We start from the raw sequence: 115,634 nt of genomic DNA on the forward strand, positions 1-115,634 counted from the left end.
ATGATAGTTTTAATTTGGAGAGAAAAAGAAATAAATATTATAAAAAGAAAAAAAAAACTAAATTATTTGGACGTTCACAAACTAAATGTGGTCTTATTCCTGTTTCCTGAAAATTCTCTGAAAGTAGATATATTCGATTATACACGCGAACTCCTCATTTGTGTTCTGTGCTCAAGAACATTCACCTGGAGCCAAAGCATTCAAAAAATTTCATATCCCAGAGATCTAATAACTTAAGGACAAAATAGAATTACAAAAGTGAACACCCCAGTGAGGAAACTTTTTCAAACTACTAAAGACTCCCTGGAAAACTTTTCCATCTCCTTCCTGTTGTAGCGTCGCGACGCCCCCCACCACCACATCCAGATAGTTTTCTCAATAGAATAGAAATTTTCTCGGCAGACGCCTCCTGCGAATCGCGACGCGCTCCACGATACTGTCGGTGCTGCCCCCACACGGCCGCAAACGGCTACAGAGTCCGTCCGTGACGACCTTGCAACGCCCTTGCGAACCCTCGTAACTCGCGGTTGTTTTACGTTATACGCGTTTGTTGGTGTAGTTGGTTTTTTTTGTTGTTGTTTTTCTTGGGATACCAAGCAGGATTCTTCTGTTATCATTTTTATCAGGTTGGTCTTATTGGTAAATACTGTTATTAAAGTGGTGGTATTTTTTTATTAATTGTTTTGGGATGCTTAGGCTTCTGTGGTATTATTGTTTTGTTTTGTTTTGCGGTAAAAGCCGGTAAATTTAAATATATGTTTATATTTGTTTATCTTTTTTTTTTTGGTAGGTGCAAACAGCCAGTTTGCTAAATGGCTTTTAACAAATGATTGTTTCATGGTAATGAAAAAAATATTTATTAGGGCAGGTCATCTATTACCTATTGCTTAATTAATTATTTACCAATTAAAATTATAGTCTAAGTAAAAACTCAATACTTTTATGAAATAAATGAGATTCTAGACTGTAATTTAATTATACAGGGTGGTCCAGTTTCGAAAGCGGAGACTTGAACGGCAGATAGGAAATAGTATCAGTTTGTAATTTAAACTATATTCGAAACATGCTTCGTTATAAATATACATAGTGTCAAGTTTTAATTAAAATTTGATTATATATTCAGAACTACTATCATTGATAGTTAAATGAAATTTGGCGCGTTTGGTTAGATAATAAAGATATACTTTACTTTTTACGCAAAAATTATTATTTTATCTCCAACAGTGGCGTGCGTATGAAAATATCATCGCACAGTTTTATTCAAAAAAAAAATGTACGTTACTGATTTTATTAAACGAAATTATTTCTGGAGTCCTCGCTTAGTCTACAACAATAATAAAAATTACATTCATTAAATTTGCAATTTGACCTACATTTTTTTTTCAAATTTTGAAGTAGGCTGTGAAACAAAAAAGGTTATTATTGTCAGTGTTTTTGAATTTTAATATGACAGTTTTCTGAATAGCAAAAGAATAGATTTATCGGGATATTCCATAAAACGGGAAGCAGAACAAGTAAGGATGGTAGGGGAGAGTGGTACACAATGACACAATTTTTAGTAAACCCACTCTAGTGTGCGATTTTAACGTTTCAAAAATTTGCATTTAAGATGTCGTTATGCGTATATACAGTACCGAGCAAAAGTAGAGAAACTTTTATTTTTTTATTTATTTTATTAAAGTTAACTAAATTTTTTTTATCCTATAATACTACACCAAACTAGATAATAAAAATAAAACATAAACAATATAATTCTTCTTATTATAAAGCCATATGTAAATTAATTAAAAAAAAAAACAGGGAGCAAAAATAGAGAAACACATATTTAAAGAAAATATATAATAACAAATTAATATTTAGTTGTATATCCCTTATTTTTAATAACTGCAAGGCATCTCCTTTTCATAGATCCAATCAGATTCCCTAAGGTCTCCTTGAGTACAGAATGCCATGCAGCTTCAACTGCCTCAAACAACTCGTCTCCATTTTAAAATTTTTCGGGATGTTCCTTACCAATTTTTTTGTCTACTAAATCCCATAGATTCTCTATGGGATTAAGATCAGGACTCTGAGCTGGCCACTTAACAACAGTTATTTTTTGTCCTCAAAATTTTTTTTTATAATTTTAGCTGTATGCTTCGGATCATTGTCGTGTTGAAACCTCCATTGCAATGGCATGTTTTCCTCTGCATATGGCAACATATTATCAGTTAATATTTCTAAATATTTAAACCGATCCATAATCCCATCAATTTTGACAGCGGGGCCCATTTCCATACCAGAGAAACAACCCCACACTTGTACATTTCCTTCTCCATGCTCTATAGTGCCCAAAGTATACTTTGGATCAACTCTTTTATTTTTAGGACGCCTGACCCATAAAATATCATCAGAAGAAAATAAATTAAACTTACTTTCATCCGAAAATAATACTGTATTCCATCTTGCTTCTGACCAGTATAAATGGTCATGTGCAAATTGAAGTCGGGCGGTTCGATTCTTCTTCGAAATGAAGGGTTTCTTGGATGGTTTTCTTGCCGGCAAGTCACTGTCCCTTAAACGTCTTCGAACTGTATGGACACTAATATTTACATCGTCTAGTTGAGATTTTATATCCGCTGCTGTGTTAAATGGATTTTTAAGAGCTAAGGATTTAATCTTCTCGTCAACTCTAGGCGTTTTAGGTGGACTTATTAATGAGTTCCTAATGCGGTGTAACTTTATGGTTTTGGAAACAACTGAGCGGTTTAATCCTAACTGCTTAGCAATGATTGCTTGCTTAACACCCGATTGATATTTTGATATTATCAACTGTTTTATACATAACGCCAAAGTAATACCTCGAGGCATATTTACAGCTTATTCTTTATTAATTAACAAAATATTATTGTGTATTGCTTTTAATAAGCAAACATAAACTAAGAACTTTAAAAATGTTTCTCTACTTTTGCTCCTCATAAAATTAAGATAAGCAAATAAGTTTTCTTCTCAAAAAAGGAAACGATATTTTTAAAAAACTTTTATGCAGATTGACAGCAAGTACTACCAACAAATGAGCTACATATAATTGGTTTCACCCATATTTATAAGATATTAATATACTGACTATGCAATTACAGGAATTAACAGTAAGCAATATTATACAAGGAATATACGTTATACAGGGTATATAACTCCTCCCATGCTAGACGAAAGCATATCTTAAAGGGTATGTTTTCGTAAAATAGGGTACAGTAAAAATACTTAAAGGTCTAAACATAAAACGTAAAATAAAACATTAATCTTAAAATCTAAAAATTGGGTAAAACAAACCAATATAAAAATATAAAAGGATATAAAATATAAACTAAGTATAACTAGACCATAACACTTTCAAAAATAGTGTCTTTTGGGGTACTAGTTTTCTCGATAGGTCTTAATTTACGCACTGAACGAAACTTTTTCACTGTTAGATATAAAATAACTAGTACAATGAGAATGTAAATGAAAATAGTCCATACACTAGTCCTAGTTAAGGAAATGGGTGACGTAATGTCTTCAAGGCTTCTAGCTTGGCTTCTTAGTTCTTGTTGGATTTCATCGGTGGCCTTAAGATTTACTAGTTTCAAATCAATAGAAGGTGGATTGAATACAGGCGGCTTCTCTTGTACATCTTTAGTCCAGTTGAAGGTAGGAAGACTAAGTTTCTCATAGACTAATTCTGTTGGCTCGTATGATTCAAAAACCATTGACTTTATTTGAACCATGCAGTTTTGCGAGATTTCCATCAAGTAGGAACCTTGGAGGAGTTGGCTTGACTCGGAGTTGCCACATTTGACTTGGGCGACTGTGCTCGTGACATAAGGTTCTAATGGCTTTGTACTCTTCAGAGTTACAATGGCTAAGCCTTAAGTTTTTTAAGTTTTGTTTTTGTAAATTATCCATATGCTCGGTTAATTCACAATCAGTTTCCATTTTTTCAATAAAATGAAAATCTGGTTCATCTAAGATTTCAACTTCTACGCGTTTTAACAATGTTAATTTAATGGCATTTTCAGAAGAATTTGTAACAGTAGTAAATGCATAAGAATCAGTTATGCTTCCTAAGGCTTGAGGCATTTCGGCCGGGCCAAAATTCTTGTAATTAATAATGCCTACTCCAGTAGTGTAATTCACTGGAATTTTTACACGTTGAGATGTTCTCGCGGGAATTATTAATTTGCACGGTAGACAGTCTGTTAACTCGAGTTCTGGTGAACTGGGTTTTGGGAAATATAAAGGTAAAGTTACATTCTGAGATTGTAATGTAGAGTCTTTTAAGTTTATGTTAGCTCTTATTTGTGTGAGAAAATCTATACCTAATAATCTGTCAAATCTCGAGGAAAAGTCAAAAAGATAAAATTTATGCTTTTCGTTTGAGTTAAATGAGGCGAATATAGGTATGTTTATGGTTTCATTATGGTTGGATGTTGCGTGGGCTGTTTTTACAGAAAATGGTTCATAAGCTATATAGTCTGGGTAAATTTTATAAGCTAATGCGAGGTTAATGAAGCTTTTACCGCTACCAGTATCTATAAGAAATTTTGCATTAATTTCCGGTAGATATATAATGGGTAAGTCGGTATTAGGGTGTGTATTTAGGGGAATTACGTCATGTCGTTAGGATTTTGAACCTCTTGAAAATTTCCGTCTGAGGGGAAATTATTTATGGGGTTGTAACTATCATCGTACAACAGAGATTCTTCGGGTCCGTTCAAAGATTGATCATAATAATAATTATCATAATTACTATTTCCTTGCGGGTAATAGTCCACTTCATCATAACCTTGATCGGGGTCGTAGTTATTAGATTGACTAGAACTTGAAGGGTAGTTGAACTGATTATTATTAGGATTTTCTAGCATAATTTGAGGTTGCTTAAATTGTGGTTCGTGTGATTGGTTACGAACATTGGGATGAACATCTTCAATTTGATATTCAGATTTCTGTTGGGTTTGAATAGGGTGAGCATGAATAACGGTGTTGCCGGACGATGTATCCATCGGCTCAACTCTTTGGGTGTAAGGCCTGACAACTGAGGATGTTGCAGGGCGTTTATTGTTTTGGTTAAAGTTATTATTATAACTGCGGTTAAAATTAGGATTATGATTTGTGTAGTATTGGGGTTGAGGCGGCCTTACTGGATAACCAGCATGAAATGGCTTGGGTTGTTGATTTCCAAAAACATTTTGGTTTTGTGTAAATCTATTATGTCTAAATGGGTTTGGTGTAGCAAAATAGCGATGATGGTTATTAAATTGGTGTTGTCTAAATGTGTTTTGATTGGTGTTGTGATGTTGTGGATTTTGTCGTTGTTGTGGAAATGTTTGATGTTGTTGAGAGGGTTTATACTCAGAATTTCTTTTTGAATAACTCATGAAGTTTTCTTCTTCTTGAGCTAAGCACATAGCTTCTTCGAGTGTTTTGGGGTCTTTTAGGCGTACTACTAGTTGCATATGGTAGTTAAGACCATTAATGAAAGTTTTTAAAACTAAGTTAGAATACTCTTTAATTTTAAGAACTTTAAGGTTGTTTTCGTCATTACTAACGTTAATTTTCGAGAATAGTAAGCTACGTATATCCTGGAGCCTTATACCAAACTGTTGGGGTGACTCTTCTTTTCGTGGTTTACAAGAAATAATATCTTGGACTATACAATCTATCGATCGTTGGTCTGCAAACGTATTAATTATGGATTGTTTAACATGTTCCCATGTAGTTAATTCTACTCGGGATGCTACCAAATCAGCAGCTCTACCAGTCAATTTTGTTAGAATGGTATCGAATAGGCAAGAATTATTAGTTGCATTAACATTTGTTGCGTCTTGATGGTTTTTAATAAAATTTTCACAGGCGGAAATAAAGCGGTTAATTTGCCTGGGGTTACCATCGAATGGGGGGATGTTATCGGCTTGGAACCTAATTAACGCATAATTTGGTTCTGGCATTTTGCTATTTTAATGGTAACACAAAAATAAAATAAGTAACGTAAAGACGTTCAAATACGACAAAGAAATAAAATTGAATTCTACTTGAATTCTACAAATAAATCAAATCAATAAATCGATCAAATAAAATAAATCAAGTAAATCTTTCAATACTATAAAATATCAAATCTTCCTTGTCAAAATAACAAATAAACAAAAATCAATGTACTTACGACAGCAATAGAATTATCTTCATTCCAATAGGACGAGCGATGCTTGTCTCTTCCCTGGAGGTTAGTTATGAGGGTCGGACGATGTCTGTTCTTCACCTCGCACCAATAGGACAGTTTCTTCCCTGATCGTGAGCCCTTTGCCAATGCACTACCGAATCTCGAATTTTGTTTTTGGGTATACACCATTAATCGTTGAAACGAAAGCGAATTGTAAATTTTCGCGATGAAACTTTTTAATCAACCCGCTTGGTGTATCCTACCGACTGCGCCAGTTTTCTTCTCAAAAAAGGAAACGATATTTTTAAAAAACTTTTATTCAGATTGACAGCAAGTACTACCAACAAATGAGCTACATATAATTGGTTTCACCCATATTTATAAGATATTAATATACTGACTATGCAATTACGGGAATTAACAGTAAGCAATATTATACAAGGAATATACGTTATACAGGGTATATAACTAATAGATTGTTTTTGTTGCAAGAATTTTTAAATACCAAATATGTTTTTGCATTCCTTTGAACCTAAAGAAATAATGTGAGTATTTGTTTATTGGTAATAGTCGATTACTCTGGCTTTATATTTATTAAATAACATGTTTCTCTACTTTTGCTCGGTACTGTATATTCCTATAAAATTTAACAGTTACTGAATAAAAAAACACAATTAATTACATAGAATAAGAAAAGAGAAATAAAAAAAATATTTATTTCTGCATTTGTATCAATGTGTACCGCTAGTGGTACCTACAGTTTGAAACAAAGCTAGTTTACAATGAAACACATTGGAATAAATATATTAATACAAAAAATCTTTATGTTTTTACGTTTATATCAGAGTACAATCATATTGTTAAACTCTAGTCCGAATTTATAATAAGAAGAAAGGCTTTTGTTCTTTGTATTTATAGGTTTCGGTAATAACATAACGAAATCCGATTTCAGTCCGGTATGAATATCAGGAACATCCGGAAAGTAAAATGAATGACACCTTAGCACTTCTTCTTAAATATGAAATTTTAAACTCATTAGAATTTATGACTTCCAAAATTTTAGCGACATAGTGGATGTTATTTTCAAATTTCACTAATACAAATGAGTCGTCTAAAATTGCAGTTGTTTCGGTAATTGCAGTAATCGTGTCATCTTTCTGTTCCTCCATCATATGATATTGGAGATCAGGTAAGGTTAATTCATCATTCGAAGAGTCCGCTAACTGTAACTCTGAACTTTCAGATTCCGTTTCTGATTCACTCTCACTTGTCTTTTTCTTTTTACTTTGTACGTCCTTTTTATACTCTTTCTTGTCTGAAACTTTCGATATATTTCGCTTTACTTTTGTCACTGTCTTAATATTTGGGATTTAATTTTTTTCTGTTTTGTAAGACAGCTCTTTAATTTCCGGCGTGCTGGTTAAAATAATACTTTTCTTCGATTTCCGTGTTCGATTTGAATTTTTCCTGGGCGCAGCCGTTGGGAATCCTCGAAACTCAAATGGCGTAGTAAAGGAACTCTCTGATGTCGACGCTATTTCAAACGTTGAGTTTTCATCATCTAGTCCACATTCTCTAATTTTTGTTGCACTAGATAAATCAGTGCTGGAGGTAGCTGCAATGCTTGTTGACGATATATCATTAATAATGGTAGCTTGTATTACCACCATTCCTTTTTGTGTATCGACGTTTTCTAAATCATCTTTTTGTCAGTCAGTAACGGAGGATTAAAGAAACTCAGCTTCCATAAAAATATTTTTGTTAAACGGGTAGATTCCTGTAGATTTGAAACCGTTTATAACAAAGTCATAGATTTTGAGTGAGCTATACCGACACATTCTGCAATTTGGTATAATGTCATAGGAACTCCAGGATGGTTAAGAAGCCACGAATCAATTGCACTCTTGTAGAAAATTTTGAAAGAAACAAAACAGACTTATCTAAAGGCTGCATCTTGTTGCTTGTGTGTGGGGGTAGGATTAAAATGATTATGCTATTCGATTTTGCTTTTTCTGCTATCTCCAAAGACATATGTGTTTCGTGATTGTCGTATATTAATAGACATGGATTTTCTTTCGTAATAGAAGTATACTTAATAAAATGATCTATTACTTGGGTGAAAAGGTCTGCGGTCATCCAGCCACTTGTATTGGTTAGTCCCAACGTTCCTGGCGGTGCTCCATTTAAAATGAGGTTATTAAATTTTTTACGTGGGAAAATAATTGCTGGCGGTAGAAATGTTTCATCTGCTCGAATTATTGCACAAGTAGTAGCTAGTAATCCTCTTTCGGCACTTGTGCACTGGTTTAACTGCTTAACCCAAAATTCTGTTTCATCTAAATTATATATTCGGATATCTTGAACAACTGATGGGTGTTTTTTATATATTTGCTCTAAATGTGAAAAAGATCGTTCAACATTAGGTTTCGTAAAAGAAGTAAGCCTCGATAGAGAGCAAGCTTCGGGCCTTCTAATGCTTAAGGATAGATTTCTCCTTATAAAAGCCCGTAACCAATCTTTGCTTGCGCACTTATTAGTTTTCCAAGATTCTGGCATAGTAATATTGTTTTTAGCAGCCATTTCGTGCAGCAATTGTCTAACTTTTAGGGTATTTAATGCGTATGCCATTTTGCTGTAGGTCTTAATGTAATCACACATAATCTTTTCCTGCTGTGAGGTAAATACTAATCGAACAGCATAATTTGGCTGCATCTTGGCTTTAGGGTCATTTTTCTCTTTCATCACATATCGCCTTAATGTGCTAAAGTTTATGTCAAACATCTCTGCAGCAACGCGAAGTGAAGTTCCATTTCTTTTCACCTCTTGGACGGCTGCCGTCATTTGTTCGCTTGTAAATTTGGCTTTTGTTCGTTCTTTCTTTCTTACCATGGTATACCTGCAATAAAAAAAACGACAGTATAGAATGATCATAATGGTACACAATGAAACACGTATCATTGTGTACTACCTGCATGTGTTTCAATGTGTACTACCGCATGCTTTTAATTTCAATTCAATGTAAATGCGAAGTCTGAAAAATTTTGGCCCCAATATTTATAGGTTAAAACTTATACATCACAAGTAAAATGACATATTAATAAAAACTAAATCTATTTATTTGAAGGTAACATACCTTTCTATGTTCGATCCTCTTTTCAATATTTATCCACAAGAAAACAGAAGACGCTCCGTAAAATCTTTGTTGGGCGGCATACGAAAACTAACTAATGCCACTAATGGTGGCTGACGCAATAGTCAATACTGTATGGGTCGTTCGCGACAGCGCTAGTGAAATTGTGGCGGCAAATTTAAACAAGTTAATAGCAGTGTTTCATTGTGTACTATGTGTCAATGTGTACCACTCTCCCCTACCTGCCGACACGTGTTTCTATCTTTTGGCTTCTTTAGGGCAGGGTAACCAGAAAACCAAAGGAAAAACTAAAGAAACAAAAAACATAAGGGATCACAAACAGGAACAAACAACCAATTTGTGTAATCAGCTATATTATTTCCGGTTTTGGGGTGAAAATATAGTATCCACACTAAGGAAGCGTAGCTACCTGTGTGATATAACCTTAGCCCGAGTCAATATACCTATTTTCTTGAATATTGATTCTATTGAAAGTTTTTTGAATGTTAATTAAAGAATTGTCGGTATTGCACGCGGAAAATATTTTGCCAGTGGCTTTTAAGTTCAATGGAGGAAAATCCAAACTAAAGAAGAAATAAATTTCTTTAGACCGATGAGTCCTTTTTTATGAGATGTGGGGTAACAAATTGCTATAATATCCATATTTGGGCATATCAAAATAACAGAGAAATTTGGACAAGATCGTGTAGCTGGGCGTTATTAAGGGTAATGTTTATGATCCGTCATTTTTTGCCTCCAAGATTTAACTCGGAACTCTTTGTGAAGTATCTTAATAATGATCTGCAGGATTAGGTACCTAGACGATTTTCCCATTAATTTATGGCATGAGAGTTCGGTTCAATTGAATAGAGCTCTTTCGCATTTTTGATTAGGTTTGAGAGAATGGCTAAATACAAATTATCCATGGATTGGCCAGCTGGCGAAAAAATTACTTGCATAATGAACTTGTTCATGGTATTGGATCAGTAGGGTGGCCACCCAGGTCTATTAACGATACTGAAGTGGGGTACTATTAAAGATAAAGTCTACGCGAATAATGTATTTACAAGGAAAGACTTCTAAGGATTCAGAAAGCCTGCAATGAGTATCATTTGTAATACAAGCAGTTCATTAGAAGATGTTAAAAATGTAGATATTGAAGTAGGTGTACTGTAATTTAAACAATTTTTGTAATTTTACGTTTAATTTTCTTTCATTTTATTATTGTTGTTGAAAGTCACCAGTTTTAATATTTTTTTTATTTCCGTTTTTGTTTATTTTTTTTTTAAAGTCAGTATGTATTTTATTTAACAAAAAAACTTAAAGACGATTTTTTTCTTGTAAATTTAATAGGGATTCTAGAAATAATTTTTTCCATTAAAATTGTGCGAAGATACTGGTTGAAGTAAATTATTAGTTTTTCTATAAAAAGGTATAACTTTGCTATATATCCAAACGTACCAAATTAAAATTAAATATGTAAAGTAGTTTTGAAAATGTAATAAAATTTAAAAATATTTTAATTTAAACTTTCGCGTCCCGTATTTTTGGAACGAAGCATTTTTTTAAATAGTTTACATTACAAAATGATAATATTTTGAGGTTTTTTATCTTCCATTTAAGTTTTTGCTTTCGAAACTGGACCACCCTGTATATTATATTTCTAACATTTTGTTTATAAATGAAAAACATCTTCAAATGTTGAAAATAACTGTTTAAATTTTGATGAACATTTACAGCTTAAACAACCATATAATATAGCGATGAACTTAGACTGAGTTTTAAAAAATTATGTCTGGAAAAATTAGTAAAATTTCTCCCCTCTCTTTAAGAATTTTTTAACAAAATTTTGAAAGAAATGTGACCAACATTGGCAACGTCGCAATCGAATTTTACGCATATTTTTTTATATTCCACTTGACTTCCGTCCTTCTCCTCTTATTTATTTCTACACAAATAAGTATTAGTCAATATTGCGGACTCTTGTGAAATTTTCCTTTTTGTGAAAAAAATTATTTACTTTGGAATTTCGACCAAGCAAACATTTTTCCATTTGTGATAGTAAATAAAAATATACCGGACACTATTTTTATTTAGTTGTATTCAAATGTTAGAAAAATCTGGCAGTGCTGCCAACTTGTGGAAAATTTCCTTTTTGTCTGAGAAATTTTGTAAAATTTAAAAAAATTAGAAAGTTCAAAATTCCAAGCAAATTTTTTTTAAATTTGAAAGCTAGAATTAGCATTACTGTGGAACCATGGGCAGTTTGCTTGCTTGCAACATCTCTGATGCAATGATGCCAAATGCTTAAGGAGAAATGGCAAAAAACAATACTACTCTTTCTCTGAAATATGAAGGATTTTTTAAAAGTAAAATATGATAAGATACTATATAAGAAGATACGCTATATTATTAGCGAATACCGGAGCACGTTTTGAGCACTTAATAGAATAGTTTATAAGTCTATAAACTTAAATTTTTTATACACCTTTGGGTGATAGATTGTATGCCCTTTAAAATAATGTATCACATTTAGGGTAGGCATTTGAAATACAAAAGTTTGATGTCGATACCATTTCCATTATTCCCAGAGATTTTTGGTCACTTTTCGCTGGTACGTTAACCATTTAATTTTTGCTGCTTACATTGAGGTCTCACACGATGGGGGGTTCTCATTTGACATATCAAAGTGAGGTTAGCTGGAGGTGAGGAGATTATTGACAGAACTTTGTCAAATATAAAATTAAGTGCCTCCCTGTATATCTAACTTGACGTGTTAATATTAAATATTTTATAATTATAGATTTCCTAATAATTAATATTTTAAAATATTTTTTTTTAGATTTTAATATGCAATTTTTCTTCCAAGACAACAAAAAAACCAACGACAAAACTCTATTTCTTTATTCTTTATAACCTATTAATTATGTATTTAAAAGAACATATTAGAATGTTAAAATATTAAAATTCGTGTATTTCATACACACTTCACATTTAAGTTTTTATTTAGGTTTATTTCTATGATCCCATATTCTACGTTTATGATCACAATTCTCCATTGATGTGATGTTATGACAGTATTTATTTGGAAATATTTTTTTTGGTGTTTTGTTGCAATAGTTGCAAAATTCGGTGCAACTATTTTAAGAGCGTACTGTTTGAGACAAAATAAGACTTTTCCTCCTTTAAAGATGTGTCCTAAAATGCCTCTCTTCAGAAGTATTTCCCGCGCAAATTGCTTGACGAAAATTTATTAACAATAATTTGAAACCACGACTTCGGTTATGCACAAAATCTGAAAATTTGCAAGTCTCAATTTTTTGGATGCTCTTGACATTTCCTGTCACAAAAATGATGTAAACTCATTTTAGAGAATGATTCTGGGGGACTTACCTTTTGTTTTTTCTAATTTGATAGTTTAATCTCTTTCATTTACCAGCGATTTTTGCGAAAACGATTTATTGAATCGAAAAAATGGAAGAGACAAAAGTTTTGGATTTTTTCATGTCCAAGTAGATGGTGTTGCTTGATTTTTAAATTTCATATCGCCATGAGAAGGGTAAGCCTTCCTGAATCCTCTTCTAAAATTAGACTTACACCATTTTTGGGACAGCAAATAAAAAGAGCACCTAAAAAACTGAGACTTGCAAATTTTCATGAAATTTGACGCATCACTGTAGTAATGGTTCCAAATAATCGAACAATCATCATTTTCTTTAAACAATTCGAGCGGGCTGTAGCTCTGAGAAGGAATATTTTACGACGTATGTTTATAGGAAAGAAAAATTTATTTTGACTCAAACACCCTATATAGCGGAGAATTTCCTCTTTTGATCGGTGAACGTTTTTGTAAACAAAACACTCTCTGGCCCCTGAGCACCTGTTAAAATCAAACAAAGTTGTTGTTTACTGATTCTAGTCTCTCAATGTTGTATATAAATATAATAAATCATGATTTTTAATTCCATATGTGAACACGAGTTAGCAATTCTTTAAGACGATTATTACTTCTATTTTGTCATAACCCACTTGACTTTCACCATTTCGCTGCCTTTTTGTGCAAAAAATTATCTACTTTTCGACTTCAATAAATTTTATAGTTTTCGGTATTATTTTCAGGCAAACAATTAATTTTTCTATTTGTATTATCTAAATCAAGATATACATAAGATTATTTTTATCTGGTTTACTTTGTTAGATTATCACAAAAATTGTCCATTTGCGGAAAATCTCTCTTTTTGTGGGAAATTTGATAAAAAATATGATAAAGTTTAAAATTCGAAACAATTTTTTTCTCATTTCCCACAAGTGGACATTAGTAGACAAGCTGCAGTACGATTTTTCACATATTTTGTTGCCATAGCCCACTTTATTTCATTGATTCCTAACGAAACGAGAAATTTGAGTTTTACTCAAAGTTGCCAACAGAAAAATTTCCTTCTACATGAAACTGGTCTACATTTCATTTTCGACCTCAATGCATTTTATAGTTTTCAATATTATTTTAATGAAAACAAATGATTTTTCTATAAAGTAAAAGTACCTGTTACAAGATTCTTTATATCTTGTTTGTTATAAAAGATACAATAACAAAAGATACGTCAAAATTAAAAGGTACAACAAAAGTTAAGGAAAGTATAATTAAAAGTTAAAATTATACATAAAATTTTTTTAAATTCTACCTTATCCTACATACATGTAGTGTAGGTTATTACCACTTTTTACAATTTATGCATAATTGTGACTTGTTGACGCACCTTCGTTAATTTTTGTTGTACCTTTTAATTTTGACTTAGCATTTGTAATGTATTGTAATGTATTTCTCTCAAGAAAAAATAAATTTTAGAGTCTGATGATGATGAGTGAACCCATCGAAATGCATTCCTTTTGACAAAAGATCGGCATTTTCATTTATGGAGAAAAGCTTTCCACCCTTTCTAACCCGCTATAAATAATTAAAATTACCAAAATTAAGATTTTATATTGGTAGGCTTTAATATTTCTCTTCAATTTCCCCCAAAGTAATGTTTACTGTCTGTTTTAATTACCCACCTAACTATCAAAGTAGAATTTATTATCACTGTCAAATGTGTGTGAATTAGAGAATAAATAACTTCTCAAATTATGACAAATGACAAAAATGACAAATTATGACAAAAAACGATATGTTGGAGAAATGTATTAAAATAAATATCCAAAAAGACTATAAGGTTCTGCTATGCTTTGGCACCTGCTACAGCACGGCTCCAGTACCAGGTGGTAGAGCAGTGCTTAGGCGTCTTAATGACTACCTTGTAGCTTACGGGAGTTTTTATAAGGTAAAGAAAAATAGAGAAAATTTGATAATACAAAACGTGGTTTAGATACCTCGTACGTCTTTACGTTAACTTGAAGCAGGTGTTCCACGGTCAACGGCGAACAGTATTTTAAAGCATCATAAATATCACCCAAATCATATCAAAACAAGGTTTATTATCATAATATTTAAAATATTTGGTGGCTTACTACTAGATAAAACATTCAGCACGTAAAGAGTGACCAATTAGTGAATAAAAAGTACCTAAATCTAAAAAATAATAATAACTATCAAATAGGAATAAAATATAAAATGGAGAAGATAAGCTAGCAAAAGGCAATGTTTTATTATTGTTAAATATATAACAAAATTATTATAGTAAATAATTGTTCTTACCAGTAATAAAATTATAAATTTATTAGAAAAAGAAAAGGAAACAAACCAAGATTCAAAGCTTGCACATATGGTGTATTCCCAGTCATGATCAAAATATTCAGTAAAACTATAAAAAGCTTCATTTTTAAGTAGTGATGCAACAGATCAAAGCTTGTGCAGCATATTAATTGGAAGATGAATCAAAACCTTAATACTTAAATAAATTAGAGAGGTCCTAGTCAGTTCACTCTTTGGATTGGGTATTGGAATATTGAGATTTTACGAAACGAAACAACTTTAAATCAATTCTTAGAACATTGAAAGGCTAGAATTAGCATTCCCGTGGAACTATGGGCAGTTTGTTTGCTTGCAACATCTCTGATGCAATGATGCCAAATGTTTATATAAAAATGGCAAAAAAACGCACTTTATATTATCATAAAAATTTGTCACTTATTTAGACATGAGCAAAATAATACTATTACTCTCTAATAAAATATGAAGTTTTTTTCAAGAAATATGAGAAGATACTCTATAAAGCAGTCAACATTCAGAGTTAAATGAATGTAGATAACGCATATTGGAGAAAAAGGCAACAACATCGCAACGCCGCTCGAGCGCATTGTTGATTCCACCGACACAAGTAATCATTACCAGTGACGTCCTCAAAAAATATTTACATGATAAATATTTATTATTAATAGATTGCGCTTTAAATTATAAAAAATAGTACTGTTTATGAACTCTTTATGCGCTTTTTAAAGTACTTCATTAGAGTAAAGGTACATATCTAATAAAAAGAATTTTTATGGAAATTAAATATTTTATATTTATTATAAATTTCTTAATAAATTTTTATTATTCTACATTTATGATGTGGGTTGTCTCTTGATATGATGTTATGATAGTATCCGTATTTACTTGTAAAAAAATCTGTTTAACTCGCCTTTTTCCCATGGTGCGGCACAAACGGCACAAATTTTTACTATCATGACAATTAACGAAAACACTGAAATGACTCAATTTTTTTCCTTTTTCAACTGAAGGATACCAAACCAAAAACTGAAGGAAAACACAGAACTTCACAAATGCCGAATATAAACACAAAGCCCTTTTGTCAAAATGGTATGTCACAAGATGACATCAGCGTTTGCCTCCGGTGTTGCCATTTCAAATTTTGTTAGAAGGAGGATTTAGGAATAAGAATGTTAATAATTTTTTTTGCTTTTCGTCAACAATCTATACATGGAGGAACCATGATCTTGGCTAGGCAAACAATTGAAACGATTTTTTGTAATATTGATAAGTATGATAATCTTCTGTTAGAGAATGTTTTTGAATTCTCTCTTTCTTTTTTTAAGCGTTTTAATTTATATATTCTTTGTGTTTATAGGCCACCTACAGGAGATATTGCTATGTTTCTTGACAAACTTGATTCTCTTTTATCCCAGTTGCCCCTACACTCTAAGGTTATATTGGCTGGTGACTTTAATATCAACTACACTGATAAAACCTTGCCACGTACTTCTCTTTTAAGTATTTTAAATTCTTACGACTTGAAAATGCACGGTCTTTCTCCCACACGAATAACTTCTTCATCTGCAACTACAATTGACTATTTCTGTACAAATTTCGATGACCTTTTATGCACAGTACTCCCATCTGGTATTTCCGACCATGAAGCTATTCTTGGTAAAATGCCATATAATACTGTATTATCTTCATCTCATTATATGAGAAGAATTTTCAGCACGAGAAATTTCAATGCTTTTTCTGCTGCTACAGCTTCGGTAAATTGGAATGCACTTGAAACGGCTTCTGACTCACTTACTTTATTTTTTCAAGTTCTGTGTGATAATCAATCAGTGCTTTCCTAAAATAAGGCTTAAAACTAAGAAACGAAAACCATGGGTTACAAGAGGCCTTAGAATTTCAGCTAAAAACCTCCGTTTTTTGACTAAATTGTGCAAATATACCACAAATGAAAATATCCTTGTATATTATTAGAAATACCGTAGTCTGTACAGAAGGACAATTAAAGCAGCAAAATCTAATTATTATAGGGATCGGTTAAATATGTCATCAAATAGGCAAAGAGAGTGTTGGTCGATTATTAACGATTTTAGACATTGCCATAGAAAAGTATCTGAACCGGAGTTAAGATCTGACATTTTAAACGACTATTATTGTGATATACCTAATATCTTGCTCAAGGGTATTCGTAGTATTAATACATTAATCCCTTACACTATCTTCAACAAGTGTCGGTTGAGCATTCATTTTTCTTTCATCCTGTCGATCTTACTGAAGTAAAAAATAAAATCAAATGCCTAAAAAACTATAAATCATCTGGAGCTGATGGGATATCTTCGAGGTTGTTACTCTTTTTGCCTGATTCAGCCTTAAATGCTTTAGTTTCTGCCATAAACAATCCTTTACATATTGGCATTTTTCCTTCATGTTTAAAAGAGGCAGAGGTTATCCCTCTTCATAAGGGTGGAGATTTGGATCAGCCTTGTAATTTCCGTCCCATTTCTATTTTGTCTACCCTCTCTAAGATAGTTGAAAAACTTGCAAAAAGCAGAATTTTGTCCTTTTTACATCATAATGGCATTTTTTCTGCAAATCAGTTTGGATTTCAAGCCGGTAAAGGGACTCATGATGCTGTTTTTAGCTTTTTGGAGAGCGTCTATGTGTCCTTGAATTTTGGAGAGTCATCGGCGGCAGTGTTTTGTAATCTATCCAAAGCATTTGACTGTGTGGATCATGGAATACTGTTATCTAAGCTCGATAAATATGGTTTTAGGGGCGTAGCGTTGCGATGGCTTGAGTCCTATCTATCAAATCGTACTCAGAAGGTTACAGTATCTGGGCGTTTGTCTGCTTCTAGATCCCTAAAATGCGGCGTTCCTCAGGGTTCAGTGTTGGGACCACTGTTATTTTTGCTGTATGTGGATGACTTGAAATCATGGAAACTGCAGGGCAAGGTGGTTCAGTTTGCTGATGATACCACCATACTATGGAGCCGTAAAAATTCTGATTATATTAAGACTTGTATCCTTGAAGTCCTTCAGATTTTATCAAGGTGGTGTGCTTCCAACAGGCTCGTGTTTAATGACGATAGAAAGACGTCTATTATGGGGTTTAAGTGCGATGTTCAGTGTCTGATGTTTGACGAAAATTCCCTCTTGCAGAATAAAGAGTGCTGCAAGTTCCTAGGAATTACCATTGATGGTCGCCTTCGATTTGAAGATTATATTTTACTGGGAAATTATCTTCTGGATGTTTTGCAGTAAGAATGGCAAAACAAGAGCTGGGAGGGGTGGTTGCACGTTCAGTGTACATTTCACTTTTTGAATCTCATATTCGGTATGGCTTGCCTTTTTGGGGTTTAACCAATAAGGGGCTACTTAACATTGTCTTTGTTATTCAAAAAAAAGCAGTTAGAGAAGACCTGTGTTCTGCTAAGTTAAGAGATTCTTGCAAACCCCTCTTCATTTCTGAAAAAATCCTACTAACTCTTTTTTCACTCTTTATCTTAGAAACAGTTGCTCTTATTCACAAAATACCCAAACTACCCTCTGACACTGGCCATTTGACTCGTCGTGTATATGATGTTCCCCTACCTATTCCTACGTCTTCCCTTACCAAAAATTCATTAATTTACACAAGTAAAAAAATTTACAATCATGTTCCTCTATGTGTTAGACATATATCGGATGTTAAGAAATTTAAAAGAGAATTAAAGACGCTTTTATTGGCTAAGGCATATTATAACCTAGATGACTTTTTTAATGATAGGTTTTAACCTTGGACATGTTGGAAATTTTTTTTTTTCCTTTTTTCTTCTCTAGTTTTGTCAACAAGTTTACCTTTATTTAGTAATTGATTGTTTTATTTAGTTATCTTTAATTCAAGTATGTTCAAAAAGTTTTGGTCTTCTTGTGTTTAATTTTGTTCATTGTTTTGTCAATTTTTGAAATTGTATTTTTGTTTTGTTTTTTTTAGCTTGTAGGATGCTTGTACACAAGATTATTCTTACGTAATATAGCACATTTTCTTTCTTTCTTTCTTTCTTTCTTTGAAGATGTTATTTTTGCGCTTAGAATATCATATAACTATGTCTACTTTCTGTTTTTAATTCAAAATCGAACTTCAATAAGTTAAATTAACATTATTATATCTGTTGATATATAGTTGAGAATTTTCTCTTTTGAAAATGCGTGTAAACTTGACAACAGAGAATCGATGAATATGTTTCTAAACAAAACACCCCCCTTGCCCCTATGCACATGTTGAACTCAAACAAAATTGTTGTTTACTAATTCTAACCTTTCAATGTTCAATTCAATTTATGGTCAATGTTTCTAGACTGATTTTTCCTGTGCTTAACTAATAACTAATTGATTTTTGATCTCTCTATCTTTAATTTTAAAATCCTTTTTTTCCTATGTAAAAAAAAATAAAAAATCACATTCAATTCACTTTTAGTTAACACTGAGATGGCTCATAAGCCGAAAGCGCTCGGCTAAGACATCAATCAACACTTTGCTCCGAATATATCTGGTTTGAATATTTCGTACGCACCTGCGAGTAACACAGTCACTTGCTTCTTTTATTGAGGATTCGTCTGGTATTACAGGGAATTAGATTTATCTCGGGTAAGGTGAAATTTGTATTTTTTATAAATTCAGCACGTTATTTGCAAAATAAGCAAACAGCACAACTTCAATACCTTTAAATACGTAAATAAAGGCCTACTGGTCTATCTAGGTAATTTACGGTAAATATATTTAATTGCTCTTTTTACTTGGTAAATTTAATTTGCTGAGTAAAAACACTCCACATCTATTATAAATTACTTTTTGCTGATTTTCGATTTTTTTAACAAATATATTATGTGAATGGGTAACCCCACTAGTGCGTCAATTAGTTGACATTGAGTCTTGGCGTTAACGCATAACTTATTACTGAAACAAAAATCGACGGGTCTGAACAATTATAGACGCATTTACATTAATTTGTTTTTTAGTTACAACAAAATGTAAATACGTTAATTATTCTCATAGTTTCTGTAATATTTTGTAGTTTAAGTTGGTTAATTAAGTTTAATTAGGTATCAATTTTAGTTTAGTATTTTCACCTAAAGAGTCTAGTTTTTAAGTAGCTCATATTGTTTGTCGGCCCCATTTGTGCCCCAATTAAGGTTATTTACCTTATATTATTGTACATGTCAAGTTGTAATTGTCTGTATTTTAAATTTTCTAGAATTCGTATACTTGCTTGCTTTGACCATCAGTATTCTCTTGAAATTATTAGTCTACCTCGGCAAGAATAATGTAGAAAACTCCAAACATTTCTAATATTTCTATTCTAAAAATTGTGCCATGGGTCTTTAAAAGGAACTGCGTTTCGTGACATTTAATTCAGTTTTACTGTTTAGTCAGTTTTTACCTTGGAACCAATTAAACGACAGTCAACGCGAGTCAGGTTAGAATTTTTCACGTTGTCAATAAAAGTGTGTGCCTGAATTTCTATTTTTATTAAAACTGCAAACTTATAAGGGATTTAGAAAAAAATAACGCGAATGCACCAAAAAACACATCTATCTATTCTTATTTGTAGGTGTTCCTCGCCTCAATGTTCTTACAGAGGTGATAAAAAACAAATCTTTGCACATGTATATTGAGATTTGAATCAAGGTTTAGAACTAAGATGTTCATTAAGAGCCATAAGCAAGTTCTTTTTTTTTCAAAAATTTGTTTCGTAATAAAAGTAACGTGCGATCGCATGCGATGAGACCACACTAAGATAATTATACAAAATAAAGATAAATAAATATACCTATAGAAATGCTAAAATTGCAAAATAAATTTGTTTTTGGTAAAATGTGTGTTTTTATATAAAATATTCTCTACATAATATTTAGTAACCAATATTTTAAAAATAAAAATAATAGTATATATGTAAAAATAGTTGCTGAAAAATTATATGCTTAGAATGCGTAATATATTATAGAATCACATCAATTTTAATTATATATTAGAGAAATATCATTCAGAAAATTACTGAATATTTACAGAAACTATATCAAATTAAGATATTTATTACATACAATTTTACAGAACCAATCACAGAAAAGCTTATATTATATATATGCCATAAAATAAATATACAGGGTGTTTCAGAACTATGGGATCAAACTTCTAGGGGTTGTTCAGTGCAATTGTAGAATCCATTTGAGTATAGGAACCCATGTCCGGAAATGTGTCACTACGCCACTACGGCCCTAAGACGCGTTTAAATTTAGAAAAAATATTAATTACCTAAAAAGGATCTGATTAATTTATTTTATCTTTTGTATATGATACCATTACAACAATTGTTCAAAATGTCTTCCTCCAACCTCAATACACCGATTTAAACGCCGCACATGATTTCGGCGGACTACACTAAAAATTTGATCCTCGTTTTGAATGATTTCAAATGATGCTGTTATTTGTCCAATTAAATCTAGCTCTGATTCTACTGGAGTTTCGTAGACTAAAGACTTTACATGCCCCACAAGAAAAAATCGAGCGAAAAGCAAAAAACTGCTCCACCTCTGGCAATCCAACGGTGCACAAACCGCTGAGCCAAATACTCGCGTACTTGTACAGCAAAGTGAGCCGGCGCTCCATCATGCTAAAACCACATTTGCTGTCTAACGTTTAGTGGAACATTTTCAAGGAGTTCTGGGAAAACTTCCTCCAAGAAACGCAGATAAATAGGTCCTGTTAACCGTTCCGGTAGAAGGTATGGCCCAATTAAATAATTATCAACAATGCCTGCCCATACGTTGACAGACTAACGATTCTGATGTTTTCTTGGAAAAATTGCATAAGGATTTTCTTCGTCCCAAACATGGCTATTCCTAATATCAAAAATACCGTCTCTTATGAAAGAGGCTTCATCGGTCCACAAAACATATCGTAAAAAATTTGGTTGTGCAATGATGTGATCCAGAAGCCATCGACAAAATTGAACTCTAGGATGATAATCGGCTGCAGTCATACCTTAAACTTTCTGGAAGTGGTAAGGATGGAGTTCTTGCTAGTGTAGTACTTGCCAGACAGAAGCGTTACTCGTATTCATATTCGTAGCGATGTCACGTGTGCTATTTGATGGTTCATCGGCAACTCGCTGAAGCATCTCTTTTTCAAATTCAACCGTTCTTACGGTTCGAGCAACACCAGTATCATGCATCTTGGTCTTAAACATGCCTATCTCAGCGAGCCGCCGATGAACCGCAATAAACTTTTTGTATCCAGGATGCTATCATTCGGGATAACGTTCATGATAGAACCGCGATGCTGCTCGTGCATTGTAGTTTGTTGCTCCATATGCCAAATGCATATCCGCCAATTCTTGATTGGTAAAGTTTTCCATTAGCAATAAATGTTTAAAAATTGTAAGCTATAAAATTTTTAAACATGACATTGAGAATTGACATTGACTAGCATTGATTTTAAACAATTGTTGTTATGGTATCATGTACAAAAGGTAAAAATAAATGCAGCAGATCCTATTTAGGTAATCCATGTTTTTTATAAATTTTAACGCGTCTTAGGGCCGTAGTGGCGTAGTGACGTATTTCCGGACATGGGTTCCTATACATAAATGGATTCTTCTGTTGCACTGAACAACCCCCAGAAGTTTGATGCCATAGTTCTGAAACACCCTGTAATTGTCAAAATAAATACGCAGTAATTTTATGGTATTTTACATTGGTTCCTTTATGGCCAACGTAAAGTAACTGAGATTTACTTATTTATTTTTTGTAGGGTATAGTGTGGTCATGAAATTTCAGCTTATCATCATTGAAAATTCCAAGAAATTTATTACAGTTATTTATTTCCAGTTCTTTATCCTGTATATTTACCTGATCAGCGCAAACAAGCTTTTTTATGTTTAGAGACCGGAAATTAGAATCACACCATTGCTTAGCCCTACTTTAAGCCTCTTGCTACAATTTCCGTTACTAACTCATGATCTATTTGTGGTGTAATCTGCATTTGTGGTGTGAAACGATCTCTTATATTATTATTATAGAGGAGGAATAAAATAAAGCCAAGCACTGAACCCTGGGAATTCTATGATCTATTGGGCTTACCGAACATAAGTCGTCGATTCACTTGACAATTTGCTTTCTGCCAGACAAGAATAAGTCGAACCATTTCCAACACCTCTGAATCCACGATAAAAGACTTATTGAGAAATACTCTGTGATTCACGCAACCAAATTTTTTGGAGAAAACTAGAAAGCTTGAATAAAGGTCTTCTAGAAAATTGCATCATTTGTGCTTAAACCCTCTCGAAAGCTAAACTAATGTTTGCTTAAAATGCTGTGCTTAATAAGGAAGCTCATCATTCTTTGCCTAATCAACTTTTCTATGATCTTAGATGGGCATGGTAAAAGTACATTTAAAGAACGGTTTTACAATAGATACTTTGAGATTATTCGGAAATGTATTTGGTTCAAAACAAACATTAATTGACTTTTTATCAAGTAATTGAATAAGCATGTACTCTTTATGTGCCTTTAAAGTATAGAACTATCTAAACTTATCCCTTGGTTCTCAAAAGACCTAAAGCAACTTTTCTGAGCAAAACAATTTAACGCACTGTCAGTTTAAGAAAGCCAAGTCTTATGAATGATATTTGGTATTTTGTAATTTTCGTTCAAGATGTAAGGAGGTTGCCAGTGAGTGTCGTCGAAACTATATTATCGGGTTGGATCATTGGTTAAATTCTGATCCTGCTCAGTTTTGGAAATTTGCTAATTTATCTAGATCTAATAACAACTCGCCAAATACCATGCATGTGGGCACCTCTACTGTCTCAGAGTGTAATGATGTTTCAAACCTCTTTGCTAAACTCTTTCTAACATGCTATAGCGACAGATCCCTCAATGCCAACATTGATCGCTCTCAAAATTTCCTAAGATATCTGATCTGAATTTAATCCAGTTATATTTAATATATTTAACCTTGCTGAAGTGCTTGAGGGCATCTTGTCTCTTCGAAACAAACTTAGTTATGGTCCAGATACTGTCAGTCCTTTCTTTTTAAAATCCTGTATGTACTCACTATGTAAGCCTCTCCACATACTGTTTAATAAATCCATCATGGAAAACAAGTTCTCCGAAATGTGGCTTTCCAGCTACATAGTCCGTACATTTAAGAGTGGGAATCGAAATAATATTGGAGAGTACCGACTAATAAGTGTTCTATCATCAAGTTCTAAACTTTTTGAGAAATTGTTAACACCATCCTTTGTTTGGCATTGTAAGGTAATTTTCGACACTAAACATCATGGATTTGTTCCTCAAAGATCAATGGTTAACAAGTAGATACTTTTATATCAACATTCTCAAATTGACTCAATTTATACAGACAACTCCAAGGCTTTTGATTCTGTTAACTATTCTATGTTACTGTCAAAACTCAGAGCATCAAGGTTTACTTGTTGGCTCGTCAAGTGGCTGGGTATTTATTTGGTTGGTAGAATGCAATGTGTTAAAATAAGAAAATTCAGCTCCGTCCGGTGTTCCTCAGGAATCCCATATTGGACCATACTTGCTTATTTTATATCTATCAGATCTTACAATTTAAACACTGTTGTAAAGCACTATTTTTTGTGCATGACTAGAAAGTTTATTTGAAAATTAAAAGTATCGAGGACTGTAACAAACTTCAGTCTGACGTTAATACTTTGGTTGCATGGTTTGTTCAAAATGAAATGTCTCTGAACACTAAGAAATGCCACTGCATAACATTTTTACTGCAGAAGTCGTCAATAATATCTAATGATTATATAGGCTCTACAGACCTTAACATGGTCAATATCATTGCAGACCTTCGGGTAGTTTTGGATGGCGTGCTTTCATTTCAATCCTACATACAACTATCTGTGTATTCAGTACGTATTCTTATTTATTTTCGTTTATATTTCCTTAGTAAAGTCATTGCTCAATTATGCATCTCTTGTGTGGTCTCCGTTTTACCAGGTGAAACAGGATTGAAACTATAAGAATAAGTTTCTGAGATATTGTAGGCTTAGGACTCATATTCCGCCACATTTGGGATATTAGATGTTTATGCTAGAAACCAGTATAAAGCCCTGAGTCTTGATATTATACATTTTGTATCGAATAATCATTATCAATAAATACACGTTGGGTTCGTTTCTATAAATAAGATTAAAAAAAAGGATAGATCATTATAACGAAAATAAGTCTTGGACTTGATAACTTGGAAATGAGTAAATCATGATCGATTACATCAAATGCTTTGGAGTAATCTAACGCAATTAGGACAATTATTAGTTTTTTTTATCTGAAGTTCTAGTAATTATATTATCAGTAATATTTAAAAGGGCACTTGTAGTGCACACTATGACCTTCCCTAAAACCAGGTTCTTGAGCAAACAAGATAGTTGATTCAGATAAATATTTGCTTAATTGTATGTAAACTACTCTTTCCAAAATTTTTGAAATTAAAGGTAAATACTCACAGGTCATTATGTTTATACTTGTAGGACTCAAATCCTAACTATCTGCTAGATGAAGTATTTTAGGAATAGCATACAGAACCGCCATGTAGTAACATGACTATATGCACGATGCACACGCGCATTTGACTTATATAAAGTCTATTAGGGGACAGTTAGGGCAAGACTATGGGGCAATTCTGAATTAGTGGTTGCTCTACTGTCGAGATCATTGAGACCTTCCAAAGGTTCATGCTAGTTTTATCAGCTTCCAAATTCTGAAGGTAAGCGGCTTGTTCCCTTCTTACTGAAGCATGGGCAAAATTGCGCGATCCCAATTTTTAGGATTCTTATTCTGCCTTTAAATTTAATGGCGCTTTGCCCCTTTCCTTTAAAAATAATTTTAGATTTTCCGTTAACAACGGTGTCAGCCTTTTTACTTACTCTAACTTCTCTAAATGGTACATGTATATTGTAAATAAAGTTATTACTTTCTTCCAGAAAAAAAAATTATTCCAAGAAATATGCAATAAGTCGGTTTGAAAGCCTCCTAAATCAAAATGAATAAAATTGCGAATTTTGATAATTTTTTACTTAGATTTTCTTACTTGAATACAGTGTTGCGTATTTCGACAAATCTCATTTGAATTTAAGAAAAATGATTTTTTTTATGGTAAACACAAGCACAAGAGGAAAGTCCTATGTCACTCTTGGAGTGGTGCTTGCGCGAAGATATTTGTGGGCATTTATCTTGAATCGCTGCAGGTTGTATGCGTCGGGAAATATGTGAGGTGGAAGCCCGTTCCACAAAGAAGATGTTCTCCAGATGAATGAGTCCCGATACAGCGACGTCCTTGGGGTAGGCAGGTGGACTCGATGTTGATGAGCCGCAACTGCTAGACGCGTTCTTCTTTTTGGAACAGCCCTGGGTGGAATCAGGCCTGCCAGCTCAGAGGAGCATTTACCGTGATAATAACGGTAGAATAAACAGAGATCAGCCACCTTTCTCCTGTGCTCCAGACTATCCAGACTCTTTGTCAGTTTTGGATTGTCGATAAGACGAATAGCTCTCTTCTATATAGAATCTAGCAGCTTTAAACTATGCTTGGGTACAGAGCTCCAGACATGCGAGCAATACTCGAGAGAAGGGCGTATTTGAGCCTTATAAAGAGTCAGCAGCTGTTCTGGTGTATACAGTTTTTTCGTTTTGAAAAACACGCCGAGTTTTTTGGAAGCTGCCCTGGCGATCTCGGCAACGTGGTCATGCCAGGACACACTGTTGGTGACTTCGACTCCTAGAAGATGTAAAGATGATTTCATTGGCAAAGTTTTCCCTGCCATAACCAGCTCCGGGCCACCAAGGTTAGTCTTCATTGTAAATACTGCAGCCTGCGTTTTTTTAGCGTTAAAATTGGCCAGATTGTTACCGCCCCACTCCAAGATTGCTCTAATATCGTTGTTGGTTGAAGCTACTTGTTGCTGCCTAAGATTCTGAGAACTTGCGGCTGTCGTTGGTTTGGCGAACTTAAATGTGAAAATAAGTGTGCTATCGTCCGCAAAGCTGTAGATTGGATTGACAGTGGTTCCTAGCAAATCGTTGATATATATCAAGAAAAGGGTGGGGGATAGAATGCATCCTTGAGGGACTCCAGCGTTAATACTAAATTTGTCGGAGAGGTGTCCGTCGATGGCTACTTGAATTGTTCGTTATTCAAGAAAACTTTTGATCCAATTCAATAATGAGTTTTGTATGCCGATTGAGGAGAGCTTGGTTAGTAGTCCCTCATGCCACACTCTGTCAAATGCCTTGGAAATGTCAAGAGCGACTGAGCGGGACTCGCCGTGCTTCTCCATGGCCTCCGTCCACAAGTGTGTGACGTAAGCCAGAAGATCGCCGGTGGATCTAAGCTTTCGGAAGCCGTATTGATGGTCGCTGATTAGTCCAGATGATTCCAGATATCTTAACAGTTGTTGGTTGACTGCTTTCTCCATAATCTTCAATATTACTGGAACTAGTGCAATCAGGCGGTAATTGGAGGGCATCGTCTTCTTACCATTTTTGGGTACAGCTTGCACTCGAGCAGTTTTCCAGCTTGTTGGAAATGAGCCCTGCTTATACGATGCCGTGAACAGTCTACATAAGGGAGGAGTCAATTCGTCTGAAAAACGTTTTAGTACTAGGGCTGGAATTCCATCGGGTCCAGAAGCTTTGTTGGTGTCTACGCTTTTAAGAATTTTATTTATAATTCGTTGGGGAAACGAAATTTCTCCCATCGATGAATTCACCCTTGGCAAATATGGCAGTGTTTTGCCTTGCGAGTGCAGAGTAGAATTGGACGCGAAGAGTTTACCCAGTAAGTTGGCTTTTTCCCTTGCTGTTACCGCGATAGAACCATCATCTGCTGTTAGGGGTGGCAAAGCCGACTTAGCAAATCCTTGACTAACGGCTTTCGATACCGACCAGAAAGATCTTGTTCCATTTGGGCAGTTTAGCAGTTTGTTTTTGATCCTGTTGTGCTACTCTCTTTGCATTCATCAATAATTCGCTTGCAGCTATTTCTGGAGGTTAAAAAGTTCATCTGATTTTCGGTGGAAGGATGTTGACGCCATTTGCGATGATATGCTACGTTTTTAGTGTTTACTGCCTTTTTGCAATTCAGGTTGAACCATTGCTTGTTGTTTGTTCCGCATTTAGTAGAAAAGGGGATATAAGCTTCCATTCCTGCCAAGATCGTCTCTGTAATTTGGTTTGTACATTCTGAGATGTTATTTGTTCTAAAGCAGACTTCTTTCCAAGGAAATGAGCGATAAAATTCCCGAAGATGGTTCCACTCTGTTGATTTATAGTGCCATACCTTCCGCGGCATCGGAGAATCCTGCGTTTTAACATCCAACTGGCAAGAGACTGTTATCAATTTGTAGTCCGATGTTCCTAGGGGGGCCTGTACTGATACAGTGTACGAGTCAGGGTCTGAAGCCAAGACCAGATCTAGGAGACTCACGAACTCGCCGTCTCGATCGGGGATTCTGGTAGGTTCCTCCACAAGCTGCGTAAGCCCGCATATGGTGGCAAATAGCTCAGCTTCTCGTCCTTCATCGTCGTTCTTGTTGCAGATGCGCAGCCAGTTGATATTGTGAACGTTAAAATCACCCATAACGATTATTTCTGCGCTTGGGTAGTCAATTTGCAGTTGGTTAATGCAATCAACCAGGTTCAAAAAGAGCCGCCTATATTGGGTGTCGCTTGGTGGTCGGTAGATACAGCAGATAAATTTCGTGGCACCACTGGCTATTATTTTGAACCACATGACGTCGAAGTCCGCAGGTTCAAGCGTTTCCTCCCGCTGCCAACTCAAATCGCTCTTGACAAATACTGCCAATCCAAAGTTTAGTCGAAATCGGATGTGTAGATCGTATCCAGGATAAATGAGGTGAACATTTGTTGTTGAAGGTTTCACCTTTGTTTCTGCCAATGCCAGAATGTGAGGCTTATTTTATTGCAGGTGTTGGTGTACTGCATTAATATTGGTGTTTAGGCCTCTGATGTTGCAGAAATTGCTTTTTAGGCTTTTAAATTCGCCTGATGGACCTCCCCGACCAGCCTCCGCCCGGATATCCGAATGGGAGGCGAGTTTACCCGGAAAGTTTTGGTCGTGAGGGCGCCATCCTGCATTTATTTTTATTCTCCATTTCCCCTTTGGAAACCACTTCACGCCGCCTAAGTCCTATGTGGTGGTATTGAACCGGGCGATGCAAGTTTACCACCAAAGAGGTTGCTCTTTAAGTCGCCTTTTACGACAGGCAGAGCATACCGAAGGGCTATTCTACCCCGGCCCTCCCTGGGTTAAAGGCATGATTTAGGCATGTTGCTGATGTATTTGTTACTCTGGTAGGATTATTAATAAGCTAGATATATATGCAATACGTTATAGAATGAATTTGGTATGAGCATGTAAATATAAGGGTCATACGTGATGATGATAAAAGATAATAATATAATCATCATAAAATTCTAAGATTTAAGAAATTCGCATATTCGGAGGATGATAAATAATTATAACGTTAAGACTATCAAGTTTTATTGAGGCTTTTGAAGGTAAACCTGAAGAAAATGTACTCAAAACTCATATCTGCGTTAATTTCCACATTACAAGAAACTGGGGACCTAAACTCCCACACCACCGCCAATCCTGTTATTCCTATCCTTTCTAAAAAGGAAATAGCGAGGCACTCGAAACATGGTACTCATTTGTCATAAGGTTTCTAAATTCAACAAAGCTAGATAAGACAGATCTTACATTTAAATTAGTATATTTAATAATGAAATTTAATCATTAAACTTTATTTTTAAATGTTAGAATTGCCATTTTCTATCCAGTAATAAAAAAAAATAAAACATACAACAACAAACAAAAGAATCCCAAATAGTCTGTACGATTTAATAATTAACTTTCGATTTAAGCTTTGCTATATCATTTTGATCTACAGTACAGTTTTTATTAGACGTCGTTCCTATAATCAGAAGATAATAATTTCCTCTATGTTCTGTCATTTTAAATCTTTCACAGGACATGTTTATTTGAAAACAATAGAAAAATGCTTATTTGTAGATTTCGAACAACATTATCTTCCTTACGCTCCTGTTCAATATAACTATAGGCACAACGTTTCTGACATTTAATAATATTCAAGTCATCAGTCATTTTAGACTTTTTCTATCCACCACAGATAAAGCCCTTTCCCAACACCAGCTTATGCAATATCGGCGTCATTTCAACTAGAATACAAGTCCCATGTGAAATATGTATTTATTTTAGTAATATACTTAATATTTGAAGATTCAACTTTTGTGCTGTTGTTGTTTGTTTATAATTTGCTCAGGAGCATCAATTTTCAGCCCAAATTTTTCTTGGATCAAGTATGGTTTATTAGTACTTAAGTTATTACGTAAGTAATATTAAATAAACGTTATAAATAAATAATAAATAGACTAGTAAATAACGTTATAAATAAACGAATATAGTAGGATAAAGGATAGTGGTTTAAGGAAAGTATAAGTATTGATGGAAACAACCAAGATTGCCAATTTGTGAGAAATTTACCGTTTTGTAAGAAATATATTTTTTTAGTATTAAATTTATAGTTTATAAAGCCATCATTAAAATAAAAGAAATCTTAGTTTGCCTATCAAAAAATCCAACTGGCGTGCTACACCTGTAAACGTAATAGATGTCACACTAATAAACCTCGTATCACATTAATTATACCTCATTAAAATTCAAATGCCTAACAAGGTCAAACCTGACCTGAGCCAACATCTGATTTAAATCTAGGTCAGAATTTTAACAGTTAAAAATGGGTATATTTTACAGTGCGACTGATAAGCAGATAAGCTCACTTCCATGTCAAACATGAAATCATCTATAAACCATTAAAAATAAGACCACAATAAATTATTTGTTTGATACCGAATGTCACCAAAAGGCAACATAATAATTTTGGAAGAATCGAAAATTGTTTTGTCTATATTTAAATTCCATTTTATTTTCGTGAGCCCGGCTATTTATAAACCTAAAAGCCCCATAATACGATGCGCAAATAATAAAATATCATCTGGTCGGAGCATGATCATGTTGTTATCTAAGGCAGACGTGCGTTCTTTAACGTGACTCTTGTTTGCTTATTCCAGGAGCAGAAGACTATAAATAAATTTGCTGACTTTTGTTATGATTAGATACAAGTATCATTAAAGGTACATCAAATAGAGAAACTATTATTACTGTTATGAAAATGTAAATACGCTAATTATTTTTCTAGTTTATGCACTCTTTTGCTTTTAGTTTTTTTTGAGTTCTACTTACGTTTAGCTTAATAATTTTCATCTAATGAGTCTTCTTTTTACTAGTTTGTCTTGTTGGAGAGCCCTATTTGGGCCCCAATTTAGGTTATTTTATTGTAAATCTTCGTAGTTTACATTTTCTAGATATCGTATAGATAGTGGTTTCTAGCAAATCGTTGATATATATCAAGAAAAGGGTGGGGGATAGAATGCATCCTTGAGGGACTCCAGCGTTAATGTTAAATTTGTCGGAGAGGTGTCCATCGTATGGCTTGGACAGTTACTCTTGAAATTATTAGCGTCCATGATGATATTCAAGGCAGGAGTCTTTTCCTGTGTCAATTGTTGTCAGAAGTAAAGGATATATAGAAGCTCTATTTAGTGGATGCCTTTTAAAAAGGAAACCATTCCAAGATAGAATCTGAGAAAATAATAGCTCGAATTAATAATCGGCTATTAAAGAAATTTGACAAGTAGAGAGTAGAACAAGAAGAACGACATTATAAATTATAAAAAGTAGCATGAGATCATGACCTAAAAAAAGAAAATAAGAAGCAAGATAGAAAACAAGAAAGTCTGATGAAGACCATGCAAGGAGATTTACTGAAATTCTGATCTTAAAAAGGAGCCAGAAAAACATGCTAAGAAACATAGACAAGAAGAAGAGAAACGAAATTGACAAGAACAACTAGATTCACAACTGCGAGCAGATCTTCAGGCGACGCAAAGAGAGTCCAAGCAAAGAGGTCCACTTTGAAGCAATAGGTGAAGAGAAATATTGCAAAATACCAGAACTAGAAATAAAAGAAAAGCGTTCGCCTATTCATTCCAATAACAAGGAAAATGCTATCAATCTTAGGCTATGGCTGAGATGATTAAGTATAAAAATACTAAGAATTATGTGATCTGAGAGTAAGCTTAATTTCGACGCATTGATGTGCGTACCTTAAAGATAAGATACGGTGAATCTCCTTATCCAACAAGGCTGAATTAAAATCTAAGAGACATCAATCAAAGTAAGGTCTCCAATAGTTTGAGCCCGCTGTGCTGCTCGATTAGTAAATATTGCTTACCCTTTCGTCCCAATGGAGTTTCGAGGATATATTTTTATAAATTGTTTTCTTGACAAGGTTCGAGGTCCAGATACTAATCACGCTCTAAGGATGACTCACTATAAAAGTATTTCGGAATCTTTGGCTTATGGAGTATGAGGCACCTTTTCAAGTAACTAGAAGGCAAACTGGATCGTGAAGACTGGCTGAACAAGTTTGAGTCATGTTTGGCCAGAAACCCTAAAAGACACTGTTGGAAACTGCTGAGTGCCACAAAACCCGACAAATAAGATTAAACAGCCTGCCACATGCTGGAGAGACCTTGGTAGTACTAGGCAAAATATGCAGCTGTGAAGGGTGTGAGATGGTGGTGAATACAGGTTCAAGTAGCTCACTGTATTTTTTCACTTGAATTTTACCACCTCCAAATTTATTCGTGAAGTCAGCGGATGGAAAAAGAATCCCGATCATCGGACTTAAGGAGCCAATAGTGATTTAAGTTTCATGTAGCTTAAGTCACCATTGGCCTAACAACATTTCAGCAACCAGTACTATTGGCAGAAATCATAGACAATGTTCTATTAAGATTAAATGAATGAACCTCCTATATAAACAAAACGGAAATACCAGAGTCGTTAATGAGACCTATATGCGTACCAGCTGCCCATTGCTTTACAGTTTAATATAGTTCAATTCCATGCCACCTTGGAGAATTCGTTCAGTAATTTGTGAAAAATTTGGACTAAGAAAAATATGTTTCTTCTGATCTGATTTCCATAGGGTATGGAATTTTTAAGTTTTCTTATTGCTCAAGTCCATTAAATATACTCAAACTGTTTTTTGAAAATTACTCTTGGTTCTTTGATTATATTTGAGTGGTTGTATTTTCTTTTCATCGAGACCCATGGTGTAAGACGGTATAACTTCTCTCTCCATGGCTTTGGCCCCGACAGAATTTGTTAACAAAGAAAATATTGTATTCCAGATCAAAAACAAAAAATAAAAAAAAATAGAAAAAGCAAAAGATCACAGGGAGAAATGTGAAGAAACAAAGACAAGGTGACCCAAGAGCCTTCTAAATAAAGAGTCTTACCAGGCATCATATTAACACTGAAAATAAAATTTTACTAGAAATATGCTTACAGGAAATATTAATAGCAGGAAAATTTTGACGGATCATGAAAGTTTAGTTTCAGTGCTAGAGTTAGAGTAAAATTCTTATATTTCCACTTCCTTCGTATAAGTTTTATATCCCTTAATTTACTTCAGCACGATGTAAATCTGATAATCTTTTTTTTGGATTAGTTCCCTAATGGATCCATCTTTTTACCTTACTGGAAATACTTGGTTACGTTTGGGATTTACGTTTTTATTCGGTTCTGCCTCCAGAGGTCTGACGTAAGATGCCTGATAATAGTCTAGAATCTATCTTATCTTGAGGAACTCTTTTCCAGTAATTTTCAAGCTATCTCAATGTTATATTTTTCTCCGTTCTTATTTTCTTTCTATAGAGTACAGGAGAGTGTAGATGTGAGACGCATCTTGTTTTTGAACTGCAACTTTTTCAAAATCACAATATTCTCCATATCTGAAAGCTTTAAACTGCAATTTAAATCAAATGGTATGGGTTAGTTCAATTTCTTTTTTTAGTAAAAATAATAAATTTCGCATCAAAAAAAGTGTGGTGAGTTGTTGTTCTTGAAAACAACTAAAATTCTCAAGATAATTATTTATGAAAAAGTGTTATTGCACTTATTTGCCCTACTCAAAGTCGCCAATAAAAAATGCTAATGTTTTAATATATTTAGATCAAATAGAAAAATGCTAGTTGACCGGAAACCAGCTTCTATATTCCTGGAAAAGGCACGCGTATCAAAATATGTTTCAGCGATAGATGATACGTAATATATTTCCAAATTTCGGCCAATATGTCAACTTTTCCATCCAAGCCTGGCATTCATTGTGAAGCATGAATTTAAATAAACTAAATACGTTTGCATCTAATGGTTGCATCCGATAAGAATAATAAAGGAAAGGAAATAATCGTTATCTCATGAGCATTTGTCATGTCTACTGCTTGGACACTGAGATGGGAAGTGTGGTTATCCAAAAGCAATAAAATTGGTAAATTTGCAGAATATGCTTTATGAAATGTGACATACATTTCAAGAATTCTATGGCAGACGTCCATCCACATTCATTGGTTCTACCAATCGCACCAGGTGCCACGTTTTCCGTAAACATTTTGTCATATTTTTCCATGGAAAAATATAAAATGGCGGAATCGATTGACCCGTGGTGATTTGGGCAAAAGCTTATGTCATATTGCTGTCTCTTTCGGCCGACGTCATCTGTCTGATCCGGCGTGATCCCTTTTCTGCTATCACTCTCATCGATTATGTGGGCACGGTTAGCTAGCACGGTATAGCTCGAATGTGTTTTGATCGAGTACTTAGTTTGGTAAATAAATCTTTCACATTTTCTTCAGAAAAAACCTTTGCTCGATTCTCATTGATCTGTTCCGGTAATAATACATGTAATAATTAATTTTGATGAGAAGGCTTAAACTCATAATAGGACATTATTCGAATGATACTATTCGATTAATGTCCTATGCCACAGGATAATTAACACTCGTTCTTGCCAATTCGTCGGATAAAATTGTCAATTCATTTCTGCTTGACGAAAAAAAAATGCCAATTTTTCATCGAAGGAACTTCGTTCGGAGGAAAATGACATCTTTTTTGACAGTATCAATTTATGTATATTGTATGTTTGTGCATTTTCTTAATAATAGGCACTATTGCAGTTATATCATTTATTGGCGTGTTTGATTTACTCACATACTTAGGACCTGGAATGATAAATACAAAATTACACACAGTTACATACCAAAGCTGTATGAAAACTTTATATAAATAGTGTCTCACGACTTCCCACTCTTACTATCTTACGAATTTCCAAATGACATATTTTCAAGATTGTGAAACACTCATAACAATATTAAACGTTCATGCAAAAAACGAAATATCTATTGAGCTTATACTATTATATAATTCATATAATAGATTTATTTGCTTGAGAAACTGATCGAAATGGGCCAAAAATTTTTCGAATAATTTCAAAACATGATCTCTGAGAAGACACTTGAAATAAGTACGTGTTCATTCAAGAAATGTTACTTAAGAACGATAGGGCTTTACAAAGAGACGGCAATAACAGGCGCAGTATTCATAATAAAATAAATTAGAGAAAAGGCTATAGAGTACAAAATACCAGCGTATGTAAATACAGCGTTAACCCAATAATTGAGGAGCAGAGTTGCAAAACGCAGTTTGTCTAAATTTTCACATTTTGAACTAAAGGTGGCGCTACATTATTTAACCGAATTTCTATAATTTCACATTACTTTGGACGTTCAAATCGAATTTTGTACCATTTAAAATATATTGTGAGAAACCTCTAGACATGCAAAATACATTTAGTCCATCACCTTTGGACAAACAAAAAGTATTTTGTCCACAAGACAAACAAATCGCGTTTGGTCCAGATGTAAACATGTTTGTTTCATAACCTAATTTCTGTCGGTGTAGTTTTAGTTTATGTACAAGTATTTTGTGTTTGTTTCATAACTTTTTCGTGAAGTTTAAATCACAATGGAGTCTGTAGATGGTGAGATCATTGTTGGTGATAGTGACCGGGGTAGCCGAAAGCGACAAATTGATTTAACAACTAGGGAAAGAAAAAAACAAGTGAGGTATGTATTTATTTTTTAATACTTATTTCTTTTTGTTACGACTTTATACTATTTTAAGGTATTCAAACCATGATCCCGATTTAGAGCAATTTGATATAGCTTGCAACCATAAACATAATTCAAATTTAAAATGTCAGCAAGTGAGTCGAGAAGATGTAATTAAACTTCGGGAAGTTTTTTATAGAAAATCCAATAAAACCGTTCAAGATGGAATTTTAGCCAGTTACATTACTTTAGATATACCTAAACGAAAAAGGTGCCGCAAGGCTGATGGAAAACCTCACTCTTTTGCAGTAAAATATTGCGTAAGTTAAACTAAAAGTGCTCAAATCCCCACGCTGTTATATACATTTATTTTTATTTTAAAAAAATATGAATTTGATTTTTTTTTACCTATTAAAATTAAATATTTTTTTAGTTTGAATGTTTCACCAAATTTTTTTTAGGTTTTCGTTAAGCAACAAAAATTGCAGGTTTATCAGAAGTTTATAATGGCTGTTTACAATGTTGGTCAGAGAAGGGGGAATACCATTTGCAGGAAAGTGCAAAGTAGGGAAACAGTTTTAACAAAAAAAAGGGGAGAGGATAGACGCACTTTTAAGTTTGTGGATAAACTGAATGCTGTAAGATCTTTTATTAGCCAGTTACAAGGAAAGGAAAGCCACTATGGAAGAAAAAAGTCTCGACGGATTTATGTATCATCAGAATACAACATTTCTATACTTTGGCAATTATATAACAAAAAAGCACCAAACAATCTGAAAGTAGTGTAGTGCATCACAATTTCATAAATTAATGAAAGTTGAAGATCATACCATACAAGTTCAGGTATTACCCAAGGTCCCTATTCAGGAGACATTTTACGCCCAACAGCTTCAATATACTTTTTTGCATTACCAAACTTAATTGTAAAGACCCAGTTTTCTATACATGGATGGAGCACCAAGCAGGTAGAGGGGCGACTGAGATATCTCCCGCGCTTATCGATTTTTTTTAAAAACTTACATTTCCAGATAATGCGACGAAAATCCGTTTTTTTGCAGAGGGGTGTAAAAAAAATAAAAATAAAAATAATCATGTTGTGCATGTTTTAATGTTTTGGCTTCAAACGTTTTCATGTGAGCAGATTAGGGACATAGAAATTATATTTCCAATTAGAGGTCACTCTTATCTCTCTTATCTCCCCGCCGATCGTATCTTTGGACGCATTGAAAAAAGCTTAAGGTCTCATAGTATTATAAAAACTCCAGATCAACATTGGGATATCTATACCAAAGTGGGTGTACAAAAACAGAACTGACTGGCATTTACTTGACATAAAAAAACTTTTGCTGCATCTGAAGAAAGTGACTGGCATTCATTCTTGTCGAAGACTTTTGTTAAAGAAAAAAAGTTCCACCCATAATATTTTGCTGAAACCTGAGTTACTACATCGCATTTCAGATGAGACAAAAAGTTTCAATCACTCCTAAAACCACGAGCAAGATTCAATCAAATAGAATTACAGGAACTAGGTTTGGAACTAGGTTGTTTTATTTTATGAATAAAAGGAAAAAAAGTAGATAGTTTAAAAAAATTATTGGCATCATTATCTGGAGAAAACTGGAATCAGGATCCAGAATTGGAATGGTTAGTTCCAATTTTAGAAGGCCAGTGTAAGGTTGAAACCAATGTTGAAGAAAGTGAGGACTGTGACTGTAACGATACGGAAGATGTTAATTTCATTTGAGTTTGTTAAAAAATAAAAATACTGCTTAAAGAAAATGGTTTTTAATTTTTTGGTGGTAATTTTACCCAAAAAGTTTTTTCAAATGACAATCAAAAGGAATTTTGTCCACTATAGACATGCAAATAGCATTTTGTCCATATGTTTTTCTAAAATAGCTAAGTTACTTTTGCTTCTTCTGCCATTCTAGTATTTACTTATCCTAAATTTTCCTAATTTTTTGGTAAAAGTCCTAACTCGGTAAGTAAGACCGATTCGTAGCATCAGTTTTTGATGTTTCCTGAAAATTTACAATTTTGGACAAACCGCATTTTGCAAGTCTGCTCCTCAATTGCGTTTGACAGGATTCGTTTGGGAGACATTCTACATATATTAATTGAAAACAAGTCAACGGCGAACATAACAAAGATTATATATAACCTAAATAACAATAAGGTAATAAGGCAGGGATCAATTTACTGAAAACATCTTAACACTGGGCAGGCACAGGCTGACAGTGTAAGTCTCTTTTTGTTTAATCTTCTCATGGATCTGGGAAACAAATTGGGCAAGAAGTGGTATGATGTTATGCCAATGATGCCGCAAGTATTGCCGAATTAGAATAGGACATACAGAGACAACTCTTCAAGTTCGTCCAAGTAAGCCACTAACTCATTATAAACATCTTTATCAACAAAACCAAATGTATGACAATCGCGAAAGATCCGCTCAGATGTAAGCCAGTGATGGAATTGAGATATCTGGGCATCGACATGCACCCATGACCTTATGAAGCAGATTAACGATCTGCGCCAAACGATGCAGATGCAGCTTAAGAATTAACAGATCGATAATGTTCAAGAGAAGAAGAAGATGTTATCATTACATAGAGAAAACATTAAAAGTACGAAAATTTTAACGGGTCATAAACGATTTTTTTCTTTAAAGCTAGTAGATTATCCATTGCTCGTCACCATTAATGAAGCACCACGTTCGATAGTGTTAATATCATTTTAAAAATAGCACAAATTTGCATTATTATTTCCTAAATATCTATTAATTACACATACGCCGAGAGACAACAGACAATTAATCACGTAACACCGAATCTAAAAATACACCCAGTAATTTTGTCACTGAAATTAATATTTATTTTTGCTACTATTTGAATTATTATTAGATATCTTAGCTGACCAGATTGTTTGCACCAAAACAACTATTTTTTAGCCTGCTTAACGTTTATCAAAATTTTCCGTTATAAGGTTAATTGCGATTGGCCCGATAACCATATAGACGTTTCAAAATATTTGTTTCCTTATTATCGTCCGATGAACTGTATGGTTGTCCTTGTTCGTGCCGTATAAATTATTATCGCACATGTTTCTAATATGTTTCACTTAAGTTAAATTAACTTGCAAATACGGTCAGCTGTTTTTTAATCCAAAGTTAATTGTTTGTGTTGCGTAATTGTTTTTTTCTTAATAATTCCTGCCAAGATTTCAGGCATCGCTGATGTCGACTTGGCAGTCAATATTTCCAAGTGTATATCGATATAGAATGAAGAATCTTGTTAAATATATCATTAGAGGAATCCTCAAGACTGAGCTTAGACCAAAAATAAGATGTCGTCCATCATAATGGTAGCAGTTCCTCTGTGGAAATATTAAAATGGATCCCAGAAGAAATAAAAGCAATAGACAGGAAAACAAGGAAGCACCTGACCATCCATGGCGTACTACACTTAAGATTCGATATAAACAGACTGTCTCAAGAAGAGATGAGATAACTCACTAATAAAGTCAAATAAGAATTCAGCTACGAGGTTGGACTACGAGGACTCGACGATAGAATTAAATATATATTATACTAGAATTAAAACAACATGAGAAATATTTCAGAATGATTTACAGGCGCAAATCCAGAAAACTACAGGAATAAGATCCAATCACCAAGTACATCAAGAAGTATAAATACAGCTATAACAAAAGATGTGAAAAAAATCAAAAGAGGGAAAAATGGAATGTGGCTGTGTTGGTCAAAAAGAAACTACGAATTAAATCAGATGTATTTAAACTAAAGTATTTATTATCAGCTTAGCAGTGCTAATCAGTGGTAATGTTCAGTTATGCACAGGAGATCCATATGGCGGGAAAATATTTTCAAAAATTAAAGTAACACGTAAAAATTTATTTAAAAACATTTAATACTACAAATAATACTCAAATTAATGCAAAAGGGCAAACATTATTAAAAAAGGAGACGCTAGTGCCTTTTCCATGTTTTTTGTTAATATTGTGTTAAAGGCTGAAAAACTTATCGTTAAAATACAGTGCATTTTTTTATCTCGGGTCATAGGGTTTTATGTGTAATATTTTCAACCCCTCATTTCACTTGTTGTGAAGTTTAAGTTAACAGACTTTAAAAAATCCCATTATTTTGCAAAAAAATTTGCGAGAAACCTATTTAAAATACGTTTTTCTGATGAAAAAGTTTGCTTTTTCTGCACCTCGTAACCTTCATTACCTTTACACTTCAAAGTAGGTAGACAAATATCTGACAGTGACACAAAATAATTTTTAAATTGCTCCATTGAAATTGTTCAAAAACTCTTTAAAATGTCGATTTACACTACGGAGGAACGTATTGAGATGGTTTCAAACTACATTAGAGGAATGTCGGCGCAAGAGAGTGATAGATAATTTGGCGTGTCTTATCCTAACCGTCCCGTCCCGTCTAGATCAACTATATGTACAACGGTTTCATGAAAAATGTATTACGATTGGATGCATCGCCAGTTCTCACTTAAAACGAAAAAGAACCGAAACTGTAGTAGACGAAGAATTTATAATGGAGGTATGCTTGGCCGTTGAAGAAAATCCAACAAATAGTCTTACTCAGTTTGCTGAAGTTACTGGAAAAAGTAGGAGTAGTTGCTATAAGGCAATCAGAAAAGAAAAATACAAATCTTTTAAAGTTAGAAATGTTCAAGAACTCTTGCCTAATGATTATTTTCTTAGAATGCAGTTTTGTGAACAGTGGATGGAACGAATTAACAAGGACCCTACAATTACAAACAAAATACTATTTTCAGACGAAAGTACTTTCTGTACAAATGGTACAGTCAACAAACAAAATACTCGAATATGGGCGCGAGAAAATCCTCACGTCATCCAGGAAACGCATACCCAAACAAGATAGAAACTTAGCGTGTGGGCAGGAATTCTTGGAGATCGAATAATTCGACGTTTTGATCCATCTAAATGGCCGGCGCGAAGCCTCGATCTTTCGCCTTTAGATAACTTTTATTGGGGCTATCTATCATTGAAAGTGTTTGATATTGTTAGAGGCAGACAAAAAACAATTTCGAAGAACTTCGTAATAGAATTATGGAGGCTTCGCGTACCATTACTCCCTGGCAGCTCCTAAATGTTAAAAGACATTTCTACAACTGTCTGGCCTTTTGTTTGGCTCAATTTGGAGGTCACTTTGAACAATTTATTTGAGGTTTTATTTGTTTATTGTTGATTTTTGAAAATATATTTTTGAGATTTTGAGGAAATTATTTTGTGTCACTGTCAGATATTTGTCTACCTGCTTTGAAGTGTAAAGGTCATGAAGATTACGAGGTGCAGAAAACGCAAACTTTTTCATCAGAAAAACGTATTTTAAATAGGTTTTTCGCAAATTTTTTTGCAAAATAATGAGATTTTTCAAAGTCTGTTAACTTAAACTTCACATATTCCAAGTTTCAATCCTATCGATTAAATAGAACAGGTTCTGACATGGGGTTAAAAATATTACACGTAAAAATCTATGACCCGAGATAAAAAAAATGCACTGTAGGTTAAAGTCATCCTACTCAGAAAAGACAAAAAAATCAAGCCTTCAATAAAAAGAAAAAAAAAACATTAACAGATGAAAAGGAAAGATAATGCATGAACAGATTCAGAAAAAAAAACTTTTAAAAACATAACAGATGCCTAGATGATGCTCAAATATGGAGAAGTGAACGTTAAGACGGATGCACTTTTCACTGCATGTCAAGAATACGCGACTACTACTGGATTAAGAATATATTATCAACACACTACCCACTAACCATTCTATTAAATGATATTCTTTTATATTCTCAAAATATTCCGAAGTTACTCACGGAAGGTACCACCTACTCGTTATCAAAAGAGCCATAACACTAAAGATCCTTCAAAATATCGGCCAATCATTTACCTATAGCTATGTTGTACAGACTAATTGCATCTTGTATTAAATAGCACATATATTACCATTACAACCGTAACATCATATGACTCGAAGTGGGAAGTACATAACGTGTTGTTGCGGATCGAAAGATCAGACTTTCCAGATTTCTCGCCTTCACAGTTGCCAAGTATAAATGGGATTCTCAACGTCTGCGGTATTTTGCAGAGATCTATATTAATGTTACTGCTACATTATATAGATCTCTGCAAAATACAACAGATATATGTTAATGTTATCATATATGAAGGCTACAATTACACAACTGTATACCCGCAATGCCTGGCCGGAAGCGCATCTAAGTCTTATCAAGGTCAGAGGTTCGAATGGTTTAATAAGATCTCCTCAGGAGTGTTACAGGGTTAATCGTTAAACTATCCTAAAAACTACTAAACTGTCCTCAACTTTTTTCCTTTTTGATATTCTGCTTAGTGTTTTAATGACCATGGTGCCAGAGAAGTTATTGTGGATGTTCTGTCTGCCTTCTATTATATAGCATGATCTGGATTTACTGAGTGACTCTGAGATAGAGATGCAGCAAAAACTTAATTTTTAGCATATCTTATATTTGTATGCTAAAAATAATTGCCGTAATGTTATTTATGTCATTATGTAAATCAAGTGTAACTATTAGTTAACAAAGTAAACTTTATTTAACTAAATCCTACTAAATATCTTAACATCCTTACCAGTCTGAGGGTTAAGATACATCGTCGAGATCCTTTTCGTTCTTAATGCAGGCTCTGGTCCAATAAACGGAGTAGGAGTTTCTCTTCATCCTCTTTCTTATTTTCTGGTATGGTAAACCATCTCAGTAGCCACACAATTTTACGTTGTTTCGGTTTCACAGCCTCTTTAGGTTTCAGTACGAGCATGAATGTAAGCCTCGGGTTCGCAAGTGCCTTCAGACTGCCTAGCTATCAGATATTATTGGGATATGCTTGTTATTCTGATCTTTCCTATTATTTTTTTTCGCACATTTTATTACAAAGATGTCTTTTTAAAAAACCAAAGCAAGATTCTCTAATGGATAAAATATCTCTTGTCACGCGCACTAGTCGATCTTAGAGTCATCTGTGTACAAAATCAAATCTCTGTAAATCATACGATCGCTGCCATTTCACCTTTCTCTGCTTGAATACACAACTTCAAAAACCAAATCAAACCTATATCTGGGAATCAAGTGAATCAAGTGAGCCCTTACTGGAATCAGTAAGGGCTCCATGAATTATGTGGCCCCTGTTTTACATAGACAAGCTAGTCTTTATAGTTTATCCAGCTTCTGTTTTGATGTAATTCATTCTATCTTTGGATAACACGCTAGAGTTGCAAAAGTAATAGTTCGTCGAACTGAACTGCACTTCTCGTCTAACTATCATAAGAGTGGTTTCAACTTTTTAGCAGAAACCCTTCTGGAGAAAGACTACTCTCAAAAGATCGGTTCTTTCAGTATGTCATAATTAAACAGCTGGATCATTAAATCTAGAAAGTCTTTCGATAGACATGTTTTATTGAACACCAGTATGTAAGCAATTGGTTCGTAGCTCTCAGACATTTGGGACGTAGACCTGCAGATTGCTACTTTTATATGTTTCATTTGGCTTTTGTCGATTAGGAGGGACTGTTAATTAAAAAACATTGCTCGACTTCGATGACATTATGTCTTGTTTCTGAGAACAAAGTGTTCTGTTACTGGCCTGAAGGGTGAATTACGTCTCCAAATCTTCTTGCCCTTACCCCCACAAATCAATTTGTCAAATTACCTTTATCATTGACTTCAGGCAGATTAAAAACCATCATTGATCTTTTCTGCCTTTTATTCATTTCATACAATACGGTTTGCAAAGAAGAAGAATTTTATGTTTTCGAAAATAACCATTTTTCTATATTAATCAATATTTCTCTACTGAAATATTATTTTTCACTGACTATTTATTGTTTTAATCCGCTAGAGATTAACACTATTTTAATGTGTGATAAAAGATAACATTGACATTGAACTTAAAACGTTCAAAAATCGTACGTATGTGTGGTAAATAACACTTAGTGATTTATGTGTCTGGCGGATTATGAACTTTGTAACGTGCCTTCTTACACCAATTCGGCTCTTTAATTGATCCGAATTGGATCGATTGATTATCGGACGTTTGTACCAACAGAAAACACGCATCAATAAATTGAGAATATTAGTGGTAATTTAACATAAATCTGGCGGTCTGTTCGGAAGTACGTGATAAGACTAATTCAATTAGCAATAAAATCTCGAGCTTCTGATGTGGTCTTAAATTGTTCGTCTATTTTTGTCGTCTGGTCATTCACATTTGGACTGAAAGGCATTTCTACCTACAGTGGCGGTCTAAAGACAGGTTTATGTACTACAAGATTGTGATTTAAATATCGATTGCGAAGACACAATTAGCGGCAATGTAACAGCATTAAAGTATAGGGGGTCAAAATAAAAAAGAAATATGCAAGAATTAAGGCAGCCTTTTAGATAATTTTTTCATTATTTCTGCTTATCTTTAATATTACAAGCATTTCAATATTTTCTTGTTAACGTAAATATGAAAAATTAAGGTGTATCGTTTGTTTCATTGGAAAAAAGTTGTTAAAATTAATTACATGTTTTAATTTTTTTTTAATTTTCAGAGTTAGGAAATTATTATTGCTATCAAATGTACCATTAGGCTAGTTAGACCATCAAATAAGATAATAAAAAGTCAAATTTACTGTTGGATTATTTGGAAAAGTAACTGAAAACGAGTATCATAATTTTTTTAAAAGATTGAAGTTTTAGGAAAATATTCAATTCAATATATTACATACAATAAATTATACAATAATATAATAATACAATAAATAAAATACCTTAAGCACCTGTGACTTAACACATGTGAGTGTACTACATTTATACTTAAGTTAAGATACAAGATTTAAATTTATAAATTTTTATTTAATGATATTCTTCCACTCTTTTATTAAAATGCTTTTTTATTTTTTATTGATTTAGTTTTATCTGGTAATAAATTATAATACTTTAGCCCCAAATATTCAATCAACTTCAAATTAATGTTACTGAATGACTTAAGATCTCACCTACCGTAAAACGGGGTTACTTTGCACCATTTTTTTTAGTTTTATTTTATTAGTTAGGATGTAACGTCGTATTTGTTACGTATATTGCATAATCAAGAGAACAACCTAGTTTTATTAGTGGTGCAAAGTATACCCCAAAAAAGTCATACTTTGCACCACTCAATATGCTTGCTGGTGCATAGAAAACCCTTATTATTTGAAATTTTGCACCAATTAAATGCGAAAAAATGTTCGTTTGGGCCAAGTTTTGTGAATTTAAACCTACCTACCTACATATTTATGAAACAAGCATAAAAGTAAAGAAAATTGCTACAATTTAAATGAACAAACTTTATTATAACATTATAATAGTAAAAATACAACGTTTGAAACTAATCCCACCACAATTTGTCGCATTCTGGGACAATGTACAATCCTCGTTTGGACATTTTCTTGGGAGGGCTAATGGCGCCAATTACGTTGTCCCACGAATACCATATTTGTTGATTGAATAGAAGTCCATATTTTGTAGGAGAATGTGTATATAAAGATTACAAATACGGGAAGTCTTTATCTCCAAGAAAAATGCATGTAGGTCACTTAGGTAAATGTATTATGCATTTCGGCTGTGTAAACAGCCATCATCAGATACTAAAATGAAATACAGGTAATTCAAGACAATTTTAAAAAAGAGCTTATTCGCTATAACAATATAGATTTAGAACTTACCAGAACATTACAAAAAACATATACGTTCACCAAATAAAACAAAAATTACCCGTTATCGGGAAAAAAACAACAATAAGTAAAAGAATTAAAATTAAAAACAGTACAATAAGGACATCTACGATTTAAAATATAAAATTTATACTTAGGACGATACAGATTTCTACATATTAAAAGAAGGTACTATAAGGAACTATTGTATATTAGCGTTGCATTAAAGAAAAGATTTTAAATTGTGACTAATACAAATGTTATAAGATGAAAGAGTTAAAAACAATAAAGGTAAAAGTAATTTTTTACGGCTAATTGAATCAAAAAAGCGTAAAATGTCAAACTTAGTTTGCTCATTAATGCATGTGCAGTCTGGGGAGTTTATGGCCCTATTTATTTCAAATGCTTCCAACAAGTCAGAATTATGCCCAGACTCTAATATGTGGTTCGCAAAAGGAGAATTGGTATTGTTAATAAAAGTATTTTTATTTCGCGTGATAAGTCTTAAATGTTCGTTGACTCTGACTTCAATTTTCCTTCCGCTTTGGCCGACATAACAGATATCACATAATGGGTGGGAACAAGTTAACTTGTAAACTCCAGATCGGTGTGTTATCGGTATTTTATCTTTAGTGTTTAAATGTATGTAGTATCTAAATGTTTTGCCAAGTTGTTTTTGCTTTTAAAACAAATATTAAGTTTAGTGACAAATTCATTGGACTTACAACACTGTTCGAAACTAGAAGAGACGTTGCCAAAGTAAGTAATAGATCGATAAGATCCGAGGGTGTTGGGTTTTTTGAAAAAATGTTTGTTGTATAGCTTCTTAATAATATTTATAGGATCAGTATGTCAACCGTTTTAATACCATATTTCGTCACGTCTTTCTGGCCATTTCCAAAACTTTATCGATCTGGCCATAGCATTGATCATCGCTCCATCGCTTTCTATTGCTGTTATCACTCCAGGATAAACATGATCTTCATAGGAAAATAAAACGTACTCACCAACAAGTTTTTTAACATCATCTAATCCAGAGTTTTTGACTTTTTCTACAATATTTGTTCCAAGAGAACCTGAGACGAATTTTTCATTAAATTCTTTTTCTTCTTCCATCTCATTTATTTCATCATCTGATGAATCCCTGCCTAGTGGAAAGTGGTCATCCAAAACAATGTCCTCCTCTGAATCATCTACGATTTCTGGTTCAACAGCTTGAAGAAGTGTGGATGTAGATGCTCCAGTTAGATCTGTTAAACTAATTTCAGAATGGGCAATACTGTATCCTGCTGAAACCGTTATTTTCTTCTTCCTACGTGGAAACTGTGTGGCTTCCTGTCTTTTATCTTCTAAATACTTAATGAAAGTGTTTTCGATATCCGACGAACTTGATTTATTTGTGTCGCTAGCAGTTGTCATATTGGATTGCTTAGTTGTGTTACATCGAAAGGGACGATACCGCATTTCCTAAATCCCGACTTTAATATCTCAGCGCTATTCTTTTGAATTTTTTCCATTAATGATCGTAAAAGCATTGCAAAATGCTGTTTCTCAAGTACATTTGATCTACTCCCTACATGAATTTCCTTATATTGAGATAAAATGTCTCTCCAGGCTCTTTTCATGGGGGCAAATAACGCGACATCTAGCGGTTGTGTAACGTGGGTGCTGTTCGGAGGCAAACATACAAAATCAATGTCGTGTCTTCGACATAAATCGAGGACTTCATCATTAATATGAGAAGACAAATTGTCTCCTAAAACGACCTTCTTTCCCTGAATTTTTTTAAGCCTGGGCAATAGGAGAGTGCTGAACCAATTTGCAAATGTCTGTGATTCGAACCAACCGGATGCAGTATTTGCATAACGCGTACCAGGGGGACCATTCTCAGTCCAGGTGTCCCACAAATGCTTGGATTTGTACACCACATAAGGAGGTAGAAGCTCACCAGCTGCATTTCCACAAATCATAAGAGAAATGCTACTCTTTGAGGAATTACAAATTCGTTCGGGATACTTAACACCGCGTTTAGTTAATATCTTTTTTTGACCGGGGTCATCGGATAAGTTTGCTACACCAGTTAATGTTGGTTTTAGATTTTCTATGTATTCAGTCATTTGGTTTGCATTGAGTGCTGCTCTACTTCTTTTTATGTTCGAGGCTATCCTTGCGGTAAGGTCCTTATGACGAGTTAAAAATGATTTGACCCAATCGATATAATAATAATACTCCAGGTTATTATCCCTAAAACGAGTTATTTTTTTTTCTTTGCGATTTAAATAGCTCTTGATTATTTGTCGCAATTCCATTCCAGTAACAGGAAAACCAGAATCACTAGAATGCCAACAGGCTATGAATGCATTGTACGAAACATCTTTCCTCTTCATAAGAGAATATTGATGGGTATCCAGGTTTTCTAGCGTGTGTTCCTTTTAATTTGTAAAAAATAGTTCTCCTTGAAATGTTAAAGGATTCAGCGGCAACTCTTGTGCTCATGCCATCTTGTATTGCTGACAACCATGCCTTCAAATCTCCTTCTGAGTAGTCTGCGAGATCCCAGTTTCCTTTTATAACGTCTGGGCATTTTCTGAAAACCATTTACCTATTTAACTTTTACTCTTGCGAATGAAAATAGTTTGGACGTGACAAGTAGGGGATACTTTGCACCACTTGAGCGGCACAACTACAAATCGCAATCTGTTATAGTATAAGCCTTTAAACGTGTACTTACCAATTTTTGTACTCTGGGACTTTCTGCACAGTATGATTTTGCAAAGCCAGAAAATCATAGAATTTCTAGGTTAATATTCGGACGGTTGCTGATAAACAACTGGCGATCAGGAGGATATTCGCGTGCGTGTTGGTGACGTATTGCGATGTTGCCTATGTGTTCTAGTGGTAGTAGAAATATCTGAACAAAATTATGAGGAGGATTACAGAAAATATAATTTTACATGTTCAGTGCAAAGTAACCCCGTTTTACGGTATGTTACAAATTGGGTATAAAATAGCAATTTAGGTACAAAAGAGCACACGTGTTGTATAGAAAAAGCATCTCTTTCATTTGAGCTACTAGGAATTTGTAAAATAATGAACTTTTCTCGAAGTACTAAGATTTGATCCTTCATTTAGTTACCTATATTAATATAGTAATTATTGCAGTAGTTAGCTATATTCTTTAATGATGCAAACTGCTCATCATTATTGTTGCTGATTTTAATTATTTGACTATGAATGAATTGAATGAATTGACGAAACAGTGGGCTGCCAAGGCAGTTGTGCGTATAGGTCTCCTGATGGACCCGTCATGCCCCACCGGGGGTTGACGCGGAAGAGCCCAACGGCCTTAGAGAAACCGATAAGGCTCTCTGGTCTGAAGGACTTAAAGTCGCTCGGTACACTGAATTTGTATTTGAACCTGGCGCGCGTGAGTGCTGGGCACTCCCCGACTACATGGTCAACGGTTTCATCCTGCTCACAGCACCATCGGCATTCCGGGTTGTCCGCAATACCGATAGTATGGAGATGGCTTCTTAAGTGCCAGTGACCGGTTAAAAGACCTGTCACTAGCTGAATTTCGCGTCTTTTTAGGCGTAGTAGATTTTTGGTGAGACTGGCAGAGGGCCCACCTATGTGCGCTTTGGCCTGTCTCATACCAGGGGACTCAGTCCATCTTCGGTCGGTCCACTTGTCCAGCAGACCCTTCATTGACGCGACCGCAACGCATTTGGCGATACCAACTATGGGTTCCGGCCCCATCGGCACACTCGCGGATCGCAGTCTGGCAAGAGAGTCCGCTTCCTCATTACCTGCGTGGCCTGCATGGCCAGGTATCCAGACGAGCTGGACCCTGCATCCAACCTGTACCAGTTTTTTCAGGACTTTTATGCACTTTAGTACAATCTTGGAGCTTACCTCATCTGTGTACCAGATGGTCCCCCTATTTAGCAATGCAGGTCTGTTGTAATGCTGCCACTCCTCTTTGCCTGCAATGTGCGTCACGAATCCCTCGAAGTCCACAGTCACTGGAGCCATGCAGTCACTGCCCATTGTTTGACTATCTTTTTATTAAATTACAATAATTAATTTTTTCTAATCAAGTTATTTTATATAGTTCTAATATTGTTTGTACTATACTTCTAGTTCTTCTATATTTGTCTTTGCTAGTTTTTTTTTCATTTTATATTTTATATATTTCTTATGACCATTATATTTGTTATACAATGCTATAAAATTTGTGCTTGCGTAGATCTTCATTTAAATATATTTTTCCTGTATCTCTAAGATTGCATTTATTTGGATTGCATCTCTCCTTTTTTTTCAAGATACTAACTTTTGCAGCATGATCTAAAAGCTTAACCACAATTGGCGCTTTATCCTGTTTTACTAGTCGAGAACTGTCTACTATCTATATTACTATATTATTGGATGGAATGTCAAGTTGCAGATTTAAATATTTTTTTTTATAATTTCGGATGTGATTGTCTCACTCTGTTTACCGACACTATTTATTGTTACGTTTCTTTGCCTTTTCATCTCGTTCCGTAGGTTCTATTTATTCTCTACTCATCTATGTTTTAGCCTATTGTTTTCTTTTTTTATGTATTTATATGCACTTAGATATATCATACTAAGTACAAACATCTTCGAATATAAACCTAAACCTAATTTAAACGAGTAAACGTAAAAAAAGTAACCAAATTTCTGGTGTCTTAACTAATAATATTAACAGGTAAGTTGGATAGAAATTCAGAGTTATTTGAAGGATTATTTACAGTTTTATATAAATAGACCAGGAAAGAAATCACCTTACGTGTCTCCAAGATATCAATATGGTATCTGCTGCTATAAAGAAAATATGAAAGTGAGATAATACTCAAAAAGACCTGTTTCTTTAAAACGTGCTTATTTTTTGTATTAAGTCTATATGATACATCTTTTATATAAGTATGTCATGAGTGTAGTAATTCCGTACGAAATATTACCCCCACATCTTTAATTTGTAATATACTATAATATACATCTATAATATACTATTTTGTATAACTTACCGGAGATTTCTGGTATAGGTAAGAATAAAACATTTGCTAATGTTAAAATCAGGCTCGTTATTGACAATATTTTTTATATCATTTAACTAAAATAAGGCAGTTCTCAGTGCTTTTTATTATTAAGTAAATTTTTAGGTATACAGCAAAAAGAGAGCTTTTTTTATTAGTTTTATTTATGTAGAGTAGAAACAAAATTGACCCTAAATTAGATTCAGACTTAGCTTTAAAGGAAAACTCTTAAAATTCCTCAAAATTATTATATGCTAACGATCCCAGAGTTGTTTCTAAACAATGAACTAAGTCAATATGCAGTCCATACTGTTTCCAGCCTTTCACACAATATTGTAAATGAAACCTTAGTTATTAATTATTGTTTTGCAATTCTTCTCTTAAATACCGGACATACTGTAGCGTTTTTCCACTCGTCAGGAATTCTATTGCTTTTTATAGACTTATATAAAAAAGATAATATAATGTATTTGATAAAATGTCTAAATTCTTAGCGAAACATTGTCTGGCCCCACGGCTTTTCCAACTTTTAGGTTTTTCAAGAATTTCTGCACATCTGTTAGGTCAATATTAGGCAGTGACACTCGGCTTCGAGAAACTAATATTGGATACTATTTTAGGATTATCATTCGAGTTTTTCGAATAGACATTTGCTAAATATTTTTCAAAAGCATAATAAATCTCTTCCTTACCCTTATATTTTAAAGCACTTATATCATCTGATTTATAATATGTTTCTTAGCTTATCTTTTAATTTTAGGTTATTTATAAATGAATCGATAAAATAAATAGGATATTTTTTTTAATGTTTTTTAGACTTAGGTATGTGTTTTTAAATTACACTTTTTTGTATCTGTATTTTGAAATAAGACAACCAAATTTCTTTAAAATTACGGTGTGATTTATTCCGGTTGTACTCTTAACACATACAGTAACCTAACCTATCTTCTTCCTCTCGCTTCGTCGCATCGTGCCTGTCCGTACGCATGCAAAAAACCCTGGCTTACGTAATTCGATGTTGCCACTGTGACATATTTTTATTGGTATTTAAACATTTAAACATGCCCCCCGCCTTGAAGCCACTAGGGGTTCAATAAAAAGAAGAAAGAAACATAAGAACACATACTCTAAAGCTATGACCTTCACACATTAGGTATAAACTTAAGACTAAACAACCCGAGAAACAACCTTTAATTAAATTTAAGGCCTAATTTTAACATCAAATCGAACATCACTGTCTTAGGAGTTAGGGATGTCCCTAGAGCATGGCTCCTCTAAAGCATCTATAGGTAGTACACAAATTTTAGTAAATGCTCTTTTAATCACTCCATGCTCAGTTTTTATGGTTGCCACTCTGGCCACTCCATCTTGACCAGGATGAACTTTCTCGATACGACCCATACACCACCGAAGAGGAGAAATGTTGTTTTCCTTAACAACTACCAAGATGCCTAGTTTCAGGCTTTGTTGACTGGTGTGCCACTTTTGCAGAACTTGCAGCTCGGAGACATATTCAACTGCCCAACGCGACCAGAAATGTTGTTGCATCTGTTGAATGAGTTGATACACGGAAAGTCTATTTTCGGGTATATGTCGCACATCTGGATCTGGTAAAGACATCATTGGTCGCCCAATCAAAAAATGTGAGGGAGTTAGAGCGGAATAGTCACTAGGGTCATTGGACATGGGTGTTAGGGGTCGGGAGTTTAAAATGGCTTCAATTTCACACAAAAGAGTAGAAAAATCTTCATATACTAAACACGCATTCGCCAGTACCCTCTTTAAATGAACCTTGCAGGATTTTACACCGGCCTCCCATAGCCCTCCGAAATGAGGTGAAAAGGCAGGTATGAAGGGCCACTCCACACCTTGATTGGCAATTAATTCACTAATATTATCACTGGACTCCTGAAGAAACTTACCAAGTGTCTCTAGTTCACTCTTAGCCCCAACAAAATTTGTACCATTATCTGAGAACCTCTTGTTGGGTTTACCACGCCGCGCCACAAATCGCCGAAATGTCGCTATAAAGGCTTCTTTAGTTAGTTCAGTTACTACTTCAAGGTGTATAGCTTTTGTAGTAAAACCGACAAAAACTGCGATATATCCCTTTATTTTAATACACCGCTTACCCCTTTTATTTTTAATAAGCACTGGACCCGCATAGTCTACTCCACATGAAGAAAAAGGAGGGGCAGGTATTACCCGATCAGCAGGTAACATTCCCATAATAACACTCTTATTTATTGGTTTAGCTGTGAAACACCTGACACATTCATACACTATCTTTCTAGCTAGAGTTCTGCCTCCTATAGGCCAGTACTTATCTCTCACCGAATATAATAGCAACTGGGGACCAGCATGATATAATCTAATGTGCTCATGCTTGAATAAAAGACCTGTAAGCTCATGTTTACTATCAAGCACAATTGGATGTTTTTTATCGAAATCAAAATTAGATTGTTCTAACCGCCCACCTACTCTAAGGAATCCTTTGTCATCTAGAAATAGATTTAACCTTTTAAGTTTGCTAGATTTACTCACACTTCTATTGTTGGATAAATCTATTATTTCTTCACTAAAACTTTTCTGTTGTGAGATTTTAACCAACATCAAAAGAGCTTCTTGAAGCTCAGACACAGACAAATAAGAACTACTCACATTAGAAGATTTTTCAGGTGACCCTTTCTTTTGACAATTTTTAATGAATCTCCAGCAATAGGCACACACACGCTGTAACTTAAACAAAGAGGAAAATCGGTTAAAAGGAAAGGGATTAACTTCCTCTATTTTAAAAGACATCACTTGTCGTTTAAGCTCAGGTACTACTTCTAGAGGGTTAAATTTGGATTTTGGCCAGTCATGATTAGTATAAGCAAGCCAATGGGGACCTCTCCACCATAACTCAAAACTACCAAGGTTTTGTGGGCTAATGCCTCGAGATAGTACATCTGCAGGATTATTCTGCGATGAAATGTGATTCCACTGATCAGGGGAACTCATTGACTGGATTTGACAAACCCTATTACCTACAAAGGTCTGCAAAAGATTTGGTGGGTTTTAATCCAGCTCAAACATACACTAGAGTCGGTCCATAGATAACACGCATCAAATTTTAAATTCATTGACGTTCTTACCTTATTTACTAAGTTAGCCAATAAATAGGCAGCACAAAGCTCTAATCTGGGTATTGTTATTACCTTTAAGGGTGACACCTTCGACTTTGAGCATAATAATCTTACTTGCATATCCCCACTCTTGCTCACACTACGTAAATATATACATGCTCCATAAGCTTCCAAGGAAGCGTCAGAAAACCCATGAATTTCGATGCTTACTGGATTATAACATAATACATGTCGAGGTATTTTCAAATCATTCAATTTTGGAAGTTGTTGCTTAAAATTACACCATCTAGTATTAAGATCTGAAGGAAGGGACTCATCCCATGACAGTTTTTTTAACCATAACCTCTGAAGGATCACCTTTGTTACAATAACACATGGAGCCACCAGCCACAAAGGGTCAAAAATTTGTGCTATGTCTGATAACACAGTTCTTTTTGTTATTCGATCCCTATCATTAGTATTAATACGAAACATCAAGTAATCCTCATCACACAACCAGTACAAACCCAAGGTCTTTGTTTTTTCTGATTCACCAAACACTAAAATAGAGGATAATGAGTATTTGTCGCTTAGATGATCTAACACTTCCTTGCTATTAGATGCCCATTTTTGTAACTCAAAACCTCCAGATCTTAACACCTCACTCACTTCATTACACAGGTTAATAGCTCCACCAGCAGACGCGGATCCGGATATCCAGTCATCCATATAGAAATCCTTGTCAATGACCTTGGATGCCTTTGGATATGTGTCACTCAACTCACTTGCCAACTGTTTTAAGCATCGGACTGCCAGGTATGGGGCAGAGGATATGCCATAAGTTACTGTTTGAAGTTTATACGTTAAAAGATCATGAGATGGATCTGACCTCCATACAATTCTCTGCAAGTCCAACTGACTAGGATGAATCAGTATCTGCCGATACATTTTAATAATGTCAGCACATATAACCACATTATGTTGTCTGAATCTTAAAATGATTTGAAATAACTCATCTTGCAGAGTAGGTCCCACTAACTGGATACTATTTAAAGACTCACCACCCTCAGAAACAGCAGACCCGTCAAACACTACTCTTAATTTAGTAGTTGGACTCTTATCACTGGTCACACAATGGTGTGGAAAATAAAAAGAAGCACTCTTATTTAACTCCTCTGGAGGGACTTCCACCATATGTCCTAGACGCTTGTACTCTTCCATGAATGCTATATATTTTTTACTTAATATTGGATTTTTTGCCAATTTATTTTCCAATGCAAAGAACCTCCTCACAGCCTGGTGTCTCGAATCACCTAAACATTCTGGTGAACCCTTTAGGAGAATATGGACTATGAAACGCCCAGACTCATTTCGACATGTTGTTTTAGAGAAAATACCCTCACACTGTTGCTCCTCACCTGACAACAATTTTTTCTCAACTTGCACCTCCTCTACCTCCCAGAACTTTTGCAACATGTCCTCAATACTAAACTTTCCTGAAAAATGACAACTGAAACTGGATGGTCGTAATACCTTGTTAAGATTTCCCTTGTTACACTCACCACCAATAATCCAGCCCAGCCTTGTTTTTTGTAGGACAGGCAAACCCTCACCCAGACTGATTTGACCTATACACAACAAATTCAAATAAACACTTCCACCAATAAGAATATCAATATCCCCTGAATGATTAAAACTTGGATCAGCTAAATTTATGTGGTTTGGAATAGGCCAATTCCCTGTACTAAAGGAATTTGATGGGTAATTGTCACTTAGAATAGGGATTACCAAACATGAAAGTTCAGTTTTATAATTGGTTTTAAGCCCTTCTAACTGGACCATACATCGATACTTTAATTGGGTTATCGTTTTTCCAACACCCGTTATAGTAGATGACAACTCTATTTTAGGTAAACCCAATCTATCACTACACTTCTGTGATATAAAATGGCTCTGGCTCCCACTATCCAAAAGTGCTCGACACACCTGGTAGCCACCATTTATGTCTTTCACCTGCACTAGAGCCGTTTGTAACAACACTTGCTCTTTGTCATAACACCGTTCACTAGACATATTTATTGTAGTATTCACTAAGGAATTTGCTACACCCTGAGACTCCTGAGTATTTTGTTCAGAATGAGGTTCAGCATTACTTTTTCGAACAAAGTGCAACAAAGTGTGATGTTTTAAATTGCATTTTTGACATCGAGATGACGTACAGTGAGTGTAAGCATGACCCATTTTAAGACAATTAAAACATAAATGTAATTGTTTTACTTTATCTACCCTCTCATTGGTAGATAATTTTAAAAAATGCCACATTTACCACATTTAGGTAAAACATGAGCACCGGCACACATAGAACACGAGTTACTAGAAAAAGGGACATTTTGGGCATTAAACACTCTTTTGTGATTGTAATTTTCTATCTACACTTACTTTCTCCACCTTATCTTTACACAACTCTAAATTCTCTAAGAAATCAGCCCTTGCTCTTAAAAAATCCATAAACTCTGGAAAAGTTGGCAATACATCACTAGTTTTGGCCTTTTTCTCTTCCCACTCTCGAAATGTTGTCTTATCTAGTTTCCCCCCCAAAATATAAATAAGAAGGGTATCCCAAAACTCACATGGTTGATTTAAACCCTTTAGACATGTAATATGTTTAGACACACTATCTACCATAGTTCTTAAATTACTAGAACTTTCATTTGTCAAACTAGGCAGCTTAAACAACTCTTTTACATGATTTTGAACTAAAATACACCGATTTTCGTACCGCTTGCACAAAGTTTCCCATGCTAGGGTGAAGTTATCTCCACAAAGGTCAATACTCCTAATTACCTGTGCAGCACCCCCCTCCAGAGATGCCCTCAGATAATGGAACTTTTAAATATATTTGAAATTCCACTGTTAGAATTAATTATTGAGTCAAACAAACCCCGAAACTCTAACCAATTTTTGTAGTCACCAGCAAATTTTTTTTTTTTTGAAAAACACTTCATATATTAAAGCAATTATCTGGTTACAAAATTGATTTTTTTTACATTTTTTTTTTCTTAATACATATTTATAATATTGCCTATTTCATAAACTTAATAAACACACAAGTCCAATATATGAATAAACTTCTAAGCAATGCTTATATTAGCATTGGTACCGAAGTTACATTTAAAAGAAATATGTTATTGTAACAATGTGGCCATAGAATTACATATTAGTAACTTTGTTAATAGTGTAAGGATTGCTTAACCATTCTAATAAATTTATAATAAGAAACTTCTTGTTTTATTTCATAAGACAGATCATTATAGGTTTGTGTCGCTGCGTTGATTGGGTTTCTAAGGGCAATGTTTGTTCTAGCACTACTTAGTCGAATATTGTTGTTTCTTAGATTATGTGCATGTATTTCACTAGAATAAACAATAGTGTAATTTGATTTTTGTAGCTTATTAATTATTTTAAATATTAATTTTGCTTGTTCTATTTTAAGTATGTGACTAATTGAGTGGATTTTCAATATTTCAAATATGTCCCCCGCATGCATAAAATAATCAAGATTAAATAAAATCTTCAGTACTTTACTCTGCAAAATTTCAACTCTTTGAAAATTGTACTTACAACAGGTTCCCCACACTGGAATTAGGTACCGCAAGTTTGAAAGAAAGTAAGCATTATATATTTTATATTTAGCTGCGTTACTTAAGAAGTGCTTACATTTATAAAATGCTCCTGTAAAGGGAATTATCTTACTTTTTAAGTAGTCAATATGAGCGTTCCAATTAAGATTCTCATCCAGTGTAAGTCCCAAATATTTTATATTATTTACATTTTCTAAAGTCTCACCATTTAGACATATTCTAACTTGATTTATTGTCTTATTTTTCTGTTTAAATAGGATATATTTGGTTTTGTCCAAATTTATTTTAAGATTATTTTGTAGTAACCATTGTGTTTCGTCATCACATGTTTGTAGTAATTATAATTATTAACTTTAATTTTCTCTTAATCAATACTTAGTGATACTTTAACTTTAATTTAATTCTTTACTTGTATTTAATATTTATGCATTCAAAAATACGCGTTTTGCTAATAACTTATTTAACTTTACATAATTTGCCTTACATCTTTTCCTTTTCCCACCTTTTGTATATTCCTGAACTATACACATCTTTCCTTATATTGAATACGAATGCGAAAAGAGTGGGAGAAAAGGAGAAGGTTATGCTAAGCTGTGAATTGAGTAGCAGCAATTCTGGCATTGACCGAAAACGGATTTGATCGATAAGTGTCGACACTGTTTTACGCGCGTATTTTTCGGTACGTGACCTACCACACCCATCCCCAAAATATCCAGGGTAAGTTACTTTATTTACTAAGTTACTTTCTATTTACGTTTACGAATCAGCAGGTGAGAGGTTTAGATTACCGGTTAAATTCGAATATTGAGTCAGTGAAACCTATGACTTAAGGGTTTTTACTTAATTCCCTCGGGATATACATATTTCGACGGAGTTGACCCATTTTATTGGTCCTTCAAGCCTGGATAGGTTTTTTTTTTTCTTACAGAATAAGACCGGGAATCTAACAGCCTTATCTGCTGATTTACTACATTTTTGAATGCATTTAACGACTCTTTTACTATTTCTATTTTTTTACATTAGCCTGAGCTTATATTTTGTGGGATAATTTAATTATTAATTATTTACTACGTTTATCTATAGACAAATATATACATACATTTACATACTCTACTACATTATTTAAAATATAATAATTGCAATGGTCTTTTAATCTTATTACTACTGGGTGCTATTACATATATATATATATATATATATATATATATATATATATATATATATATATATATATATATATATATATATATATATATATAATATATTTTTTTGTCGATACTTATTTTTACGTACTTATGTACCTGCATACTTTTACAATACTATTAAATTTATTATAATTTTCTTTAACAGATTTAAATACAAGCCAGATTCCAAGCACACTTGACCTTGGATTAATTTTTACGATTTGCAGCAAATTTGTGCGTTAAATTAAGCGGTATTTAGCCTGTTTACTTCAAATATTTTATCTTTTTATGAAATATCGAATACCACAAAAAAAAAGGTATTGGTCGCGTGTTTGAAATATACAGGGGACTCAAAGGATTCACGGAGAGGTTGCATAGTTAATATAGTTTTTATTTTCAAGTCTTTATTTATTTATTACTGTTTTCTTGGAATTTATTATGCCACCTAACGCCGATAAAGTTTTAAAAGCAAAAGCTTTGCGGCAAACGGCCATAAGTCAGCTTTCTTTAATTATAGAAGCTGCCCAAGCAGCAAAAAATGATGTGGCAGAGTTAAATTCCTTTAAAGTTAGATATAGATCTTTGCCCAAAATTAAAAAGGATTATGAAAAACACAACAATGCTCTTTTAGCCTTACATGCTTCTACTCCTGATCAATTATTACTCGAAGAAAAGGTTTCTCTTGATTTTATGAAAAGATGTCATGAAATAGACACCATTTTTTATGAACTGTTTGAATTGCCTTTGGAACAAAATGGTATTTTAGATACATCCCTTCATCCTATATTTACTGCGCACGATCACTACACTCATCATGATTACGATAATTTACCTAAATTGGCTATTCCTATGTTTGATGGCGACATTACTACTTTTCCTACTTTTCAACAAAGTTTCAATGTTATGGTTCACTCTAAAAAGCAATTAAGTAACATTTCCAAATTTAATTACCTGCTTGGCGCATTGAAGGGTCCTCCACGGGAGTTGATAGCAGATATTTTAATTACAAATGAAAATTATCCAATAGCCTATAATACTATTATCGAAAGATATAGTAATAGAAGATTACAAGCATTTACTCATTGGAAGTTAATCGAGGAATGTCCTCGAATGACATCTGATAACGCTGTGAGCTTAAGAATTATCTTAGACACTTTTGCTAAAAATCTTGCTGTTCTTAATAACTTAAAATTTGAAACAGGTCTTTGGGATTTTCCGATTACTTATTCTTTACTTTCCAAAATTCACCCTGCCACGCGCAAAGCATTTGAACAGCAACACGCATCAAATGATGTGCCCAAATACGATGCTGTACGATTGTTTTTACAAAAACAATGTGTTGCTCTTGAAACCATAGAACTGGAAATGTCTCAAAACTCAAAGCCCTCTACATCTAAGAAACATTTCTCATTTACTAATCCTCGTATTTTGCATAATTCGAATAATAGACACAAACATAACTCTATTTTATTTTCGAATAACCAAAAACCTAATTTACTAAATACTTGTTTCTTATGCAAGGGTTCCCACGTGGTGTACAGATGTCCCACATTTCTCTCAAAAACTGTAAAAGAACGTTTTGATATAGTAAAAGCACAAAAGGCTTGTACTAATTGCCTTGCTACTTTTCATACTGCTAGATCTTGTTCTTCACAAAAACGATGCCGTATATGTTCCCTTGAACATCATACTTTACTTTGTTTTAAAACATGTGAACCTACAAATACTTCTGGAAATCAAGTTCCTTTGGATAATCCTCAAACATCAGATAATTCATTAACACCTAGATCTACCACTGCTTGTATGTTACTTAATGATCATGAGGTTTTATTATCTACTGTATTAATTAAAATCAAGGATGTCTTTAATAATTGGCATACTTGTAGGGCTGTCCTTGACGGAGGTGCTCAATCAAGCTTCATTTCCAGAAATTATGCGAATAAATTACTTTTACCTACCTCTAACATTTCTATGTCTTTGCATGGACTCGATGGTATGTACTCAACTGCCAAAAAAGGTGTGAATTGCAGTGTCTCTTCACTTTACGATAATAATCAATCCTTTAATTTTGAAGCTATTATTATTGATAAAATTTGCAATGATATGCCGTCAATCTCATTTTCAAAAGAACATTTTACTATTCCATCGGAACTAAACTTAGCTGATCCATATTTCTTTAAAAAATCATCTATAGATCTTTTGCTTGGAAACGATATTTTCCCGTACATTTTGCAAGATGGAAAAATAGAAAATGGCCCTAATCAACCAGTCTTAATAAATACCTGCTTTGGTTGGACTGTAACTGGTAAAACATCTTATACATCTACTGATAAAATCGTTCGTACCTTTTGTACTACTATTTCAAATTTGGACACTATAAACAAAACCTTACAAAAATTTTGGCAGATTGAGGAAGTACCGGAAGTCAGTGTTAAATCAAAAGACGATGAATATTGTGAAAAATATTTTTTAAATACCACTTATCGAACATCTTCGGGTAGATACGTGGTCTCTTTACCGTTCAAAATTACTGCTCCAGATTTTGGAGATACATATACCGTTGCTCTCCGCAGATTTTTATCTTTAGAAAAAAGATTTGCTCAGAATCCTCAGTTTTTTATTTCTTATTCTACAATTGTACAGGATTACATAGATCATAATCACATGCAACTTGTACAAAAACCTTCTTTACTTAACATGCATAATTACTTTTATATCAGTCATCATGCTGTCTTTAAAAATGATTCAACTTCAACTCCAATACGCATTGTCTATGATGCAAGTAGTCACGCAAATCAAAAAATTTCATTAAATCAAGCACTACATACTGGTCCTAAGCTTCAGAGGGATCTTGTAAATATTTTATTAAATTTCAGATTACATAATTATGTTTTTACTTGCGACTTGAAACAAATGTTTAGAAATATTTTGATAACTCCTAAAGATCGTGATTTTCAAAGGGTACTATGGCGTTTTTCTCCCAATGACCCCATTTCCGATTACCAATTAAATACAGTTACATTTGGGGTTGTTTGTAGTCCATTTTTGGCTATTAGAACCTTAATAAAACTTGCTGATGATTACAATGATTTGCCGATAGCTTCAAATATTCTAAAAACGTCGACCTATGTTGACGACGTAACCGGGGGTTCAAACACACCCTACGAATTAATCTCTATAAAAAATCAACTTAACGATCTTTTACTTAGAGGAGGGTTTGAAGCCCGAAAATGGGCCAGCAATTGTCCCGATTTGTTAAAAGAATTACCTTTAAATCATGTGGCTCACGATATTTCTTTTGATAAAGATGACACAACTATTTTAAAAATTTTGGGTTTAAAGTGGGATCCTAGACAGGATTGCTTTTACTATACATTTTCAGTTGAAAATAACCACTGTACCAAAAGAATTTTATTAAGTACTTGCGCCAGAATATTCGATGTTTGCGGTTTTCTAACCCCTATTACAATCTTTATAAAGCTACTCATTAAATCTCTATGGTTGTCGGGTATAGACTGGGATGAAAAACCACCAGTAGAAATCACTAATAAATGGGAAAAATTTAAAGCAGATTTAACCCTTTTAAATACACTAAAAATTCCTCGTTTGATAAAAATAACAGAGTCAAATTCATATGAATTAATTGGCTTTTGTGATGCCTCAGAGAAGGCATACTGCGGGGTGGTTTACATACGAACTTTACACTCTGATAATATATATAGAACGTATTTAGTTTGTGGAAAGTCAAAGGTTAGCCCTTTAAAAACTCTAAGTCTAGCAAGATTAGAGCTTTTGGGTGCTGTATTGCTAAGCAAACTCATGCATTTTATTTTACATACTTATTCACACAAGTTACAATTTTCTAACACATTTGCTTTTACTGATAGTGCTGTTGTATTGCATTGGATAAAAGGTTCACCACACCAATGGCAAACTTTTGTAAGCAATAGAGTTTCATACGTTCAGGAAAAATTATCGCCCGAAGTTTGGCGCCATGTCCCATCAGAATTAAATCCAGCTGACTGCGGTAGCCGTGGTATGTTTCTGTCAGAGCTTGCTAATTTTTCATTGTGGTGGAATGGCCCTGATTTTTTATTTGATCATTGTAACACATGGAATTTTTCTAAAATAGTAATTCCCATAGATTTAAATTTAGAAAAAAGGAAAATTATACTTTCTTCTTTAGTACAAAAAAATGATGAACTTACCGATTTTGAGTATTTATTTGATAAGTTTAATTCCTTACATAAAATAAAACGAATTATTGCTTACTTTTTGCGTGGTGTCAAATTATTTCGTAATATTAGAAATAAATCTTGTCACCCTCAATTAAATCAATATTCTTGTTTCACTCTCAAGGAATTGAACAATGCTTTGTTGTTTCTTACAAAATATGTACAAAATAAATACTTTTTTTCTGAGATTGCGCTAATAAAAAATAAACAGCCTCTTCCAAAATATTTACAAAAATTAAAGCCCTTTCTTGATGAGCAGGGTCTTTTACGAGTAGGTGGCAGGTTATGTAATTCTTACTCACTATGTTATGATAGTAAATTTCCTTTACTACTGCCTTCAAATGCTAAATTAACACGTTTGTTGATTTTTGATCTACACATTACATATTTACATTGTGGTATACAAACCACCCAGCACTTTCTATTTCAACATTTTTGGATCATTTCTGCCAAGAAAATTATACGTGAAGTTATTCGAAAATGTCATACATGCTGGAAAATAAATCCAAAACCATATACACCCCCTATGGGAAATCTTCCAAGTTTTAGAATTTCAGAAATTCCTAAGGCTTTTACAAATACAGGCTTAGACTTATGTGGACCTTTTGATATTACTATGGGTCGGCTAAGGGGTGCTAAAATTTACAAAGCTTATGTATGTCTCTTCATCTGTACAAATACTAAATGTTTGCATCTGGAGTTATTATCGGATCTTACCTCAGAAGCCCTTTTGGCAGGTCTCCGTCGTTTTATTGCACGACGAGGAAAAGTCTTAAATTTGTATTCCGATTGCGGTACCAATTTTGTTGGTAGCGATAAATATCTGCGGCAAATATTTTCCAATTGTGCGAAAGCTGAAGCGATAGCGTGGCATTTCAACCCTCCAGCTGCTCCTCACATGGGCGGAATTTGGGAGGCAAATATTAAATCTGTAAAGTCGCATCTAATAAGAATTGTTGGTACTCAAAGATTAACGTACGAAGAATTTAACACTGTACTTGTACAAATAGAGGGAGTTCTTAATTCTAGACCACTTTGTCCAATAAGTTCTGATCCCTCTGACCTGGCAGTACTTACGCCTGGTCATTTTTTAACTATGCAACCTCTTAGTGCTTTACCTGACCCTGATTTTACGAATCATAATATAAATCGACTTTCACGCTGGCAACTCTTACAACGCATGCATCGCGATTTTTGGAATCGTTGGCACAGAGAATACCTGCACACTCTGCAACAAAGAGCCAAATGGTTAGATCCTATCGGCGAGGTTGAAATAGGCACCATGGTGGTGATAAAAAATGAGAATCTACATCCATTACAGTGGCTCCTAGGGCGGATCGTGGAGTTGTTACCTGGGCGCGATAATGTACCGCGGGTTGCTGTAGTGAAAACTACTAAGGGTAATTTTAAGAGACCATTGGTCAAATTGTGCCCTTTACCTTTACAATAATTTTTTTTTTTTGCTCGAATGAAAACCCAGTGTTTTCATGGGCGTGGGGATGTTTCGTCATCACATGTTTGTAGTAATTATAATTATTAACTTTAATTTTCTCTTAATCAATACTTAGTGATACTTTAACTTTAATTTAATTCTTTACTTGTATTTAATATTTATGCATTCAAAAATACGCGTTTTGCTAATAACTTATTTAACTTTACATAATTTGCCTTACATCTTTTCCTTTTCCCACCTTTTGTATATTCCTGAACTATACACATCTTTCCTTATATTGAATACGAATGCGAAAAGAGTGGGAGAAAAGGAGAAGGTTATGCTAAGCTGTGAATTGAGTAGCAGCAATTCTGGCATTGACCGAAAACGGATTTGATCGATAAGTGTCGACACTGTTTTACGCGCGTATTTTTCGGTACGTGACCTACCACACCCATCCCCAAAATATCCAGGGTAAGTTACTTTATTTACTAAGTTACTTTCTATTTACGTTTACGAATCAGCAGGTGAGAGGTTTAGATTACCGGTTAAATTCGAATATTGAGTCAGTGAAACCTATGACTTAAGGGTTTTTACTTAATTCCCTCGGGATATACATATTTCGACGGAGTTGACCCACATTGACTATATTTAGTTAGATCATCATTTACCCTATTAACCAATCTATCACAATCATTATCCGAATACAATAATACAGTATCGTCAGCAAATGTATAATATTGGGCGTCTAACCCTGCTACCCGTAAACTCAGAACATACAGTGAGTACAGTAATGGTCCCAACACTGACCCCTGAGGGACACCACAGTTAAATGTTAAGATATTACTTTCTTTATTATTTACATGTACATATGGTCTTCTATTAAGTAAGTATGACCCAATCAAGGACAGTGCAGATCCCCGAAAACCCATTTCTTCCAGCTTGTTTAATAATATGTCATGATTAACTACGTCAAATGCCTTTCTTAAATCGACAAAAACTGCTATGACAATTTTGCCTTGATCTAAATTAGCTGACACATAGTTAAGGAGATCTATAGTAGCACTTAAAGTGCTGCTGTTTTTAAGAAACCCATATTGGTATAAATCGTATGAGATATATTTTTCTATAAATGACATCATCCGCCTCTTAATCACTGTTTCGATAATTTTTGAAAAGACACTTGTTATAGATATAGGCCTGTAGTTATTTAATTGGGTTTTAGGACCAGATTTATGAATTGGACATACTTTAGATATTTTGAGGTCAGGAGGAAATTCGCCTATGCTGAATGCATTATTTATAAGTATGACTAGTATATTTAATATGTACTCTTTTATATTAGTTAGATCAAGTATTGTAATTTTATCATGGCCCGGAGCCGCATTTCGTTTTAGGCTTAATATTATGTTGCTTATTTCATTACTGTCTGTCGGCTCAAAAAATATGCTATTATCACATTTAATCTCCTTAAAATCTTGTTTTAATATATTTTTTGTATCAGTCCGCATGTCCTCGATTATGGTCGCACCTACCTCCGTAAAATATTTGTTCAAACTGTCTGCAATTTTTTTATCATCATTTTCTAATAGACCATTAATTTCGATTTGGTTTATATTGCTTTTAGTAGAATTATTATTTAAAAACAGATTTATTGTATCCCACTGTTTTCTTGTATTTTGTGCTGCTTGGGCCCATTTGTTTTTAAAGTACGCATTTTTTAATGCTTTTATTTTATTATTTAGTGAATTTTTTAACCTTGTAAAATTTAATTTGAAGTTATTATTTTCTGGAGCTTTTTTATATTTCTTATACGCCAATTCTTTTTCTTTAATTAAAATTAATAAGTCTAATGTTATCCAATCATTGTTTTGTCGACATTTAATTTTTTTATTAATTGTTGATTTTATTTTACAATTGCTAATTACGTTAATTAAATTTTGAAATGAATCTATATTTTCTTCTATTAGCTTATCTTGGAGTTTTTGTTTAAATTTTTGTATATTTAGTACGGGACGTTGAACAAATATTCCAGGCTTGAATTTCCTTATATTTGCGCTTATTTCTAAACAAATTTTTCTATGATCAGATAAAGAAGTATCTTCTACACTAATATCACATTCATTTTTTTTGTTAGTAGTACAAATCACATGATCTATTATTGTTCTACTTTGTGAGACTCGAGTGGCGCTGGCAGGACTAATCTCATTGACAAAACAAAAATTATTTAATGCAACCATATTTTTATAGTCTTTAGTAATTATAGAGTCTTGATCTAAAAGATTAATATTAAAGTCACCTAAAATAATATGATTAGACCTATATTTACTTATCACAGATTCCAGCTTATCTAGGAACTCATTTGGTGAATACCATGGAGGTCTATAGATTGCACTCAGTTTAAGTTTATCTAGTTCTATACACACCCAGTTATAGGGTTCTGTTTGATCACTGCAGTCTATTTTGTTAAAATGCACTGTATTCTTAATGTAAATGCTCGCGCCCCCGCCCCTAGAGTCCCTGCAGGAATGAACTGCCTGATATCCATCGATATTATAAAAATGTGTTTCATTTGGATATAACCATGTTTCTACAAGAACAATGATATCGCTTGATATGCTTTTTATGCTGGCTTGGAATTCATCAAACTTATTTCGGAGACTTTGGATATTATAATAAATTATGTTAAGTTTATTTTGAGGTATAATTAGTTTTTTAAGTCGTTGGAGTCCTGCAATAGTTCAACCTTAGTATTATCATCTTTACGCAGCATAATTTTCCCATCATTAATCCATAAGTACTTGTAGTTGTTTTCTTGTTTAAATCGTTTAGCACTTTTAAAAAGATCCAGATTAAATTTGGTCAAATCATGGTTTATGTAAATTGTTTCGCGTTTATCAGTATATCGTTCTAAATCATGTGTTGTTAATGTTTTTGTTTTCTTAGCTGTCATCCGCTTTTTTTATCTTCTCCTGTTCTAAAACTAACTCTTATTGGTGATGATTTGTTGTCTTTTGAAAAACCCAACCTATAAATTTTATTTATACTGTTGGGAACCTGTGGGACATTTAATGCAGATGCTAATTTGTCAACAATTTCCTCTAGCTTCTCATTTTTCTTATATGGTATTCCTTGAATGATAACATTATTATTTAACTCTTGCTGTTCTTTATTATTTAATTGTTTTTTGATACTTTGAATTTCCTCCTTAAGCTCATTATTTATTTTTATTTGCTTCTCATACTTTTGAAATAGCTTGTTATATTTTCCATCCATTTCGTTTAGTTTCGACATAATATCTGCAATCGTGTATTCATCTTTCTTATTATCCTGCTTTTTATCTTTACATTTTTCACATTTCCATCCAGAATTTACATTTTTTTCATAGCGCATATAGGTTGTTTTAGTCATATTAAGACATGTTCTGTGATACCAAATTTCACAGACATCGCATCAAAGGGCCTGTTCATTTTCTGCAACTTTTTTTTTACAAACGCCACAGTTCTCCGACATCACCTACGCGGTCTACAAATAACCTTTCCTATCAGGAATATTTTATTGTTCCGTCCGGCAACGTTGCGCCTCGAGAGCAATTATTTATAAACAATAGCCCACACAACTTCGAAATTATTACTAAAATTTGTAAGTTACCTTTATACACACGTTGTCTATAAACACTAAATCATCAATACACACAAGTTACACAATTTTCTAAGCCGTTTCCTCCGGATATTTCACAACTTTTTTGGAACTAAAGTAAACAGTACCTCACACCATGTTGCCAAAATTTTACTGATATATATATGAAACTCCAGACTCCAGTCCACCAATCCAGTAAAGCTAATTATCGCTTTTCAACACCAAATCAAAACAGGTAACAGGTACACTTTTTAGCGGCGGCTTTAGCTTTGCTGCGGCTTTGCTTTTATTACACACGCCATTGTTCTATGACTTGTCTGAACTCGAAAAAATAACACCGGCTTTTTACTCGAGATTTTACGGGTTTTCACTTTTTTACCAGCATAAATTATCACAAATCGACAGGCCACTTTATTCAATATTCGACACGAAGGACCATGTTTTTAAATTACACTTTTTTGTATCTCTATTTTGAAATAAAACAACCAAATTTCTTTAAAATTACGATGTGATTTATTTCGGTTGTACTCTCAACACATACAGAAACCTAACCTATCTTCTTCCTCTCGCTTCATCGCGTCGTGCCTGTCCGTACGCATGCAAAAAACCCTGGCTTACGTAATTCGATGTTGCCGCCGTGACATATTTTTATTGGTATTTAAACATTTAAACAGTATGTGCATTTCAAAAATATTAAGATTTTTTTATAGAATTTATTTACCGCTTCATTTATGTCAGGATATATCTGTCGAAATGTCCAATTAGTTCTACAAAAACGGTAGTAAATAGAAAAATTATCAACTTTTCGAAAGTTATAAAAAGAACTGTTGAAGTTAATATCTCTAATTCTGGTTTGATGCTGGTGTATAGAAATTTTGAGTGTGGGATGATGTTTGTTTTCTTGTACAAAATTAAAATCGTTTGAGTTATAGTTCAGTTCAGAGATCTATTAGAATCTTTGATGTGCCGCGAATAGTCCGTGTGCCGGTGTTGCTTGGATTGTCACATGACATGCATGTTTAAATCGAAAAATTTTATGTGAAAAGAGTCATAAAGTAATATTCTAAGCGATATTTAATCATTCCATTAAATAAATAAATGTTTTAAGCATTTTTTTTAGAATTTATACATTTGATTCGTAAAATTTGACTACATGCGGCCACGTACTATTTTGTTTGACCTCAGTCACAGCCACTCAAGCGTGAAAAGTTGCACAGGTTCGACCTTAAAATGTATTTGTATTTAAAACTTTATTTTTTGGGATTCTTGGGCTTAGTTTTATTAAGTTAGAAATTGAAGATAGTTGATAGCAAGATAATATTTAATTTAACTATAAGATTTAAGTACGTAAAACGAGTTTAACCAACAATTTTACTTTAATAAGTTTAGTTTTTAGCGCCATCAGTGGGTTGTTTCTTTTGATAAAAAGAACTTTTGAACTTTGTTTGGTAAAAAGTAATTATGTAGTCAGAAAAGTGGAAGTATATTTTTTAAAATAAACTTTTACATTCAAAATCATCTAGCTGTCTATATCTTAAGCGTGTAAAAGACACACGTTTTACTTCTAAAAATTGACATTTTCGAAAGAAAAATAAAAAATACTATAAAACATGGGGTTTTACATATATTTAAAATGATTTCATAGATAAACAATATAAAATGTTGCCATTTAAATATGTATATCATGCGACAATAAATACGACATAGGCGCACGGACTAGTTACTGCGGCATCTGCGACACATCAAAGATTCTAATAGATCTCTGAACTGGACTTTACATGTCAATTAGCTTTAGTAATTGTAATTAGTTGTTTTTTTATTGTTTTTTATTAATTTAACTGTTTGGCTTCAGAAAAGCTTAAGAAAGAAATAAATGGTTGGACAAAATTATCGCTTTGTTTAGTGTCATAATTCTTAAACGCGTTAGATTTAAATTATTATTAAAGGGATTCTGACTCCATACAGTTGAATAAATTTTAGTATGGCTGTAAAGCCCATATTAATGTGACATGTTATCCAAATAGATAAATAGATTTAAACGATGCAACATCCAATTTAATACATAAATATCTATAATATCTATATAATCAAAAAAAAATTTACAGATTGTACATCAAAATAATTTTTCACGGCTATTAGTACACTACTTCCCTGACTTCTGTACCCGTTGCGAACATTCTCAGATTTCTGTTGACGGCCGCGATGTAATAAATGGTTTCAAATGACGTTAATAGACCAAATATTGGAATCCAATATTGCACTTTCATGTTCTGGAATAATCGAAATTTTAAAGGAACTCCGGTAATCATCGCGGTTTAATTTTTCACAACTGTGTATAAGTATTTTTATTTTATTTTTTTCCTTTTCTTCCTCCAACAGATTTCCCAAGTAAAACTATTTTTGTTTAACCGCTGCTGAAATCCCAGAAGTTAATTTGTGATAACCGCACTGGAATAGGCTGCTAAAGATGAAAATCGCACTACATTCTGAACACTCGTTGAGCCTAATAATGATGAGTCCTTGGCCTTGTTTTGCGCTGGGGGTGCCAAATCATTTTGAATTATATAGTAGCTTTTGGGTTGGGCAGTATTTTGAGTAATAAATCTAACTACATATTTGTTACTACTTATAATTGCTATTTTCAATATCAGATTTACTATTTTCAATATGTATAATCTTTCCCACTCAAAACTTGATCAGTAGAATCCCTTGAAGCCAACAACTATTGGACTCCATTCCAAGATCTAAATTTTTATCCAACTCTTGACTCAATTCTTGCGAAATTTTTCATGCACTTATTCTGCGACCTATTGACTTTAACGAGTAATTTTTGTATTACCTTAATTTATGCTTCATAACCTTTTATTTAGTTTTCAAGTTTTTCTTCTTTATTTTCTTAATGTCGACTACCATAATGATGATTAGATTGTTTGGCTCCACCAAAGTAATCAAAACTATCCTGCATAGATTTTATAAATTTGAAAGTTTCCTTTTCCATTTCCTTCTTAAAAAGAGTTAAGTGTTGACAACAAATTACTATTTCCGTATTGTTTTCTAGCTTTTTTATTACCTTTGCTTGTCTTGCACAGCTAAAATAAAGCAGCATTGCAATTTTCGCACATTGCACCACAGACTATTTTTTCAGACCATGCTTTTTTTTGGAATGTTGGAGTCAGATCTAATCCCCACTTGGAATAAATTAAGAACTTTGATAAGAGTGCCCCGAGCAATACCCAAAAAATTTAATTAAACAGTTAATCTCTTTTCCGAGAATAATCCATCGGCATCCTATTGTCATCGCCTATTGTTCTGTTATTAACTATCAACAATGGGCTTACAATTTTTGCTTAATTTCTAGTCACTGGAAAGCTTGAGAATACCCTGACAAGCCAACTTAAACGCTTGAAGTCTACACCCCAGAAAATCCTCGTCTCCAATGGGGCAATCAGGCAACGTAAAAATTGCTAAAGCAAAATAACATATGAATTAAAACTATTTTTGTTCACAAAAATTCAAATCTACCATTGACATAATTAACGAATATTTTATCGATAGAATATGATTTTCAATAAAAGTATTTATTTAACATCAGTAAAATAAGAAAAAAAATATTATGGTTTAAAGTTTAAAAATAAATACAATTTATATTTATATTGTACCTTTATAAAAAATAGTAGTGTAGAAGTTCATCCTGAGCCGAGGAGTGGAACTATATACGCATGGTTATCCTGGATACGACCTACACACCCGATTTCGACTAAACTTTGGATTGGCAGTATTTGTCAAGAACGATTTGAGTTGCCAGCGGGAGGAAACGCTTGAACCTGCGGACTTCGACGTCATGTGGTTCAAAATAATAGCCAGTGGTGCCACGAAATTTATCTTCTGTATCTACAGACCACCAAGCGACACCCAATATAGACGGCTCTTTTTGAACCTGGTTGATTGCATTAACCATCTGCAAATTGACTACCCAAGCGCAGAAATCATCGTCATGGGTGATTTTAACGTTTACAATATCAACTGGCTGCGCTTCTGCAACAAGAACGACGATGAAGGACGAGACGCTGAACTATTTGCCACCATATGCGGGCTTACGCAGCTTGTGGAGGAACCTACCAGAATCCCCGATCGAGACGGCGAGTTTGCGAGTCTCCTAGATCTGGTCTTGGCTTCAGACCCTGACTCGTACACAGTATCAGTACATGCCCCCCTAGGAACATCGGACCACAAATTGATAGCAGTCTCTTGCCAGTTGGAGGTTAAAACGCAGGATCCTCCGATGCCGCGGAAGGTATGGCACTATAAATCAGCAGAGTGGAACCAACTTCGGGAATTTTATCGCTCATTCCCTTGGAAAGAAGTCTGCTTTAGAACCAATAACATCTCAGAATGTGCAAACCAAATTACAGAGACGATCTTGGCAGGAATGGAAGCTTATATCCCTTTTTCTACTAAATGCGGATCAAACAACAAGCAATGGTTCAACCTGAATTGCAAAAAGGCAGTAAACACTAAAAACGCAGCATATCGCAAATGGCGTCAACATCCTTCCATCGAAAATCGGAGGAACTTTTTAGCCTCCAGAAATAGCTGCAAGCAAATTATTGATGAATGCAAAGAGAGTCACAACAACAGGATCAAAAACAAACTGCTAAACTGCCCAAATGGAACAAGATCTTTCTGGTCGGTATCGAAAGCCGTTAGTCAAGGATTTGCTAAGTCGGCCATGCCACCCCTAACAGCAGATGATGGTTCTATCGTGGTAACAGCAAGGGAACAAGCCAACTTACTGGGTAAACTCTTCGCGTCCAATTCTACTCTGCACTCGCAAGGCAAAACACCGCCATATTTGCCAAGGGTGAATTCATCGATGGGAGAAATTTCGTTTCCCCAACGAATTATAAATAAAATTCTTAAAAGCGTAGACACCAACAAAGCTACTGGACCCGATGGAATTCCAGCCCTAATACTAAAACGTTGTGCAGACGAATTGACTCCTCCCTTATGTAGACTGTTTCCGGCATCGTATAAGCAGGGCCAATTTCTAACAAGCTGGAAAACTGCTCGAGTGCAAGCTGTACCCAAAAAGGGTAAGAAGACGATGCCCTCCAATTACCACCAGCTGATCCCCATTTACTTCTTGGCAGAAAGCAAGACGGTTTACAAAATCAAATATTTCGGGTGATATACGTCTAATTTCATATCTAATTCTATTTTCCAAATCTTCTACGTTGTTTGGCTTCTCAATATAAACTTTACTTTTCAGGTACCCCATAGAAAATAGTCGCAGAGATTTAGGTCTGGTGACCTGGCTGGCCACTCTATTGGCCCTCGTCGTCCTATCCAAAGCAGGGATAAGATCTTCTTGAAGAAAATTTAAATAGCGTTGTCTTGTTAAGTTTTCTTCGAAAAAGTATGGCCCTATTACTTTATTTTCCACGATACCAGCCCAAACAATAATAGATTTACGGTACTGTGTATGAGCCTGAGTTGCCGAGTGTGGATTTGACACTGACCAGTACCGACAATTTTGCCGATTTACGACTCCGTTTAAACAAAAAGTTGCTTCATCCGAAAACAAAACTCGTAACACAAACGACGGTTATTATTGCAAATGTTTATCATTTGCTCGCAAAATTGGTTTCTTTGATCAGGATCGTCCTCATTTAATTCGTGTATAAGTCTAATTTTATAAGGGTGGTATTCATTTGCTTTTAAGATGCGTCTTACTGACGTTCCAGCTATATTATTATCAACTGAAATTTGTGAAGTTGCATTGTTTGGGTTTTCTTCGACGGAGAGCAGAACGTTTAACTTTGTTTCTTCAGAAGTTTTTGAACGATCTGATCTTGGCAAATCCCTAACATGACCTGAAGGTATGAATTTGTGCTCTATTCTACTAACTGTTGACTGAGAAATAGGATGGTTTGGGTATTTGGCATTAAACAGTTCACTTACTTATTGCGTGCGCACTCGATCCTCGTACCCTAGAATTATCAAAATTTCAATTCGTTGGGTTTCCGTTAAATTAGCCATAATTTATTCTGATAAAAACTATTAATTTTCGAACTGACAGTGACATTCGAAAATGGAGATTCTTTACAAGTGCAACCATGGAAATAGAAACAATTGGCTTATAACATTATTTTTATCCTCGATATTATTTATTTTTATTATTTCATAAATGCAATAAAAAATATAGCATTTCATTTAAAAAAATGACCGATGACGTCATATCTTTTTTTTGTTCCACCCTGTATACAAAAATGTATGTGAAATAATGCGCAACTTAAAATAAAAATCGACGGGTCCGAGCGTTTTCTCAAAAAATCATGTCTCTAATTTTTATCGAATTTATGCGGAACTTTAGGCGGTCACTGTATATGTGAGAACCTACTGGCCGAGCAAGACAATGAATGTAATGTATATATGTATATTTTCAGCAAACAGTATAAAAACGAGGGAAAGAGATCATACCAATATGTTTTTTGTGAGAATGTTGAAGGCTTAAAAAGTATTGTTTAAGCTCAGTTTCAATAAATGAGTACATTTTATAATCGGATTTGAGTTTAAGCAACAGAGGGTATCAGAGTTTAGAAATCGTTGACTTTTGACATATAATATTAATTCGATTTATAGTCACCATTCATAATTTCACCAAGTTATCCTTTTCTATTTTACCTTTTATATTTTTGGAATTTGGTTATTAGTTACATGATAAGATTGATTATTATTGTTATTTTTATTAAACTTGTAATTCAAATACATAATGATTTTAAACGACATTTCATATTACATTTCCTGATTTACAAAATTCACTTGTTTTAAGAATTGCTTCCGATCCGATAATAAATTGTGAGACATATTTCTTATCAGAATGGGGTAAAGTGAATTTAAAAAATGCATTTCTTAATTAGAGAATTAAATATTGAATAAGTTGAGAACTCGCGGATGAAATTTATGTGTTTACATGAATTATTATGTTATTATTTTTTTAAGGCATTGTAATTTATTATTGAAAGCAAGAAAATATTCCTTGCCTTTCTTTTTTGACATATTTCATTATGTAAAATATGAATATTTTAATTTTTGCAATTACGTTAGTGGCTGTGGATTTCTTCACGAATCTATGTTTTTCTAGGAATGATCAAAGCTTAATTTGTACTTCATGATGCAGACTTGCAGTATATATTTTGGTGTTAATTTATACCTAAAGCATTGGGTATTACACCTGATCTTCTGACGAGCTTTGTTGCTTAAAAGTACTAAAAAACCTACCAGAGCTATACAGTGCATCCGTAAAGTAGTGGATAAATTCAATAAAAAGGAAATGGACCGTTTAGGGTTTTTCTACGTGGAAATTAAATATACAGGATGACTAAAAAAAAGATATGTCGTCATCAATATGTTTTTTAAATGGAAACCACCATTTTTTAATGCAGAATCAGACATTTTTTAACCAAGGACATGGTACAAATGAATAGTGGTTATATAAGCAAATTTGAACAAAAAATGATGATAAAATATAAAATTTTAAAAATACCTATCTAAATTAAATGCTGGTATTTTGGTTTTTTAGTTGTTGTTGTTGTCAGTGTCAAAAAGTGAATGTATTTTGGTGCAACTATTTGAAGTATATTTACATTTGCAAGTGGTGTTTTTTCTTTTTGAGAGGCGAAAGCAGTGTCATCCTGCGTTTTATTAGTATACTACACTTTATTACCTACTGTTATTGTATGAAATATGAGAACGTGAAAGAATCGAAACCTTGTGCATGATTGGTTTCGGAGATATGTCGCATACTTAAAAGGAGGTAGTTCAGTCGTTTAATGCAACTCATCCTGATCGGTCGCCTATTAGTATAGTAAGCAGAGTTGAAGCAAAGTTTCGTGAAATCGGGCATATTTGGAATACTCAAAAATCTGGTAATAGGGGTTCAATAACTGAAGAAGATGGGCTTAACGTTCTGTTAACGGTCCAAGATAATACCAAACCCACAGGTACGGCTTCTAATGTTAATTTATCGTGATCTACTGTGAAGTGAGTATTGAAAAAAGCAAAGTTCCACCCTTATAAAATATTCTTACTTCAGGAGCTATCGGAAGATGATTTTGATCGCCGAAATGAATTTTGTGAGCAAATGCAGTAATTATGTAAGATAACAATAATTTTCTAAAACGGATAATATTTTCCGACGAAGCAACGTTTCCTCTAAACGGCTATGTGAACAGACAGAATTGTCGATACTGGGCGACCGAGAACCCTCATTGATTCACAGAATGTCATACACAATACCCTAAAAAAGTCAATGTGTGGGGCGGAATAGTAAAAGGTAGAGTCTACTTTTTAATGACACTCTTACTGCTGAGACATATTTGGGCTTTCTTCAAAATGGTCTCATCCCCACTGATAACTTTGTATCCGGGTTTGAAAGAACCCGACATGCACCAACGTGACCTTTTTTTTCAGGAAGATGGAGCCCCGCCACACTATGCTTTACCCGTTCGCAATTATCTAGATGAAGTTTTTCCAAATAGTTGGTTAGGTAGACGAGGGTTTTGGGCATTGAATGGCCATCCAGATCGCCAGATTTAACTCCCCTCGATTACTTAAAAAGTAAAGTGTATGTCACTAAACCAGTGAGAAGATTAAAAAGAACAGGAAATTATAAATATTACTCAAGATGTCAACGGTTCTCAATTCGAACATTTAATTTAGATAGGTATTTCTCTTTAATTTTACATTTTATCATCATTTTTCGTACAAAATTGCTTATGTGACCACTATTCATTTGTACCATATCCTTTGTAAAAAAATGCGTTATTTCTGATTCTGCATTAAAACATTGTGGTTTCAATTTCAAAAACATATTGATGACGTCATATCTTTTTTTGAGTAACCCTGTATTTTTAATTAGACCACGTAGACCAACCTTAAATCAAATATTAAAATCGACGGATTCGGGCCTTTTTTTCAGAAACGGTTTATTGAATTTATCCGCTACTTTACGGATGCATTGTATAAAACAAATCATAAAAATTTTAAAATTCTTCAATCTACTATAATTTATGTAAATTTGAAGAAAGAACAATAACTCTTGTGTACATGTATTAATAAAATGAAAATAATTTTTAATAAACAAAGAGGAAGAATCTATTATTATTTATTTATTTACGAGGGCTAATTGAATTAAAAAATTGCAAGATGTCAAAGTTAGTCTGTTCATTGACACAAATAAAGTGGGGAGCTTTAATGGCACTATTCATTTCAAAAGCATTAAATTTCAACCTCTTCTGATAGACATGAAGGACTTAACAATAAACAGAATGAATAATAAGAATACTTATAAAAAATAAAATTAGAATGAATACAAATACTTAAATTAGAACTAAAAGTATGAATATAAAATAATTAAGCGAAGGTTAATTAATAAATGAAAACTTACAGAATGAAGTTAAAATGTTAAAAACTGTATAAATAAAACAAAACGTTAAAATTGCATAATTAAAATTTAAGCTAAGGTTAAAAATGGTAATCTTACTTTTAAATCTACGTATTTTTTCTTACCTTATTTTTTCTTATCTACTTACTTTGTTCCAGATTAAACCACCACCACCATGACCTCGGAACAAAACAAATGCGGACTCACCTCCCTCTTGCCTCTGTCTTGCCGAGACCGCGCAGAAGCTTTCGCCAGAAGCCTCCAGACCCGCCTTAACTCCTTGAGCACTCCGGGAGGGTCTCCCTCGACAGAAGAACACACTTGGCTCGGGACCCACGCCAGTACCACCTTGGCTCTCTCACAACCTTTACACAATCCAGACAGCTATTTGGCCTTGGAACAGGTATTCCAGTCACCAAGCAGTCCACAAGAAGAAGTAGATTACCATAAGTTATTAAATGGTAGTGCAATAACAGTGGTTAACGGGTTAAATAGACACTATTCCGGTGATAGTGATAACGACGTGTTTTATGATCTGGATGATGAACCGCCGCCCCCTCATGAGAACGGAGTGGAATTAAACTCCTTGGGGAGTGATAACCTTAGTGATACTTATGCCACCTCGGAAGATTGCACTCCGCAGGCCTCGTTAAGTGAGGAACTATCTACTTTAAGTATCTGTGATACAAGTCAGGAACAGAATGGTGATGTGTTAACAGAAGTGGAGGGAGATGAGGATGAAGTTCGGGATGAGGATGTCGACGATGAAGTAATTCCAAGGATCAGAAGGTGTTCTTCGCTCAAAACTGGAAAAACCCCTCCAGACACACCTGGGAGGAAAAAAATTGTTCGGTTTGCTGATGTACTTGGATTGGATTTGGCAGATGTGCGTACTTACATGGATGAAATTCCGAAAATTCCTAAATCAGCTTATAACGATCTAAATGATGTTGACCTGCTGGATGCCCCAGATATTTTAATACCTAATGGTACTTTAAAATACCATAAAACTGAACGAATCTTGGTGCCATTGTTCGAGCAACCCTCGAGCCTCCCAGGATTCTTGGACCTCGTAAGGGATAACTTGGTCTGCCTGGAAAATGCTGTAGTAGACGATCCCGTTTTATTTCTTATTAAAGGAACCGTTAGGGTGCGGAACTTAGACTTTCATAAGTCGGTACACGTGCGGTACTCACTGGACAGTTGGAAAACCTATGCGGACGTCCAGGCCACGTACGTGGATAATTCTTGCGACGGCTTCTCCGACAGGTTCTCATTTACTTTGTACGCGCACACATTAACGGTGGGGCAGAAGTTGGAGTTTGCGTGTAGGTTCCAATGCAAGGGATGCCAGTACTGGGATAGTAACATGGGGCGAAATTACGTTTTCCAGTGCTTGTCCAGTGCGAGTACGGATATGGCGTTACACGGACATGCGGACTGGGGAGCCAGTTTTTATTAGTAAGTATATCAATTGAGCGTTGCATTAACTTACTGATGAATGTCACAAGGACGGGGTCTAAGGCCTATATGAAAATTCTTTAAAAGGAACATCCCGTAACGGCATTTTTCACACGTAATAATATTACTTACAATTATTTCTAATAATAAAACAGTCACATTTTGGTTTCAGAAGGGATAAAACCATAGTACTTGGCATTCTTGGTCATAGTATCGCACATCCTGGAATACTTTCATAAGGTATAATTTCAAGTATTGTTGTGTTTTAAGACTAAAGGCGTTTGATTTTACAAACTATGGAACCCGTGCCAGTTTTTTTTGATTTATTCACCAAAAAACAAAATTTCTTGAACTTAGCTCGAGAACTCTGATTTACTGCAGACAGACCTCGATCTTGATGGCCCTTCAGCTCGACAGCCTTGCTTTGATTCTTTGACTTTTGTTAAAACCATTTTTCAGGTTTTCCGAGCCCTTGAGTGGTCACTTCGTGAGTCTTCCAGGCATTTAAATCAGAACGAACCGATCTCCGGAGAAAAAAGATTTCTGATGAGTGAGTATACTAAATTAAGTAAATGGGAGAGAGAAGGAAAATATATTTCATTCGTCTGGAGAGACAAATTTCCTTTAAAAAAGCTTTTCGGCTAGATACGGGAAATACCCTCTCGCAACTCACAAGACATGAGAAACTACTTCAACTGCCCATATATTGAAAATTGCTTCAAATGATTTGAAGACACGAGATGTCTTCTTAGGAACCCAGAAAATATAAGAAAATACTTAAATAGTCAAAGCTATCATTAAATAGTCAAAGCTATAGTAAATAAATCAGTCAAAGCAAATGTAAATGGATCGCTATAGGCTCCTCTAGTATTTGAGCGCGTATGCTTTGCATATCAGGCTATTGATCCCTACTACTGAAATGATGTCACTATGACGCAAATTTAACGTTTGGACATCTGATAGTGAGTAGCGTGTAGTGCCCGTGTAGAAGATGTCTGCGGATATTTTTCTTCAATTTCTCTAAGTTGTAATGCTCGGAAAAGACGTATTTGGGAGTTGATTCCACAGACTTGCATTTCTCCATAAAAAGAAGTACGGGTATAGTGACCTTCTAGGCGTCTGTAGCTAGACTTAATATTTATAGATCGCATCTGTCTGTCGAGTAGATCTTGAGTGTATAAATATGGGTGACGTGAAAAAATATGGGTCAGTTCGTAAGAGTATTGTAACGAAATTCGGGAACACACTTTATTGACAACTATAAAAACACTAACCCAACTTGCCTTGACTGTCGTTTAATTGTTTCCAAGGTAAAAACTGAATCAAATGTCACGAAGCGCGTCCTTTTTAAAGCCCGATGTAACAGTTTCGAAGTTTTTAGAATTTCTTCCTTGTTTTTGCCGAAAGAGACCAATATTTTTAGAAGCAAAACTGACAGTCAAGCAAGCAAGTATACAAATTCAAAAAAATGTAAAATACAAGGATTTACTATAATATAACCTAAATTGGAGCCAAAATAGAGTACTTAAACAAGATGAACTACTTAAAAACAAGACACGGGTCTGGTAAAGTTAAAGGGACGTCTAAAGATCGTTTTTTTCTTAATTTTTACATAGAATGTTAAGTGTGCTCAAAATATTGATAAAAAAGTGGTGATGATTGGAAAAAATACAAAACTTTGGAAATTATGAAGATTTTTCTACATATGTTAAATACGTAATTATTGCCGTATTAATTGTTACAGTATTAATTATTACAGTTATGTCTGTTCACCAGGCCATTTAAAAAAAAGGTCGATTCGTCACTGAAGCAAATGTTCTTCAATAAATGGGGATCGTCGTCAATTCGCTGGCACATTTTGTACTAGTACATCAACTTGGCATGCTTCATCGACAACTCTATTTTCATATTTTTTCTTATTGCAAATCGATCCTGTCTCTTCAAATTTTCGTATCAATTCTAATACGTATTTATGGCTCACGTTTTTATCTTGATACCTTTCATTAAATGCTCTCGCGGTTCTGCGAGCACACCGATTTTGAGCTCCATAAAGGAAAATTATTTATATTCTTTCGGCTAGTGTACACCATTTTATTAACTCACTGTTTTAACAATAATAAATCGCCTGCTTTTTAAGCGCCTTAAAAATGTAAGGTATTGCAGTGTTTTTTTGTACCTATTAGGTAGGTTTCGCAAAAAATATAAGTGAAATAAATACACATACAAAGTTATAAGACTGCAAAGATTTTTACAAAAAATTTGAAGATACTCTTTTTTCACGCAAATAACGGTACACATTCTTTACTTAAAAAAATAAATAATTTGCTTGAACTAAATGTACTGTTTGTTACCACACATTTTAACTTCTAAATTGCTTGTATTTTTTTTTCTTTGATGATCTATTATAAAAAATGTAAGAATTTTAAAATGATGTAGGTACCACACTAAAAGTATTCATTTAAAATACCAAAGTTTGGCGTAAATAAAATATTCATTATTTCTAGACATTTTCGCTAACTATTTGCTTACACATTTACCGATTTAATTTTTTTTTGGTACCGTTAAATAGAGAATTTTACGCTGCTTACTATGATGTATCACACGATGGGAGTTCTCATGTGACATATTAAAGTGAGGTTAGCTGGAGGTGAGGAGGTGATCGATAGAACTTCAGTAAATGCCTAATTAAACGTACCCCTGTATATCTAATTTGACGTGTTTTTTTTTTTTAGAAAGTTATTAAGGGTGGATCGTTTTGAAATGAAAGCACTGTATACAAAACTACAATCTAATGATTAATGTGGCGTACGCTTGTATGTACACGCGCACATGTGCTTGTATGCCCCGTGTGTACAAAGGCACAAACACAGGGCTATCGAATCACCCTATGTGCCTATAACTTGAGTCCTTGCCCCAACCCAACTTGCCCTTACCTAACCCACTATTTAGCGCCAACCCAAGGTTCCGATCCCTTATTCCAATCCCAACTTCACATACGCGCCAATCCGCTTAATCTTTTGCCTTGCGCCAACCACACAGTCCCATGTGCGCACACGGGGCTGTCGCCCCATTTGCATATATGATAATTATATAAATAAACAAATACTTACCTATAATGAGATACGACAGAAAATTACGAAAATCGTGCTAGTACACTAGCCACTCACAATAAATAATAAAATAATATTTGTTGACGTAAGTGACATTTGACAGTCTTTTTTATTTATCAATTAATCCGTATTTACATATTTGATATTGATTTGCGTTTAGAAATTTGTGATTATGACCTAAAAAAGTGATGTAAATCCTTCTAAGTTACAGAATTTGGTTACTTAAGGCTTTAAATTTGAATGAATAGCATATATAATGATCAACGTGATGGCTAGTCGCAAATAGAGTGTAGTTAAGCCGGGTATAATTGTGAAGTATACGTAAGTAGAAAATCCATTATAATTTTTAAAACTTTGCATTTTTTTACTTCATCCTCACTTTTTTATCAATAAAATATTCAAAATCAACTCCTTTAACTTTATTGGACCCCTAGATACTATGATGAAAATATTAAACCAAACGTAAGTAGAACCCTAAATAAACCCTTCGAATCAACTTTAACTACAGAATACGAATAAAATAGAACAAAAACTAGGAGAATAATTAACGTATTTACATTTTCATAATAGTAATTACCTTTATAGCATCACTAAAACAGAGTCAGATCCGTCACCTTCCTTATATACGCCGACCTGTTTAAGATTATAATTATCTCTCGATCATCTACAAGACGTATGACTCTCTTTTGGATGGAATCAAGCAGTTTTAAAGTGTGTTTGGGTACAGAGTTTAATGTGTGGGAGCAATACTCAAGATATAAACGAATCTGAGCCTTGTAAAGCGTTAAAAGCTATTGTGCGGTATATAGAGCCTTTCCATTTTGAATAGAGCTCCAAGTTTTTGAGAAACCGCTTTAGCTTAGTACGCTAGAGCTGACTAGCTCTTGAACGTAGGTCTTGCATGTATATCTATCGGCAAAGTCAGTCTTGTAAGCATTCAAAGTGCATATTGGTAAAAAACGCCGATCGTCAATAAATTTTATCGAATTAATTATTGGGAATTTTTTTTATAAAAGGATTGTCATCATGAAAATTAAAATATGAATTTATTATAAAAAAAGATTTATTATGCTTTGAAAGAAATATAATTTTACAAGATTGTTATTCAGTACAGAGTGTACTGGTGCTGGATGAAGTAATAGCATGACTTATTTCAGAATGTTCGATTATTGTGATATCCCGCTCTAAATATGTACGAAATAGACGTTGACTATCATGGTCTTTCTCACAAAACACATCGTTTTTAGATTTAATCTCTCAATTTTTCCAAGTCATCGTCCTCCTGAGCACTATTATACGACTCTCTTCAGCCAATGATTATTGCAGAGTCTGTAATAAAAGAAATATCGATTATGTTATTATTTGGCGCAACGTTATTCGCAAATATCTCTAAATAAATACGACATATTAAAATAAATACATTAAAAATTCATCGATACCTCTGTTTCTCTCTTGCTCTGCTTTCATGATAAAATAATTTATTGTCGCCGGCCACAGCAACCGTCACCGTATTGTTACCATTGCAAACCACTTGTAAGGTGTCAAGTGGTTGGATTCGGTACATGAGCGTGACGCTAAATGGAAGAAATGTAAACTTTCTGGAGTAGGTGTTCCTCGAATTCATCTTTGCAGGGTGAAAGTATCCAACTGTTCTATTATCGGAAATGTTGTTTGTGGACATGATGGAAATTCGGCTATATCTGTTAGTGACGTCATGAATTTTTTGTCGACGCTATTAATATATTAAAGGGACGATTTTTTTCCATAACTGTTTCCCCAGTTTCTTAACTTATTAACGTTTCAGAACTTATATCAAAAGGCACTGGGAATACCTATACCGATAGTTATTTCCAGTAAACGACAGTCGGAATAATACTTGATATTATAAAGTATAATCAATTCTGGAAATCGAATCTGTCGTCAGCTGATTATGCCAAGACGTATCATTTCCAACTTTCACACCCAACAAGCAAAGACAGTGGCATAGTAAACCGGACGTAATAAGGCTTGGTGCGCCTTTTTTGAGTCTGAGCTGCATTAAACTTAATCAGATTGCACTCACCACACTCCAAAATGACGTTAAGGTCGGCATTATTAGTTGTTGCCTGGCGGCGTATTTGGCACTGGATGTTTGCTGAAGTCATCTGGTTGGCCGACTTGAATCAATTTAATATTATCAACATATTTTTGAAATATTCAAAGATATTACATGCGATTCACCATATTTCTCGATAGCCTTGGTCCAAACACGTATGACATAGGCCGACAGATCGTCAGTAGACTTGGTTTTCCGAAAAGGAAAAATACTAACGGTCGCTAATATGTGTGAATGTTGGTGGACTCCAAATATTTCAAAATTTGCTACTTGATAAGTTTCTCTTTTACCTTGGCGATTGCCGAAACTAAAGCAATCGGACGGTAATTGATGGAAACCGTCTTTTTTCCTTTTTTGGGTATCAGTTCATCTGACACAACGGAAGTCTAGAAAGGCTATCTCTGGCACTAAAGAAACCTTTCTTTGTAAAATCAGTGATGTTTTGCCTTGCCTGGTCTACGCTAGAGTTTTACGCGAACGTCTGATCCAGTAAGTCTGCCTTTTCCATTTCGTCATTGCAATGGAACCATCTTCGCTAGTCAATAGTGGAATTTTTTATCCACAGAAACCTTGACTGCTTTTGCTGCAGACCAGATTCTTGATCCATTTGGCCAATTGAGAAGTTGTTTTTCCCTCTCTCATCATGGTTGATTATGGTATTGTATGAAAACAAAAGTAGATATCTATATGATGTTTATTTTAACATTTATGGTGATCGATTTCACAAATCTAGTTTTATCGTTATATAGAGAAAACACACAGCTAATTAGAAAAGAAAAAGGATCTGATAACAACTGCGCAACCGACTAATTGTTGCCTTAGGTCAGAACTTCTGGCCCTGAATTTTAATAAAATAAACAACAACAAATTTGTTTAATCATTTTGTTTTTTTAACGGCTTCAGTCTCTTGAATTGATTTAACAAGACACAGTTCAGATATAAACGAAAGATTCAAATTGCTTATGTCAATGTTTATCGATAAATCGACTGCGTAATATAAAAGCGACAGTCCCTCCATAAAACAAATATTTAGTCTTACAGTCTTAATTTAGATGCAAAACGTCACGAATCAAATTTAGTTTGTTGGATCAGACCCAAGTTGGTCGCAATAAAAACAAATTATGAGCAATTGTAATGTAAATTCAGTTTTAGGATCATGCATGAAAATAACATAGAAAATCAACTCAAAAAATTTTGAAGTCAAATTACGTATCAAAATAATTTTAAATTAAAAAAAAAATTATTTTTGAAAAACGTATACTCTTTCAAAGATAAAAAATTTTGGTGTCAAACATTTTATTTTATTATTGGAATATTTGGTATTATAGTGCCATGTCGATTTTTTAAGAATATATTATTAATACCTTAATACATTAAAAATCCAGTTTTATCATTGAGTTAATTGGACAAAAGTGGCCGAAAAAGAATAGTATATCGATGGGTTTATATTATTAGTCTTTATGGAAGAAATCCAATTTTTAAAAACACTATTCTTGTCAGCTAAAATCCAGTTTTGCCAATGAGTTAGGTACACAAATGAAGCAGAAAAATAGAGGTTTGAAAAAAAAATTTCATGTCTTTTTAGACTTTTCTTTATTTTTTTTATTCTGTATAAGTAAGAAAATTACAAAAGACTTTTGGTCCAGCCAAATTACATCGCGCTTTTCTACGTAAAATAGAATATTTTTTACAAGGTACAAGTATTTTACATCGTACAAATCCATACAAACCAGACACGAATTGCATTATCGGATGTGACTTCTGAGACTATTAAAAACGAAGTGTTTAATCTCTAATGAACCGCGAGATTCCATTAGAGTTAATGCTAGAATACGATAGCAGATACCACAACCAAGTTAAGCGGGGAAATCATGAATGACGAAGGATGTTTTAACATGTCAAGAGACTTTCTTATATCGATTGACAGAAAATTGTCATGTTTTTAAAAAACTGAAGAAAAGTAAACAAACAAAATTACAGAAATTGAAATGAGTAGTCAAAAGCAATGAAGCGATAAATAATAATAATTCATAAAATCTAATTTTCAAACTTTCATTGCTTTTATTTTTTAGGTTAGCTTGACATTTCGATTGAGAGAGCAATCGCTATAAAGCGTAAATCAGTAATAATAACTATTCTATAGGCTTATATACTAGAGACGAGTGTAGAGATGTATGTCGTCTGGTGATGTCTGAAGTTCTTTAGATCTTGCAGGTACCTGACAGAAGGGGATTTCCAGATGTTGCGAAGATCAACATTGTCCTGGCTGAAGATTCCTTGGTTTTGAATTATATAAGTTGCTTCCAGGATTCTTCTTCTCTTCCAATATTGTTTCTGGCACAAAATCTTTGCCTCTGTCCATTGTAAGTTTTGGCCACTAGGCCAAGCATGTTCTGCTATTCCTCATCTAGAAAGCTATTTGGGTTCACTTTCAGTGCTTTTTTGTCCTGACTGGTCGCATTAAACGCGACTAAACTTCATATGGTAATCTTCGAGGTAGTCTTGATGTTGAAATTTTTTGGCAATTTTTTTGATTCTGGAAATACTTCTTAAAAATCCTGTAGTATCCTCCAGTTGATGCGGCTCTTTACTTGATATCTCTGCTGCTTTTTTATAGTTGTCTTTATTAGTAATACCCGTTCTGCTGTAAGTCGGGTAAGATAAAGTTCACATTATTGTTGCATATTGTGACTGCCCTCCTATACATGATTTTAATGATTCTTACCTTTGGTGAACTAGGATAATTTCAGTTGTAGTCTAAGTATTGCCGTGTGTGTTGTTTTGCGTTAGAAGACATCATTCTAGACATCATCATTCTTAGGCATATATTGTTCTTTACAAGAAGATTTAAAAAATCCAGTTTCATTTTTTAGTTGTTGGTACAAAATTAGTTGTTGGTACAAATTAACAGACTTAGCCAGGGCTAAGTCGGTTAGGGCGGGTGAAAAGGTCAATAACTCACAAAGAGTCCATCTTTGGTGTATTTATCGACATCGAGAATGCGTTTGACAAAACAACCTTCCAAAAAATCAACCAATCGCTAAACATTAGAAACACCTTAGATACTTTAATCGGGTGGATTTTCAACAGGCTTTCCATAAGTGTGGGGGACGTCAAAATTAGAGGAATATCTCAACAGAAATAGTGTGCGAAATATTCCTTATCCATTAACCCCACAAAGATTGAGATGGTGCTTTTTACTAATAAGAGAAAAGTAACATTCCTTTTGTCATCCAAACTTTCAGACATTTCATTAAGTTATGCTTTAGAAGTTAAGTACCTGGGTGTGACACTCGATGGCAAACTAAATTGGAACTCTTACATTGCAAAAAAAAATACGGACAGCATATATCTTTTACGAAAAGAGCAGGCGCACAATAGGTAAGGCCTGAAATTTCTCTAATTTTAGTCCTTAACGTACAGTTTATACCGCATAGTTCGGGGCCATGCATCAAAAAGTAAATGATGTTGCTTCAATAAACCTGGAGCAATGAGAACCACATTAACTTGGGCTTTCGAAGTTATGTTGTGTCTGGCTCCCCTGGACGTATATACAGGGTATCCGGAAAAAGGAGGCCAATCCGCCGGCCATATATAGGGTAGGCCAAAATAATGCGACTTTCGTTATGCCATTTTTTAATTGGGCGCTCGGTATTCAATATACAAAGCGTCAACATGAGAAATATAAAATCGTTTTTTTTGAAGTAAGTCGAGTGTTTCATACGATATTAAATTAAATTTTGGTGTGAGGGGGTTTTTTGGAACGAGAAATTTAAATCCGTTCACGGATTCGCTATACCTTGCAGAGGGCACTTTTTTGTACCCCTGTATAATAAAGTTCTAGTAAAAAACTCTAATTATCTAATCTTTTATTGTAAAAAAAGGTCGGCCTGAGAATCCGTTTATTAGATATCTTAATTTTAAAATCTGGATACTTTGGAATAAATTGGCAGACCTCAGGCACCAGTAACTTTTTACGTAATTTAAACGCTTCTGACGCTCTTAACAACCTTCTCAATTACTCCTAAAATAAATCTACATTTTTTAATTACATATTTGTATTTGGCGTGTTTTCTTATAACTTATAAAACCTTAATAGCTCATAGACCAAGACATGTAGTTACCCTTTGCCGAAATGGCGCATATGGTTTTGATGTTTGGAAGGTTTTAAATAATATTGTAAACAGTAAATACCATTCAATTCTCGACTAGGAAAATGTGACTCCAATGCTAGTTTAGCCATTAGACGCTATGCCCAGACATTCGCAAACCGATTTCCTCCCAAAAGAAAATATTTTTTAAATTTGATTAACCGCCTAAGGGAGACTGAAAGTTTCACTGAAAGACAGAAGGGTAGTTGCGGCCGACCTCGTGCAGTTCAACCAGGGCAAGAGGAAGAAATTTTAAGAATTATCGAAGAATCACCAATACATTAGTACTAGGGTTTTGGCTGAACGGGTAGGAAATATTGGGAAAACCGAGACACATAATATTTTACGGAGTCAACAACTTTACCCATTTCATCTTCAAAAAGTACAGGTTCTTTTACCTGACGATCCCGAGGAAATGTGGATTTTATAAGAGCCATTCTGTTTACTTAACGGCATGACAAATATTCATAAAGCACACATATGGGCTGAAGAGAATTCTAGGGCCATAGTTGAGACACATCATCAAGTAAATTTTAAAGTCAATGTGTGGTCAGGTGTTGTGGATAACTTTCTTTTAGGACCTGTCATTTTACCAGGTAATTTGACTGGTGGTTCATTTCTGTTGTTTCTACAAGAAATACTGCCCGATTTGCTTGATGATTTATTTGCCTCTAAATTTAAGACAAAATCTTTGCTTTCAACTCGACGGTGCTCCGGCTCATTTTGCTATAAATGTTAGGAACTATTTACATCAAGTATTTCCTAATAGCTGGATTGGTCGAGATGTTCCTGTTCCGTGGCCTCCCCGTTCGCTTGACCTTACACTGTTGGATTTTTCAGTCTGGGGATGTATGAAAGACTTTGTGTATATGGTTCCGATTTTAAGCAAGCATCATTTAAGGGAAAGAATCATTGCAGCTGGAGAGCATTTTAGGTTGAAAGCAAATATTTTTCAAAGCCTTAGATTTTCTTTAATAAAGAGTGCTCGTATGTGTATACAAATGAATGGACGTCACGTAGAACAACTAGAAAAAATAATTTACGTTTATTTTGTTAACTTGTTAAAATATATCTGGATTTTAAAATTAAGATATCTAATAAACGGATTCTCAGGCCGACATTTACTAAGAATACTTTTTTACAATAAAAGATTGGATAATTAGAATTTTTTTACTAGAACTTTATTATAACGAGGTACAAAAAAGTGTTGGTATTTTTAACACATGCAATATACCGCAGGTGGCACCCTCTAGAAGGTATAACGAATCCGTGAACGGATTTCAATTTCTCGTTCCAAAGAACCCCTTCACACCAAATTTTAATTTAATATCTTATGAAACACTCGACTTACTTCAAAAAAACGTTTTTATGTTTCTCATTTTGACGCCCTGTATATTGAATTCTGAGCGCATAATTAAAAAATGGCATACCGAAAGTCGCATTATTTTGGTCCACCCTATATGTCGATGGCGGATTGGCCCCTTTTTTCCGAACACCCTGTATAGATCAAGGAAGTTGTCCTACTCACAATGATGTGCTTCCTTCGTCTACTCGAACAACTACCGAGGGGATCGGCCTGCAAAGAGCTCACCTCTGGCAAGAAGCAACAAACTCGCTTCTTCTACTAGAAGCTCAAGTTGATTGTCTGACAAGTCTGACTTGGTTCTTCCTCGCCAATAAAGATTGTCAGTCAACAAACCCTACACAATCAACATAAAGGGCATATTGGATGGAAGTTATTACCAATATCTATTCGGAGGGTTTCAAAACTAAAACAGGTTTGGGTTGCGGCGTAAATTTAAATTAAAAACAATGTTAGCAATAGATACTATGGCAAACCGAAATATATAACCCTAGCCGCAGAACTAATCAATAGCATTGTTACGGGTAAGATTGTGATTACCCACATAGGCAGGCAGTTCTTGCGGTATCAAGCAAGTGCAATAATTCCATCGCAAGCTCATGGAAGCTTCATCTAAAAACAGGGTAGGAGTCTGAGTACGTAGAGAGCTGGATCAAGGGGCACAACCCCATGACAATGGCGAACATCAAAGAACTAACGAAATCATGCTTTAGCAGTCAATGACCGAAAGAAGCAAAAAAACATCGTCTTATAACAGCATCTTTACTAGACTGTCAATTAAATGCTCGCCTTTTCAAAATGCGAGTACATACTTTGCGATTGCTCTGCTCTCTCGCCAATATGCAGCAGCATTCTCGGCATATCCCACCTAGTCATGGAAAGATCAGGAGACCAATCCCATCATCGCGATGTTCTTTAATAGTTCGCATCCTATCGCTCCGGCACCGACCACAAAATATTTCTGAGCCGAGATCCGTAAACAGCAATTTGCACATCATACCTGGTACTAAATGAAGTGTTCTGTGATTTCTGATTTATCTGGTAAGGATTCAATGACGTGAATTAAAACCATTGCGTTAGGGGTTGAAATTCGGCACAGCAAGATTTCATTGCTTCATAAGCCACTATTCCTCCAATTGCGACATTTGTTTAGTACACATATCTCCAGCAGCTACTTGTTGTCAATTTCAGTATGACTACTCGTAGCATTAGTCCGGCCAATATAGAGAAATTCTGGTGTGTTTGCGTTTGACCAAGGTTTTGCAACTCTACCGTGCTTCTCTATTAAGCAGTACTATAAGCTAAAATGAATTATGGTGGATAATCCATTCAAGCAAGAACTTATTTTCTAAATGGACTTAGAACGAATTGTCTAACTCCTTAGGCATTTTGACGTAAGTAGCGAATGCGTCATGCTGGTATGGCATAAGAGTATAGTTGTGTCGCCAATGGAAGGTGCATGTATGTATATAAGTAAGAACATGAACTTTTTTACGTTCAAAATTTGTTCACAGTTGACGATATTGTCACTCTCGTTGATTCGTTGGGCTAGATGACGAACTGAGTTAGGAGTCCGCTACTCCTTCATCAGAAGTTGGCACCACCTTCTGCAGTTATAGATACAAATTTTTACATTGGGCAAAAATAGAAAAAAAAAAGATATATTTTGAAAAAAAATACAATTTTCAGCTTTAAGGAGATGGTAACTGGTAGTTATCAAAGACTAATGGTATTTAGTATAATAGCACCATCCGATGTTATTTTAATTTAGAAATAAAATGAAGCTACGAATCATGCGCAATTCCTTGGCAAGATTCCAGATACATAAAGATATTTAAAAACAAAAAAATGGGCATGCTACTGCATGCAAATTTGGATATATGCAATTTACCAAAAATACTTTTATGAGACATAAAATAGGCAACAGTATTTTTATTTTTTATTAATGACACTACATGAGGTTAAAATATTTGATTGAGATTGACATATTTTTTTTTATATACACTTTTTTATTAGCCTAATAATTTATTAAAAAAAATATTAGTTTCTAAAACACAAAATTAGGAAGTTGAACAGTACGACTGCGCATGTTTGAAAAAGTCCGTGTCCTCTCTAAGTTTTGATTCGTGCACTTTATTTTAAACAAAATTAACACCTAGAACTCAAACTGACAGTTTTAATTATTAATAAGCCATGTCGAAAAAAAAATCGCATTTTAAACATTTAGAAAGACATTTTATTATTACATTCGATTTTTCACAAGATGGCGCTAATCCGCCATTTTGAAACTCTCATTTTTACACTAAAAGTTCAAGGATTCAAGCATTACGTAATGCGCTTTTTAGGAATCTTCGACACCCTCGCTCTTCTTCGTAAGGCAGCATAACAACCCTTCTCTCCGCCCTTACGCATAATTTTTTTCAATCTAGCTTTATAGTATTCCGTGGTATGATTTTCGTTTAATATCCTAAGTGATGAAAGTTCGATACTGATCGGTATTTTTGTCTTGATTTGATATATAACTATAACATGTTTCGAAATAGAGGTCAGATAATAAGAAATATATACAAATCTTACGAAATCCCATTCACGTGAAGGTCCCAGTTATTAAACATAGTAAAAGTTAAATTTACTTAATTTATCAGGAAAAAACAACTTTTGAGAAAATACTTATTTTTCCAAGTGTTGATGGGGCTATTACGATAATTCCTTTTTAAACTGTTAATTAAAACTTCGCTAAACGATTAAGACTTATGGGTTCGAAGCTTCTTACGCTTTGTGTGTAGTATTTCTTACAATAACTGATGAATATCCTTCATAAGTTGAGAGAATATCAGTTACTTGCTAGCACAAAGTAACTGATATTTTTATCGCAAGACAAATTTAGATAATTTTTTTTTAGTTCCTCAATATAAATGCATAGAACTGCATGCTGCTGCTTAGCGTCGATTATTATGACTGATTAAAAAACTAAAATTTACGAAAATAAATTCATAAAATTCCTTATTATTTTATAGATTTAAAAAATACTGATGAAACATTTAGTGTGCATCTGAAGTTTGGAAAAATCATTCTGGCATGAACAACATTATTTTAATTATTAATAAACCTCTGAAAACTTTTTGAAATACCCCAATGTTTTACATTCAGATAATGAGTACATTTATTATTTTTTAGCGTTACAATTTCATAGCAAATAAAAATTGTTGTACCTGTTAGCAGGTTAACATGATATTTGAAGCAGCATGTAGTTTTTGAGATCATATGAAAATATTATACTTGACAAGAATTTGTACTGAAGTACTGAAAAATACTCGAATAAAAAATGTCATCAATCTTCTGGGATTCAGTCCATGGAGTAGTCACAATCGTTTGATTAATGTCGTTGCTTTTAAGCCTTGTTTCTATTGAGGGGAAAAATATAGACCACTTTTATGATCTAGTAATGGACATGTCCGTCTTTAAAAACCCCTAAATCTTCAAACCGTAACTTTAAATTATTTGATTTTCTACTAATTATGTTCCCTTGGGTACGTCTCTGCCTCTCCTAAAAAGTTAGGCAACCAGTATTACTTAGCTGTCAAATGTTAAGAAAAATATAAATGGCCACACATTAATTACCTGCGGAAAGTTAGCAGAAAGTTTTTGTACGTTGTGTTTAATAATTCTGTATAATTGGTATATTAGTGCAGAAAATAATTTTTTGTATATTATTGGCAAGCAGGTAAGTGAAACTTTAAGGAGATTTGGTGGTTGTTATCACATTTATTGATTACAAGGGTGTTATTGGGGGTGACCATTATGGTCGGGACACACATGCCCGCAACGAGTCCGCACCAAGCACGCACCGTAGCACGGCCGTGTCTCGGTTGTGAATTATCGTTCGTAATCATATGAAGTAGTCTTAACATGACCGCACCGTGTCCGTGCGCCGACTCCGCACCGAGTCCGCATCCGCACGAGCTAGAATTAGTGTTGTAAACATCCGGATTAATTCAATATCCGGGCAGCATTGATTCGGATGAATTGAAAATTCGGTTTTTTCATCCGGATTAATTCATCCGCTCGATGTCTCGCCCGTTCGGCAAATTATGCCATGTTTCGGGCTCGATGCTCGACCGTCCGATAAAGGTTTTTTATAGCTGTTTTTCGAATATAAGGTATGCATTATGCAGCCCATTAGACATTTCGTTTTTACGCATTTCTACATGATGTTAAAACTAAAATAGCTAATTATGTATGTAATAAATCAAGTGTATTTTAAACGATGTAAAATATCACCACAAAAATGCTTTGTTTACAAAAAAACTTCTGAAGGTCAGGCGACCCTTAAAAAGTTTGGGCGTTCTCATATTGTCTCTTATGTTACTAAATGAGTACAATAAGGATATATAAAGCAATAGGTTTACACAAGGCGACGCGACGATATTGCCGATTGCCGGGTTATTTGTCCGGACGATTTAATTCGGATTCTCTTAGCCGGTGGAAAGTGGAACTTCGTGTCACTAAGTCACTTCGTGCAAGCCGGACGATTTAGATATCCGGATTGATTCGAAATAATTTGATATTCGGATTGAACGGATGATTAATCCGGACTCTTCGCATCACTAGCTAGAATAGTTTTGTTTTAAAAATCGACGGTGACGGACGACGGTGCGTTCCCGTAGTGATCATACAGCTGGAAATTAAAATGGAAATTGAGAAGCTATTAGTTTATAATAATTATTTTTAGCTATTTAGTTTTTAAATTTACATAAAAAAAGGTTACAAAGTTTAATTACCACTATTTTTACCACTAGATTCTACATTAGTTGTTTGGGATTTTCGTCTCAGAAAAAAATTTTTTACGGCGAAGAAACCAAATAACTAGTAAAAAACATGAATTTGACACGATCTAGATTTTATTTACTACATTTTAGCGAAAAAGATGCAACATCTAAGAAAACTGGCAAATATGATCCATAAATTAAATTATTTAAATTGCCAGGGCTGTATTTTCCTGCCAATCTACGCTGCCCTCTATAGAACTAAAGAAGAATTTAATGTACCAACCCAATTAAGTTTCGATCCAAACTGAATACTTTAAAGTGCATCATGACCGTCCAATGCGATGCGGGATGCGGCCGTATGTCGGAGATGTGTGTTTTGGGAGATAACGCACCGAGGCACGGCCGAGCTACGCTGCGGTCTCGGTACGGATATGTGTGCCCCGACCTTTACTGGTTCAAACGTTTTTGTAAATGTTCTAATACTTCTAATAATGGACACAGTGGCTCTCCATTACTAATCAAGTAAATTTTAGTAATGGTCATCTTATTTAATAACAAGAAAAGATTAGGGCGAACAGTAAAAAATACGGTAAATTATGCCAAATACGGATTTTTTTATTGTAGGGTTTTTTTAAATAATCATGGAATGGACACTCTATTTTTTTATTTTTTAGTTTTTTGCTAAGGTTAATTAAGAAAAAAGGGAGTTGAAATTTAGTGGCCCTTAGTTTGGTCTTTTAAGAAAAAAACATAATTTAAATTACTTTAACAAAACAGTCAGTCGTAAATGTTTTAGCCCTTGTAGATAGTCAGTAGGACTACGCAAGTGTGTATGCAAATATTTTTCCTAAAGCACTAAAATAAAAAAATAGCCTTGTGGCACCATTACCAAAAATACAAAGAGGGTCACCAACATTACAAGTTATTCTGCTTCACTTAGCAGATCTACCTCCCTTATATTCTTTAATAACTCTTTAAAAATATTTTAGGGTTAATATAAGAAAATTCTCAGGTAAAGGCCAGGAAACAGGATTTTTTTTTCATATTTTGAGGAAAACATGCATAAAGCAATAGAGGCTGTAAAAAATGGAATGACCAAGAAGAAAGCTTCAATAGAATGTTCTGTTCCTCGCACCACTCTTATAAGAAAATTGTAAGGAAATGTTCCAATTCGAAGAAAAATGAGACCCTCAACTGAGCTTTCTGAGGCAGAGGAAACTGTCTTTGTAGATTGGATATTAGCAATGGGTAAAAAAGAGTTCCCAGTCCGAAAAGAAAATTTAATACTGTCTGTGAAAAATTATTTGTTAGAACACAATAGTGTACAAAAAGTGTACGATTTTTTAATCAAGAGACTTTAACTCCAGGCAGAGCCTGGTTTGAAGGTTTTTTAAGAAGACATCCAAATATTAAACAAAAGCATGCGGAGGCAGTTGGTAAGGCACGTGTGGCAGTAACCAAAGACAGGATTCAAAACTGGTTCGATGAAATACATGATTATTTAAAAGCCAACTATCTAAAACACATTCTTACTAAACCTGAGTAGAATATTTAATGCGGACAAAGCTGGGTTAGCTTTATGTCCAAAAACTGGAAAAGTTTTAGGTCCATCGAAAAATTAAGATTATTTCTATGAAAGAGCTTGCAATCAAAAAAGAATATATAACAGTAATGGCAAATTCCCACCACCCATGTTAATATTTCCCTACAAAAAGATGCCAAAAGCTATAGTGGAGTCTGTTCCTACAAACTGGGCACTTGGGCGTTCAGATTCTGGCTGGATAAACTCGGAGGTGTTCTCTGAATATATTTCCAATCATTTTTTACCCTAATTGAAAGACAATAATATTACTAAACCCGTCATCCTTTTCGTTGATGGGCACAGATCTCATCAAGTGAGTAGCCTATGTGATGATAATGGGATAGTTCTAATAGCTCTTTTTCAAATACGGCACACATAACACAACCTGCCGATGTTTAAGTGTTCAACCCTTTAAAATCTGGATGGAAATCTACTGTCAGAGATTGGAAGTTTGAACATTTTCCAAAAGAGGTAACTAGATACACATTTGGTCAAATCCTTGAAGGTGTTTTTAATAAATATGCCACAGCTACAATAATAGTGAATGGTTTCGGGAAATGCGGTGTGTACCCTTTTAATAAAAATAATGTTGACTATTCAAAGTGTATTTTAATTCGATTAATAACATTTTCTAAGGAAAAAGAAAATCTTCCGGAAGACTTTAACCTTAAAGTTCTTCAAAGAGTAGAAAGTAAAATTGACAAACATGAGCTTTACCAATTTTTGGAAACTTATAAAAACAAAAGCACCTGGCAAGGATGTTCTAAATCACAAAATTTATACAAACTGTGGTATTCTCTAAAAGAGGATTAGGTTCCAAGGCCCCCTATTACAGCTGAAGATGAAATTGATTTGCTTGAAATGCATTCACCTACTCTAAATATTAATTTAGATGAAGATGCTAGAACAAACTAATGGTTTTTCACAAATTTCGAATTCTCCAGTAGCACCTACAAGTAAAATTCCAGTTCATGCTTCCCCGACAAAGTTTTTACCTGCCATGAAAAACGTAGCATGGAATACACCAGAAGATGTAAATCGGTACACATATGAAGAAAAAGAAAATGAAGGTTACAAAGTCCCAATGTCCTTCAAAAAGTGTCTACCATTTCCGAAAACACCAGAAAAGAGAATTATGCCTAAAAGAAAGGTCACAATTTTTCCTGCTGTGGTATCAAGTGCGGCATATCGAGACTTTTATGCCTCAAAGAAGTTTTAAAAAAATGTGCCAAAAACAAAAGCAAAAAAAGGAGCTGTACCAGAAAATGATAGTTCTTCTAAGTCAGACATTGAAGTTCCCTATGATAATGAAGATAATAACCTAAGTGATACAGAAACAGAACTCGATTTAAAGGAAGAAAAATATGTTATTGTCAAGTATGAGGAAGAATATTACCCAGGTAAGTACTACTTACATTTACATACAGACATTTTATTGCTCAATCCATTTATTTTACCATAGTGGATCCCATATAAATGTACTAAAGACAATACTTATCTTATTTGCGAGTTGGTTAACATAACTATTTTATTTTAGGAATGATCGTAAAAAAGCACCCTGAAGGAGATGATGTAAGATCTATGGTTAGAGCTGGAGTAGGTTCGTGAAAATGGCCAGTAAAGGAAGATGAGCTATACTTTTTCAAAGATGATGTAAAAGCAATAATCAGCAACCCAGTGCAAAAAAATAGTAGAGGGCATTACAGTTGCCGAATTTTGAATAAAATGTAATGCCTTATATTTGATATTCAAAAATGCAATAAAAATTTATATTTTTGCGAGATTATGTAAGATCTATGGTTAGAGCTGGAGTAGGTTCGTGAAAATGGCCAGTAAAGGAAGATGAGCTATACTTTTTCAAAGATGATGTAAAAGCAATAATCAGCAACCCAGTGCAAAAAAATAGTAGAGGGCATTACAGTTGCCGAATTTTGAATAAAATGTAATGCCTTATATTTGATATTTAAAAATGCAATAAAAATTTATATTTTTGCTAAGTGTCCATTACTGCCTCCAAATAATGTCCATTATTTAATCAATTATGTCCATTACCCCAGCATTTGTCATTACTTTAATTTTTATTTTTTTGTTGAAACCCTTAATAAAAGTTACTATTAATACTGTATCCACCAGTTAGTACCCTAATAACCGTATCACCTGCTGTATTAAGGCAGCTGATATTTTAATTCATATCTCCATAGAAGGAAGTTAAATTAAAAAATCTCTCCTAAGTGTCCATTACTCCCTCTACTACCCTATACTCATTTATTTTGATTCACTCTGAACAGAAAGAGAGTAGAAGTTATAAGGCATCTACAAGCAATTTAAGTCGGGTGACATTGAGCAACAGTCTGACTATCAGTGGGGCAATCTTGCAGGTGCATAATAACGCATACTAACGTTGGTATTTCTAAATCTTGACAGGTAACAAAGGACATGGGGGTGGTAACGTTTTCTGCGTGCACTTCGTGGCTGGCTGTAGCAGGAATAATCTTCACATTTCATTCAACTTGTAAGAAATTCTAGGATTCACGAAGGTGCTTATCAAACCAAGCTTGATATTTGGCTGGAAGATCTTCGTGACCTTGATCTTTGTTTCGATATTCAGCTGTGATATCGTAACTGTATATTTTTATCTCACTCCAAATTTTAGAAAGTGTTTCGATATCCATATCGATCGTAGTTCCTTTCGAATCCAGATGCGAACTAAAGTGTTCGTGGTAAGATAACTCCTGAGAGATGTTTGCTGACTACTGCTCCTTAATGGTATAATATGAAATTCGACGATTGAATGCACTGCGCCCAGGAGCGTTGATAACAATATAAATAGCATCCAAATCTTAAACTTTTGCGTTAGGTAATGCAAATCTCAATACCCACCCTCACCCCCTGTAAAATACCGTAACGTTTACTGACTTCTCCTAACTTCCCCACTTTTGTCGCCCCTCGAGCTTCTGAGCCAAGCCTAATTGGACTCATGAAAAACAAGCTATTTGAAAGTTAGAGAAGGTAGAAATAAGTTAAGGTTGACAATTGTCTTATTTGATTTCAGGTGGTTCCGACAAGCGTCAAAGCGAAGAGACTAAGTCAGCCAATGAGGGAGTCCGATATGGCAACCTCACATAACCAGCAAACCTCGAAATCGAAGACTTGAAAAAAATTACAATGATGAAGGACATAAAGACGTTATAGAAAAAAATATTTTAGTCCATTTTACGGCAGCCAATTTCTTGCTACAAACCTAAAGTGGAAACCATGAACATTACTGCCTATTGAGGTTTTTAGAACATTAAAAGAAAATGTTGACAGAGTGGCAACATTGCATCGAAGCTTAATATGCAGTTACACTCTTTTTTAAAAGTTTGTGCCAGTGTATACCGCTACGCTGCTGCCACGTTTCTCAATCAATTTGCCAACAATATCAGAAATCGTCATGGTTTCCATAATAGTTTTTTTTTACATAATTTTAACTCAAAAAGCAATATTATTAAATTTATTATATATTTTACGACATAGTATTTTTATATAAACGATAGTTATTTGTATATTAAAAATCACATTTTTAAACCAATAGTGTACGGCCTTATCAATAGTGTACCGCCATCTGTATTCCTGTTGGTCGAATCAATAATTCAGTATGGCGGCCTATTTTCTCTCTATGTTGTAAATGTTATGTTATCGCTGCTGTTCATTTAGGTTAAGTTTGATTTATTGTTACATATATGTTAAAAATTGTCTTTGGCAAAAAGTTTTACATAAGAGATGGTAGCAGAGTGTCGTTTACAACACGTCCCTCTCTTTCTCCTCTTCTTTGGGCGTGGCTTATAGAAGTATTGCCACATTTGCCATTTTTTATTGTTAGTACTGTAATTTGTACATCGTCAAACGAAAGCTTACAGCTCCTAAAGTCACGAACATAAAAAAAGAAAATCGAGTCAAGAACTAAAAGGGTAAGAGCAGTCTTTGAAGTCTAAGAAGAAAAGTCGGCCTCTTCTTTAGACATAGCTTACAGCGGTATTACCATACTTGCTATTTTTTATTGTTGGAACTATAATTTTATATCAAACGAAAACTTAACCAATCCTAAACCCAAAATTTTTCAGAGACCAGGCCAAGAGTTAAAAGAGTAGGCAAAGGCATGTTAAAGAGATCCTCCTCTTTTTGGGTGTAGTATTTGACTTTTAAAATTATAATTTTTATTTTTACACTAAAAGAAAGCTTTTACTTTTGGCTGTGCTTAAGCTATGCACAAATATTAAAAATAAAATTGTTTAAATCAGAAATTAAAACGGGGGAGGGAGGGCGTATTTTACCTAAATTATATATTTTCAAACTTTGACAATACCGTTAAAATGATTTTATTAAAAAACATATCTATTTAATTACTGATATTTTACTTGGGATGTGGGTGTCAATAATAAGAAAATCTTCCTCAATGACATGTTAAAAACCAAATGGCGGCATTAGGTTATTGGGGAAAATCCTTGTTTCTAGTCGTTTTTTGACACCCGGTATATTGAAAACTAGTGGCTGTGAAAATGGAACGGTGTGATGGTAGATATTTGATTTTCGGCGTTTAATAAAATTATTGTTATTCATAAGCCTAACATGAACGGCAAGCCTATTTAGATCAAACAAATGTACTCATTATGTAAAATAAATCTTTTATCTTTTATACTTTCTTTTCTTATTTCCTCCTTAGTTATGATGGCGGCGTATACAACTACCAACGCATCTATAAGCATAATCATAATGCCCTCTGCTCAAAAATGCCATCATTGTGTAAGAATCCCCGCGCGCATCCTTACTAGGCAATACAAAAAGATACTCAGGGACTCCAAAAGACAGTGCTGTAGGCAGTTCTGCGGTAACGTTGAAAACACACCCTCGGCGGCACGCCTGTGCAAGGTACTGTCCAAGGACCCTGGAACAAAATTGGGGACGCTGTCACCTCCAGATAGCAGCTTTACCACCAATGAGCAGGAGTCACTGGAGATCATGCTGCGCACTCACTTCCCAGACTTCAACTCATCTCGCGATCCTCCTAGCTGCTCTCGGGCTCCGATTCGCTTAGAGTACGAGACTGCTAGAAGAATAATTACCTACGAGGGGGTGATATGGGCAATCAAGACATTCTCCCCCTTTAAATCTCTGGGCATGGATGGACTATATCCATGCCTTTTGCAAAACGGATTAGAAGTACTAACCCCGCACATAGTCAGACTATTCAGAACCTCCCTTGCTCAGGGCTACAACCCAAAGTATGGCGTCAAGTGAAAGTCTTATTCATTCTGAAACCGGGAATAAGCGATTTTACAGATCCCAAATCGTACCGACCTATCAGCCTTACCAGCTTTATAGAAAGGCTGATTGATCGGTACCTTAAGGAAAGCAATCTGGTCAAAAAACCACTGCATATAAAAACCACTGCACCAATACGCCTATCAGGCGGGCGAATCCACGGACCTGGCACCACCTCGTGAGGAATGTGTAGGGTGCCCTGGGTAGTGGCAAGGCCTGCCTGGGTGCATTTCTAGATATTGAAGGGACATTTAACAACACCCCTTTCGCAATAATCTGCCAAGCACTCGAGAGCCACGGATCAGAAGATCAAAGCATCTCTTAGTCGACAGCCTGTCGACATCCCAATGCGGGATCCTATGACGAGAGTCCTGAGTATGGTGGACATATGGTCAGGATTAACCCCAAAAAAGCAGAGCTCCTACTATTCACTAGGAGACGTAACTTTGGCACGCCCCCTGTTATGTCTCTAGGTGGCGTGCAGCTGCATTACTCCAGGACAGTTCGATTTCTGGGAATCAAGTTAGATTCCAAACTCTCCTGGTACGATCACGTAGACACCAGAATCAAGAAAGGCCACCTGCGCGCTATGGGCCTGCGGGTGGGCTTTCGGCAATACCTGGGGTGTGTCTCCTAAGATCCTCCACTGGATGTACTCGCGCATTGTGAGACTCCTTCCCACATACGAGGCTACCGTTTGGTGCCCATGTATGGAGAAAGCGAAAATCGTGCTCAACTGGACAGAGTCCAACGCCTTGCATGTTGTATCAGCATAACGGGTTCCATGCGAACGGCACCAACTAGAGAGCTTGAGACTCTGCTGAGCCTTCCGCCTCTGGACCTTGTTGTGCAATTCGAGACAATGAGCACTGCGTACAGGCTATACGTCCTCGGCGAACTATGTGCTGGCGAGACCGGTCACGCAAAACTCTGGTCACGGGCCATACAGGAATGTCCTCTCCTTCTGATGGGCAGTGACTGCATGGCTCCAGTGACAGTGGACTGCGAGGAGTTCGTGACACTCATTGGACAAAGAGGAGTGGTAGCATTCTAACTTAAATAATTAGCCCATAACTAAATAGGAGGACCATCTGGTACATAGATGGTTCCAGAATGAATAATAGGGCTGGATCAGAGCTTTGTAGTGGGATCCCACATACCAGAAGGGCATACTCACTGGGGAGCACGCCACTGTCTTCCAGGCCGAAGTATTCCCTGTAATAAAATGCCGTCAGAAAATGCTAAGCTGCGGACACCCCAATACAGTCGTATCAATATGCTCGTACAGCAAAGCTGCCATTAAGGCTATTACGGCCGTTAAGGCAAGTATCTGGGATCCGCGAATGTGCCGATGGGGCCGGAACCCATAATTGGTCTCACCAAATGCGTAGCGGTCGCGTCAATGAAGGGCCTGCTAGTTACTAGTCACTTGAAGAGTCTACAAGTGAACCCACCGAAGATGGACTGAGTCCCCTGGTATGCGACAGGCCAAAGCGTACATAGGTGGGCCCTCTGCTTGTCTCACCAAAAATCTCCTACGCCTAAAAAGATGCTAATTCGGCTAGTGACAGGTCTTTTAACCGGAGACTGGCACTTAAGAAGCCATCTCCATACCATCGGTATTGCGGACAACCCGGAATATCGGTGGTGCTGGAAGGAGGATGAAACCGTTGACCATGTGGTCGGGGAGTGCCCAGCACTCACGCGCGCCAGGTTCAAATACTTTTTCTAAGGCCATTGGGCTCTGGTAACCCTCGGTGGGGCATGACGGATCCATCAGGAGACCTATATGCACAACTGCCTCTGGCAGCCCACTGTTTTGGCAATTTCAATTTCAATGGCCATCATTTTCACTTCCACTCACAATCCATCATTGGGTTATTTGACCCAATGCTGGAGCTGATGTTTTCCTCGGAACCAAGAGGTCGATAAGTGCAATACCTTCCTTTTTTCATTCAATATATAATTTTCTTAATCCCCTACATATTATTAAAAGTGTACTCTTTAAAAGCTTCGTTTATTTCCTGAATATATACTTTGAGAGTAATCTACAAATTTTTCAGAATAAAAAAAAGATTCCTGATAAAAAAGCAGTTTGGCAACGTAGAATACCTCTATGTATACAATGCACGTATCCGAAATTCCAATTTGTGTTGTTTTTTTTAGATATTTTTTCATATCGATCGATATCCAGCAACCCAAAATCTAGTATATTCCGTTTGCCATCAACTTATTTATAGTCCGCGCCCGCTGTTATTTAATCGATATAATGCCCGTATCTCCTGAAATTCCCAAGGAATTTTAATATTTTTTTGTCCAGATATTAACAATCAATAACTAAATCGATTTATAATGGTTATAAACCTCTACAACTGTGTTTGTAGAAATTGCTTAAAAAGTTGAATGTTAAAGAAATGAAAAAGGGGGGAGCCAAAGGATTTGAATTAATCGTTTTGTGTATTCAATGTTCTAAGATTATGACCTATATATTATATCTCAGTGCTTCAGTTTCTGTGTTACATGTCACATAATTTTGAGCACTAGACTGTAGGATATTATTTGGTGTACATACAACAACTGAATGATTCTGTTAAATACAAGCAGCCCTGTAGTTTCAATATTTCCTCTCTTCTGCTGAACTTTCGATTACCAACAAATTGATAAAATTCTAATGAGTGTATCAGTTGTACGCTGTGCTTAATTAATAAATAAAACACTCCACTTTTTGTATTCAACGTATAATTAAAAATAAAAATTGCTTCCTAGGGCTTTTGGTCATGGGCCATTATCTCATGGGCCAAAAGGTACACAGCACATCTTTGCCTTTGGTTTCTGAAGTACTAAAATATTAACTAAAAGTATTTAAAAAACTATGAGCAAAGATGTGCTTTTTTTAAATAGTTAAGCCCTGATAATGGCTCACGGTCGAAATGACTAGGCAGCAATTTTTATTTTTAATTATACGCTGAATACAAAAAGTTGTGCTTTTTTATTTATTGATAAAATTCTGTTTCTTTTGTTGTTTTACGACACGATATCCCTCACCTCCTCATTCACTGGTGGCTTGAAATTGTCCTTGTCTATAAGGTTATACCTTTTTATCTGAAAAAAACAATAGTACCAAGAAACTAAATTAGCATTCTCTTCTATAGCACATTTCGCCGTTTCTAAAGCACTCTCGGTGTTAAAAGGTAGACAATCAACGTGATCACTAAAGAAGAACTTACAACATTGTTTCCTACACCTGAAAACGTGTAGGAAACTTAATTTAAAATACAAATTATAGAGCTTGTTACAACCCTGAATTTGCTTCGTTAGAGAAGAAAAATTCGATCACACCCGAGCTCTGATATACCTATCTCACTTTGCGCCCAATACTGCGCAAAAACCATGAATTCTTCGTCACTGTTTTGCACTTTTTTGAAGTCCTAACAGAACGCATGTTCCATTTATATATGTATTTATATATTTATTTTGACTACTTTTTTATACATTTAAGGTTTAGAACTTAAACATTAAGAAGCTTCAGATACCTATAACTTATATGATATATAAGACATATTTTATTATTCCTAAAAAATTCTAGTTTTTGTTATTAATTAAATATTAAGTTCCTTTTTTTAGTAAATTTCCTTCGCTGCTTGGCATGACAAAACTAAAAACAAAATCCGGCTCGAAGGACCATTTATTTTATGTACCGGGTGGCCAACTAAGAATGGACGTCGGCGATATCTCAGGCCCTAATAGTCGTAGCGCCTTGAAAAAAAAAATTTATAATAAAAGTGGCCAAAAAAAATGATGGAAATTATTTTGAAGTTCATTGGTCAACCTCTAGAGGGCGCCACAGCTTCTTTAAATCTTAAAATTTAATTTTTGCCAAAAAACCTCCAATAACGTATTAAGTAAATAAATGTAAGTCTATTGTTGCCTTATTTTTTCAACCAAAAAAAGATTTCAAATTACTTTTCCTAAAATCCGCTAGAGGGCGTTGTTTTGTGACTAACCCTTTCTGACGGATTATTTCACAAAACTCAAACGCAACTATATATATTTTTTTACGTCATTAAAAGCGGGGAAGAAAACCAAAGAAACTGGTAAAAACGGCACTTTGATATCATTTCTTAAACAAAAGTTATAAAAAAAAGTGTCCATTCGAAAATAAAAATGACAAAAATGGCGATAAACTCCTATTTGCTTAGACAAACTGAATAAACTCCTTTTATATAAGCATTTTTTTAAACAAACTCATAGTACTCTTTTAGAAAATCCGACATCAATCTTTATACGTTTATTTATACAGGGTGTTAACTAAACCAAGTTGACCAAATGGGCCTATTTTGGGAAAACTGTGCATAGGAAAGTTGAGTTAGTAGGCTATGAAAAGAAAAGTGGCAGGTAACCATGGAAGCAAAATATGTAAATATTTAAGTTAAATGTCATTTTAGCGTTTCTTCTTGCGATTGTTAAAGCGTTTTTAAGTCTCGCTAATAACATCCAATAGTTTTGTTGTTAGTTCGCTGTATTGTGAACTTTGTTTTTCCAGTTTTCCGTGTTGTTCCAGTTTTTCGTATTGTGCCAGTTGTTCGTATTGTTCCAGTTTTTCCTGTTTTGTTCCAGTTTTTTGTGTTTTGTTCAAGTTTTTTGTTCCTTAACTTTTTATCTCTGTTTTTCGTATTGCTTTGTTTAACAATGCTTTACACAAACGAAGAGGCGTTTGACATAATAGGTACTTACTTTGAATGTATGAGAAATGCCACAGTTGCTGCAAGGGTGTATGCGCATCAGGATCCTGATAGATCCTACTGCAAAAGTTTTTCTTCGGATCATACATTGTTTGCGAACGACTGGAAACGTTCGGCTGCCCGTGTTTCGGAGACAACGCAGGGGACGCACCGAAGACAACATAATAAATGTTTTAGCCGACGTCGAGTTTAATCCTGACTTAAGTACTAGAACAATAGCGCACGACCTGGGAGTAAATCGAACTACTGTTCAGAATATTCTTAAGGAGTACAGTGATCTTTTGGATATTAATCTTCACTATACGCGATGAGACTTAATTTTCCTAAGAAGAGTTCATTTTTTGATGATGATGCTTTAAATGTAAAATTAATTAATTTTTACACGAAAAGCACCAGATTGGTCTATTCTGTTAAATCAGCAGTCATCATCTTGTTCCAGGTTTCATCCATCCAAGTGCACAAGATTTTGACCGAAGGCTTGACCATTGTCACTGGCTTTTGGGTATGATTGCAGAGGATCCTCAGGTGCTTTCAAACATATTGTGGACAGATGAGGCTACATTTCACAGCTATGGAGGTGTGAATCTCCACAATATTCATTACTGATCACCAACGAATCCGCACTGGACGAGAGAAGTTCAGCATCAAGGCCCTTGGTCTTTAAATTGTTGGGCAGGAATATTGGGAGGTCGAATTATCGGCCCATTTTTTTTAACAACGCACTAAATGGTGCAAATTATTTGCAGTTTTTAAGGGAGGAATTGCCAATTTTATTAGAGGATGTTCCACTTGAAATTCGCCAACGAATGATGTTCCAGCACGATGGCTGTCCAGCACATTGCGCCCGAAATGTTCGGGAGTTTTTAGATGCTACCTACCCTAGTAGATGGATAGGATGGGGCGGTACCTTTCCATGGCCGGCTAGATCACCAGACCTAACGTGCCTGGATTTTTATTTATGGGGTTGAAGAAAACCACCTACTTTTAAATTATATGCGTAGTATGTTATATTCGTTTGGATTTAGGATTCAGCATGTCGCGTCGTTTCTTGTTGAAAATCTTTTTAATTTTTTTTATTGCATAACGACAGCCCTATTCTTGCGCCGAGGGTTGTTTGTGTTAGCATTTCTGGGCGTTGCCTTTCAGAGATGTTTCGGTCGCGTGGCGAGGGAACGGCAGAAGGTAAAAACCAGCCATCAAGGGTACTACTTTAAAAAAAATGATTGATTTAATTTGTGTTGAAGTGGTTTTCTGAAGATTTTCTACAGGTTAGTAAATTTAAAACTTATTAGTTTATTTTTTTATTGCCAATGTGTAAATGTATTTTTATTAAGGTTTATAAATTTAATATTTTACGTGAATAGGAGGAAATAACGTATGCATGTATTTATCTAAAATTGTTTCATGCTAAAGAGAAAATTAATATTTAAAGTGATCGACTGAGATAATTTATTTACTGAATTTTAGGTATCTTTTCGAAATTAGTTTTTTTTTTTAAATTGTTTGTGTGTTTCAAAAGTAAGCTAGAGCCTTGTTGAATCTAACTAACATTTCAACCCTGACTGGGTGAATATTCAGACGTAAATCATACCACAGATAAAAAATATATGTTTCGCGAATTTGTCCGTCTATCTGTGATAATACCTAGAATATTGACTCAACTATTCAACTCATAGCTGGGTAGCCTCCCGTATGGGACCTCAGTACCTTCTAGTGATGGCTGGATAACTAACCCAACTCTCTTCAGTTTTAAATGAATAGTATGTATGAGGAATTAGAAAGGAACAGTAAATAAATTATCTTTATTTTTTTGTAACCGAAGGAGGAACTTGTTACTCAGCATGATTCGATTTTTAGGGAATTGAGATCGAGGGTTTCTCTGCCGTGCTCTTTCCCCTCGTGAATTCCAGGCTGAATACGGCATTATTTTTTTACATAAATAAACTAAGTAGTTGTATTATCAAGACTGCATTTTCTTTAATACCATCCTAATAATTCTGAGTGATTCTGTTACAAAACACAACGTAGGGAGGGTATTGGTTTCTTATTTATTTATTTTTTTTCGTTCGATCTTTTCTTATTTATTAAAAAAAAACTTATCTCATCCATTCTTTATGAACGAACCTGGGTTTATTATACTACAGGGTCGAATTAAAGAAATTGTTTTTGCAACAAGACCTATGACGCGACAAAATATGATTGGCCGGATTGCATGCAGACTCTCTCATTTGCTGAGATAGAGACTGCAGTTTTGTCTACCGAACAAAAGATGTTTCAGTGCGTAGAAAATGATGGAATGCATTTTTAACATTTGGGGAGGCACTAAATAAATTATGTGTATAACATATTATTTATTGTACCACCTAAGATTTCTTAAAATTGTATGTAGAATTTAAATATCAAATAACATATTATAGAGTGTTCTATTTAAAAGAAGCAAGTTTTCATCTACATCCGGTATCATCAAAATTGTTACAAGTGTCAAATTATTTTATTGTTGTATTTTTAATTAACTTTTCTATGGTATAGTATGGTGCCAAATTTTCAAAACTTTCCTATAGAACAACTATAAACTGTATGCGCAGTTTTCCCAAAATAGGCCAATTTGGTCAACTTTATTTAGTTAACACCCTGTATAAATAAACGTATAACGATCAATTCTATATCTCGGATTTTCTACAACACTGCTGAGTTTGTTTCTTTTTAAAAATACTTAGTTAATACGAGTTTATTCAGCTTGTCTAAGCAAGTAGTAATTTATGGCCATTTTTATCACTTTTACTTTCGAATGGACAATATTTTGTTAATAAGTTTAGTTTAACAAGTGATATCGAAGTGCCGTTTTCACCAGTTTCTTTGGTTTTCTTCCCCGTTTTTAATAACGTAAAAAAATATATATAGTTGCATTTGAGTTTTTTGAAATAATCCGTCAGAAAGGGTTAGTCACAAGTCAACGCCCTCTAGCGGATTTTAGGAAAAGTAATTTGAAATCTTTTTTTGGTTGAAAAAATAAGGCAACAATAGTCTTAAAAAAAAATATGTTTAAAAAAAATCGGTCCAGTCATAGCTGATTTTCAGCTGTTTTCTTTATTTAAGCTAAAAACTCCCCCACCACTTTATTTGACAACTGACAAAAATTTTTGTAAACTTTTTTGTGAGGAAATCTTCCCAGAATATTAATATAATATTTTGAGGTGTACGTTATTGGAGGTTTTTTGGCAAAAATGCAATTTTAAGATTTATGTGGGGACTTGTATCGCCCTCTCACTCACTCCGAGAGTGGAGTGGAGGCTGTCAATTGTCAGGATGGATTCGATCCATTATGGCGGATTAGGTTGCACCTGAGTCGTGACAGAGACTGGTTGTAAAAGTCGTTGACTTCCACGTGTCTAAGCTATGTAGCTGTTTTCTTGTACGATTGGTACAATAAAGTATTGTTACCCGTTAACGAGTGTATTATTTTGGTGTTTAAGAGTATAGGATCTCTCGTCTGGTGACTACAAAACCTACAGTGGTGACCCCGACGTTCATATAGTAACGGTTGTGCGTGTGCTGTAATTTAGCAGTGAACTAGTACGCTATTTGGTAATTTTACCCTGGAACGGTGATGTGATCGCTCAGTTGTGTTGTTAATGAATTTTATTGAAAAATTGTGCCGTCTTCAGTATCCTTACCGCCAATTTTTCCCATCTGCCATCGTGTGTGTCTGGCTTTGTGATTGTTCGTATTGCTAGGCAGATTCTGGCACGCAGTTGCTGCCGGTTGAAATTGTGCTGTGTGCAGCCGGCTTTTTGCAGTTCGACTATTGGCCGCACTTGTTGGTAGTTTTCGTACGGGTGCTGTTTGCCGGTTGCCGGATGTTTGGCTGGTTGCTGTACTTTGGAGCGCGACGTTTCGCCACTTGACTCTTGCATCTCGCCGTCTGACAGCAAGATCAGCTGATTTCAAACTTCAAACTTGTGATTGAAGGATCAGCTGATTTGAAACTTCATGATACTTCAGTGCAGTGCGTAAAGGTACAAACGTTTAAATTTAGTTTTTTATTATGGATGTGTGATAATCATCCCTTTTGATTAATTATCGTCACTGTTTTTACTGTATTAAATATTGTGTTGGAAACTATTTTTAATTTAAAATTAGATCATACTTTTTTATTTTTTTATTCATTTATTTCACATATATTATTCATTTTGTTGCCATAATGTCGGCTGAAGAGCTACAAGTGCAATTAGATCAAACTAATGCTCAACTACGTGATGTCAGGGACGCCCTGGCTAATGTTATTGCCGGTAATGGCCGTAATGAAGGCCGCATCGACGCTGTTTCGCCTAAAATTCCCAAAATTATAATTTCTGACATTCAGTGCTGGCTTTTTCAGGTCGATGCCGCTTTCCGCCGTTCCAATATAACTGTAGATTCTACAAAATTCGATTATTTAGTTATGGCTATTGACGATGCGGAAGCCTTCAAATGTATCAGCTCAATTATTAAATCGAGCCCGCTTCCGGGTGATGCGTTTGAACAAGCAAAAGCCAAGCTTGTTTCACGTTTTTCCTTATCTAAGGAGGACAGCTTAAAAAAGTTATTAAAGGGTCGTGTCAATGTTAATTGCAAACCTTCTATAGTATTGAGTCAACTTCGTGATTTGAATGAAAGTAACCTCTCGGATCAAGTTCTTAAAACAATCTTTCTCGATTGTCTTTCGCAACAACAGCGGGACATTCTAACGATTGTATCAGACAAGGACCTTGAAACTTTAGCCACTATCGCCGACAAGATTTCGTGTCAACCTGGTTCGAACGCTGAATTTCCCCAAGCTTTCGGGGTGTTTAAAAAACCCGTGCCATCATTGCCGGTAGACCGCTCTGAATTTCAAAAGCTCGAGGCAAAATTTGACACCATGATGGAATCATTTAAGCAAATGCAAACGGAATTTAAACGCTTATGCAGTCGCGGTCGGTCACGGTCTGGGTCCAATCAGGGTCGCAGGGGTAATTCTGCGAAATCCGAGTTATGTTATGCGCATCAGAAATACCCGAATAACGCTCTTTCGTGCAAAGAGTGGTGTAAAATGTTCGCGGAATTTTCGGCTAAGCCAAAAAACTAAATTCTACACCTTCCTGTTTGGAGGCGGCAGGTAAAGGTGTGATTGGACCTTCTCGACGTCTTCATATCCGTGACAGAACCACAGGTCAAATTTATCTTGTCGATACCGGTGCGGACATTTCGCTAGTGCCAGTCGATCCTAGGTTTCGCGACAGACCGGCTCGGCTAAAACTTTATGCCGCTAATAATAGCTTCATAAATACTTATGGTGAGGCGCTTCGTACTCTGAATTTGGGGCTGCGGCGCGACATATCCTGGAACTTTTGTATCGCGGAGGTTCCATATGCCATTATTGGCGCCGATTTACTTTTTCAGTATAATTTGGCGGTTGATCTACGCAGGAAATGTTTACTGGACACTTCAACTGAGCTATGCTCTAAAGGAATTGTCAAAGAGGCTCCTGTACACTCCATACATTGTGTGCTGATAGATAGTGAGTGCAAAAAAATTCTTTCAGAATTCCCAGAAATTACAGGCAGCTCCTGCAATATTCCTCCAAAAATTCCTAGAGTTTTCCATCATATAGTTACCTCAGGACCTCCCTTGTCAGCTCGGGCTCGTCGGCTACCGCCTGATAAGCTTAAGTATGCAAAAATGGAGTTCCAGCATTGGATAAACACTGGTAGGTGTAGACCCTCTTCTAGCTCTTGGGCAAGTCCCATTCATATGGTCAAAAAGGGTGACACCGAGTGGCGGGTGTGTGGTGACTATAGACCGTTGAATGCGGTCACCAAACCGGATAAATATCCCATTCCCCATTTATATGACTGCTCCAGTGAATTACATGGTAAAAAAATCTTCAGCAAGCTTGATCTTATTCGTGCTTATCAGCAGATTCCAGTTCATCCTGAGGACATCGAAAAGACTGCTGTAATAACTCCCTTCGGTTTGTTCGAATTCATGTTCATGACTTTCGGCTTGCGTAATGCTAGCCAGACCTTTCAGAGATATCTCAACCAAGCCTTGAACAATCTTGATTTTACCTTTGATTATCAGGACGATATTTTGGTATTCTCCAAAACCATTGAAGACCATCACACTCATTTATGAGTAGTCTTCGAAAGACTTAGAGAATTTGGTCTTCGCTTAAATCCCGCCAAATGTGTTCTTGCCGTTAATGAAATTGATTTTCTGGGTTATCGCATTAACCATCGTGGTATATCTCCTATTCCTACTAAGGTTGAAGCCATTTTAAGTTTCCCCAAGCCTTCTACGGTCTCTCAGCTTCGCCGCTTCTTAGGCATGGTAAATTTTTACCATCGCAATATTCCTACCGCGGCCTCCTCTCAAGCTCCTTTAAATGCATATTTCAAGGACTCGCGTAAAAATGATCAAAGTCCTATCATCTGGACGGATCAGTCTGAACGAGCTTTTGAAAAAGTTAAACAGGAGCTAGCTAGTGCAGTCTTACTAGTCCATCCCCGCGCTGGTGCGGAACTCCGTGTGGTATCCGACGCGTCTGACATTGCGATTGGTGCTTCCCTCGAACAACTGTCTGAACCGATTGATGGAACGAAGCAGTCTTGGGAGCCTTTAGCATTCTTTTCTCAGAAATTGTCCCCTCGGCAGACTCGATACAGTCCTTACGATAGGGAATTGCTAGCCATTTACGAGGCAATTAAATACTTTGAGCATTACCTTGAAGGTCAGGAGTTCAAGGTTGTGACCGACCATAAGCCCTTGATCTACGCTTTTCTTCAGCGTCCAGACAAAGCTTCTCCCCGGCAATCTCGCCAACTTTCATACATTTCCCAATTTACTACGTGCATTGAATACATTAAAGGTTCAGATAATGTGGTGGCTGACTGTTTGTCACGTATTGAGTCTCTTTCTCTACCCATAGACATCTCTCTAAAACAAATTTCGGATTTGCAGAGCAAAGATGAAGAACTGGCAGAGCTTATTAAGACCCCCCATAAAGACTTCTGTTTTAAAACCTTCGACTTTGGTCCTGACAAGACATCTTTATATTGTGATATCTCTGGCGACTCCATTCGCCCCTTTATCCCTTTGCCATTACGGCGCGTGATCTTTGATCGTATACATAACGCTGCCCATTGTGGAACCAAATCAACTGACAGGCAAATTCGCATGAAGTACATTTGGCCCGGTCTGCACCGTGATGTTGCACTATGGTGCAAAACCTGCTTAGATTGCCAGCATGCCAAGGTTTCTAGGCATGTCAAATTTATTCCTGAACATTTTGTAACCCCTGATGGTCGTTTCGACCACGTACATATCGATCTGGTGGGCCCTCTGCCTCCAAGCAACGGCTTCCATTATATTTTGACAATGATTGATCGGTTCTCCCGTTGGGTAGAGGCCATTCCAATCCCGGATAAATCTGCCCAAACTGTTTCGCGGGCCTTCTATGATACATGGGTCTCTCGTTATGGGTCTCCCAAAGTTATTACCTCTGACCAGGGTCTTGAGTTTGAAGCCACCTTATTTAAAGCCTTACTTAGCCTTATTGGCACTCAACACATCCATACGACTGCTTACCACCCCGCGGCAAACGGAATGATCGAGCGTTGGCATCGTTGCCTTAAAGCCGCTTTGAAGTGTCACAATGACAAGAATTGGACGCGGACCTTATCCACGGTTCTTTTAGGGTTGCGCTCTCATGTTCGTGCTGACACCGAGGCATCGCCTGCCGAATTCTTGTTTGGCACAACACTTCGCATGCCTGGCGAATTCTTTCTTGAAGGGGATTTTACTCCTGATCCTCGCACATTCATTGAGGAGTTTCGTGAGTTTATGCGACTCGTCAGGCCTGTTCCAGTCACACATCACCACAAGAGGCGCGCGTTTGTTTTTAAAAATTTATACGAATGCTCCCATATTTTCTTACGTAATGTTGTTGCGAAGGCACTCGAACGAACTTATTCCGGACCTTACAAGGTTGTTAAAAGACTGTCCGATAGGGTGTTTGATATCGATATCAACGGGAAAACGAAAAGCGTCTCGGTTGAGCTACTTAAGCCGGCATATCTCATGTCTGAAGACTTGTTAGCTGATACACTTGATAGCGACCCTCCTTTAACCACCCCTTCGAGTCTAGCTGGAACCCAGGACTCGAATGGTGCTGGCAATTCGCCAGTCACCTCATCCAGTTTGGCTGGAACCCACGACTTGGACGGTCCTGGCGATTTGCCAGTACCAATGGTTGAAAAGGTTTTAAAAACTTACGCTCGTAAAAAGCAAGTGAGATTTTCAAATATATAATTTTATTAATCTTTGCATATTATAGTGTTTGTAACTTTGTGTTATTCTAATGTTGCTAATGCATAATTTTATTAATCTTTGCATATTATATAATGTTTGTGACTTTGTTGAATTGTAACGTTCACACTAGGAGGGGAGTGTGTGGGGACTTGTATCGCCCTCTCACTCACTCCGAGAGTGGAGTGGAGGCTGTCAATTGTCAGGATGGATTCGATCCATTATGGCGGATTAGGTTGCACCTGAGTCGTGACAGAGACTGGTTGTAAAAGTCGTTGACTTCCACGTGTCTAAGCTATGTAGCTGTTTTCTTGTACGATTGGTACAATAAAGTATTGTTACCCGTTAACGAGTGTATTATTTTGGTGTTTAAGAGTATAGGATCTCTCGTCTGGTGACTACAAAACCTACATTTAAAGAAGCTGTGGCGCCCTCTAGCGGTTGACCAATGAACTTCAAAATAATAGTTTTAAATAACGATCGAAGTTTTCCTACTACTTGTTGTGGTCCAGTTCCTCGTGCGTCCATACATTTTTTGATCAATTTCCTGGGTACCTAGATTAGATTTCTTCCATACATTCAGCTTACGTTGTTTCTGAACACTTTAAATTTTATTAAATTAGCGGTAAATGTTAATTCCTTTAATGAAAATGTTAATTCTTTCTGCAGGAGCAAGCCCAGTAAATGTTATTAAAAAATTATAATTTATTCTTAACACTTGCCATGTATTTTCACTTTCATGATCCAGTAATAGACCCAGAGGCCAGAGACAAAAAAATATGGAGACAATACCTTTTTGGCTCTGACCTCTTCGTTTATAGTATTTATCACGCAAACTATAGGAAATATGGGAGGTTATAACTTGGATCAATCTGTGCATTTGAAAACAGATTTTAATCCTCTTACAAAAACTTAAGTGATTTCATTAACCATATTTTGGAATAAATCAGCAATTTATATGGTTTTTTTCTCATTCTTATCATTTTTATTAGCTGACAGTTTGGTTTTTGTTTCCTTTTTTGGAAGATTTATATATTTTGATTATGAGAAGCAAATATAAAATATGTATATTTTAAGTTAT

At 34.8% G+C, this 115,634-nt stretch overlaps 2 protein-coding genes across 4 annotated transcripts; both read left to right on the forward strand.

Moving 5' to 3' along the window:
* The first annotated feature begins 401 nt into the window (after positions 1 to 401).
* Positions 402 to 100,857, forward strand: LOC126733642 (glycogen-binding subunit 76A). Of its 3 annotated transcripts, XR_007659801.1 has the most exons (4): positions 402 to 626; positions 77,810 to 79,112; positions 79,572 to 79,662; positions 99,235 to 100,857. XR_007659801.1 is itself a non-coding variant. In XM_050437036.1 (3 exons), coding segments are annotated over exons 2-3 (1,287 nt in total). In that variant the 5' UTR covers positions 402 to 626; positions 77,810 to 77,826; the 3' UTR covers positions 99,236 to 100,857. The 3 variants fall into 3 exon arrangements, 2 of the variants coding, with proteins under 2 accessions (XP_050292993.1, XP_050292994.1); XM_050437036.1 differs by lacking the exon at positions 79,572 to 79,662; XM_050437037.1 differs by lacking the exons at positions 402 to 626; positions 79,572 to 79,662 and adding an exon at positions 19,501 to 19,637.
* A 9,569-nt stretch (positions 100,858 to 110,426) lies between these two features.
* Positions 110,427 to 114,590, forward strand: LOC126750140 (uncharacterized). Its single transcript, XM_050459650.1, has 3 exons — positions 110,427 to 110,514; positions 113,943 to 114,535; positions 114,582 to 114,590. Exons 1-3 carry the CDS (start codon positions 110,427 to 110,429, stop codon positions 114,588 to 114,590), a joined length of 690 nt encoding a protein of 229 aa, XP_050315607.1.
* The last annotated feature ends 1,044 nt before the right edge of the window (positions 114,591 to 115,634 follow it).

The sequence above is a fragment of the Anthonomus grandis genome, chromosome 2, assembly GCF_022605725.1.
Source record: "Anthonomus grandis grandis chromosome 2, icAntGran1.3, whole genome shotgun sequence".
NCBI lineage: Eukaryota > Metazoa > Arthropoda > Insecta > Coleoptera > Curculionidae > Anthonomus > Anthonomus grandis.

What these genes read in the sequence shown, in the direction of transcription:
- LOC126733642 (XM_050437036.1), top strand. Translation starts at nt 77,827, where the DNA reads ATGACCTCGGAACAAAACAAATGCGGACTCACCTCCCTCTTGCCTCTG.
- LOC126750140 (XM_050459650.1), top strand. Translation starts at nt 110,427, where the DNA reads ATGTCGGCTGAAGAGCTACAAGTGCAATTAGATCAAACTAATGCTCAA. An exon ending in CCTGGCTAATGTTATTGCCG is followed by an intron (nt 110,515 to 113,942) that starts GTAATGGCCGTA and finishes CGGTTCTTTTAG; the next exon opens with GGTTGCGCTCTCATGTTCGT.